The sequence below is a fragment of the Panthera pardus genome, unplaced genomic scaffold (assembly GCF_024362965.1).
Source record: "Panthera pardus isolate Hobbes unplaced genomic scaffold, ASM2436296v1 HiC_scaffold_6, whole genome shotgun sequence".
In the NCBI taxonomy this organism is placed as follows: Eukaryota; Metazoa; Chordata; class Mammalia; order Carnivora; family Felidae; genus Panthera; species Panthera pardus.
In genome coordinates, this window is record NW_026526991.1 from 20,155,424 (window position 1) to 20,299,602 (window position 144,179).

Here is a 144,179-nt window from a genome sequence, read left to right on the forward strand (position 1 = left end):
GATCTTTTTTTTTTTTTTAATATTTTAATATTTATTTTTGAGAGAGAATGAGCAGGGGAGGGGTAGAGAGAGAGACAGAGGATCCAAAGAGGGCTCTGCAGTGATAGCAGAGTCTGATACAAGGCTTGAACTCATGAACTGTGAAATCATGACCTGAGCTGAAATCAGGAGCCACCCAGGCACTCCAAGGGACCGTATCTTACTGTTAGTATCTCTTGCATGTAGTGTGGTGCACTTGGCACATAGTAGGCACTCAGTAATTATTTACTAAATTGTGCTCAGTATCCTTGAGGATGTTTACTTTTCTTCTTCTTCTGAAATTTCCCTAAGTGTTAACTTTTGATTTTTTATTTTAAAAATTCTTACAAAAGCAGTACATATACTATAAATCACTTAGAATTAATTGAAATCAACCTTCTGTGATGCACCATGTTTATGCTCTTGGCACATTACAAACTCCTTGGAAGTGTGAGAACTCCTGTTTGAGACAAACTACATCAAAACACAGATGCTGAAGTTCAAGAATGTTTGAACATTTGATTTCTATGCCTTATGCTACATTCTGACTCCATATTTAGAAATTATAAAGAGCATAGGCTTTTAATCCTGGGTATGAATCCTGCAACCTGTATTACCCTTAGGTAAATTACTTAACCTGACTCTGTTTCTTCATCTGTAAAATAGGAACCAATTTTTAGGAAACTTTGAACAACACTGTAAAGACTAAAATGTTAACAAAGTGCCTGGCACATAGGATGGATCTTCTTCCTCCCTCTATTGAGCACTAAAGAATATTGCTTCCACATCAACTGTAGAGTGAGACCAAGATACCATTAATACCATATGGGTGAACAAGATAATGCTAGACTGTTTTCCAAAGTGGTTTATAAGTGTTCCCTTTGCTCCACCAAGCTTGCCAATATTTGATACTGTCAACTTTATCAATCTAAATGGTTCAATGAAATTTCATTCTGATGTTAATTTGCATTTCCTAATTATTAACTTGCATATTCCTAATAATTTCCTAATTATAAAAGACTGATTCAAAATATTTAACAACCAGACATAGCTGATAGAGGAGGACCCTCTACCAGTCTAGGTATTAATCTTGTAATTTTTGGTGTGGGGAAATAGGGAATCTAGGGACTTGGGTAGCCAGGGTAGCTTGAGTGTCTCAAGGCAGTGAGACATAAGTATATATATATGTACATAAAGTACATAAGTACTTTAATATTTAAGAACTGTACAGCCACATCAGCTAAGTATTAATCTTTACTTCTTTTCTGTGCAATGACTATTTCTCTCCTGACACTTTTTCTATTGGGTTATCTTTGTTGATTCATAGTTTCTCATTATATCCTGGATTCTACTGAATTCATTATCAGTATATGCTACATACCATATCCCAGTTGTGTCTTACAAGCAGAAAATTCTTAATTTTCATGTAGAATTTATCACATGTTCACTACAGGCAGCACTTTTTTGTGACTTAACATTTGATATCTGACAGGGAAGAGTCCTCACCGTATTACCCTTTTTAAGAACATCATGGCTATTCTCGGCTTATCTTCTATATAAATTTTAGAATCCTCTTATTAGGATAATCTGAAGAAATCTTGGGATTTTACACAGATATGCCTTTAGCCAATGGGGTCTAACTTGGGAAGAACTAGCATGATATTAAATCTTCCTATCCATGAACATGGTTATTCCTCCATTTGTGCACATCCTTCTTTTAGTGCCCTTTGATAAAATTTTGTAATTTTCTCCCTAAAAGTATTGCAAATCATTTGATTTATTCCTAACTTCTATATTCTGTCTTGTTATCTTAAAGTGTGCTTAAAAAAAAAATAATTTGTAAGCTTAAAAAAAAATAATTTGTAAGCTTTTTATTGCTTTTTTAGACAGTGAAGATACAGTAATATTATGAAATGTTTTAATTTAAAAAAATATGAGCATGATTATATTAAACTGTGTAACATACAATCTATGCCATTGTAACTTAAATAATAAAATCTGCTGTGATTTCAGACCAGCAGATATACCAGGAAGTTCAGGCTTTGGGGTAAATGGAGATACTTTATCAGCAGAGGGAGCACATTACTCCAATATTGCTAAATCTTTCAGGCTGTGGCTCTTTTGTCTCTTGGCCTTATAGCCTGGACGCAGGAACTCTATCTTTCTCTTCTTGGCTTCACTTTTATTTTTGTGTTTCTTCAGCTTTTTCTTGGCAGCAATATCAGGATTAGTTACGAACTTGAAAAAAGAATAGAAATTTTATATTACTTTAAAAGTAAATATTAAACCAATAAAAACCAAATGCAGAAATGGGCCATTTTGTTCACCTTTAAATATCACATATGCAGCACATTCCCATTAAAGAAAATCTGGAGCCCCACCTATAAAGTCCCCACTTCTCAAACACAGCCAATTCCTCTTTCCTCTCTGTGTTAAGTGTGACACACAAGCATGCACACACCTGTGGTTAAAAATATCTATTAAGGAACACGCTATATTTTCAAACAGCAAACATACCTCTAAAGCCTTCCTCTTTTTCCGGAGTGCCCTTTTCTCATTAGCCTGTTTCTGTACAGAGGCAAAAGCTAAGGAGAAGCTCTCAAGCCCAACCAGCTTTTTGAGTAATTCTATGATTTCCTGCGATAGATTCTTCAGCAGAGGATCTGATCACACACAGAGTAATGATTAGTCATATAGGAAAGGACATATTTAACATCTATAAAATCAAGAACATGCAAAATTCAACCCCCTGTGGAATCATCACTTTTATTACCTGAACATTAAACACTGATCTAAAACCAGCCTCTATGTTTCTGAGATGTGAAAAAAGGAAGTGTTGGGTAGGACACTTCCCAGCCACCACCACTCATCTGGGAGTCACTAAGAGTATCACAGACTCCATGAAGCCCACTTACCAGTGGAATCCTGGCTCAGAAGACACTAATTTGAGAAGCTGACAGAAACATTTTGGGTTACTTTATTAACCTGCTCAACTCTGCAGATGGGAAAGGTAAATATTTCTCTATGCCCCTTCTAATTCATGGGTCACAGATGCTTAGTTCTGGCCACAGCTTTTTTTTTTTTTTGGTTGTGGGGGGAGGTTAAGACTCCTGAGAAACTGACAAAAATCTTTGCTTTCCCACCCTTCCCTACCTTCTGTCTCCCAAATACACATAACCCACATATTTTTGTATTCAATTTCAGGGCAGCTGTTCTAGATTACAAAGTTTTCTTTGAATATTTCTTGAAGATAAGGACTAGGTCTTTTCTCCAATGTTGAACCCCCAGTACCTGGCAAATATTAGATGCTCAATAAATGCTGAATAATGAGAACCAAAGTGGACCTGGCCTTGACCATTGCTTTTTCCTCTCTGAGAGGAAGGAAATGTATAGTTCCTGCTTTGATACTCACTTGTTTTATTTTAAAACTTAATACCTACTTTACCTCCTCTTTCCAACCCCCATTCCCTCTTTTCCTGTCATCAAAAGAGAATTTAGGATCAGTGAGGGAAATGTACAAATAAATGCCCAGGCAAGGAAAATGACATATAGGAAAAGTAAACAATATATTTTTAAAGTATTTCATACTTTTGCCTTACAGTTCACAATAAGAGAATACCATGACATTTTATTGTTCATTATTGTCCACAGCACTATGGGGTTTAGAACCACCTCAACTTATAGTTTTCTTTGAATATTTAATCTATGCTTAGGAGTAAAACATCTTTTAGGAGAGAAACATCACTCTTAGACACGAGGAAGCACACAGAAGGCAGTCGTAGATAAAACAAAGATGCCTTACTTGTTTGCTATTGTTTTGATACCTAGCAAGTTTTCTTAAAACTCTGGCAGGGAAGGAAGATAGAAAAGAAGGAAGCATTTAGGCGAGAAGTGAGGATCTCTAATGTACAAGTATTCAGAAAACAGGTTGCAGTTACCCTGGTCTGAATAGGTGCTGTTCAGTTCTCGGAACAAAGGAGCTATGATCACTGGGAGATACGGCTTCACCTTGTCTACTCCAAGATCCATTGCCACAGCTCCAAGAAACTTAAAGATGCATGTTCTCTGAAAGTACAGATCATTCATTGTTATCTGAAGTGTTTCTTTTATTGCAGCCATATAAACAATTCAGAAAAGGTCTCTGGGGGCAGATATTATTGCTGCAGTTTTTGGTTGAAGAGTTTCTAGAGATGTGGGAGGATTACTAGTAACACTGAAATACTTTTTAAAAAAAAATGACTATTTTCAGGCATTCTGAACATTCACTGCACCTTTAAGGGGTTTCTAGGTGAGTAGGCAGCTTCCAGTTTTGCAATCCAGGACAACTTCTGGATCAACCACAGCAGTGTGGCTGGCTTGCTGGGCTCTTCCTTTGCCTCCTTGTTTTCTTCTTTGTCAGAGTCCATCTCCTCATCTGCACAGGACTTGCGTTTTCTTATTTTCTCTCTGGCTACACCATCTCCCAAAGCTGCTTGTTCTTCCATGTCTTCTTTTATCTCACCTTGCTTATCCTCAGAATCAGATTCCAGTAAATATAAGACTTTGGCTACAAATAACAAATTCTTAACAACCTTTAAAAAAGGAAGGGAGAGAAAGGGAGGAATTGGACTTTGATTTTGAAACAGATATGGCTCAGTAAAAAATAGGTATTCTACAATTAGGAAAAAACTCCCCCAAAACAGGTATTGCCACTATTAAACTGATGATTAATCCATTTTTTGATAATTCAGTTCTACCTTATAGTATACCCAAACCCATTTCCATGTAACTTATCTACCTGACCTAGTTCTACCTTTTAAGGTCACAAAGAATAAGTAAATAATTTCATTCTAGACTATCCATTTACATTTTTGAGAGAACTTTCATCCCTCCTCTATTAAATTTCTTCATAGAAATAACAGTTTCCACTTATTAAGCACTGATTCTATATACAGCATTCTAATTCAACTTTAAAATATCACTATTAGATACTATTATCAGGAGAGAAAATCAAGGCTCAGAGTTACTGACTCACCCAAAGGCAAAGCAAGTCGTCAGCCAAGATTGAATGGTCTTTAGAATTCAAGCCTAAGTTCTTAAAACACTGAGCTCTTCCTCAAATCATGTGATCCAGATAAATAGCCCAGGGACCAATTTGAGTCTTATAATAATGGTCCCATATAGTGAGTCCCTAACTCTGACATCCATGAAATCTCTGACATAGATATTTCACATTGATTACGTGATGGAGGAAATCAAGTTGCTTTTGAGTTCCTTTACCATCCTGGCTGCTCTGTTGGGAGCGCTGTGTGCCAAAAGTTTCCTCCAAATGTAGTACTCAGAATCCCACATACTGTCCAAGGCTAGCTTGGCCATCGAGAATTCATGCCAAGATTATAATTTCCTTCTGGAAGCTTGGTCTCCCTAAAGACAGTCCCAGTTTTGGAGGCCTTTTCCCCTTGTGGCAGCCACTTCACAGTTAACTCACCGTAAGATCACAGTGAACTAAATTCCATTGATTTCTTTCATCCTGGGTTAGTACTAGTAAATCCCTTCCTGTCCCTAGTTTCCATGGTTGTATCTGTCAGCCTCTATTAAGACTGATATTTTGTGAGACACCACCTGCTATCTACCCTGGTAGGATTTCTTTGGCTTCACTTTTCTATCCACTGAATAGCTATCCATTCTTTCTCTGGCCCTGCCATATAATGAAGCATACTATATTTTCATATAAAAAGTGATGGAAATATCAGGGCTTATGGCATCCTACTTGAGATCACTCTTTGGATACAGTGTTCACCTAGCTTCTTGTGTCCCATCACTTAATCTGTATTGCTGCTCCATTGTGTCCATAATGACAAGAGTCACGAATAAGTGTCTTGCTCATACCAAGTTACCACATCTGTGTATCTCATCTACCAGCCCGATGGCTTTATCAAAGGAGGAAAAAATAAAGGGAATAGACCTTACTCAAAAGTAATTTACATTTACTGCATATTTATACATGCTTCTCTATATTCACAATTTACTTACAGTTACATTTTATAGTATGAAAACAAAGTTTTTAGTGATTTATCTGCCTTCAGTTAAGGATAGACAATTCTCACACCACACTGTAACATAACTATTACTGCTTTCTCTTCAACTTCCAGGGGTAAGGGAAAGAAATTCAGTACTGTAGTTCATTATAGGGACAATGAAAATCAACCAGCCAACCAACCAAAGCCCTTCAAAGCTGGTCACAACGTTGAGTAGTTAAAACCGAACATGAAAAGATTAACAGTCAGCCTCTCACTGCACCATCTGTATTGGGCATTTTAAATGAAGCCAAGAATAACACCAACATAGACTCCAGAGTTGATTAGATTTATAACTGAACATGTATTTCAGTGTATGCCTATATTTCATTTAATTCCCCAAGCATTAAAATAGGAAAACAAACCAACAAACCCCCCCACAAATACCAAATGTAAGCCTATTCCTAGACTTGGTAGAAAAGATCCCTTCTATTAAACCAGGAGGATGACAATACTGACCTGTTCTCCTAGAGATTGATCTAAGAACTTGGAATGCAACTGATGGCAAGAGGCTAGGGAGATACTTTTCATCTGTGAAAAGAAAATGGACATTGGCAGACACTATGCAGGGTATTTCTGATTGTTTTTAAAAAGTCCAAGTAACCAACCATAATAATATAACTGAAGTGCTAGATTTTGTTCTGAATGACTTGTATAGGTCTGGAGAGGGAAGGTCTCTACTTTCTACCTGCCCCAAACATTTTAGCTCAAATAAAGGGGATATTTTCAAGCTTTGGGGATATTAATAATCCCTCAGATTATTAGCAGGAAACTTTACAACAGTCCAGTATTTTCTTCCTTTTTTTCCCCCTCCATCTCCCAATCATTCACTATTTATGGAGTCTCCACTATGAGTCAGGCATTGTGTTGGGCCCTAGGAAATCAGAGATGGATGTAATGTGGTCTCTACCTAAGATTTTCATGAACATGATCTCAGTCATCAACAGGTTATGAAGGAGGCGGGATAGACAGTATTGCTCTCATTTTAATAAATCCTATTTTCCAGTGTTGATAAAGAACTTGAACCAATAATAGAAGATGAACAACAGAAGTGGACTAGACTGACAGTCTAAAAATTATCTTTGAAAAACCTTGGCCTTGAGGTTGACCCTTTCTAGTTCCCAGCACACCTACAGAAACGTGCAACAAGTTAGCTGTCAGAGCTTTTCCCAAGGGCCAACCCCCAAATAGTTACATGAACCAGAAGGAACATCTCACATAGATCACAAAGGAAAGAAAAGGTTTTAGAGAAACCTTACCTTTTGTTCAAGGTCATTTGTTAGAAATCTTACTGCTACAGGTTCTGAGAACTTCTTTTTAGTTGTTTTAGACTTCCATTTTCTAGTAAGTTCCTCTGGTTGGCAAGAGGCAAAGAGCAATCCAAAAATCTGGGCTGCAGTGAGCCACACCCAGCTGTGTGGATGTCTCAGGTGACAATGAACATAACCTAAGGGAACCAAAATGCATTTTCAGATGTCTCACAGCTTTCCCAACTCTTTGGTGGTAAATATGACTAGATTACGCATTCGCTATCTATTATGTGCTTGGATTTAGGAACCAAAGATGAACAACATCTTTTGGCTGTAACATTTACAATTTCTAAATTAGGTAATATAAATTTGTATACAGGCACATGTTTGTTCCTAATAGTTATTGAAATTGGTGGAGAGTTATCATTTATTGAGGTTTTCTGTGCGCCAGGCACAGGGCTCAGTGTGTTACATATGTTTCATTTAGACCTCACAACAGTTCTGTGACCTTACAATTGTCAGTTGCATTTTACAGATGAGGAAATGTTTCAGAGGGGCCAGATGAGGTACCATGCTGTAATAGGCAAAACCAGGCCTGGGCCCCAGCTTGATCTGGCCCCAAACCTTACACTCTTATGTTACATGGCCACTCTCCATATATTACACTTGGAAAATACAGTAGAAAAGCCTTGTGGGTTGTAGGGAACAAGATTAAAATTCTGGATGAACCATATCATATCTGAGTTTTAGTCTATGCTGTTATACATTGCATAAACATGGTTTTACTTTTGTTCTATATGTATTGTATTTTCTAATAATCTGGCCATGTCTCTGTGGAATCATACCAGAGTAGGCCATATAGTAATTTAGTAATTTCCATAGGATCATGAATTCTTTTAAAACAGGTGGGTACTTAAAGCATTCATTCCAATGTCTGTTTCCTATTGGCTAATCAAGATTAAGTATGTTAAATTAAAAATTCTAGGATCTTATTTGTTATTTAAAGAGTGATATACAGGGGCACCTGGGTAGCTCAATTGGTTAAGTGTCCAACTTTGGCTTAGGTCAAGATCTCATGGTTCTTGACTTTGAGCCCCGTGTTGGGCTCTGTGCTGACAGCTCAGATCCTGGAGCCTGCTTTGGATTCCATGTCCCCCTCTCTCTCTGCCCCTCCCCTGCTCGTGTGCTCTCTCTCAAAAATAAATATATATATTAAAGAGTGATAGACAAAACCTTAAATGTCTCACAAGGGTTAAATGGTTTACTAAATCATGGCATATTTGCATGGTGGACTATTTACAGCTATTTTAAAAGTTTTCTACTGAGTGTGTTATAGTATAATAATATTCTTATTTAGGTACAAACAAGATATAAGTTTATATGGAATTATGGAATCTCTGTAAAAAAAACCTGTGTCTATATATAACAAAAAGACAGACTGGATGGAAATATATACCAAATTAACACCAAGCAGCAAGGAAGACTTTGAAAAACTTTCCTTTCTTTTACTTTCCCATGATTAATATTCCTTCTTTTACAAATGAAATGTATTACTTGTGAAATCATAAACATATTATTTATCCTAGAAACATTTTCACTATAATCAATTTGAAAGGGTCTTTCAAATCTTTTTCTCATGGACTTTTCCCCTGACATTATAGACTTTCTAAGTATTCATACTCTAATTCCCCAAATTGGTTTTTAGTAATTCTGTCACAACTAATGTGTTTGTTTTTAGATGTAAATAAAAAAAAGGAAATACTTACTCCAGATTTTATTCAGCGTCTCGGAGGGCTTGGTAAACTGAATAATATTACATTCCTTGATGAGTTTACTAATCAGCGTAAGAAAACTAAACAGAAGGCGATCTGCAGCTTTTTCTTCAGTCTCTTCCATGATCTAAAAACAGGATGGATATAAATCCATTGAGACAACTTCAGGGTTTCTATCAGTACTACTGTTATTTTGGGTCAGTTTTTTGTTGTGGGTGCTGCCCTCTGCACTACAGACTGATCTGCAGCATTCATGGTCTCTGCCCGCTAGATGCTAGTAGCACCCTCCACACTCCAGTTGTGACAACCACACATGTCTCCAGGTGTTGCTAAGTGTCTGGAGGGGTTGGCAGTGGGGTGGTGAAATCACCCTGCTGGAGAAACTTCGATCTTCACATACTATGGAAGATAACTTACTTTAAATCTCATTTTAAAAAAGAAGATCCAGCTACACTGAATTCTTGCTTTCATTAAGAAACATTTTTGAACACACATAATATTTAAGCTGTTAGCTAAACCACCTTCAGTAAAACTACAAAAATTAGCACAAGTTTTATTCTCTGGCAAATTACTTACATCTTTAAAGTTTTCAGGATCAATTTCCTTTTCAATCACAGGAAGAATAGTTCCAAGTCTTCTCTCAAAAGAGACTCCTTCACTTTCCACAAACAAGCCACAGATGAGGGCAGCTAGTTGCCTATTTAAGCTCTACCAAAAATAAACCACAGAAAGACAATGTTAATAACACAACTTGGTATGCCATTTCCAAATTCATAAAATAAAATGGGCATGACTCTGTCCTCAATATTTCTTTTTTTTTTTAAATTTTTTTCTTAATGTTTATTCATTTTTGACAGAGAGAGAGAGACAGAGCATGAGCAGGGGAGGGGCAGAGAGAGAGGGAGACAAAGAATGCGAAGCAGGCTCCAGGCTCCGAGCTGTCAGCACAGAGCCAGACACAGGGCTTGACCTCACGAACTGCGAGACTGTGACCTGAGCTGAAGTCAGACACTCAACCGACTGAGCCACCCAGGCACCCCTCAATATTTCTTTATAATGCCAGAAATCAATAGAATATGGATCTTTGGTGGCTTAAAATGAAAAATATAGAGAATCTTCATACCCAAGAATAACATTAAAAAAGGAATGGAACTCATTACCCACATTCTCCAATTTTAAATTAAAAAAAAAAAAAAAAAAAAAAAATCAAGATGAGCACTGAATATACAGAATTGTCGAGTATCAATGTCGTACACCTGAAGCTAGTAACACTGTGTGTCAATTATATTTCAATAAAAAAAACTTAATTAAAAAACTGGAAGTTGCATACAATACCCCCCCATTCTAACTTTAATACGTATTACAGTCAGTATTAAGATACAACACGTTTAGGGGCGCCTGGGTGGCGCAGTCGGTTAAGCGTCCGACTTCAGCCAGGTCACGATCTCGCGGTCCGTGAGTTCGAGCCCCACGTCAGGCTCTGGGCTGATGGCTCGGAGCCTGGAGCCTGTTTCCGATTCTGTGTCTCCCTCTCTCTCTGCCCCTCCCCCGTTCATGCTCTGTCTCTCTCTGTCCCAAAAATAAATTAAAAACGTTGGAAAAAAAAAAAAAAAAAAGATACAACACGTTTATATTCCACAAACATGGGCCACTGTTGGTGGCAAGTCAGCAAGTGGATATAATCACTGACAAACATTACATTTCATTAACTGAATATGCAAAACTGAAAACAAAGATATTCATCATTGGGGACTGGTTAGATACATTCGATACATTCATATAGCAATGTCATTGGCTGACAATCATGTAGTGGGACTACAGGTGATTTTTATGTTACTCTATAACTTTTATTTCCTGAAGTTTTACTATAAGAATATATATATTTTTTAAAAATTTTATTTCCAATATAGTTAACATACAGTTAGTTTCAGGTGTACAATATAGTGATTCAACAATTCTATACATTATTCAGTGCTCATCATAAGGATACTCTTTAATCCCTATCACCTACTTAACCCATCCCCCTCACCCAGCAAGAGTACATTATTAACATAATCTACTAAAAAAAATAAAATTTGGGAAAAATTCAACAATGTTTAAGATGTATTCTTATTTAAAGTGAATACCAAAAGCTAAGACTTTTCATTGAAATTTGACTAAAAGCAACCTTAACCTTTTTTGCTCCAAACCAGGTGGTAACCATATCAAAGAGCCAATCTTTTTTCTCAAGGTTGATTTTACTGAGTAAAGATTTGATTGTCATGGATGCCATCTTCTTGCACATGGCAGAATCATCGTTCACCATCATTAGACAAAGAGGAATAAAGAACATTCCACAGTTCTCATGGAGTAGTCCCTAGAAGAAAACAGGCAGTTAAGAGCACACTCAGACTGGAATTCTTATAGATGCCCAAACAAGGGAGGCTCCCTGTGGGCCCCAGGGCTCAAGGGGAACATAGCTACAGTCTGTGATTCAAGGTACCTGAGGGAATGTGTCAAAGAGATAGGAGATCATTTCCAAGGCAGACTCTCTCCCGGTCTCATGTTCATAACTAAGGCAAGAACATTAGATAGACTTGTTAGTATCTTTTCAATTACCAATAATTGTTTTTAAAATTTTTAAACATTGTTTTAAGGTGTCAGTCTGTTTCTTAAAAAGTAGAAAAAAATATCCATGTTCCCAATTTTAATACTTATGTAAATCTATCACGCTACTATTCAGCTTTAAATATGATTCTGTTAGATTTTTACCATTCTCCTTAAATAGACTCTTAACGAAAATCAGTGGTCAGACCGAATTCGAAAAGCAACTTACACAACTGTCACATGAAGCCATGCACACTGTTTGATAATCAAGTCAATGATTCAAATGATAACACCCTCAGATGTTTAGATTTTGTCATTTTCCAGACAGGTGCCACAATAAAATGAGAGGAAACTACTCTTCTGCCCCTATGTAGTTTATGGCTTAAACTTACTTGAGTTGAGCAAGCATGAATTCCAAGTTTGGTCTTAATTTGTCACCCAGGGGATAGTCAAGAATATATTTCAGAAAAACCTAGGAACAGAAGTCACATAGATGATTATTGGGGTCCTATCTCTCCAGGATTTCTGCTTCCTAACCTGCTGATACACTGTTCAGTTACAAAGACCTTTCAGAAGACTGATCAATCCTCCTGAGTGAACTGCATGCTTTCCTTTCTTCTCCTACTTCACTTACTCAGGTCCTGTCCCAAGTGCCTGATTAAAAGTCCTAGCCTACCACTGGCATGGTTGTTTTGGGCTCCAGATCTAAGCTCACGTGTTGGAAGCTCCTCTCTTCCATAGGTAGTGTGGTATGGTGGACTGAGTACGGACTGTGGTTCACCCCTGTATTTCCCCTTGAATAAGAATGACAATGATGATTGATATTAATACAGATAATACTAATTCATTTATTAATTATACGTCAATTAATTCTATATGCCAAGCACTGTGCTAAGTGTTCCTCAGTTAACTGTCATCACTTTCTTGGAAAGTAGGGGATATTATCCCCATTTTACAGATGAAGAGAATGAAGTTGGCACAGAGAGGTGAGTAACATGCTCAGGTGACAGTGCCAGAATTCCATGCCTGGTTTATCTTCTTTCAAACCATTGTACTAATTTATTAATAAAAGTAATTAATAAAATAATATAAGTATTTATACATAAGCTATTATATATCAATAGCTTTCTGCTACTGGAATAAAGCCCTAAATAAATCTTTAACAAGTACACGAGGTCTTGCCTGACCTGGCTCCCTTCTCCACCTCACTTAACCTTCATTTATCTCCTCTAATAAGTGAGGCCCTTACCTACCTCAAGGCTAGGCATTGGCTGCTCCCTTCACCTGGAAAACTAAGCCTTTTTCTTCCTTCACATTTCTGCTGACAAGCCAATCCTCAGGAGAGCCCTTCCTGATTCTAACACCAGGGTGGTCCTCAACCTGATCATATGTTCTTATCATCTACTCTTCCATATTTTGTCAATTCTAAGAAGCAGTTTTTCACATTTTAACATATCTGAAATTGGGATGTATCTTAAAATTGATGGCATCTTACCACTGTGTCATAGTGTTTTCTTTCTTTGAAGTATATAAATAAAGGTATGTCTTATAAATAATGAAATATGACAGTGCTTTCTCCCTCCTGGCACTTAGGATGCCTGTAATTAAATACCTGTGGAACTTCTGCTTTGTGCCTGTGTACTTTAAAATTTCACTATCTGACAGGGACTATAAAAATTTTGTTGACTGCTTTTCCAGCAGCACCTGGCACATCGTAATATGCATAATAAGTAGTTGATGACTGGACCAATGGATGGAAATATTTGGTGCAGGCTATCATGCTACAGAAGGAAAATATACATCTTTATCCATTTGAAACATTCCACATATGATGGGTTATTCTCAAAATGCTCTTTGTTAACTGAAATGCCCTTAAGGCAGAGCAGACATGCTTCTCATACTTGGTAAGTAAATGGGTTCTTGAGTCTCAGAATAAAGCAACAACGTGACACAAAATTATCTTCAGAATTCAGTCAATGTTGACATCTGTCTATCTAAATATGGAACAGAGAAGACAGGAGCCAACACTTGCTATGGGAATAAGGCCTCTTCTCTACAAACCTGTCTGCATTGGACTCTGACAGGTTCACTTTGTGCAGAAATTGCCAACTTGGATACTTTCCGCATGACATCATCGATTTCTGGGACTAACAACTTCCTTGATAAAATGGCCTAAAATAAAAAAGGAAGACATCTCATTTCATGTTCTACTGCAGATGGTTGTAAGCTGATGCACTGTTAAAGCAGTCATAGGCAATTTTCAAAAATAATGAAAGTAACCTTCAAGAGAAAAAAAACATACACTTAAAAATGGTTAAAATAGTGACTTTTGTTTTATATATTTTATAATTAAAAAAAGAAAAAAGCTCCACAAAGTCCAATACAGTAAATACAAGCATTTTTTAAACTTTCCTCTACTTTTATAGAAGGCTCTGGAAGTGTTAATTGAATTCATGTTCAAACATTTTAATAAGTAGGTATGTTAGATTACCATTAATCCATCAAAATCATCACAATGTTTATAAATTAATTTTGGAAATCCACAGCTAGTCAAAATACTTTGTTCCACATTATTCTAAGTATCTAATCTGAGGCACATAAACTATAAAATCCAACATTCTGGTGATACCATACCTTCAGAAGACCAAATGCAGTGGCCTGTCTTGAAGTATCATAAATGTCTTCTTCAGCATATGCTAGTAGAACTTGAAGCTGCTTTTCAGTTATCTGGTAAGACTTCACTTTCTTCACAACTATGGTCACACACTGTAAATTAAACTAGTCAGGTTAATAGCCAGGACATCCCACGAATGAAGAATCAGTGAAATGGTAAGGCCTTAATACAACATCAATGCTTTTTCACACAGGATACCAACCCTCCGGCCTTAGCAAATTAATCTGGAAAAAATTCTGAACAGGACCAAAGGACAATGAGGAAACCTAAGTTTGATGTTAAACCTGGTCCTGGCTCTTTCGAAGTATAACTAAAAACACCTCACCTTGAAACAATTTACCACCAGGTGGAAGTTCTGGCCCCTGGCAGCTCCAAGTTTTGCATAGTCCTTCAGCAACAGGAAGAGGTGTTTTGTCAGCTGTTCTGCTTTTGTTTCTATGGAAGGCAGAGGGAACCTCAAGACCCAGATCAGGCACTGTAAAGCACCTGTGATCACCTGAAAAACAAAACCAACCAATTTATGTAGTGATCAAACCCAACAGTCAAGCGCCTGAGGCTGTGTAGACTCTATAAGCAATCAAGTTGAAAAATGAAATACTCTGCTCAGCTCACTCTAGAAGAACCGTATACCAAAAGCATAAGAAGAGAGGGAGATTTCCTATTCCCTGTGGTAGAACTTACTGCTTCTCTAAGCACATAAAGGTGATGCAAGTAAATAAGAAAGAGTGCACCATATTCTTAACCTATATGAGTCAATGACTGGAAGAACTGGCCAATTTATTTATTTTCAATGTTTTTATTTTTTATTTTTGAGAGAGAGAGCAGGGGAGAGGCAGAAAGAGAGGGAGAGAGAGGATCCCAAGCAGGTTCTGCACTGTCAGCACAGAGCCCAATGTGGGGCTCAAACTCATGAACTGTAATATCATGACCTGAGCTGAAATCAAGAGTCAGATGCTTAACTGACTGAGTCACCCAGGCATCCTGAATTGGCCAATTTCAGCAACTTTTTTTTGTGTCTGGAAAGATACATTATAAATGACTTTTCTATTTTCTAGAATGGTACTTTAATCCATTCTAAGCAACTGTATACAAGGCACTCTAAAAATCAGAATTACAAATATAAAGAGAACACCGTCCCTCTATTTAAAGAGCAGACAGTTGGCTAAGAAATTAAGCATGAGAACAATACACTACAATTTAATATAGTTAAGTGCTGTGCAAAAGATATGAAAAAAGTGTGCTGGGACCAAGCGATGACATGAGAATCCTTGACCTCCAGCTCAAACCTTAGAGACTGCTGAGATCAGTTACTTCACCTAGTTCAGCTGTGCCTAATAGACCCACACTGCTCTGGTTGCTGTAAGGTCTTCTTGGGCTGGATTAGAGATGAAGCCATAGAGGAAAGGTCTCTGGAGTCACAAAGGCCAGGGCTTATAATCCCAGCTCTGCAGTTTATTACCTATTCAACTACAGAGATGTTACTTAACTTCCTGGCACCTTCACTATAAGACAGGCAGTCAGGAAACGGGAGATGTGTCAGCTCTGGAGTCTGACGGACTGCTATCCTAGATCTGTGATCTAGGCCAAGTCAGCTGATAGCCTACTTTTCTCACTGATAAAACAGAAGCATTAATAATATGTGCTTCATAGGTTGTTATGAGGATTCACACCAGTGAGGGCAGTAGTGACAAGGATGATGGAGATGATCAGTGCTGACATGGTGACACCATTACTCAGCCTCATGATGTTGCAAGGACCCAATGAAATAAGTATAATGTATCTACCAGAGCCTGTAAAACTGTTGAAGGCTATCCAAATATATGGTTGGAAAGCAACGTAATGTAGGGAACAGAAGTAGTTCACAGTATCATAAAGCCACTTAAAAATTCCATCATCTTGTGAAGTACAAGCCTAAAAGTTCTGGGTATTTTGTGCAACACAGTTCTCATGAAGGAACAGAAGCTCACCTTCACATCCATGGAAACCAGGCAGTCTATGAGGAGAGAGACAAAAGGATCCAACATTTCCAGAACAGGTTCACTTGAAGACTTGATCTTGGAAGTCTTTAGACTCAGATGTAGCAGCTAAAAGATTCAAAAAGATATTTCATACCAGTTGCCCATAAGACCAAATGAGTTAGGTAAAGGTAAAATGATTTTGAGAGAAACATGAAACATTAAGATGCTTCCATTTGAAGCAACAAAAATTCTGAAGGAATGGTAAAGGGCCTGGGGGACTCTCAGTAAGTGAAGAAGGTGGGAGTTCACTGTGCACTGAGATGCTGAGTTCATTTACCAAATGATTACTCAGGATTTACTTTGATTTGAGGCACTGGGTTGGCACACGGGGCACAGCAATGATCAAGATGAACATGGTTCCTGCCTGATGGATCTTAACCAGGAAGAGAGACTCTAGCAAATAATTAACTGTAAATGCAGTGTGCTTTGGGAGTTCTGTGGGGACCCTGGTAAAGGGAGGAGCCCGTGGTGAAGTCCTGGAGTGACAGAGTGTGGAGACTATGAAACTGAAGGGAAGCCAGTGTGGCTGAGCTGTGTGTTGCGAATGGTACGATACAAGGTTTGGCCCGTGTAGCCCAGATGAAAGACCAGGCTCTCAAGAAAAATGGGAGCCAATGAAGGTAATAAAAACGAAATAAAACGATCAGATTTGTGTTTTTAGACGCTTACATCTTTAAAAAAAATTCAAAATAATTTAGAGATGCCCATGGGCAAATCAAAGTGAACCCATAATAAATGTTAGGTCAGAATCATTAATCCTGAGACCATTATATCATCAAAGTAAGTACTAGAAGAGAGAAATGGTAAATGACCAATGCACCTTTAAAAAAATGGCCCAGGGGCACCTGGGTGGCTCAACTGATTACGTGTCCAACTCTCGATCTTGGCTCAGGTCATGTACTCATGGTTCATGGGACTGAGCCCCACATCAGGTTCTACGCTGACAGTGTGGAGCCTGCTTGGGATTCTCTCTCTCCCTCTCTCTCCGCCCCTCCCCTGCTCACGCTCTCTCTCCCTCTCAAACTAAATAAACAAACAGAAAAAATAGCCTGTAATTTATTTCTGATAAGGCATTTACAGTGGGAATGAGCAGAGGACTGCAAGGCACACTCACTGTGGGCAGCAAATCACACTTTAAGGGTTAATTCTTACCCGAAGTCCAGACTCAATAAATATGTGCATGTTGGTTTTCCTGCTCACAACAGCTTTCTGCCCACCTCGAACTGGAGTTGGGGGGAGCAGAAGACAGCTCTGGGGTGGCAGACGTGGATCCAGTGCAGGGGCTGCTGGGTTTCTGTCAATCACAAAGGAAAAACAGGGGCAAGAACACTGTATACTGCACTCTAAGTCACGTGACCCTGTCTGGTGACTGGAGTCCAGCACTAAGTAGTATGCTATTCACTGTGGGCTTTTTTTCTCCTTCAACCATGAGAAAAAGATTATTAGGTTGTTGATCAAGGCTGTAGAACAACCCCAAAAACAGAAATCAGATTGATGAACACACGTTTAAATTAAGATGAACAGTAAAAGGACACTCCCTTGATGTTTGAAAACAAATGCCAAGGAGTTTCTTTTAGAACACAAAAGCAAAATCCAAAGGAGGTATTTTAAAACCTTTTCAGGTCTAGATATCTATTTAAATCAGAAGAAAAGCTATGTATTTAAAATCTATCCTAACTTTGATTCAATAAATAACATAACTGGCTGCTGTCACAGCTAACTTACTCATTTATCAGAAAATCATCTCATGCTGAGATTTATCACCTGGAAGGGCTTTAGCCCAAACACCACAAAGGAGAACTGTCTCATAACTCAGATATATATAGCATATATTATACAAGTATGTAATTGTATATGTATTAATTATGTATATAATTATATGTACACATAAATAATTGTACATGTATTATAAATTATCTAATTGTATAATATATGTGAACATGCATATGCAGTAAAACCTTGGTTTGTAAGCATAATTCATTCTGGAAAACATGCTTGTAACCCGAAGCATTTGTACATCAAAGTAAATTTCAAGAACCGTTGGCTCAGTTGTGATCATGTGATATATGGCATCAGGTACTACTTATATTGCAAGACATCACTCTTTTATCAAGTTAAAATTTATTAGAAATGTTTGCTTGTCTTGCAGAATAAGTTACTCGCAATCCAAGGTTTTACTCTGTGTGTGTGTGTGTGTGTGTGTGTGTGTGTGCTTTAACTAAGGTAAATTATTAAATTAACCCACTTAAGAGTAAATGAAAACTGAATGGCTTATCAGAAGCAAGCACCCAAGGATAGTTGTTTTTTTTTTTTCTTTCAAACTTACTTTTCTTTCTCTGTTAACAGGGGAAGATTTTCACTGACCAACCCATAACTGAGCAATAGTATGGATTCTGCCGTCATTTCTTGATTTACAATTAATCCTGCTATGATTCGGCGCAAGGTTTCATGAACTTTCCGGGCCAGTTTTAAACTCGTGGTATTTTGTAAGATCTAAAGGCAAACATAAATGTCATGTTGAGATAACACAGAACTGCCTTTTTGTTTGTTGTGATGGTAGTTTTTAAAAAATACATTTCATTTTTAATATAGGTTTTTTTTTTCTAATTAAAAAGAAACATCCTTAATAAAATTTCAAACAGAGCATACAAAGTAACATTTACACATACTGTCAATCCCAGAGACAACCACTATCAGCATCATGTATGTCTCTGGATTTCTCTGTGCTCTCTGTTGGTGAGACCTCAGGGCACAGGACTGGAGACATGATGTGATACATGGAAGACATCAACCCTGTAAGTGCATCATAGGCAAGCACATGCACATATACAACATTAACAAAATGCAGTCAGTACTCATCTGAAACCATGCTAACAGTGCTGTGATGGCCAAGCCTCAGGGTTTGATATTAGTCATTAGGCCGAATCATAGGAACTAAATGGGAATCTAGGACCATCAACATCAACAAAACCCTCAGCACTTTATAAATATTCCTTTGCACAGGACACGGTACTAATAACTTTAACTATCTTGGAGTGACTTGATAATATACATGGAAAATACATGTGCTGTGTTAATTCTTTTTCATCCTCAAAACATACCTAACATTCTCAGGTTTAGATAAGATTAATGCATTGTAGAAAAAATTACGGAGTTATTCTGACACCAAAACATTTGGAATTAAGGTTAATTCATGTCATTAAATAGTGTTTTGCTCTAGTTTTTGTGCATAAAATTATAATAAAGTGAATTAATAACATTTGTTGAGTGTTCACCCCTACATTAGGCACAGAGAACATTATGAAGGTAAGTAAACTACAGTCCCTGCCCGACAGGAGCAGAATGAAAACAGTGCAAAGAATGTAAGCTTTGGATCAGAAAGATCTACAAGTAATGTTTTACTTTCCTCCTTAATCATGACCCTTCTACCTTTTGTTGAGCCTACATTTTCTTATCTGTAAGATGAAAGTACCATTGATCTCAGAGTGGTTGTGCAGATTAGAAGAGATCATGAAACACGATGCTGAGAACATAATATATGTTCAACAGATGTCACTTTTCTCCCTCTTGGCAATCTGGGAGCAGCAATCTGTCTTCAAAAGCTATGTTCTTAGCTGCTGACTTGAGCCAACTATAAAATTCACTTGAATTTCAATTTTTTGTTTCTGCATCACATGGTTTACATCCGGGAATCTGGTTCTTAGTTTAGAATGCCACCTAGGGCTGCCAGCTAGTGGCCATGTGGTATCCATGCCCTTCGTACCAAATGAAATCCTGGTGGTCAAGTGCAGCATTACTGCATGGGTCGTTTTAAGAACTCATGATGCTGTAATGTGGGGATCTCCTGTACTGCATTCAAGTCCTTACCTCTTTTAATGGAAGGATAAGTTTTGTAACCTGATCTTTCCCTACAAACTTGCCCAGGATTTCATAAGAATCGTAACTCTTGCTTCTTCGTGCCTCCATGACTTTGGAGAGGATCTGCTTCACTTCCTTCTCTTCAGCAATGGCACCAAACAACTCATGGTTAAAAATCTTTAAAAGAAAAAAGCCAAATGGCAATTATGTGTAATCAGCAAGATATGTCAACATAAGCAGTCTCTGATACATCCAGATCAGAGAAAAACAAGTTGGGCAGGACTGAAATTAGATGGCAGGAATTTCTATTAGATTTCACTTTTTCAAGGCAGTTCAGGGACCAATTACTGAAAGACAAGCAAATACCGCAACACCTGAAGGTTTTTATTAAGGGGAAATAAAAGAGTGCTATATAGATTTACATATATGATTGTATAATATAAGAGACAGGTACTTACTTCCTCTTGGATATTACCGAAGAGTAGCCTCATTTCCCTTTAAAAAACTGATATTTGTAACTTATCAAAACTGATGTGTTTAATTCAAAATGTTTAAATACGTACATTTTTTAATGAATGAACAAAGGCAGTATGGCGAATTTAGTCTCTTCCTAATCTCACCCCCCAAATTATCACATGATCAATTTTAAAAGCTGATGGTTATTAAAATTTTCACTACTGTACGTAAAGCTCTGGTGCACATATTTTTATATAAACCCCAGACTAAATACATCTCAGATTCTTAAAAGTGGTCGATATTTTTGCTTATTTTAAAGCTCCTGATACACAACATCAACTTTCTTCCCAGAAAGGTTATACCAAAACTCATGACCTACTAGCAATGGTAGAGAGTCCACCTCACTTCACCTGAGTCAGCTTTTTAAACTTCTGCTAATCTAAGAGATGAGATAGTACATCATTTTCATTTTTACAGGTTATAAATATTTCGTATTTTGTGAGCCGATTTTCTGTGTCCATTGCCCAGTTAAGAAAATGACACTCGTTTTTTCTAAATCTTACCTCAATCATTATATCTAAACAGGAGTCCAAATCCCCAACTTGTAGCTTGTTGGTGAGGCCTTGCAGCAACATATAAACAGTGTAAGTCAGCACATGGACCTAAAATGAAATGCACAGTAAGAATATGAATGGTTAAGAATACCATAGTAGAAAAAAAATAGGATCTAAGAAGTACTGCAGAGAGCGCTCAGAGTTTCCATAATTACTGTAGGGAGTTTTGACAAATGACACATACTTCTATTACCATCTAAAAGACTTTAACCTGGCACAAAAAACAGACACATAGACCAATGGAATAGAATAGAAACCCCAGAACTAGACCCACAAACGTATGGCCAACTCATCTTTGACAAAGCAGGAAAGAACATCCAATGGAAAAAAGACAGTCTCTTTAACAAATGGTGCTGGGAGAACTGGACAGCAACATGCAGAAGATTGAAACTAGACCACTTTCTCACACCATTCACAAAAATAAACTCAAAATGGATAAAGGACCTGAATGTGAGACAGGAAACCATCAAACCCTAAAGGAAAAAGCAGGAAAAGACCTCTCTGACCTCAGCCGTAGCAATTTCTTACTTGACACATCCCCAAAGGCAAGGGAATTAAAAGCAAAAATGAACTACTGGGACCTAATGAAGATAAAAAGCTTCTGCACAGCAAAGGAAACAACCAACAAAACGGGAAAAGATATTTGCAAATGACATATTGGACAAAGGGCTAGTATCCAGAATCTATAAAGAGCTCACCAAACTCCACACCCAAAAAACAAATAACCCAGTGAAGAAATGGGCAGAAAACATGAATAGACACTTCTCTAAAGAAGACATCCAGATGGCCAACAGGCACATGAAAAGATGCTCAATGTCGCTCATCAGGGAAATACAAATCAAAACCACACTCAGATATCACCTCACACCGGTCAGAGTGGCCAAAATGAACAAATCAGGAGACTATAGATCCTGGCGAGGATGTGAAGAACGGGAACCCTCTTGCACTGTTGGTGGGAATGCAAATTGGTGCAGCCACTCTGAAAAACAGTGTGGAGGTTCCTCAAAAAATTAAAAATAGACCTACCCTATGACTCAGCAATAGCACTGCTAGGAATTTACCCAAGGGCTACAGGAGTACTGATGCATAGGGGCACTTGTACCCCAATGTTTGTAGCAGCACTCTCAACAATAGCCAAATTATGGAAAGAGCCTAAATGTCCATCAACTGATGAATGGATAAAGAAATTGTGGTTTATATACACAATGGAGTACTACGTGGCAATGAGAAAGAGTGAAATATGGCCCTTTGTAGCAACGTGGATGGAACTGGAGAGTGTGATGCTAAGTGAAATAAGCCATACAGAGAAAGACAGATACCATATATTTTCACTCTTATGTGGATCCTGAGAAACTTAACAGAAACCCATGGGGGAGGAGAAGGAAAAAAAAAAAGAGGTTAGAGTGGGAGAGAGCCAAAGCATAAGAGACTCTTAAAAACTGAGAACTGAGGGTTGATGAGGGGTGGGAGGGCGGGGAGGGTGGGTGATGGGTATTGAGGAGGACACCTTTTGGGATGAGCACTGGGTGTTGTATGGAAACCAATTTGACAATAAACTTCATATATTGAAAAAATAAATAAATAAATAAAATAAAAGATTTTAACCAAATGATCACTTTGTACAAAAGATGCTCAGAAACATATCACCAAGCTTGGCGTGTACTACTGTGACTAAACCAGGTCACTGATTTATTTTATTTTATTTTATTTTATTTTATTTTATTTTATTTTTATTTTATTTCATGTTTATTTATTTATTTTGGGGGGGGGAAGGGAGGGAGGGAACAAGCTGGGGGGGGCAGAGAGAGAGCGAGAAAGAGAAAACTCCAAACAGACTCCACACTGTCAGTACAGAGCTCAATGCAGGGCTCAAACTCATGAAATCATAACCTGAGCTGAATGAAGTTGGCCGCTTAATCGACTGAGCCACCTAGGCACCTCCAGGCCATTGATTTATAAAGAAAAGGCATAAGAGTCTTGAACTTTAAAAACCAACCTGTGAATTAAAGAGCTTGCCAATGTTGGGTGCAATCAAAGCTGTTATGAAGGAAATAGACAAGTTTTTGCTCTTCACAGTAACCATAGCTAATAACATTCCTAAGAGCTTACTATGGGCTAGTAAAATTATTGTATTAATACCTCACATGTATTAAATCATTTAATTCTTGCTCGCTGTATCCATGGTATAAGGTGCTGTATTTATCAGCACTTTTCAGGTGAGAAAGCTGAGGCACAGAGAGATCAAGTAACTTGCCCCAGGTTGCATAGGTAGGCAGTGGTAGAGTCAGGATTTGAAACCACAGAGCTGGTGTCACAGCCCCGGCTCTGCATCACTACACTATGTTGCCTCTCAAGCTTTCTGCGTTCTTTATACTGCTTCTAGTGTTACAAATTATCACAGGGAACACCAGATAATGATCATAGGCTAAAGAAACATAATTAGTTGTCAATACACAGATTGGATTTTACTTTTTTTAAGTAATCTCTACAGTGAATGTGGGGCTCAAATTCACAACTCCAAGATCAAAAGTCACACACTCTAACGACTGAGCTAGCCTGGCGCCCCAGTTAGTTGAGCATCCGACTTTGGCTCAGGCCATGATCTTGCAGTTCCTGAGTTCGAGCCCCGTGTCGGGCTCTGTGCTGACACCTCAGAGCCTGGAGCCTGCTTCGGATTCTGTGACTCCCTCTCTCTCTGCCCCTCCCTTGCCTGCGCTCTGTCTCTCTCTCAAAAATGAATAAATGTTAAAACAAAATAAATTAAAAAAATAAAAAATAAATTAAAAAAAATTTTTAAGTGTTTATTTTATTTTATTTTTTTTTAAGTGTTTATTTTTAAGAGAGAGCATGAGCAGGGAGGGGCAGAGAGAGAGGGAGACACACAATCTGAGGCAGGCTCTAGGCTCTGAGCTGTCAGCACAGAGCCCGACGTAGGGCTCGAACTCATGAACCTCAAGATCATGACCGGAGCTGAAGTCGGACAGTCAACCAACTGAGCCACCCAGGCGCCCCCCAGAATGAACTTTAAAGGCATAATTTCATATGTATCTACTGGTGATCAGTTGGGTTAAAAACCCAACTTAGACACATTACAGTCAAACTACTGAAAAATAAAGGCCAAGAAAAAGTTCTTAAAGCAGCCAGAGAAAACGGTGCATGACTTAGAGGAGAAAACTGTTTTGAATAACTGGATTTTTCATCCAAAAGACCAGAAGGAAGTGATACAACATTTTTAAGAAGCTGAAAGAAAAGTACTGTCAATGTAGAATCAGATATCCAATGACAGTATCCTTCAGGAATAAGGTGAAAAGATATTCAGAGATGACAGAAAACTAACAGCATTTGCTGCCACCACATGTGCTCTACAAGACTGCTGATGGAAATTCTTTAGACTGAAGGGAAATGATACCAGAAAGAAACTTGGAAATTCAGAAATGAAAGAAGAGAAGTAGAAATGACAAATATCTGGGCAAACTAATAGACTATTCTTCTCCTCTTGAGTTCTTTAAGATATGTTTGACAATTACAAGCAAAAACTCTAACATTGCCCAATAAAGTTTTCAATATATAGAGATGTAATATACAAACAACTATAAAACAAAAGAAGGGTGAAGGGAGCCATATACAGTGGTAAGGTTTCCATATTCCACTTGAAGATGTAAAATACTGTTTCCAAGTAGATTGTTAAAAGTAAGGATGTATATGGTAATTCCTAGAGCAACCGTTAAAAAACTACACCAGGAGGGGCATCTGGGTGGCTCAGTCGGTTAAGCGTCCGACTTCATCTCAGGCCATGATCTCAGGGTTGGTGGGTTCGTCCCCTTGTGTCAGGCTCTTTGCTGTCAGCTCAGAGCCTGGAGCTTGCTTCAGATTCCGTGTCTCCCTCTCTCTCTGCCCCTCCCCTGCTTGTGTTCTGTCTCTCTCTCAAAAAGGAAACATTAAAAAAAATTAAAATAAAAAACTATACCAAGAGAGACAATTAAAATAAATACTGATATTTTTACTGTGTTAGATTTAGAACCCACAGAACAGGAAGTTTACCTTTGAGCAAATTTAGACACAGAAGGTAAAGCTAACTACCCAGAGTCTTGACTGAGTACTTGAAAAGAACAAGCAACAGTGTTTCTTGAACTTCAAATCACTCAGGGATCTTACTGAAATGCAGGCAGTATAGGTCAGGTGTAGGGCCCTAAATTGTGCGTGTCTAACAAGCTCCCAGGTGTTGCTGAACACTTGGAGTAGTAAGGAGCCAGCCAGCCACATCACCACTCAAAGAGCTTTCTATTCCACCTGGAGATCCTATTATTTTTATTACTTGTATGTTTCAATCCTTAAACAAATGCCTATGCTCTTTATTATTCACATTTGTGGAAATAAATTCAATATGCATTCAATAAGAATATTTTTAAGAACTCTCAAAATACAAAACTTGATATCAAATGATTTGAGAAAAATAGGTTATATAACCCTGGCCTATAAGTATCTTTATAAAAATCAGACATGGGAGTTTTTGTTTATTTTTTTTAAATAGATTTTTTAAATGCTGATTAGAAACTTGTAAACATTCTTTTTTTAAAAGTTTATTTTTCAGGAGAGAGAGAGAGAGAGAGAGAGAGAGAGAGAGAGAGAGAATATCCCAAGCAGGATCCGTGATGTCAGTGCAGGGTCTGGCGTGGGGCTTGAACTCAGGAACCCTGAGATCATGACCTGAGACAAAATCAAGTGGGATGCTTAACTGAGCCCTGAAACTTATGAATATTCTTGATTACTACCTCAGTGGATCAACTTTACTGAATACAGACAGAAGGCAACATCACTTGTAGTGTTCAAATTGCAAATATTTGAACTTCAATCCAACTTGAATGAATATAAGGCACATAATGCAATTTACCTGATATCCACGGACAAGGGTACTCTGTAATTCTTTTAAAATATATTGTAGGTAGTGCACACCCAGATCTTCTATTATTTTTGCTAGAGTGCTGCGTGCAATGTCTCTGATTTCCTGTGCTCTGTTCTTGAGGAGGGCACACACTTTCAGCAAAATACTAGAAAATGAAAAATTGAAAAGGACTAATCAAAAACCAGAAGCAAATAAAAATACAGACATCCTCTGGTCTCTTAATTATTCATTACCCAAATTTCCCAATTAGGATTCTAAAAAAAAATTATTTTTAAGGCCAATTTATTTTTGAGAGACAGAGACATAGAGTGTGAGCAGGGGAGGGGCAGAGAGAGAGGAGACACAGAATCCAAAGCAGGCTCCAGGCTCCCAGCTGTCAGCAAAGAGCTGGACGTGGGGCCCAAACCCATGAACTGTGAGATCATGACCTGAGCTTAACCAACTGAGCCACCCAGGTGCCCCCCAATTAGGATTCTAAATCACAGCAAATTGTGACAATATGTCTCTTCCTCACAGAAAGAGACTCAAGAGTCAGGAAGAAAGAACCAAGTTTTGAGTTTCACTGAACATTTCTAATTTGTCATACAATATACCTTGGCAGGTTAGCTTCCATAACTTCTTGTGGAAGGGACTGCATTAGTTTAACCATGGCAAAAGCTAAAGGAACTCGAACTACTTCCTCATCATTCACAACCTTGGACTTTATGAGCTTGTGTTCTTCTTCCCTTTTAGTCTGTAAGAAAAATTTAGGTTAAACTAAAACAAAAATAAATGGATCGGGGACCTACCAACACTGAAATCTTGCATTTGAACGATAAGCTCTTTGATATGACACTTCTAAGTTTATGGCTTAAAAAACAAACTAAATTATGCAATTTGAGAATAACTCTCAAAGAATTATAAAAAATAATAGGAATAATAATGTTTTTTCCAAAGAAGAGCCCAAATGTCCATCAACTGACGAATGGATAAAGAAGACGTGGTTTATATATACAATGGAATATTACTTGGCAACGAGAAAGAATGAAATCTTGCCATTTGCAACAATGTGGATGGAACTGGAGGGTATTATGCAAAGTGAAGTAAGTCAGTCAGAGAAGGACAGATTTCATATGTTTTCACTCATATGTGGAATTCGAGAAACTTAACAGATGACCATGGGGGAAGGGAAGGGGAAAAAATAGTTTCAAGCAGAGAGGAGGCAAACATAAGAGACTCTTAAATAGAACAAACTGATGATTGATGGGGCGGCAGGGGAGAGGGGAAAATGGGTGATGGACATTAAGGAGGGCACCTGTTGGGATGAGCACTGGGTGTTTATGTAAGTGATGAATCACAGGAATCTACTCCCAAAGCCAAGAGCATACTATATACACAGTATGTTAGTTAAGTTGACAATAAATTATATTAAAAAAATAAAACGAGAGAATGTTTTTTCCCAAAGGAACAATCAGAAAAAAATAGTCAAGTTTTCACTGATGTGGATTAAGATTGCTGTGAAATATCTAAAAATCATAAAAAATTTGTATCAATCGGGATTTTCAAGAGTTTGAGTGACAGTGTTCGTACATAGAAATATAGTGCCCCAAATAAGAAGTTATATTTACAAATATACAAAATGACCAAGTCAATATTTTACACCAGGGGCTGGCAAACTTCTGTAGAGGGCCAGATAGTATTTTTGGCTTAAGATCTCTGTTGAAGCTACTCAACTCTGCTGTGGTAACACAAAAGCAGAATTAGACAATATGCAAATCAATAAATGTAACCGTGTTCCAAAAAAACTTTACTTACAACAGGCTGCAGGATAGATCCAGCCCATGGACCACAGTTTGCCAACCCCTGTTTTACCCTGAGAAAGAAAGGCTCTGACTTCATGAGAATCCACTGCTAAATGTTATTCCTATTACCCAGGAAGAAGATAAATTCTGAACAGCAGAGAAGTGGCCAAGAAGTAGAAAAGGGAAACATATTCTAATTTTTAAAAACTCTTTTTTTTTGAAATGAGAATTATCTAATTATCTGCTTTGGAGATATCTACCAGATGAAAATCATAATGAAGAAAAACTGCTGCTTTGCTGCAGAAGATGAACCTAAAGATGATGAGACAAAACAAGGGAGGTGAATTCTGAAATGTTGAGATGAAAGAAAATCCAAAAGCTGAAGTCAATCAATAATAGTCAGGAGCCTCAGGCTGACAGAGTGCCACAAACACTTGGGTTCACACAGACAGAATGGGCCCCATTCTGTTGGGCCCCAACCAGAATGATTACCGTAGAGGCCAGGCATTTATGTAGCCTGGGTAGGATATCCCCAGTTATGGTTCCTTGGATATTTTTAATTGTTCTCTCCAATTCTTCCTTATTCCGAGGAAGGAAAGAGATGGACCCAGTGACACACTCAGGTTCTTTAGCTGATGCCCCTTGACATTCAGCTGGATCGGGGTTTCCCGGTTCTTTGTTGTTGTCTGACAAATTCTTACATTTGTTTTCCTTCTCTTCCTCATCCATATGCTCTAATTCCATGGTTTCATGCTCTGGCAACTCAATCACTTCTACTGTGTCTATGTTCAGTAAACAACAAAAGTCACCTTAAATCAAATAAGGAAACAACACAGTTGTGTTACAAGTCTTTCCCACCAACATCCAATAAAAACGATCTAGTCTCCAACTACAGATAGGTAAGATAAAGTACTAAAGGAAACAGCACTATATGAGAGGGTTATGATTTTTTGCTGTCTTACAGTTTGGAGTCTAATGTGGAACAGAGACAAGTAAACGGACAGTTATGAGTGTGGGAGAGCAAGTGCAGGCTATGTTGGGAATACACTTGGAGACTAGGTGGGGAGGAGGGTCTTAACCAAAAGAAAGCTTCCAAAGTATTGTGGTTGGAGGTTTCCAAAAACAAAAACCTATACTCATGAGCATGAAAACTATAATGCAGCCAACAGTTCTCATGCAGAAATGTCCCTTACTATAGGGCTCAGTTCATTAAAGAAAATTAGGCAGTGTTGTACTGGGGCAAGTCCAGGCATGGCTCTGCTAACAAGCCATATGACCAAAGTTAGTTAACCTAAGCCTAGTGGGCTTTGTATTCTTTATCAGTAAGATGGAGATGGCACCACTTGCAAGGCTGTTGTCACGATTCAATGAGATAAAGTCTATAATCACCCAAATATACATTTCTGATACGTCACAGACTTTCAAAAAAATGGTAGCCATTAGTCTTTATTTTATTTCCTGGCTGTGTAGCTTTGGGAAAGTTACTTTACATTTCTAAACTGTAATTTCTCATATCAAAAAATAATGGTGTAACTAACAACTAAGGTTCTTGTAAGGTTTTTATGAGAACAAAGGAGATAATGTCTCGAAAGGCCCAGCTCATAGAACTCAATAAATGTTTTAAACTTTAGTCATATCTAAGAAAATAGACAGTTAAGCAGATTATTTTAATTTTTAATGTTTTTATTGATGCAAAATTGCAAAATGCAGATTCAACTGCCTGAAGATAAACCGTTGAGAGACTTTAGTTTGATCAATGGTTTAAAGCATTAATGGTTTTAATTAATGGTTTAAAACACAAATGGTTCCTACAAATTCAAGCCAGTCTTTGCTATTTATTAGTGTGGCTCTGTAATGATTTTACTGTGAATCAAAGAATTAGAAATTTTTGAGTAGGAAGGAATGCTGAAGTAGTGCAAACTAAGTGCCAAAATATTTCAATGTCTTTTAGCAAAAACAGCCTATTGGCCTATTTAAGTGTTCATCCTCTAACAGGTTAAGGAAATTTCTATTTGTTCCTTATTTGATATCATGAATAAATACTAAATCTAACCAAATGTTTCCCTTGTGCCTCTTTAGAGGACCACATGTTTTTTGTATGCTAATGTTAAATTCCATTAACCAATTATACCAACTTCATGAGTTAGTGGAAGCTTCCTTTTTATTAATCATCTGAAATAGCTGACGTAAGGTTGAAATTACCCATTCCTTCAATATTTGTATAACTAGCCTATAAAGCAATGTGAACCTGGTATTTTCATCAGGAGAAGGTTTATAACTACAGAGTCAATTTTTTAGTAGTTAGAGATATACCCCGATTTTCTATTTCTTTTAAAGCCAGCTTTTGTATTTTATTTTTCTAAGAGTTTGTACATCTCACTCAAGTATTCAAATTTTTAAGTTCAAAGATCATAATATTATTTTACCTTTTTAATTTGATTGGGACCTTTAAAAATTCTTAATGTTTATTATGCCTATGCCTTCTATTTTTACTGATCAATCTTGACAGAGGTTTGCCAATTTATAATCTTTTCATATACCTATTTTTAGCTTTGATGATCCTTTCTTATTGTATCTACTTTGTCTTATTAATTGTTACTCTAATTTTTAATTCTTTTCTTATACTATCTTTGCATTCATTGCTTACTGTTCTTTCCATACATGCAGGTGGTAAAATTGGATTTCTATATAAATAATTTAAGCTCGGATTTTTTTTTACCCATATAATTTAGACTGGCCTTCTCTATAGTTAAAAAAAAGATTTTACACAAATACTCAAACCATTTGCTTTAACTTCCTCCTGACTCATTCACTGGTCACTGCTCTAAGTAGAAAAAGGTGATAAGTTGAATTTTGCCATCTTTAATTGATTAACATCAATTATCCAAGAATAGAGTGGAAATCTAGTTTAAGAAAGTTTTAAAAACTTACTTTCTTCATTCTGAATTTTTCTCATTTGTTCTTCAAGAGTTTTGTGGTCAAAGTGGAATGCTTCTAACACTATTACTAGCAAACTGTTGAAAAAAGAAGGTACACAGAAATGTCTGATTCATAACATCATTTGATGATTAAAGTGAAGGATTTAAAGACTTATAAACAGTAAAATTATTTTTACCAGTTTTAGGTATTTTTGAATTCAACAAATACTAGCATAACCTCATTAATACAAGGTAAAAGCAAACTAAGATTAGAGAGACCACTTCAGGAAATAATCCAAAATTTACATTTTAAAAACAAAGCAAAAATAAGTTTGACCATACATACCTGACACCCAACTTTTGATTGATCTGTCCTGTCTGTAAGACATGAATGAAATGTTTCAAGTAATATACATATGCTGACCAAGAGAGATGTTTGCAAATAGCTCCAATAACTTCTGTGGCAGCAATGGTTATATTTTCATGCTGTAAAACAAATCAAGAGCATCAACACAGAATAAGTATTTGCTAATAAAATAAAGAGCTAACTTTGTACACTAAAAAGCTTAGACAGGGGCGCCTGGGTGGCTCAGTCAGTTAAGCATCTGACTTCGGCTCAGGTCATGATCTCACGGTTCGTGAGTTCGAGCCCTGCGTCGGGTTCTGTGCTGACAGCTCAGAGCCTGGAGCCTGTTCCAGATTCTGTGTCTCCCTCTCTCTCTCTGACCCTCCCCCATTCATGCTCTGTCTCTCTCTGTCTCAAAAGTAAATAAACGCTAAAAAAAAATTAAAAAATAAATAAATAAATAAATAAAAGCTTAGACAGTAGGTGATTAGCAATTATAGAAGGGAAAGAATGCCCAAACTATATCCCACTCCCCCTAACAGCTCTAGGAAATGACACTGTCAATTAAAGAAATGACACCATCTTTAATTAAAGGATATTAATCAGTTCATACTTTGTACTTTTTTCCACTCAGACCTCCCTGATAGGTTAAAGCCTATAGACAGTGAATGAAGTAAATTCAGTGTGTAAAGTTAAACACTAAAGTTAACTTTAATGTAGAGCTCAGCATTCAACAGTACAGATGCCTTGGAGACATCTCTTTCATGCCACCATAAAGAACAGGGACTGGTTTTACCCTGATACCTTAAACTAGAAAAATAGACAAAAATATATGAAATAGCAGTTTTCAGACTTTGGACATTGAACAGTGCAGTACAGTGCTAGCTGAGAGAAAGGCAACAAATGAAATGCGTCTTATAATTATCCTAATTTCACTGTGTGAAGAGAACTGTCAGGTCATAGCAGAGGAGAAACCCAAAAAGGGCCCAGTGGTCTCCCTGAGGTAAGGAGGCAGAGAGAAGGCTGTGGCAGCCAGAGTCCAAAGGGCAAAGCATAGAGAGGAGAGAGCTACACAGAGAAGAAAGCTGCAGAAAATACCTCTCATGACAAGAAAAATCAACCAGTAGAAACAGACCCCAAAGTGACACAGATACTAGACTTACAGTAGACAAAGAAAGACAATTTATGAAATTACATTCCATAAGATCAAGAAGGGAAAGGAAAGCAGAAGCATGTTAAGGAGAGGTAAGATATAAAAAAGGCCCAAGCCAAAAATTCAGAAATAGAAAAGACAGTTCTGGAAGGAAAGACACACTGGATAGGATTCAAATCAGATTAGACTCTGAAGAAGAAAAGATTAGTGAACTTGAAGCACAGCGATACAAAATTGAAACAAAAATGAAACAAGATGAAACCCTGGGTGGAGGGGGAGAAACTAATGAGAAAAAAAAAAAAAAAAAAAAGAGCTTCAATGAGTTTGGGCCAATTCTGAGTGGCCTAATACACACTGGAGTCTCCAAAGGCAAGAAGGGGACCCAAAAGTATCTTTGAAGAAATAATGGCAAAAAATTCCAAGTTTGAAGAACACTACATCAGTAGATCCAAAAAGCTCAACAAACCCCAAGCACAAGAAATATGAAGGAAACTACACTAAGGCACAGCATAATCAACTAGCTTAAAACCAGTGATATAGAGAAAATTTTCAAGGCAGCCCCTAAAAATAGATATATTACACTCAGAGGAAGAAAGATAAGAATGACTTCTTGTTGGAAATGATATAAACTAGAAGACAATAGAGCAATTATCTTTAAAGAATAGAAAGAAAAAAAACCCTGTCAATCTAGAATTCCACAACTTCCAGAAACATCATCTTTCAAAAGCAAAGATGAGAAAAGACATAAAAACTGAAAGAATTCATCACCAGTAGACCTTTACTACAAAAAATTTAAAGGAGGTCTTCCTGTCAGGAATAAAATGATATAGCAGTATATCTGGATCTACCCAAAGGAATAACTGGAAAATTATAAGTAATTGGAAGTAACCAGAAATTATAAATATGTAAGGAAATATAAAAGATCCTTCCTTATTTTGAAAGATCACTTTAAAAGATAATTGACTGTTTAAGGCAAAAATAACAATATATGTATAAAACTAATGTATAGGTAGGGGCACCTGGGTGGCTCAGTCAGTTGAGTGTCTGACTCTTGGTTTCAGCTCAGGTCATGATCTCATGGTTCATGGGATTGAGCCCTGAGTCAGGCTCCATGATGACTGCACAGAGCCTGCTTGGGATTCTCTCTCTCCCTCTTTCTCTGCTCCTCCCCTGGTTGTGCATGCTCTTGGACACATGCACTCTATTTCTCTATCAAAATACACAAACTGGGGAAAAAAAAAAAAAAAAAAAAAAAGACACCAGAACTAATGTAGAGGTAAAACCTATAAAAAGAGCTCAATGATAACTAATAAGCCAACAGAGATAAAATAAAATCGCTTAAAAAATCCAATTAATCCAATACAAGGGAAAAAAGAGAGGGACAAATGGAATATAAACAACATCAAAGATATAAATCCAACCATATTAATATAAATGTAAATGGTCTAAAAAACGATTTTTTTTTTTTGAGAGAAAGCATGAAGAGGGGAGGGGCAGAGGAAGAAGAGAGAGAGAACCCCAAGCAGGCTTCATACTGTCAGTGTGGAGCCTGATGCAGAGCTTGATCTCACCACTGTGAGATCATAACCGGAGACAAAATTCAAGAGTCGGATGCTTAACTGCACCATCTAGATGCCCCTGTCTAAAACCTATTAAAAGGCAGAGATTGTCAGATTTGATAAAACTGCCAAGACCCAGTTATATGTTATCTACCAGAAACCAACTGTAAATACAAAATCACAAATATGTTTAAAAAAAAAAAAAATAGAACACGAAAAAAGATATACCATATTGCGGTGCCTGGGTGGCTCAGCTGGTTAAGCATCTGACTCTTGATTTCAGCTCGGGTCATGAGCTCATGGTTCATGGGACTGAGCCCCCCATCCGGCTCTGCACTAACACTGTGGAAACTGTCTCTCCCTCTCTCTCTGCCCCTCCCCCACCCATGTGCAGTCTCTCCCTTAACATAAATAAACGTTTAAAGAGATATATTATGTTAACATCAACCAAAACTAAATATAATTTATTTTTTTCATCTACACCTCTTTCCTATTTTACTGCCATCAAACTATAAATTGGTTGTGCTTACTGGCTCTTCAAGCCAGAATTTAGGGGGAGTATTTTATTTACGTACGTAATTCTTTTCTTTTTTTTTTTTTAATGTTTATTCATCTTTGAATGGTCAGGGGGAGACACAGAATCTGATGCAGGCTTCAGGCTCTGAGCCATCAGCACGGAGCCTGATGTGGGGCTCAAACCCACAAACCGTGAGATCATGACCTGAGCTGAAGTCAGACGCTTAACCAACTGAGCCACCCAGGCGCCCCTATGTAGGTAATTCTTTAAAAAAATTTTGAAACAATAGGGGAAACCTAAACTTGCATAAGACCATGTGATCAACACAGAATAAGTTCGACCAACAGCTCCTGATATCACCTCAAATTGGACTTAAATTTCACTCTTTCATTAATCTGATCAATAAATATCATTTATCAGAGTCTTACAATGTGCCAGGCACTGTTTTTTTGGCACTGTGTAGTCTAACAGTGAAGACAGGCCTAAGTTCAAATACTGATTCTCATTCTGTATGTCTTTGAGAAAGATAAATACCTCACATATTCCCAGTTTACTTTCCTGTAATATACTGACAACAATCCCCCCCATAGGGCTGAGCTGTGGTGAGGATGAAGTAAGACTATGTAAAGTACTTAGAATAGCACCTGTAGCTGGCATAGTGTTAAAGAAAAGGTAGCTATTGTGTGACTTCATTTCTTGTAAGACATTTGGGAAAATACTGATTATTAATGGTATTTATCAGAATTAAATCCTATGATACAAAAATAAAAGTATGCTATGTTAGTAATGTGATCATTTCTAAGAGGGGAAATATTTTGTGGCTGGCCTTTGCGAGCTAATAATAATGAAAATAAAAATAACGCCTACCATTTATAGAACATTTACTGTGTGCCAAGTACCATTCTAAGGGCTTCAGAACTATTCTAAGCCTCTAATTATGGTGACAACATCAACATGGATGTCACTAACCCCATATGCATTTTGGAAAAGTGTGTCACGGTATGGGTAGAGGTTTAATGGTTTCTTTTCTTTTTTTTTAATGTTTATTTTTAGAGAGAGAGAGAGAGAGAGAGAGAGACAGAGCGTGAGTGGGGGAAGAGCAGAGAAAGAAGGAGACACAGAATCTGAAGCAGGCTCCAAGCTCTGAGCTGTCAGCACAGAGCCCGATGCGGGGCTCAAAGTCACAAACCATGAGACCATGACCTGAACCAAAGTTGGATGACGCCTAACCGACTGAGCCACCCAGGTGCCCTGAGGTTTAATGTTTTCTAAATCTAATGTCCCACCTTGAGCATTTTCTCATCAAAAATTGGAGTCATGGCATAAGGCATGATGTAATTCTGGAGAGATTTAGAAGACAGCATAACTTTGCCTTCCATTAGCTGTTTTGCCAGTTTCTTCAACGCTCTTGCTCTTCTGTGGATCTATGCGTTAGATAAAATAAGAATTAGTTACTGAATGAACACACATATGACCAGCTCCATTTCTGTATCATTTCTTTTTGAAGTTTATTTATTTATTTTGAGAGAGACAGAGACAGTGCAAGTGGGGGCAGGGCAGAAAGAGAGGGAGAGAGAGAGAATCCTAGGCAGGCTTCATGCTGCCAGCACTGAGCCTGACGTGGGGCTCAAACCCACGAAACTGTGAGATCATGACCTGAGCCAAAACCACAAGTTGGATGCTCAACTGACTGAGTCACCCAGGTGCCCCAGTATCATGTTCCTTTTGCACGAAGAGATTAAAGGAGTGAAGGGCAGTCCATGTGTTACATGAGCAACACCTGTGCCTTGATTTGCTTCCAGAGATATAATCCATAGCATTTGTTTAACAATGGATCCTAAAGCAGTTAAACTTCTTAGCAAAAGGCAGAGAAAGGTGACACTGTAATTGTGGTTTATGATACCATGAAAGAAAACAGACCCCAGGAAAATGATCATTTCCTGTGCTAATTTCATTGACGATCAATAAGACCAAGAAATCAGAGGCTCAAAACTTTTTGGAAAATTAAAATATATCTTTTTAAATGAGATAGAACAGTTTGAAATACTTATAGGCAGGGAAAAAAAGAAATGAACAGAACTGTCTTCTACCTGAATGTGTTTCATATTCTCAAAGAAGTCCATTTCTGGATCATGGCAATCAGTAAGCTGTACCAACTCTTTAAATTCTGGTTGATTTGGAAAAGTTTGAATTAAACAGGAAAGCACTGTGGTATAATCCTGTTGAATATTCTGCAAATGCCAAATTGAGGGGAAAAAAAATTTTTAAAGAATTTGTTTTCTAGAGGATACAAAGAGACACACAACAAAGCCATTACAATTTTTTTTTCTTTTTTTTAAAGTAAAATATTCCCACTATAAACACAAACTGAAATCAGAAGTGATTGCTCTCCTTTCTATTCTCATTCTCCTGTTAAAAGTTTGGTATTTATGCAATCAAGTATTTTAATTAAATGTACTTATAAGACTGACTGCTTTTCAACAACAGTATAAGTAGGAAAAAACAAAACCAATACCAAACTCACAGACAGTAGTGTGTAAAAGACAAAAATACAATCGCAAACCCCAATACCTCTGTCTGGCTCTTCAATCCTTTCCTCAATTTCTCCAGGAGTGAACGATGAATGATTTCCCTGTATTCTTTCTCTGTGACGTTCAAGGCAGCTACCTTCTTGATGATACTCATCAGGCATATGCTGGCATTATCACTTAAAGACATGTCTCCTAACTGGAAACAGGAAAAAAGAAAAAACCCCAAATTATTCTGTGTAATATCTGTAATATGGAATACTATTTCCCAGTGAAAGAGTTTACCCCTCAATGAAAATGTTGCCACTCGTCTATGTAAAAATCATAAGGAAGAACCAAATGTAGGGTTGTGAGGAACATGCAGGCATACCTCAGAGATACTGTGAGTCTGGTTCCAGACCACCACAGCAAAGTGAAAGTCACAGTAAAGTAGGTGACATGAATATTAATGTTTCCCAGTGCATATAAAAGTTATGTTTACACTATGCTATGGTCTATTAAGTGTGCACTAGCATTATGTCTAAAAAAACAAGGTACATACCTTCATTAAAAAATATTTACCATGATCTGTATTTCAGAGAGTCAGAATCACTGATCACAGATCACCATGACAAACATAATAATAATGAAAAAGTTTGAAATATTGTGAGAATTAGCAAATGTGACACAAAGACACAAAGTAAGCAAATGCTATTGGAAAAATCGTGCTGACAGCCTTGTTTGAAGCAGAGTTGCCACAAACCTTCAATTTGTAAAAAACAGTATCTGCAAAGCATGATAAAATGAGGTGTGCCTGTAGTATATAACTTTAAAAAATCATGCTTACTGAGAAGTGTCACTCCCATTTGGAAAATATGATGAAATAGAGTTTTTGATTTGTTTTATTTCTCAAAACAAGCAAAATAAGCAGTTTTCAATATTCAGTGTCACATGATCACTGAGAATGACAAAGTTGGCTGGTATAATCCTGGTTAGTTGTGCTCCAGTTCCTGCTTCGAGCAATGCAGGCAGTGAATGTGGAGAAACTATTTCCAACTCAGCCAACCAAGCAGTGATTTGGAATCCTTTGTGTTGGAACTTGACATAATATATGAAGAATTATCTCCAAACAGAGAGATTACTTTTTCATATATTACATAATTGTTGATACCTGATGAATAACTATAAAATGCCACAAAGATATTACTGATCACATGGTCAACTATAAATCAAGGGTTCCATTTTCCCCATTTTGGGGCTTTAATTCAATTCAGCAACATGGCACTTAATTATAGTCCAAACCCTTTATAGTTCTATATCAATAAAGGAGGGCAGACTGTCAAATAATGACAGTAGTTACAAAACTTAAAAAAACTGAGATATAATTGAAATACTATAAAATTCACTTTTTAAAAAAAATGTCTATTTATTTTGAGAGAGAGAGAGAGAGAGAGAGAGAGAGAGTCAGTATGAGCAGAGGAGGGATAGAGGGAGACACACACAGAGTCCGAAGCAGGTTCCAGGCTCTGAGCTGTTAGTGCAGAGCACGATGCGGGGCTCAAACTCACAAACTGAGAGATCATGACCTAAGCTGAAGTCAGATGCTCAACCAACTGAGCCACCCAGGTACCCCTGAAGTTCACCCTTAAAAAAAAATTATTTTAATGTTTATTTTTGAGAGACAGAATATGAGTGGGGGAGGGGCAGAGAGAGAGGGAGACACAGAATCTGAAGCAGGCTCCAGGCTCCAAGCCGTCAGCACAGAGCCCGACGGTGGGGCTTGAACTCACAGACCATGAGATCATGACCCGAGCCGAAGTCAGATGCTTAAACGACTGAGCCACCCAGGCACCTCTAAAATTCGCCCTTTTGTACACTTTAAAGTGTACAATTTAATGGTTTTCAGTATAAAGTCTTTTTGCAAATATATTCACAAGGTTGTTTCAACCATCACCACTATCTAACTTAAGAACATTTTTATTACTCTTAAAATAAACCCTGTGCCAGTCTGAAGTCCTCCCTCTCCGTTTCCATTCCTCCCTCCCTCAGAAGCCCTTCGTAACCTAGCCACTAATTTACTTTCTGTCTTTATGAATTTCCCTATTCTAATACACAGCTTTTGGATTTTTCAAAGTGTTTCCACATATATTATTTTATTCAAAGTACTTATCTTTTAAATCATGAGAATAACAATATGGTCTTCACCATATTGCAAAATATTGTGCAACTAAAAGAAATTTTACACAAAAGTCTTTGTCCTGCTCAAAACACAAATTAAGGAATTTGGTCATATCAAAACAATGAAAACCAATTCATAAACTTTTGCTATAAAGACCTACCTCCAGATTATAGAAACAATTATGCATGACTAGAATTAAGTAGTTAACATCCACAGTTTGCATCTCTTTAATACAAGAGGCGATTGTCTGGAATGCTGAGAAGCGAACATCAAAGTTGATATCATCAAGATGTCTTTGATCAAAGGCGTTAAGCTACGAGAAATGAAAACATTGAAACGTTGAAAACATAGGTGAAAGTACATCAACCTTAAATAAACAAAAATGATAATACTTTTGAAGCAAAAGAGAAGACTTTCTCTCTTACCTTGACAACATCAGTAATGTATTTTAATCCACTCTCAAAATCAGAAAGAGTCTAAATGGAATGAAAAAAGTATGTTATTACTGAATAAAATCTTAATTTTCCTGCCCTCCTCCCTTTAACTCCCTCCTTCCACTCAAATTTATATGAAACAACATACTGGCACCAAGAAAGCTGTTAATATGTGTTACATGTCATAGTTATCTTTTTAAAAAGGGGTGGGTGGTTTGGGGTAAAAATTAGTATTACTGACCTGGAAAACTGTACAAAGCAACTGTCTTGACAATTTATTCTTAATAACTGAGAAGAGTTTTGCTAGAGGCTTGAGGAAGCTTGTAGGCTCCAGACAATGTTTTAAAAGGTTTTGTACCGTCACCAAAATATCAACCTCTGTATCCTTAAGAAGAAAGAGAAATCACATTTCAGTAGTTTATAAAACTGATCAACTTGGCTTTAATATATTTCAGCCCAGAAAACATACAATTATGAATAAGAAGCAAAAGTAGTAATTGGAAAAGTTATTTCACAGTCTTTTAAAAGTTCTTAGCATTTTAACAACATAAAATCCACAACAATGTCCATGAATGGTTTCTTCCTTAATTCTAATAGAAAACACATATGGCTTTGGGACAGAATTTCCTCTACTGAGTCCAAAAAGAGCCAAGAAAAATGAGCTTGCTGAAAAAAAAAAAAACACATTTCTGGTTGTCTACAGATCTGTGGTTTTCCACACTGAATTACTATGTGGTAAGAGATGTTCAGGGTAATGGCTTCGGCCTCATACCTGAGTTTGAGCATGGGAAGACTCTTTAACTTGGGATTGAACTAAGGTTTGAAAATCATATCAGAAAATTCTTAGCTATGCCTAATATTATTATAGTCTGACTTTTCATTCAGTCCTGCAACTGTGATCTATATTTAAGATTATACGATGTACTGGGGCGCCTGGGTGGCTCAGTTGGTTGAGTGACCAACTTCGGCTCAGGTCATGGTATCACGGTTTGTGAGTTCAAGCCCCACGTCGGGCTCTGTGTTGACAGCTCGGCCTGGAGCCTGCTTCTGATTCTCTCTCTCCCTCTCTCTCTGCCCCTCCCCCACTCATGCTCTGTCTCTGTCTCAGAAATAAACACTAAAAAAAAAAATTAAAAAAAAAAAAAAGATTATACAATGTACTTTTTGGGTTCCAGATTCATTACTGGTCAAAGTCAGGGGGGAAAAAAAAAAAAAAGCCTTGAAATGGATTAGAAGCTAAAGAAAGGAAAATGAAGGGATTAATAACACTTTTTCTGTTATGACTGATGATGGCGTTTTCCACCTTCTTGTGCACCCTCATTCCTACTTCCATCCCAATTTTTCTCCTCTATTTTTATTTTTGTATTTCTATATAAAGTCTCTTCACAAATATATCACAGAATCTAACCAAGGAAATTACTGCTCACAAATAAATCTAATAATAAAGTGCTGCTTCAGAGACAAAATAAAATCCTATGAATCTGTACCTGAGCAATATTGCCACGGTGGAGGAAAGGGAGGAGAAGTGTAATGAGCAGAGAACTTTGTTCTTTGTCTTTCATGAACTTGCTGATCCTAGAGATGGGGAAAAAAATGGATATATAAGGAAGATCAACAATTTAAGAGTACTTCTCTAAGAAGCTCAACTTTTTGTAGAAAAACATGACAGACACAGGTGGCTTTTATGTATTCATCTATAAAAAGTTCAGGTGACTTATTTAGCAGTGTCTGCTCACTTCTCTCCAACTTCAGGCACCTTGCTACTATTCTATTTCTCTTGTAGCATCTGATTGTGTAGATGATATCATGATCTGACAATCAGTAATTTCTTATTTTACAAAGAAATAAATTCTAAGTGCCAAGACTTGTAGAAGGCTTTCTGTACAATTTTCACTTTAATTCCCAAAATAGCCTTCAATGTAGGAATTATTTTTAGCTCCATTTTGCCCAAAGAAAATGGGAGACTCAGAGAAACTGGTGTCACATCGCTAAGAAATGGTAGAGCAGGGCTTTCAAACCCGGGTCTTTCTGGTGCTTGATCTCTCTTCACCTTTTCACCACCACACAGCCTGTGATAAAATTCAATGAGTGTATTTTGTGTGGTTTCCCATTCTGCAAAACTTAGAAGTACAACAGTATAAATAAAACATTTCAAAGAAGTTCCTCAACGATTCTCTAATATATCATTTTTTGCTGTTGCTGAGGTTAACAGAAAAAAATAAACTTTTCACAGCTAAGGCCTGGAACAATTTAGAGTTTAAAATAGAAACATTTTTTGTGCTCTGGTTTACTAACCTTGCTATAGAAATCACAATTACGTATTATTAGGTCTACTGACAAAAAGAATCTTTAAAAATCCTTGCAAGATCTTCTTGACCCTTAGAAAACAAAACAACCACAGCCTGCTCTTTTAAGTTAATTATTTTTATCAACTAAAAAAAAAAAAAAGTATGTGATCTCACGTAACTCAAAATTCTTTTTTTTCAAAATTCTAGTTGAACAAAATATGCAAAGGCTAAACAAGCAAATCTATTAGTCTACTTTAGAATTTTGAAGACTGTTTTCTTATAATAAAATGAAGGCAGATGCTTTACATAAAAGTTTTTTAATAAATATTCCAGAAAAGAAAAAGAGTTCCACATTAACTTAAAAATGGAAAGCATTTAAAATACTGAAAACCTTTTCAGCTTATTATCACATTTAAATAATTGAAAAACTGGACATAATTTAGCAGAAATTAAAACCACGGAGAGTAATGTTACCTTTTAAGGACGTATATATATCACTTACTTTGACAGAATGCCAAGTTCCTTACTGACTTGTGCTCTGTTCTTTTTCTTTTTCACCTTTTCTGCACTTATTGTGGTTTTGCTGAGATATTGGAGAATTGCAGGTACATGAGGTAGAATTAATCTTCCTCCCATTGTGATAGACTCTGAAAAAAAGTGATGTTTTGATTTTAATAAATTATTCTCTTAAAGGATATTCGTACACTATCTTCATAATGACAGACAAGGAAACCACTCAATTACCATAAACATTTAATAAATTTCAAATTTAAAGATGAAATAACTTTCTTCTTAGTCATAATAGCTGTATCATTAGCTAAATTTAAGTTTATATAAGAGACCCCTGAGGCTTTATCTAATTAACCCATTTTGGGAAGTAGTAAAAGAACTGTTCGTACAATATGATAGGAAGAATTCAGAAAAAGGACAGTGGAAGTCATTTGATAATTTCCTGGTGGGCAGTTGAGCTTTCTGGAGCATAAATAATCTGAATTTCTATGACTGCAAAGAAAATTCAGTTTATGTAAGTTGGTATTAATTTCTACAGAAAAGAAACTCTTTTAATAATGTAACTAATTAAAAGAGCCAAATTGTATGGACTTTTTCCTTTGTGAGGGCACAAATGCTAGCTTTGCTTTGTACAGCACACGTACCATCTGTCCTTTCGGTGTATTCGCATCCAGTCACCGGCAAGCTCGAAAGCGTTTCTGTGGGTTCAAAATCTGGAAGGTTAAGAAGGTCATCAGCTATATCCATCACAATAGAGGCTGTGGCTTCAGAGAGATTCTTCGCTGACAGAATTGCAAAGACGTTGGTCAGGATATCACACTCAGGGTGCCCAGGTTTCTGTTTAGCCAGTAAAGGGAAATACCTGCAAGGAGATTAGTCATCTTATTTCTCAATGTTTCTTTATGAAAACATGTTCTATATGAATTTTCATATTGAGTTTAAATACATATGTGAAGGAACATTAGTAAGATTACTCAAAAGGGAAATTATTTTAAAATCTATAATATGATGGGTAATGGTAGGCACCTCACCAACATTACATTAGACAATTTATCTACATCTCTCGTTTAATCCTCATAACATCTCTATCATGCGGTAACACGGTCCCCACATTACAGGTAAAAAACAAAAACAAACAAACAAAAAAACCCTGAGACTTGTCTAAAGCCACTGTGCTTAGTGGTGTAGAGCTGAGATTGAACCACAGTCTAACTCCAAAGTCTAAGCCTTTTCTACAAGAAATGTATTGAAGACAAGCTATTTTTCAATTAAAAGCCTTCTAGAGTGTGAATGTTTATAAAACATAAAAACCAACATACTACAGCATGGAAATTAAGAGTACAGACCAAACAAGAATTTGCTGTATCGGGATATGCAACATTTAGAGATTAGGATCATTTTCGGGTGGAGGTGGATGAATCCATCCCCAATTATGAAACCTCGCACAAAGGATAAGAGCATCCCACCTAGAGGAAACACACCAACAAGGGTAGAGAACACAAAGGCTTTCCAGCCAATGGCAAACCAGAAATTGTTTTACATCAGGGACGTAGTCCTAACAATCAGCAGGAAGGTAAAACCAAAAATATGCAGACAGTTTGGTTTTACCAATTAATCATCATTGGAAGAAGAGCTCAAGCACTTTTAATGTACTTAGTACTAACAAACTGAAGAAAGGCTCTAAGAGGCTGTATCCATACAACTTTGTCTAACAGATACTAGGAATAGTATGTGCAGGCACCAAGCAGAATACTTTACACATTATCACCTCTATTATCCACGAGGTAGGTACTGTTATTATTTCCATTCTATAGGTGGTGACACTGTGGCTCAGAGAGGCCAACTCTGTCAAAGAACACACAGTCGTGCTAGGATCTGAAGCTAGGTCTGTGTGGTTTTGGAGACTGTTCTCTTGACCACTACTCTGTGATGTCTTAACATTTTTTTTTAAGCACAAAAGGTGAAAAAACTGCTTTCAATTGCTGGCAAGGTCTTCGCAAGAACCCATTCAAATCCAAAACAACTTGTAAATGACCAAACTGCGTTTCTTGAACGGCAATGTAACAGTGTACTGGGCATGCTCCATGCTTAAGTATAGGGCTCTGTCAGAAATGTCAGCCACTCTTTCAATATGTAAGGAGTATCGACGAACCATGGATCATGAGGGGTAGTAACAATAATAATGTGACATGTTCTCTACCCTCAGGGAGCTTTAAGTAGGTCAGCTATTAAGAGAGGAGGGTAAAAAAAGGCAGCATGTGATCACAGGCCCAGGAGAGGAAAGCTCAGAGGAGGAAGAGATGGAATCACGTGGGGGTCATGGCGGTCAGAACCAGAGCAGCTATTAGTGAGAGTGGCCAGGGACAGTCCCAGTTTATTTTGGTTGTTTTGGCTTAATTATTTATAGCATCTCTCTTCACCCTCAGGAATATGGTTGGGATTATATGACCTCTCTAGTTAATGAGTAAGTTTCTGTTGTTTCGAGTTCACTTAATTTGAGACAATTTAACCTTAATTGTAAGCTTAAAGATACCGGCTATAGTTCAGCTCTACCTGCATCTGTCCAAACACAAAGCAAAATAAAATGCTGGACTTCTCTGCAGATGAAAACCTGCTGAAATGTCTAACTGACACTATGTAAACTGTAACCACACTTTGAAATAATTTTTAACTGAAAAGTAACATTTCTATCAGCTGGTTCTGAAATACTAAAAAAAAAAAATTTTTTTAAATGTTTATTTATTTTTGAGAGACAGAAGGCGAGTGTGTTGGGGAGAGAGAAAGGGAGGCACAGAATCCGAAGCAGGCTCCAGGCTCCGAGCTGTCAGCACAGAGCCTGACACGGGGCTTGAACTCACAAGCTGTGAGATCACCACTTGAGCTGAAGTCGGATGCTCAACTGACTGAGCCACCCAGGCGCCCCGGAAATACTCATTTTTTAATTCTTCCATACACAGCAACAAATGCGTATCTATTGCCAGGGAGATTTCAAGGGAAGTCAGTCCTTCTAAAGATTTCTTTCAGGTTAAGTGTTACATACAAAAAAAGCCATGTTACTCAGTGACTTCTATTTTTCTCCAACCCACAGTGGGAGAAACTGCAGAACACAGGATGAAGTGGCATCCAGTGATGTGGATCTATACCTTAAGAAAGGACCCAACTAATATAAAAGGCGGTCACCATCACCAAGTCTTAGATGAAAAGTCCTTCACGGTTATTTGCATAAAAATTACACAACTATAAGACATTTCTCAAGTATGCCTATGAAAGGCTGCTTATACATGCCCAGTTATAAGACAAGACATGAAATTGTTTTCTCAAACTGGGAAATAAATGAAAAGAGCCCTTACTAGCAGTAAAATATTTTAAACAGGTTTTCCTGAGGAAGACAGTGTCAAGGTCTTTGGTTTGTTTTTGATGACTATTTAATAACATGGGGAAAAGTTCCTCATATCATGGTACATGAAAAAAGATAAAATCAAAAGCTAGTTATACAGTAGGATACCAATTTTGTAAAAACTGATGCCAAGATTCTAATATCACACAATCAATAATGATTTTTTTTTTTTTTTAATTCTACCTTTCATTATTCAAAACAGATCAGGGCAAACTCAAGTCTATTTCTATCACTGAGATAAACAACATAGGTTTCTACACTCCTCAGGAAATATGCATTTGGTCTGTGACACAAGCATCTGTAGATGAAGGTCCTGTAAATGGCTCATGATGTCCTCAAAACAATGTTGACTTATGATCGGGAGGACTGTATGTATACTTAGATGTAGTTCTATAAAGAACAGAGGACATCTAGAAAATGTAAAAAGCCTATGCAATTTTTTTGATTTTAAGTAGAAACTGGGAAAAAGACAAAGAATGCAAATTACAAATCAGCTTTTATTTTTAAGCAAACATGCAAAAAGTAGCCAGGTTTATATGCTGGTATAACTACACATATCCCTGGCTTTTCAAAAGTTCATGTTATGCCACTTGGCTTTTATGAAAAAAGGCGAAACGCGAAAATAGCTTTCACCATTTGTTGTGCAGTAAGTCATTATGGAGGCAGCACGTACCCTGAGCAGTGAGAGTGGCCCTGCCAGGCTTCTTCCCTGGGAACCACACTCAGCATCTCAGCATCAAGGTGCCAGAGCTGTGAACTGCGTCTGTGAACATCTGTGCTTTGTCTCGATTTATTCTGTGCATCCCTTAGCAAGATGTGACCTAAGGTATCAGAGAAGCCTATGAGAGGTTATTTTTTGGATCTAGGAACGCTACAAATGTTTTCCGTGTAAATAAATAGTAATCACTTCTTTGCTTTATGCCATTTTGGCTTAAGAAAGGTTTCATAGAAATGTTCTACTTTCAGATAGCTGGAGAAACCTGTATCTGCCATGTTTCACATTCTGTTTTTCCCTTTCCCAGGCCAAATCAAACTACTGAAACAATTACAACACACTAGAAGAACATCCCTATTGATTCCAATACTTTTAATTTCTAAGTTTTAACGGAACTGTAAAACTAGCAAAAATGCGTAACTTTTGCTATAATTATGCTCTACAACTTAAATTGCAAAATGTTATTTTACCTATATTCCCCTTTGTTAAAAATTACAAATGAACACTCCAAAGATATAGCATAAAAAGTATCTCTTGCCTGCTCCCGGGCACCAAAACTTCCACATGCTACAATAACATTAACAGTTTCCCATGTATCCTTCTAGACATTTTCTTTTTCTTTCGTTTCTTTTTCTTCCTTTTTTTTTCTTCCTTCCTTCCTCCCTTCCTTTCTTCCTTCCTCTTTCTCCCTTCCTTCCTCTTCCTTCCTTTTTCTTCCTTCCTTCCTTTCTGTTTCTTTCTTTCCTTTCGTTCTTTCTTTCAAGTTTTTATTTATTTTTGAGAGACACACACAGAGCAGTGAGCAGGGGAGGGGCAGAGAGAGGGAGAGAGAGAGAATCGCAAGCAGAGCCTGAGCAGTAAGCATAGAGCTGGACACAGGGCCTAATCCCACAAAGCATGAGATCATAACCTGAGCCAAAATCAAGAGTCCGACGCTTAACTGGCGGAGCCACCCAGGCACCTCTCCTTCTAGACATTTTCTACTTCGTTTTATATATATACACATGCACAGTTATTTTTCTTGGATTATATTGTTCAGCAACTTGTATTTTTCTTTAAACTATGTCTTTTGAAATTCAGCCACCTTATTCTCTTTAATTTTTTTTTTTTTTTTTTAACGTTTATTTATTTTTGGGACAGAGAGAGACAGAGCATGAACGGGGGAGGGGCAGAGAGAGAGGGAGACACAGAATTGGAAGCAGGCTCCAGGCTCTGAGCCATCAGCCCAGAGCCTGATGCGGGGCTCGAACTCACGGACCGCGAGATCGTGACCTGAGCCAAAGTCGGACACTTAACTGACTGAGCCACCCAGGCGCCCCCACCTTATTCTCTTTAACCACACCTGTTGTATTTCATTGTATGGAAAGACCATAAATAATATTATTAATTCCCTTGACTCATTTTGACTAGATTGGTCTAAAACACTGTCATTTTTAAAGGCAGGGAGGAAGGGTCATACCTTGCATTTCTGCTCCAGATACTAATTAGTTTCAGCAGAGGAGTGGGAGAATACTGACTCTCAGATCCAAGCCTTCCGATCTAGGACACAAAATGAACAGAATACAAAATAAAATTACATACAGAATTGTGGACAAAAATAACTAAAAAGCAGAACAAGTACAGAAACCACACCCAAGGATAAAGAGCCAAGGGACAGAGATTAACATTTAAAGGACAGATGAAAGAAAAAAAACAAAGGAATCCAAAATATCTACACATGGAAGATGGCAAAGGCAGTGAAAGGAAGGGCTAGACACTTGAAAGGAATGACGTCCTTTAGGTTTCATTTGGGTAGAAATAACAGAGCTCAAGCAGCTAGAAATCTTTCCTAAAATCAAGTCTCCTCTATAGTCTTTTTAGTTACAGTTATACCAGGTATCGTCACAAAATGGTTACAAACAAGGAAATGTGTAACAAAAATACTTGTGCATTTTCTCTTGTATTTGTCAAAATCCAAAGGCACATCACTGAGGTGATACAACGGTTATATTCCATTTGCTTGAGAGACACGTCATATTCAAATTAACCTTAAGTATAAATGTCATGGGATTAAGAAACCAGCTCTTGAGCTTTAGGTGGCAGTGGAGGCAAAGAAAAGTGTTCTGAAGTTCCAGAAACAAAGGAAGACTTAGTGTAAAAGGAAAGACCAGGAAAGGCATTCATGTCTGGGTGTAGACTAAGCTGGTTAAAGTAAAAACAAGGGAAGAAGCAGAAGATATCCAGGCAGAATGTAATAATCATGTTTACCTGGGGCCAAACTGCACCATGAAATACAGCATCAATTTCTTCTGTTCTGAATTGGTAAGATTCCCAATCCAAAAAGATGTCAGTTACCATTTTGATTCCAAGACGTCTTAAATTTTTCAGCGGGTTAATAAACCTGAGCTGTATCTGTAAAACAAAGATCTTCTGTTAAAAAAAACCAAAAAAACAAAAAAACGTATTTCAGGGCACCTCTGTGGCTCAGTTGATTAAACGTCCGACTTCGGCTCAGGTCATGATCTCCTGGTTCGTGAGTTTGAGCCCTGCATCAGGCTCTGTGCTGACATCTCAAAATCTGGAGCCCGCTTCAGATTCTGTGTCTCCATCTCTCTGTCCCTCTCCCACTTGTAATCTGTCTCTCTCTCAAAAATAAATAAACATTAAAAAACTTAAAAAAAAAAACAAACTATTTCCTTTTTATCCTTGGTTCCTCAGGGAAGCACTCTTGCTCAGATGGCTACGAATCAAACTGGAAATCCTGTTAGTAAGTCTATTGACTGTGGCTCTGATTCACATGGAAATGTCAACTGAGTATATCATATTGCTTTTTTCATTGAACAAGATGGGTAAACAGAGACTTAAAGTCAAATGGTGAGGTGTGCTCCATTATCACTGCCTAGTAAAATCACGTTAAAGTGTCCTTAAGGGAAAAAAAAAAAATCACAAATGGAACAGCTGTTTTGTGTCCTGCATTGTTTTATTTCTTTATCCCCGTAATTGTCTCAAATAAAATCCTGATTTCTTCCTATGAACAGAACATTCTAAACAAAAGTTTTTTTGCCATCACAATGTCTTAGATTAGGGGGAAAAAATAAATCTTTGTTTCAAATGAAAGTCACTTTCTTTTTTTGTTTTCATAACTTTTTTACTTTTTCTGAAACTAAGAGTTTTCAATTATTCTTGTTAAAAAATTAGTCTAGGGAACTAAAGAATGTATGGTCTATATAGTGGAATACTTCATACAGTATAAGAGAATAAGGTGATTAAATTGAGGCATGGGATGATCTGAAAATATACAGTTCAAAGAAAAATATGGGAAAAAAATCAAAATTTGTCTTTAGAGGCACAGAGGCTAGAGTGGGTGGATGTTTGAATTAAGAGCAAACTTCTTTCATAACAGATACTGCTACTCGGCATCTCCTTCCTGATGAGTTACAAAATCACAATTATGTGGCCAGTTTGTTCAGGCTCAGAGTAGAATAATTTATTGAGACCCCACCAATGAGTCCAATGGCATGACAGCCATAGTTCTGACCTCAGCTTAAAATCTCACTAAAGGAAAACATATTAAATTATGTGATAGACTGAAAACGCTGAAGACAGCCAATAGGGGAGGAATTACAAATTTGAAAAGGGAAATAAATGCTTCATGTGAGAGGCAGAATTTCTAGTGGATCTTAAAGGATGAAGAGGTTTAGGCCAAGCAGAGATAAAAGCCTAGAAAGTTTCCTCCCAAGCATGGAATGTTATTAAAAATCAAACAAATGGGGTAAGGTGCAACCCCTAATTGTTTTTCCATTTCATTAACATACTGTGAGCCCTGGATATATAGTGGCAACTTATTTTTACAAGGGACCTTTATTATCTATGTCGAAATCTAAAAACCACCCTGAAAAAAATTTTTAATATAATTTACTGTCAAATGGGCTTACATACAACACCCAGTGCTCATCCCAACAAGTGCCCTCCTCAATGCCCATCACTCATTTTCCCCTCTCCCCAACCTTCCATCAACCCTCAGTTTGTTCTCTGTATTTAAGAGTCTCTTATGGTTTGCTTCCCTCCCTCTCTGTAACTATTTTTTCCCCTTCCCTTCCACCATGGTCTTCTGTTAAGTTTCTCAAGATCTACATGAGTGAAAACATATGATACCTGTCTTTCTCTGACTTATTTCACTTAGCATAATACGTTCCAGTTCCATCCACGTTGCTTCAAATGGCATGATTTCATTCTTTTTCATTGCCAAGTAGTATTCCATTGTATGTATAAACCACATCCTCTTTATCCATTCTCGATTGATGGACATTTAGGCTCTTTCCATGATTTGGCTACTGTTGAAAGCGCTGGTATAAACATTGGGTACAAATGCCCCTATGCATCAGCACTCCTGTATCCCTTGGGTAAATTCCTAGCAGTGGTATTGCTGGGTCATAGGGTAGGTCTATTTTTAATTTTTTGAGGAACCTCCACACTGTTTTCCAGAGCGGCTGCACCAGTTTGCATTCCCACCAACAGTGCAAGAGGGTTCCCGTTTCTCCACATCCTCACCAGTGTCTAGTTTCCTGATTTGCTCATTTTAGCCACTCTGGTGTGAGGAAAACCACTCTGAAATTTGTGAAGACAACACAATACCCTAATATAATGAATTTCATCAAGCTTTATGGCCATGATATTATGAAGAAAAGTAATGGGGGGTTACTTGTGATGAAAACTGGATACTCTGATGAAAAGAAGTATTTGAATCTAAAACAACACATTTTAAATTCAAGTGAATGGGAGCAACAATGTCATTACTTCGCCATGCAAATTGGAGGAATCATCATATTTCACATACCTCCCAGGTTTCTACCATCTACTTGTGGCCAATTATCTCTTTATCCAAATTACAACGACAGGAAATAACAGGCAAGCACAAGGTGATACAGTTACAGGTCATTCTGCTTTGCTTCAGTTCTGCGGGCAATATTTTCAATATGAGGTCTATCATGTTTGCTAAAAGATAAAAACTATTACCTACATTTGAAACAATATGGTATCATGATCCCCTGGAGAAAATAAGAAACTAACCATAGCAAATATGATGTCAAATCAGACACCCCCACCTTTTCCCTCTTCCCACCAGGCACCCTCCACATCGGGTAGGATCTACACATTCCACTCACTTCGTTTCTACAGTGTCAGCTTCCCAATTTACTCAATAATTTAGTAAACTTGAGAAAAGCCCTAAAAGTGAGCAATTGTAGACTTTTGTTCCAAGAGGAACAGTCAATATGACTGAGTTCATGTACATTTAAAAGTTACTACATTGTTCAAATATTCCAAAATAAATCAAACCACAACAACCCTCATGATATATACTTCAGTGTCAGTCAATGCTTTAAAGGAGCTAAAAGACACACACACACAAATAAAATTAAAAATAAAAATAAATAAATGTGTAACTTAGTTCAAACACACAAATGTAGAAGTTTAACTCACTTAAGCAGTATTACTGTGTAATAATTCATTACAGCACTTCAAGGAATTCTTTGAACTTGTCCAAGAACCTTAAAAAAAAAGCTCCAAACGGTCAAAAAGCTTAGCACCTCACTAACTAAAGATCTATGAAATTGCATAATTGGTCTTTGGAGTTACTAACTGTTGACTCAAGAGTAAGGCTGCATTACTGAATAACTGCTTCTAAGTTAACCAAGAAGTCAGAGAACTTATACAGAGTTTATAAAACCTCTAACCTTTCACGATTTAATATATCCATGTGTAGATAAAGTCACTATCACTCACTATAAGGCACAAATGAAAATTCACACAGAAGTCTTCGTATGGCTCTGATGCTCTCAAATAACACAGAGAAAGAATTTTTCCAAGACCTCTTTTCAGCTTTCACTGTTGCCCCCCGCCCAAGCCTCTTTTCCACAAAGCAATCAAAGTGAGATTTTAAAAACATCAAACAGACCTCATCACTCCCTGGCTTCAAACCTCTTCGAGGTTTCCCAATACAGTTAGGAGTAAATCCAGCTCACAGCCCAAGAGGCCCTACCTAGCTCTCGACGTTACCTTACACGAGTCCTGTCGCTCCTGTGCTTTAGCCATCTTACCCTTGTGTCTCTTAGAATGTGCCACGGCTGTTCTACCTCAGGGACTACCGGTCATTTTATCTGCCTGAAATGTTCTTCCCACAGCTGGGGAGACACGAGTTCAAATTATCACCTCCTTAGAGAAGACACTGACCACCTTAACAAAAGCAGCACCATCCACTCCCTGTTTGTCACTTCCTATCACATCCCCTCATTTTATTTAAAAAATTTTCACATCTCATGTCCCTCACTCAACATGCTCATGTTTTCCTCTACTTTTGTGAATATATGGAGTGTATTCCTTTCTAACAGCTATTTTAAGTTTTTGGCTATTTCTATCATCTGTACCATTGCTCGTGCTGCTTCTATTGACTGGTTTTTTCCTTATTATGAATAAAATTTTCTTACTTCTTGGCATGCCTGGTAAAACTTGACTGGATGTCAGACACTGTGAATTTTATTTTCATTTAAATCATTTGAAAACTTTTGCATTTTATTCTCAGAAGCAGTTAATGTACTTGGGAAGTTGGATCTTTGTGAGCTTTGGTAGGTGTTGCCAGGGCAGCCTTTATTCCAGAGTTAATCTAGTTCCAACACCGAGGCAAGGCCCTGCCTAGGACTCTTCCTGGTGCCTCGGGTATTATGAGCTTTCTGCCCTGGCTATTGGGAACTTGAGCTGCTCCTAACCGTGTGTTAGTCGGAGGTCTGTTCTCTGCCTGCTTGCAGTTTTTCTGCATCTGTTCAAGATGGATCAACAAGGACTAGGTTTGGCCTTCCTTCTCAAGCAACTAAAAAACTGAACATATGAAACATTCATATGAACATATGAAATGATGATTTTTCAGATACTAGACAGCAGGCAGTAAAGGACAGTAAGCCCTGGGAGAGGGGGGCAACAGAGGAAGTGAGTCCTACACATTTCCCGGTTTCTTGCTTGGAGTTCCAGGATTTAGTGTGAGAAGGCAGAGCCCAGGCATGGCAGCAAGAATTTGCAGGCAGAGTGCTGGGGAGGAGAGAGCTCCATAGAGAATGAGTCACAGATCTGCAGAGGGTCTCATTTATTTCCCTCTGGGGACTCCCCACCAACCGACATTATTCTATTTATTTATTCTCTTTCTCCCCATGACACTGAGTCCTTACCTGTCTCATTCCCCACCTAGAATTATGTCTGATAGATAGCAGGTAGGTGTGAAATAAGTATTTATTGAAAAAATGAATGGACAGGAAGTTTTGTTTGCTTTGTTCACTGTTCCATCTCCAGTGCTCAGAACGGTGCCTGTCACCCAAAAGGGGCTCAATTAATATTTGTGGAAGGAATGAATGAAAGAGTAAAGAAAACAAAATGATGCCTAACAAAATATAAGGTGTGTTCTAAATCCCTGGAGCTCGGCAATCGAGAATTTCATTACTAAAGCAGATGTGTATCCACACATAGCCCAAAAAACAGCGTCAAATTTTGGTTGTCCATTTTCAGTGATCATGACCATATCTGAGAGACAGTTCACCATGCATATCCATAAATCAAATGAATGAAACAGATTTTTAACCCAGTTAAAACTGTGCCTGTTTACCATTAATGGAGAATCAACAGAAATGGGAATCTAGATCTGCACTTCAAGTCTCATTTTCTCTAAGAAGCCTTCAGTCCATAAAGACATAGGTTTCTCTTGACTTCCCAGAAAGTATACTTATGCCCGTATACTTGTTTCAACAGAACATAAATATATTGTCTTTAATACAATTCAGAAAATATTTACTGCCTTGTGAAGCCTCTGGCATTGAGCTAGCTGCATGGTCTTGCTGCTGATCTTTATTCAAAACATTGTACTCCTAGTAGGCAAGCATTTACTTATAAAAGACCTCTCGGCAATTCTTACCTCAAAATAACAAGGATGATGCTAACAGTATTCTGTTCATTCTCCAACTACTCTGGACAAATGAGAGTTGGAAGATGTCCTATACCTCTAGGCTCTTGAAATTAAAATGTGAGAAACATCAGCTCAACTATCCCTGACTTTAGTTTTTCAGATGTATATAGAACTAATTCACACTCTGTTTTTAAACCTCTTTTTAAAATATACAAGTGACATACAGCTGACCCTTGAATAACGCAAGGGTTAGGGGTGTTGATCCCTTGCGCAGTCACAAGTCTATGTGTAACTCCCCCAAAACTTTACTAATAGCTTACTGTTGATTGAAAGCCTTACCAATACCATAAACAGTCAATTAACATATACTTTGTATATGTATTATACTTTGTAATTCTGTATTATTACTTTATAATAAAGTCAGCTAGAGAAAAGGTTATTAAGAAGATCATTAGGTACATTTACAGTACTGCACTACATTTATCAGAAAAAAAAATCCCACTTGCAAGTGGACCCACACAGTTCAAACCCACATAATTCATCCAGGAAGAAAAACATCTACAGTGAATCTCACCTTTTCTCGTTGGTCAAGGATGTGTGAGACTGTTGCTGTCATGCACAACAGTATCTGCAAAATCTTTGGTAAGTAGGCACTGATCAGATGACTAATGTTCTTCAATACTATTTCAAGGCTATTTAAGATACCATGCTGACGACCTAAAGGAAGAACTTTCGACAAATCCAAATCTTCTACTGACTGAATGACTGCAGAATGGCATTCTCCTAGTGCAAGAGATATCAAGTAAAAGGAAATGTTAGTTACTCTCCAATTACAGCTTCAATTTCCCTCAATGATACAGTATGATCATGTAGATGATAATGTACTTTCCTAACATATTTTCTCCTGATTCTCTTACCAAATATTCAATGAGCTAGGCATGGCACATTTTAGTATTATCACTTTATAGATGAGGAAACTCAGAATAAAAGAGAGAGAAACTTGTGCCAGAACTAAGTCTCTAAGCCCACTTCTCATCCTTAGACTATTCCTCAAAACCCGAGTTACAATGTCTTCATTCCCCTCGCAATTTTGCATACACTTTCCTCACTCTCAGCTTTCACGGTCTATGTTGATTTGAGCAGTTTCACAGAAAATGTCCCACTAATAGAAGTTTCTTAAATGCCGAGAATCAAATGTTTCCTCTTGTAGTCCTTAGTGAATAAATAAAACAAAATTCTTTATAAACAGGCACCAAAATTGATTTCATAATTTACTTAAAAGACTTGAATTGTTACCGCTTGAGCTTTATACTTCAAACCAACTGGCATGAAATCACAGGCTTGCTAATTCATACACCTAAATGGTACACCTGTAAGAGTACCATTTATAGCTACCCTCTTACAATGGAGGCTGTTTCACTGAACAAAAGCCTTTCTATTCTTTTGCAGGGCAATATACTGAATGAAAACATTTTAACAGCTGAATCCATTATCATAGAAAAATACAGAACTTAATGTAACACATTACCCTATAAATAAATATCTATGTTTGCCTAAAGCAAAGCAATTATGGGACTACAGCAGAGGTTCTGCAGTCAGAAAAAGCTATCATTTTCTCCTTCCCTCCCCCTTCCTTCCTTCTTCCCTCCCTTTCTTTCTTTCTCTCTCTTTATCTCTCTCTTTCTCTCTCCTATTTTTGGGGCACCTGAGTGGTTCAGTGGTTGAGCTTCCAACTCTTGACTTCAGCTTAGGTCATGCACCTCACAGTTGGTGAGATCGAGCCCCAATGCTAGGCTCTGTGCTGTTACCTTGGAGCCTGCTTGGGATTCTCTCTCTCTCCCTCTCTTTGCCCCTACCCAGCTTGGATGCTCGCTCTCTCTCAAAATAAATAAACTTAAAAAAACAAAAACAAAAACAAAACTACCATTTTCTACCTGAGTGGCTATAAGCAAAATACTACACTCTCTAAGTCTCAGTTTCCTCATTTGTAAAATGGGACCAGTCAAGTAATGATACCTCATGTGGTTATTTTAAGGATCAACTGAGTTGTATGTAAAGGGATCTGCCATAATGTCTGGCATGGAGTATGCACTCAATGTTAGCTATTATTATTACTAATAATTACTAACATTGCACACCAAAAAACAGACCACACAGCATTTCAACTCATTTTTATATACTTATTACATTCACTGCACTTAGACGGTGAGGTTGAGAGCAGAGATTATTGAAAAGTGTCCAGGGTACAGGAGGTATTCAATGAATCATTACTCAATAGATGAATGACTTAGTGAATGACTAAATACCAAGACAATTGAAATTAATTCATCAGCATGCTCTAAGTTTCTAAGGAGAAACCTATTCATTGTGTATGCGTAAGTACCATTTTTCAAATGGCCTAAATGCACAACAATCAAAATACATTATCTCCTTCCTTCCTTCCTTCCTTCCTTCCTTCCTTCCTTCCTTCCTTCCTTCCTTCCTTCCTTCCCTTCCTTCCTTCCTTCCTTCCTTCCTTTAATTTAAAGATCTTATTTTTTCTAAGTAATCCCTACACCCAACGTGGGGTTTGAACTTACAACCCTGAGATCAAGAGTCGCATGCTCCACCGACCGCGCCAGCCAGGCTCCCCCTGAAAAATACACATTTTCTAATCAGGGGCTTACTGACACATGGATGCTGACGACCCTCAGGATCAGTGTGAGCTTTGCTTAATTCAATCAAAATTTCAAATGAATTCCATTTCAGCCAAAAGTCCACCATCAAGATTGGGAGGAACAGTCCCATGAGAAAGATGTCCAAGAGCACAGGAGACTTAGCCTGAGACATCAGAAATCTACAGCAGACAACACACATTCAGAGTAGCAGGGAGTTGAGAGCTACCATTCTTGAAGTGCTTCACAGGTTCAAATAGCAGGTCCAAGAATGTCTCGATCTCCTCCGGTTTGGTCCCAGCAAGGAATCTCAGAACAATGGACATGCGGGTCCCTGAGGCAGATTTCCCCTGAGTTTTACTCCCAGTCTTATTTTTCATTCGGCCATACAAAATCCTAAAAAGTTAATTAAGAGAACATTATTTTCTTTGCACATTAATCCTGAAACATAATTCTAGTCATTCTGTTTTCCTAAAAGCCAAGAACAGCAAGTCAATGGACTTAAAAGGATATATTATAAAATAAGGAAAGATGAAAACAGAAATTAGTTATTTAACATATAAAATTTAGAAGAACAACAAAAAACAAGGCTGAAGGAAGCAGGAGGAAGGAAATAATAAAGATAAAAGGCCAAAAGGTAGTTCTTTATACGAAGAAAAAAAGCAGTAAAATAGGCAAGCCAAAGGTATATCTAATCAAGAAAAAATGAAAACAATAATATATAGATTAAAAGGAAATAAGTGAATTCAACTCTAAGTAAAATAAGGAAACTGGCAAGATTTCAATTAAATGGGGAATTTCCTGGGCAAGAAAAAGCCAAAACACATAAGTAAGTGAAAGGAACTTAAGAAAACCTGAATAGAACAGTAATCATGAGTAAACATGGAACCTATACAGTTTTTCAGATGAATTTTTTAAACTGTCAAAGAAAACTAATTGCTATGCTATAAAGTTTCATAGCTGAGAGAAAGAAGGAACAGTCCTTTTTCATTCATGAAGGTGGTGTAACTAAGATATTGAGTTGGGCTAGGAACAAAAATAAAATTATATACCACTCTTGCTTATAAACATAAAACCCATTTCTTTTTAAAAAAAATTTTAGTGTTTATTTTTGAGAGAGAGAGAGAGAGAGAGAGAGAGAGAGAGAGAACACATGTGCACACGCACAAGTGAGGGAGGGGCAGAGAGCAAGAGACACAGAATCCGAAGCAGGCTCCAGGCTCTAGGCTCTGAGCTGTTAGCACATAGCCTGATGAGGGGCTCAAACTCACAAGCTGTGGTATCATGACCTGAGCAGAAGTCGAACGCTCAACCGACTGAGCCACCCAGGCGCCTCATAATACTCATTTCTAATTACAGTATCCAGTAATGCATTAAAACAATATTAAAGCTAAATAAGAAGTATCCCAGAAATGCAAGACAGAATCACTAGCAAAACCTATTAGATTGGGGTGCTTTATACTCTTAAACATTTTTGAGGTCCCCAAAGAGTTTTTGTATGAGTTTTATCTATTGATATTTATCATAGTAGAAATTAAAATGGGTTACCATAAATAATATTTTTAATAAAAAATAATTTTATTTTCCAAATCTCTCCCCACCAAAACTTAGTGAGTCTAGAGGTATGTTTTTTTTACTTATTTTCACATTTCTTTACTATCTTGCTTATTAGAAGATAACTGGATTTTCCTATCGATTTCTGCATTCAATCAATTGCAATATATTGTAGTTGAAGAAAATCCAGACTTTAAACAGATATGCAGGTGGGGAAAGGAAACATATTTTGTAAACTTTCAGATAATTCTTTTGTGATAACTGTGGATATTGCACTTTGATACCACACCAAACTTCAACAAGTGGTACTTTCCATTTTTTCTATTTTTTTAATTTTCTTTTTAATGTTTATTTATTCTTTGAGAGAGAGAGAGAGAGAGAGAGAGAGAGAGAGAGAGAGAATGAGCAGGGGAGGGGCAGAGAGAGGGAGGCACAGAATCCGAAGCAGGCTCCAGGCTCTGAGCCGTCGGCCCAGAGCCCGACGCGGGGCTCGAACTCACAAACCGTAAGATCATGACCCAAGCTGAAGTCGGACACTTAACCAACTGAGCCACCCAGGCGCCCCAACAAGCGGTAGTTTCTTAAAGGCTAGTTGCAATATGCAATCTGAAACATATTCATAAACTCTGTGATCTGTTACCTTAATCTCCATCTGTCTATCTTGCACTTTGAATGGATCTTTACCCACCAATGATTCTGTAACACGCATCGGTAATTTGGAAAATAGGCCATTCGATGAGACAACCAGTATTCAGCAGAAGTGCTTTATGCACATTTCCCACTTTGTCATACAAGACAATAAAAAGACGAGTACTCAAGGTTTAAGATTCACCAAGAACATTAATGACCAGGATTTTTTTTTTTTTTCTTTAACTCCAGGTGTGTGGTAATGAAGAATGACTGGTACAGTTTGGAGGCACTGTCCTGATTAGTCGTGGGGCACCAGAAGTTTTACCCACTGTTGCTTCTGCCTCGTCAGCACAAATATCGACATGCTGGGAAAAAGTAATGTCTTAGTAGTACTATGAAAAAAGTCTTAACCTCACAGACCGCCTGAGAGCATCTCAGCGACAGCCCCCGCCAAGAAGGGGCAGACTACACTTCAAGAAGGGCTGCTCTAGCAGCATTACTGTTAAATACGGCAGCAAGACAAGGATAACCACAAACACTACCACCACAGTTCATTCTTCTACTCTGTGTAGGTGATACGTAAATTTAAAAAACAGAAAAAATAAGGCTTGTTTGTTTTTACCATAAAAGACAAAATTAATTAAACTAACATTTACTACAGGCTGTGGAGTACCTTCTGTCAGGGGAGACAAGTGATAAGAAAGAGGATATGCCGGACAATTATGAGGAAAAATAAAGCGAGGCAGGGGACTAAAGGGTGATTAGAGGACGGTGCGATTTTACACAAAGTGGTCGAGGAAGGCATCCTGACAACATGACATCGGAGAGAAGACTGAGTGAAGAAGAAGAGCTAGCCAACTTGTGTTGTGAGCACAGAGATGAGCAGGTCCACAGACTTGGAAGTGGGCTCTGAGGGGGGCAGTGAATGGAAACCATGTGGCTGGACAGGCAGGCTGCAGGGAGGTCATACCAGGCCCTCGAAGGAGGAGTGAGGACCTTCTACTTTATTTCGAGTAAAATGGAACCTTAAAGAGTTTTTTTTAAACAGCAGACTAATAATTTAATGACTGTTATTAACGATTACTTTTTCAACCAAGAAAATCCAATGAAAACTATTAAAATGAATATAACAAAGGTCTGTACTGTGGATGGTTACATTATCAACACCAAAAATCAATAGCTTTTATAATCATAATTAGTTACATACCAAATGAATGAATTATTTTTACTATTTCTCAATAAAATTTAGAGGAATACTGGATTTAATTTTAACATTATTATTAAAATAACTCCACGGCAAGATCTTTCTTTATGTTAGGGACAAAGTTTATTTTACATCTTATCTTAAAGTTTATTTATTTATTTTGAGAGAGAGAATGCAAGCAGGGGAAGGACAGAGAGGGGTGGGGGGGAATCCCAAGCAGGCTCCACACCACCACTGTGTGAGCCTATCGTGGGGCCTGAACTCACAAACTGTGAGATCACGATCTGAGCCGAGACCAAGAATTGGGACTCTTAAGTAACTGAGCCACCCAGATGCCCCAGGGACAAATTATTTTCAAGTAAGTTTCTATAACAATTTGACTTCTCCAAAAGGTCCAATTAAAAAAAAAAATCAAAATAAAATAAAAAGTGAAATATTCCATTATAATTGAAAAAATTATAACTGAAGGAATAATCATATGATTATAAATGAAAGAATCATAATACTCCATTCACAACTGTTTTTGTGATCAACTTAAAAAAAAAATCAGTTGTAAACAGTATAAATACCTCATCAGAATGGGAAACAGATCTGCTCGGTGGGCTGTTTTCACTACTGCATTATCTTCAGAAATGCTAAAATGCACTATCTCTTCCTTAAAGCTTCGGTCTTCAAGCAATCTTTGTAAGTTTTCCCTTTAAAAATAGAATACAGCACAAATCATCATTTAATAATCAATGGTACCTTTAAAAAATGCAATATATAGTACAGTAATCCAAAAAACTGAAACAGGTATTAAGAATACCCATATTGTGGTTGATATCCATAAAGGAAAATTTTCACAAAATGACAGGCTTTCAAATTTTAAAAGGTAAAAGTGACTATAAGGAAGTAACAGTCAATAACTCAGCTGTTTAAAAGAGATTCATACAAAAGCTTTCCTTAGTTCTTACAGAGAGTGATCATTATGATTCCCTGTGTAATCACCAAGATTTTGGCGTTACTGAAGCAACATGATATAACCTTCTCAACACTTATCAATTAATATTCTCTTTCCTACCTTATTACTGATGAAGAATCACTCAACACACAAATATACTTTCAGTTTTCATTTATTACTTGAAAATAGCATTATGATTATGGTAGAAAAGAGGGAAATTTCCTAGGCCTTCAGAAAATTATTTTAGAAAGGCTCTCAGGTAGAAAGATAAAAATCAGCCAAAGAAACAGCATTTCTTTAGCTTCAAGTAACTTACCTGTAAGGGAGGATATGTGGATGCTTATATGTCATTATACAATCCAGGGTTATTTTCTGCACCATTTGATCCTGATGTAGCAACAGCTAAGAATGATATTTTATAGAATAAATTAATGAAGTCACATATACCATGGGAAGTTATATGTGAGTTATGGGCAGAATGAAGATAAATTCTGCTAAAATCATACAAGTCCCCCGTTAAGAAACATCCAAATGAAAAAAGGAAATTTTGTTTCCCCTTATGGCCTAGAATGACAACCAATGCTTACTCAGCTTCTGGCATTAAATTTCGTCTACAATCTTTTCTGTAACTGAAGGTCATATATTGTGACTGCAACAGATTCTTATTCCAACTATCAGCTTTCACTCAATCTAACAGATCCTGAAATTCCAGCACTCTGTAAGACCAATTTATGTAAAAGGAAAAGTAGCTAGCTTCTTTTGGCACAAACCCATTGTTAATACAGCTGACCAATGTTACCCAAGATGTCTTTAATACCAACAAAATCAGTACTGTCTAAAACTGTTTCTCAAGATACAGAAAATAATTATTAACTTTTAAAACATTGTACTGGAAAGGCAGACATAGGCCCTATTTATTAACAATTATTAAAAACCTAAAAGTTATTCTGATAAAGTAAATGACAAGAGAAAATTTCACAAAGAATTATAGTGGCAATAATTTATTTTACTTACCTGAAGATACAGGTCATATAATTTGGATTCTAGATATAAGGCTCGTGGATTTGAAAACTTTGAGAAAACTTGCAAATGAGCAATTAACTGCCTAAAAACACAAAAAACAAAAACCACAGGCAACACAGAATTAAAGAACAGAGATTTTCTTAAGATGATAGTGCCCACCAATTTTAGTCTCTCTGACAACTATGCCAAACACCTTAACTATGGTTTCACTGTTAACTCACAAACAAGTTTTAATTATTTGCATTTAGGAAATTATTCTACAGAAATTCTCAATCTCACGCAGGCCTTCCTTTGAAATCTAGGCTCTCTCCCCCAGAAAATCATTCAGGATGTGTTTCGAATGGTTTAAATTAACCAAACATGGGAAGTAATCAAACAGCAATACATTGCAAAGTTGAACACAGGTAATTTCTGAAATGATTCCTTGTCTAGTTTCGATGCAGTAGACAAGAAGGTGGTGAAATATAATCTTCCTCACTTTCATATAACATGAACACTGATGTCAGGAAACAGAGGTCCATGTTTGGGTAACCATGACTCTTTTTTTTAAAAATTTTTTTTAATGTTTATTCATTTTTGAGACAGAGAGAGACAGAGCATGAATGGGGGAGGGGCAGAGAGAGAGGGAGACACAGAATCGGAAGCAGGCTCCAGGCTCTGAGCCATCAGCCCAGAGCCTGATGCGGGGCTGGAACACACGAACCGTGAGATCGTGACCTGAGGTGAAGTCGGACGCTCAGCCAACTGAGCCACCCAGGCGCCCCTTTTTTTTTTTTTTTAATTTTTTTTTTAATGTTTATTCATTTTTGAGACAGAGAGAGACAGAGCATGAATGGGGGAGGGGCAGGGGTAACCATGACTCTTGGTTACCAAGAAGGAGTAAGAAAGAACAATATTCTGTGGTCAAAAGTTAAATATGGATATGGGACTGCCCCCAAGCCACTTAGATCATCCACTACATCCAATAAAAGAGGCTGAGAAGAGAGCTCTGTGACTCACTCAACTTCCTAATCCATAGGCTTCATGAGGCTTTAAAAAATTTTTTTTTCTTAATGTTTGTTTGAGAGAGAGACAGAGTCAGAGCACAAGAGCAGGAGGGGCAGAGACAGAGAGGGAGACACAGAATCTGAAGCAGGCTCCAGGCTCTGAGCTGTCAGCACAGAGCCCGACGTGGGGCTCCAACTTGGGAACAGTGAGATCATGACCTGAGTCGAAGTTGGACACTCAACCGACTGAGCCACCCAGGTGCCCCGATGAGGCTTTACAATAGTACTTGGGAAACAAACTGTGTTCACTCTGTGTATAATTTATAAGCTGTATAGGGCTTAAAAAAAAAAAAAAAAACAAACCTGAATGAACAAACGTTACGATTTTAAGAGGTTTTTTTTTTTTTTTAATTTTTTTTTTTTTTTCAACGTTTATTTATTTTTGGGACAGAGAGAGACAGAGCATGAACGGGGGCGGGGCAGAGAGAGAGGGAGACACAGAATCGGAAACAGGCTCCAGGCTCTGAGCCATCAGCCCAGAGCCTGACGCGGGGCTCGAACTCACAGACTGCGAGATCGTGACCTGGCTGAAGTCGGACGCTTAACCGACTGTGCCACCCAGGTGCCCCTTAAGAGGTTTTATTTGCCTATTTCAAGACTAAAAGCAGGGAGAAGTGAAGAGAGATAGAAACCATGCTGCACAGGTGTTGCTGACTTTGGGGAGAGCGACTTAATGTTTCAGAGTCTCAGTTTCCTCATCCAGGCAAAGACACCACCTCCTGGATTTCCTGCAAGGATTGAACCAAACTTGTGGGGACTCTGCTCCTAAGAGTTTAGTAAACAGTGCTCCTCCTCTGCTCCCAGGCAAAAGAATGCAAAACTGTAAAAGTCCTACGGGACTCTATTAACAGAGAAAGTAATCTTGAAGTTAGGACCTCTTTACATATTACGGAGAAATGGGGATAAGGGTAGCACTCGTGCTTACATTTAGCTTCCATACCTGTGATGGTTAGTCTTATGTGTCCACCTGTCTAAATTACAGCAGTCAGTTATGTAATGAAACACTAATCTAGGTGTTGCAAGTATTTTGTAGATGTTGACAAAATCGGTTGGCTTTAAATAAAGGAGACTACCCTCAATAATGTGGATCGGACTCATTCAATGAGGCCTTAAGAGCAAAAACAGATATTTCTCAGAGAAGGAATTCTGCCATAAAATTGTGACATAGAAATCCCAGTCTATGAATTTTGTGCTCAAGACTACAGCACCAAATCTTGCCTAAGTTTCTAGCTTGCCATCTTGCCCTACAAATTCTGGACCTGCTGGCTCCCATAATCTCATGAGCCAATTCGTTAAAATAAATCTTTACACACACACACACACACACACACACACACACACACACACACACACACACACCTACTTTCATTCTGTTGGTCTGCTTCTCTAGAGAAGTCTGATACAATGTCCATATATACTTATCACTGAGCCCTTACTTACAGTTTTACAAATAAACTTCTAAAATTTTCTTTGAAAATATCTACTCCTTCCCCCCAACATGTATTATTTTTTTATGCTCCATGTGGCCTTAAAAAGCCAAAGAAAACAGGAACCAATTTGTATGTTCTCAATAAATACTTGCTAGCAAGGACCATGTTCCATGAAGGATTACAAACTCAGGACTATGCATTTATTGAGATGACACAGGAATGAATGTGAGTACCAATTTACCCAAATTTTCTTTTCCTTTTTTTTGTTTTTTTAAGTTGGCTCCACACCCAGCGTGGAGCCCAGTGAGGGGCTTGAACTCACAACACTGACATCAAGACTTGAACTGAAATCAAAAGTCAGATGCTTAACTGACCTAACCACCCAGGCGTCCCTCCTCACATTTTAACTGGTGTATGTTAGCAATATTCTAAGTTTGGCTACAGGGGGCAGAAAAATCAAGACGTGAACCTTATCCTTAAAAGACATTCTGATTTATATGGCAGATCTATAAAAAATTCATTAATATCCAAGGCAAGGAGAAGCACCATGATAGAGGCATGAAATGGCTGTTCTGAGTCTGAAGCTGAGTTAAGAGAACTTTCAGTTTAAAAGACAGGACAAGCTTCCATAAAGAAGTAGCACAGAACAGTTTCTGGAAGCATGAGTAGAATTTCAGTTGGCAGGTGTGAGGCAAGGGCACAGCAGAAAGAGGGGAGGGCACAGCAGAAAGAGGGGAGGGCACAGCAGAAAGAGGGGAGGACACAGCAAAGGTCCAGAGGTAAGAAAGAAAGAGGTATGACTGGATAAGTAAGTAGCTTATTCATTTATCCAACAAAGAAATACGAGGACTAATCTTTTGCTAGCTGTGTGCTGAGGATACGAAGAAGAAAACAGCAATCTTGGTCTTGGAGAAAGTAGTAGGGGACAGAACGCTCAGAGTTATGAGAAGGTAGAAACAAAAGGAACTAGTTTCAGGAAGCATGGCCACACTCTTTCTTGCCCCTATGCTTTATACACTATCTCATTCATTCATTCATTCATTTTGAGAGAGAGAGAGAACACAGGGGAGGAGGGGCAAAAAGAGAGAGGGGGGAGAGAGGGAAAGAGGGAGGGAGAGAGGGAGAGGGAGGGAGAGAGGGAGAGGGAGGGAGAGAGGGAGAGGGAGGGAGAGAGGGAGAGGGAGGGAGAGAGGGAGAGGGAGGGGGAGGGAGGGAGAGGGAGGGGGAGGGAGGGAGAGGGAGAGGGGGAGAGAGAGAGAGAGAGAGAGAGAGAGAGAGAGAGAGAGAGAGAGAGGGAGGGAATCCCAAGCAGGCTCTGCGCTGTCAGCAAAGAGCCAGATGCAGGGCTCAAACTCACCAACTCAGGTGAGATCATGATGTGAGTCGAAATCAAGAGTCAGACACTTAACTGACTGAGCCACCCAGGCGCTCTCACACTATTTCCATTAGCTGCCAAGTCCTTCCCTGCCCTAGCTGCCCAGCAGGCTTTCTTTCATCTTTCAGCTTCAGTGGGGCCCTCTCCTTTGTAACAATCTTCTCTTTGTGATAGAATTAAGTCATTTTTCACTATGATCCTAGAACTCAGTTTTTGTCGTTGTTGTTTTTGGATTTGTCCTGCCCTAAAACTCCTTTAAAAATACTTCTATAAAAAAATTTGACCAGGCATTAGACTGTGCTTCCTGTGTAGCTCTGAAGCCCAACACTTAACAAAATGCACTCAGAACAGCTGCTGAATGAACCAATAAAAGGCTCGTGGGAAGACTGAACAAATAGGCAGATCAGTTTGAGATTTATAAAGTGCTAAAATAACACGGTAGCACCAATACACTGGATCCTTGCAGCCTCAATGCAGACAGTCTTCAAGGAAGCTGCAGTAACTTCTGAAAGCCTGATCACTTCTACTTTTTCTGAGGTTTCTTAACAATTTACGTAAGTGAACACCCCAGATGACAGGAAAGAGAATGTAATGGGGGCAAGTGGTAGGGACAAGTCAAAAGGCAAAAGTGCTGACAGATTTATAAGAGATGTTCCATTACGTGTTCCCCTAGCACACCAAATAACACCCTGGTGCCATGAGAGTGAAGGGCAAAGATCAAAGAGCATTCAACCACTCGAGGACCAATGCTCTTGTCGATAAAAAGCACTTATGATTAGATGACCCCAAAAATCCCGACAACTCAAGTCAGGGGCAAAATAAGTAATAATAAGCAACCAAAAAACTCAGAAAACTGGCAGGTTTCTTTAGGCTGCAAAAGAAAATCGCAAGGCGATGCAGCACTTCTCTGAGTAATTATCTGAGTGGTTCGTCTTGTCCACACTTAGGCCATCAGAGGTCTCTTCCCGTTTCTCCCAGAACCCTGGATCTGTGATCTTCCAGCAATGTTGAACTTACTTTGCTGCAGCTCTTCTGGTCTTTTTCTTCTGTGAGGGCTCATCCATGGGCACCGCTTCTTCCTCCAGCTCTTCGTCATCTCCAGCATCGGGTTCCTCTTCAGTCTCCTCCGCGGCCACCCCTTTGCCTTTCCTGCGCAGATCCTGGGTGGGAGCGACCTGCAGGTCTGCTGGGTAATACTCGTTGCTACAGTGGAAAGAGATGAAGCGGAGTTGTCCTAATTCTGTTTGTGACAGATGGGTGTACATCCACGGTTCAGAGTCACACAATGAAGAGTCACCAGGGGCACCTTAGCCAAACCTCCTCACATTATTCTTTCTTATTCAGCCCCTCTTAAGTACCTGGTTTGGCAAACCTACCATTAATTGCAGTTACACTTTTAAAATCCCACTGTTACACTGTTAAAAATATTTGAAAAATCTCTTTTGGCCTGAGCTGAAATCAGTCTCTCTGTCTCTGGAACCGTAACTGGGGGAGGTGGGTATAGGGGTGGATTTTATTAAATAAGGAAAGCATAGCACTAACACCATGCCAGTCACTTTCACCCAGACCCACTGTACTTTGCCAATGTCCTTTTGCAAATATAGTGCCACAGCAAAATTCAGTCCTCTGGACGTGGTCTGGTAAGACAGGTGGACTGTCAACTCCATTGCTTTCAGGGGCAGACACAGCATGACACAGACTCAAACTGAATGTCCAGGTAGTGAAAATCACAAAGTATTTGTGTTTTGCCTCTTTAAACTAAGCTCATCCAATTCCTATTCATGTTTGTTTTTATTAGATTCCATCCCTTTAATTTTGGTCTGCTATTTGAAGTAACTAATATTATCTTGAAGGCTGCCACAGAGTGCATTGCTTTTGAGTCATTTTAATTCCATCATCCAACAACTTGTTCATTTGTGGTCTGTTTTGTGCATGGACGGCACTGGGCTACAGACACAAGGAAATCGATCAGACAGGCTTTAAAGTCTGCACTCAAAAATACACTGATAAAATAACATGTTTGAGGGTAGCACACCTGGAAGACACTCCAGGTCAACACACGTTAAACTCCAGGTGAATACACGAAGCTAGCCCTGGAGAGCTAGGACGCTTTACTATAGTCAACTCTGTATTTTCAGCCAGCAGGATCTAGCACTTGATACCTACCAGGCAGACGAATAAATAAAATGAACAAGGTTGCTGTGTCGGTTACAAACCATACCATCATGTACTGAACAGCACCCCCACTATAATCCCAACACTCAGTTAACCATATAGAACATAAATTTTAAACTGTATCTCCATGCACAGCATGTTCACTAGTGTTTGTTAAGTAAGATAACTCACACGGAGCACTCACAAGAGTGCTTCTAGCACACAGCAGGGACTCTTTAGATGTCACCTGTTATCAAGGTATTGTCATTGTTAGTCACTCCTGCCTCTGGTTTGGTTCTTCTCAAAGAATGTTTGTTTACAAGGGATTCACAAATTAGTTCTAACACTGAATTGTTGGAAACATATTTAGAAATGTAAATTTCTAGTAAAAAAAAAATAAAATAAAAAGCCCATAATATATTTCAAAGTCAAAATGAAAGGTGACATTTGCATTTTCCATTAGTTTGGATCATCTATAAAAGTATTTGCCACAGGTAATCGTTGCCAACTAATGTTAAATATTTTTTAAATTGTATATCTTTTAAAAAAATATTGTTTATCTATGGGGCGCCTGGGTGGCGCAGTCGGTTAAGCGTCCGACTTCAGCCAGGTCACGATCTCGCGGTCCGTGAGTTCGAGCCCCGCGTCGGGCTCTGGGCTGATGGCTCAGAGCCTGGAGCCTGTTTCCGATTCTGTGTCTCCCTCTCTCTGCCCCTCCCCCGTTCATGCTCTGTCTGTCTCTCTCTGTCCCAAAAATAAATAAAAAACGTTGAAAAAAAAAATTAAAAAAAAAAAAAAATATATTGTTTATCTATAGTCTCTAAGTCTTCTTAAACTCAGAAACGACATCTTGTTACAGGCTCCTCTCTCCATCCCCAGGAATCTATTAGTAATCCCTTTCTTTCTTTAGGGAAAAATTTAGAAAATTAACAGAGCAGGAAATTTATTTCCTGTTAACACCATTAGTACTTGCTTCCATATGTATAGCTCTTTGTAGCGCACAAAACAACTGATAAACATTATTTTATATGATCTTCAAAACAAGGCAGGGCAGCTAAATATCGTTTTCATGCTATAAATAAACTGAAGCCTGAAGAATTAGGTGAAAAAATCATTGCTCTTCCACCATGGAACCTACTGACCTGCCTGAATCTTTGTTTGTAACCTTTGCCAGAATGAATTATTCATATAAACTTTTCTACTTATGCACTGGATCCTATCTTAACTATTCAAAGACATGACTCCAGCAATTTTATTCCCTCTCTTACATTACAAATTTTCCCTCCTTTCTGGATCATTCACAACACCAGCATTACACAGAGGTGCGCTGCTTAAATCTTCAACAGCAACCTACCAACAGCAGCTCTCTCCACTCCCACATCACCCTCCACCTGTCTGCTTCTTTTTTACAAGAACTATCCACACTTGCTGTTTTCATTTTTAGTTCTGTTTCCTTTTAAGCTCATTTTAATCAGGCTTTCATCCCTACCAGGTTAACCGAAACAACTCTCGTTAAGATTCCTTCTAAAGCCAATGATCAATTCTTATGCTTTATCTGACTGACATCTCAGATATGTATGATCCAACTAATTACTCCCTCTTCAAAATGCTTTCTTCATGTGGCACCTGGGATGCTACATGGTCTTGGTTCTTCTCTCACTCTTTCTGGCTTCCTTTGCTGGCTCCTTATCTCCCAACTTCTAAATCTCAGCTATCAGTCCTTAGAAGTCTTCTCTCTCTACGTTTACACCTTAGATGTAGCTTCATTCCTGGTCTCACGATTTAAAAATCATGTGTATACCGATGATTCTCAATTTATAATCTTTAGGCCAAACCTTTCCCTCCAACTTTAAACTTCAAATTCAACTGCCTATTCAACATCCCTACTTAGATGGCTATTCAGTATCCCAAACATAACACCTAGAAAAATGAATTCCTGATCTCCCCCACACATCTGCAAACCTGTGCTTTCCTCCCAATCTCAGTAAATGGTGACTCTCTTCTTCCAGTCGCTCAGCTCAAAACCTTAGAGACATCCCCAATTCCTCCCCTTTCACCTTCCTGTACCAACATTCCCCCTTTTCCCCCAAACACCTACACATCTGATCTGTTGGCTGACCAAACTGCACAGGCTGTTCTAAGTGTGATCCCCCCCAAATATATTTTACTGACTTGAAATCTTTCCAAGAATATGCAGAATTCAACCACCCCTCATCAGCTGTACTACTACAACCTTGGTCAAGTCACCCACATTTCTTGCCGGACTTTATAATCTCTGAAGCTGGTCTATCTGCTCTGACCGACCCACAGTCTATTCTTGACATGACAGCTAGAAAAATCCTTAAGAAATCTTAAGTCATGTCACCTCTGTTTAAACCTTCTGATGTCTTTCCATTTCACTAACAGAAAAAAAAACAAGTCCTTTACCGTCACTTGAAGGCCCTACACAATTTGGTCTCCTGTTAAGTTTTTGGCCTAATCTTTAACTATTTTCTCCCAGGGTCACTGCTATAGCCACTCAGACTTTCTTGCTGTTCTTGGAACAAGCCAAGCATGCTGTGGTTTGTAGCCTGCTTAAGCTACACATATGACACTTTCCCATATAATGAAATGCTACTATAAAACATACTCTTCATTGATGATTAGTCCTGTTCTGTACATCACATTCCGTATCTTTAGAGTTTTAAAGTCATCCAATTATCTACTCAAAACAAAGCAATGCTGCAGAAAGTTGTTATTCTGTAGCAACATACAAAGTACATTCCCCCTCAGCATCCTAGGAAACATAAGCAGGCTGACAACACAGTGGCTGGGGCTGGGTTTCTGGAAAAAACATAAGCAGGCTGACAACACAGTGGCTGGGGCTGGGTTTCTGGAAAACACGTTAAAGCCCCAAGGAAGGCAATGAAACAACAAGGCAAAAAAATAACAAGGCCTTTGTATGCTAATCTAATTCAACAAGCCTTTCTTATTTTGTAACCTGCAATTAAAAAAAAATTTTTTTAATGTTTCTTTATTTTTGAGACAGAGAGAGACAGAGCATGAACGGAGGAGGGGCAGAGAGAGAGGGAGACACAGAATCCAAAGCAGGCTCCAGGGTCCAAGCTGTCAGCACAGAGCCGGATGCGGGGCTCAAACTCACGGACTGTGAAACCATGACCTGAGCTGAAGTTGGATGTTTAACCGACTGAGCCACCCAGGTGCCCCTGTAACCCGGAATTTTTATTTTTATATTTTTTAATTTAAAATAAAAAAAATTTTAATGTTCATTTTTGAGAGAGAGAGAGAGCGAGAGAGACAGACAGAGAGAGAGGCGCAGAGAGAGAGGGAGACACAGAATCCAAAGCAGGCTCCAGGCTCTGAGCTATCAAGCCCAGAGCCTAATGTGGGGCTCAAACCCATGAACCATGAGATCGTGACCTGAGCCGAAGTCAGACACTTAACCAACTGAGCCATCTAGTTGCCCCTATAATTTTTTTTTAACTTGGAATTTTTATTAACACCATTTGTGGCATGGTTACAATTTAACTGGTGTCAAATTAAGTGGCAAAAAAAAAACTAGCTGTTATCTGAGAGAGCCAGTGCTTTACAGATGAGCCAATGGTTTGAAAATGTGATGGACATACTAAAAAAACAGCCTACTTGGGAGTTTAAGACTTCACATCTTCTCTTCCTCATACTCTACCAGGGACATATTCCTGGAAAGGAATACTTACTGGATAAATCTCAGGAAAAGTGGGGAAAGCTCCCTGGACCGTGGCTCTACCCTCTCTGGGAATTTTGCCAGAGCTCGCCAGAGCAAAAATCGGAAGTTGGTGTGGTCCAGTCTTTCCTGACAGTCAGTTTTTGATGTTAACTGCTCATGATAAAGAGCTCCAACATCTCCTTCCTGAGGCTGCTCCCAACTTTCATCTCCAATGGACTTCTCATCTCTTACATCATTTTGCAGCTCTTTCTCTGCAAGAAAAAAAGTCATTGGAACCACTAGAGAAATGTTAACATTTGTCCTCTGGGTCTCCTCATGTGAGGGTGTTTCTAGCTCTAGTAATATGAGGAAACAATAAAATATATCCAAAGGTTATCAGGATAGTACATTACTCATTTCTGTTTCCCGATTTCATGCACAATTAAGCAGTAAAAAATTAAATCGTTAAACCACCTTTTTTTCCCCAGCCTCCCTTTCACTTCCCCTTACATACCAGCATGTAGAGCTGCTTTTTCTAGATGTTCATAGTAGACTTTCCAAAATTGCTTATTGTCCATTTCATGTGCATGAGAACTAAGAGAAAAGATCACAAATACGTGGTATAATCCTTTTTAAAAGATCTCTCATAGGAAAAAAAAAGGTGAAAGGATATAATTACAATTTAATTAGGTTATCCTTGAATATAGGGCTTCAATAACTTTTGTACGTTTTTACATTTTTTCAAAATGCCTGCACTGAGCAGGAATTTTTATTAATTTCAGTGTAGTTGAAACACAGTATTATATTAGTTTCAGGTGTATAACTTAGTGATTTGACAAGTTTATACATTATGCTGTGCTCACAAGTGTAGCTACCATCTGCCCCATTACATCGCTGTTATAATACCATTGACCATATTCCTTTTATTCCCATAACTTACTGATTCCATAACTGGAAACCTGTATCTCTCACTCTCCTTCACCCATGCTGCCCATACCCCCCACCCACTCTCCTCTGGCAGCCATCAGGTTTTTTTGTTTTCTTTTTTTTTGTACTTACAGGTCTTTGTACTTACAAAAGTCTGATTCTGCTTTTTGTTTATTTATTCATTTTTTTTAAAGATTCCACTTATAAGTAGAATCATATATTTGTCTTTCTCAGTCTGACTTATTTCACTTAGCGTAATACCCTCTAGGTCCACCCATGTTATTTCAAATGGCACAATCTCATCCTTTTTTATGCTGTGTAATATTCCATTGTGTACATATACCACATTCTCCTTACCCACTCATCTACTGATGGACACTTAGGTTGCCTCCATATCTTGGCTCTTGTAAATAACACTGCAGTGAACATCTATATTTTTGAGTTAATGTTTTTGTTTTCTTTGGTAAATACCTAGTAGTGGGATTATATTTTTTTTAAATGTTTATTTATTTATTTTGAAAGAGAGAGAGGGAGAGGCAGAGAGAATCCCAAGCAGGCTCCATGTTGTTAATGCAAAGCCCAACACGAGGCTCAATCTCACAAACTGTGAGATCATGACCTGAGCTGAAATCAAGAGTCGGACATTTGGGGCACCTGGATAGCTCAGTTGGTTAAGCAGGCAACTTCAGCTCAGGTCATGATCTCACAGTTCATGAGTTCAAGCCCTGTGTTGGGTTCTGTGCTGACAGCTCAGAGCCTGGAGCCTGCTTTGGATTCCGTGTCTCCCTCTCTCTGTCCCTCTCCTGCTCCCACTCTGTCTCTCAAAAATAAATAAACATTAAAAAAAAAAATGAGTTGGACACTGACTGAGCCCCCCAGGTGCTCCCAGTAGTGGAATTACTGAATCACATGGTATTTCTATTTTTAATTTTTTGAGGAGGAATTATTTTTATAGTCATAAAGTACTAAAGGATATTTTTTAAAACCTAAATAGATCCCTCTAAGAAGGTTTTGGTTTTTTTTTTTGTTTAAGTATATTTACTTTGAGAGAGACAGAAACAGTAAGAAGGGGCAGAGAGAGGGAAAGAGACAGAATTCTAAGCAGGCTCCATGCTGCCAGTGAAGAGCCCAGTGTGGGACTCAAACTCACTCAACTGTGAGATCATGACCTGAGCCAAAATCAAGAGTCAAATGCTTAACTGACTGAGCCACCCAGGCACCCTAAGAAGACTATTTTTAAAGGCACAGTAATGTGAACGGGGTATCAGGTACAAGGTATGGCACATTAAAGAAAGGAGAGGACTCTGGAGAAAAACTCAGCTAACTTTAAAGTGTTGGCTTTCAGAGGTGCCTGGGTGACTCATTCAGTTAAGCACCTGACTTTGGCTCAGGTCATGATCTCGCATTTGTGGGTTTGAGCCCCACATCGGGGAATGTGCTGACGGCTCAGAGCCTGGAGCCTGCTTTGGATTCTGTGTCTCCCTCTCCCTCTACCCCTCCCCTGCTTCCACTGTGTCTCTCAAAATAAAATAAAATGTTAAAAAAATTTTTAAGTGTTGGTTTTCCTCCACCAAATTAAAATATACCTATCATTGACATAAAGGCAAAAAATATAACTACATGAAACATACCTTTCAGAATTTGAAGAAAAATCAGATGAATCACATAAGTGTTTATATAATTTGGTATCTTAGCACCAATAATCTCAAAATGTTTATGCTCTAGATACCACCTCACACCTGTCAGAATGGCTAACATTAACAACTCAGTCAACAACAGATGTTGGCGAGGATGCAGAGAAAGAGGATCTCTTTTGCACTGCTGGTGGGAATGCAAGCTGGTGCAGCCACTCTGTAAAACAGTATGGAGGTTCCTCAAAAAACTAAAAATAAAACTACCCTACAACCCAGCAATTGCTGGGATAAATACTGGATAAATTTATCCTTGGATAAGTACTCTAGATAAATCCCTGGATAAATACTACTAGGTATTTATCCAAGGGATACAGGTGTGCCGTTTTGAAGGGACACATGCACCCTCATATTTATAGCAGCACTATGAACAATAGCCAAAGTATGGAAAGAGCCCAAATGTGCATCGATGGATGAATGGATAAAGAAGATGTGGTACATATATACAATGGAGTATTACTCAGCAATCAAAAAGAATGAAATCTTGCCATTTGCAACTACGTGGATGGAACTGGAGGGTATTATGCTAAGTGAAATTAGTCAGAGAAAGACAAATACCACATGACTTCACTCATATGAGGACTTTAAGAGACAAAACAAATGAACATAAGGGAAAGGCAATAAAAATAATATAAAAACAGGGAGGGGGACAGAACAGAAGAGACTCATAAATATGGAGAACAAATAGAGGGTTACTGGAGGGGGTGTGGGAGGGGGGATGGGCTAAATGGGTAAGGGGCACTAAGGAATCTACTCCTGAAGTCATTGTTGCACTATATGCTAACTAATTTGGATGTAAATTTAGAAAAAATTAAATTAAAAAAAATGTGTATGCTCTTTCTATCATTACTTGTCTAAGAATATGATATTTTTTTCTGCTCCTAATATTTTACTCTGACTTGTGCCTGAGCAGGTGGGCTCCAGGCAGGCAGTAAACATCTACTGGCACCCAGCTGGGAGCATGGAAAGGCCTGGCCTAGCTCTCTGGGGTCACAGACTATGGAGTTCGAAGGAGCAGGTTTGGCCTTTCTTGATCAGCATGGGGTGCCTGGCCAGGGACACAGGTGAGTCTTTTTTTTTTTTTTTTAAGAGACTGGATATCATTTTTACTAATGCCACAGCCCCAACATCCATTTTGTCACTACAGCAGGTTGATTGAGTGTGTGTGTGTGTGTGTGTGTGTGTGTGTATGTTCCTGAACAGACGAGGGGCCAGAAGAGACTCAAGCAGGTCTCAGCCAACAGCTCTACTGAGCAGCAACCAAAAGACAGTGACACAGGTTGGACTTCTGCCTGTCTTTCTCCTGGGCTACCTTTCCGCATTCTGAGGGCAAGTGTGAGGCCCATGCCAGCCAAGATTAAAGGGCTTCTTAGCAAAGTTCAGTCTCCAACTCCCAGTCATCACCGCCCCTCTGACCACAGGGATGCCCCTGGGCAAAGTACAGACTGTTAGGCAAAGGTGGATAATCATCACACAAGACATGAACTGTATATGCTGTTGACTATCCATGAAAAATCAATCAGTTTTCAGATAGATAGATGTACCCAACAGGAAGACAGTCTAGCCAGCCATGGAGAACCATGAAAGGCATTTAGCAATTGAGAAGTCAACATTTTTGATAGCGGACTATTAGTAACACATATGTCAGATTCTTCCTTAAGCACAGTAAGTGAAATTATGAAGTTGATGTTAGAAGGCTTTGTTTTCAGAATGGTTCGATGGTTCTGAAGGGCAGTAAAAGGCAAACTCGTTCCAAATTATAAAGAGATTTGTTTATTCTACTTCTGTCAAGTAAGGGTTAGGGTTTTGAGAGGTCACACATGATATATGTCTAATCTGACAAAAAGCAGAGTAGACCATCTGAAGACAAAGGTCTGCAAAAGGACAGACTACATATGAAGCACCACATATGTAATTTCTATGTGATTACTAAGGTCCTTTTTAGAACTAAGGGACTCTTGGATACTAGACACCTAGGGTTTCAAAAAGTAATTATTTTTAAAGTTTGGCTAACTGACTTAATATATATAAATAAAATTTTGCAATTACTATACACTATCTTGTGACTGTAAAAAAAATTTAACAGACCATGGTGAGGAAGATGGCAGCATAGGAGGACACTGGGCTCACCGTGCCCTGTTGACCACTTAGATTCCACCCACATCTGCCTAAATAACCCAGAAAACCGCCAGAAGACTAGCAGAATGGACTCTCTAGAGCCAAGTGTAGACAAGGGGCCCATAGAAGAGGGGACCCTCCCGAAGCAGACTACCAAAGGCAAAGCGAGCTGAGTCTGCCCCTCTAGCCCCTGTGCACCTTGTGGATCCGCCCCGGCTAATACGTCAGATCCCATCTAAGCAGCACCACAAGCCTGGCAATGTGTAAGTAGCCCAGACAGGGGCCACACCACCCCTGGGAGAGGGGAAGATAAGGTACACACCAGTCTGACTGTGGCCCCAGGGGTGGGCTGGGGGCAGACATCAGGTCTGACTGCGGCCCTGACCACCAGCGCAAGTTACTCCAGACAGCACAGAGGAAGAGCCCTGCAGTTCCGTGCCACTCCAGGGACTATCCAAAATGACGAAACGGAAGAATTCTCCTCAAAAGAAACTCCTGGAAGTAGCGGCAACTAACGAACTGATCAAAAACGATTTAAGCAATGTAATAGAAAATGAATTTAAAATAATAGTCATAAAATTAATTGCTGGGCTTGAAAAAAGTATACAGGACAGCAGAGAATCTATTACTACAGAGATCAAGGGACTAAGAAACAGTCAGGAGGAGCTAAAAAATGCTATAAATGAGCTGCAAAATAAAATGGAGGCGCCCACAGCTTGGATTAAAGAGACAGAGGAGAGAATAGGTGAATGAGAAGATAAAACTATGGAAAAAGAGGAAACTGAGAAAAAGAGAGATTAAAAAATCCAGGAGTATGAGGGGAGAATTAAAGAACTAAGTGACACAACTAAACGTACTAACATATGCATAACTGGGATTCCAGAGGAGGAAGAGACAGGGAAAGGTGCTGAAGGTGTACTTGAACAAATCATAGCTGAGAACTTCCCTGAACTGGGGAAGGAAAAAGGCACTGAAATCCAAGAGGCACAGACAACTCCCTTCAGACGTAACTTGAATCGATCCCCTGCATGACATATCATAGTCAAACTGGCAAAATAAAAGGATAAAGTGAAAATTCTGAAAGCAGCTAGGGATAAACATGCTGTAACACATAAGGAGAGGCTGATAAGACTAGTGACGGATTTATCTACTGAAAGTTGGCAGGCCAGAAGGAATGGCAGGAAATCTTCAATGTGATGAACAGAGAAAATATGCAACCAAGAATCCTCTATCCAGCAAGTCTGTCATTCAGAATAGATGAAGAAATAAAGGTTTTCCCAAACAAACAAAAACTGAAGGAATTCATCACCACTAAACCAGCCCTACAAGGGACCCTAAGGGGGATCCTGTGAGACAAGGTACCAGAGACATCACTACAAGCATGAAACCTACAGACATCACAATGACTCTAAACCCATATCTTTCTATAATAAAACTGAATGTATATGGACTAAATGTGCCAACCAAAAAACATAGGGTATCAGAATGGATAAAAAAACAAGACCCATCTATTTGCTGTCTACAAGAGACTCATTTTAGACCTGAGGACACCTTCAAATTGAAAGTGAGGGGATGGAGAACTATCTATCATGCTACTGGAAGTCAAAAGAAAGCTGGAGTAGCCATACTTATATCAGACAAACTAGACTTTAAATTAAAGACTGTAACAAGAGATGAAGAAGGGAATTATATAATAATTACAGGGTCTATCCATCAGGAAGAGCTAACAATTATAAACGTCTATGCGCCGAATATGGGAGCCCCTAAATATATAAGACAATTACAAACATAAGCAACCTTATTGATAAGAATGTGGTAATTGCAGGGGACTTTAACACCCCACTTACAACAATGGATAGATTATCTAGACACAGGAGCAATAAGGACACAAGGGCCCTGAATGCTACGTTGGATCAGATGGACTTGACAGATATATTTAGAACTCTGTATCCCAAAGCAACAGAATATACTTTCTTCTCGAGTGCACATGGAACATTCTCCAAGACAGATCACATACTGGGTCACAAAACAGCCCTTCATAAGTATACAAGAATTAAGATCATACCATGCATACTTTCTGACCACAATGCTATGAAGCTTGAAATCAACCACAGGAAAAAGTCTGGAAAACCTCCAAAAGAATGGTTAAAGAACACCCTACTAAAGAATGAATGGGTCAACCAGGCAATTAGAGAAGAAATTAAGAAATATATGGAAACAAATGAAAATGAAAATACGACAATCCAAACACTTTGGGATGCAGCGAAGGCAGTCCTGAGAGGAAAATACATTGCAATCCAGGCCTATCTCAAGAAACAAGAAAAATCCCAAATACAAAATCTAACAGCACACCTAAAGGAAATAGAAGCAAAACAGCAAAGACACCCAGCAGAAGAAGAGAAATAATAAAGATCAGAGCAGAAATAAACAATATAGAATCTAAAAAAACTGTAGAGCACATCAATGAAACCAAGAGTTGGTTTTTTGAAAAAATAAACAAAATTGATAAACCTCTAGCTAGGCTTCTGAAAAAGAAAAGGGAGAGGACCCAAATAGATAAAATCGTGAATGAAAATGGAATTATTACAACCAATCCCTCAGAAATACAAGCAATTATCAGGGAATACTATGAAAAATTATATGCCAACAAATTGGACAACCTGGAAGAAATGGACAATTCCTAAACACCCACACACTCCCAAAATTCAAACAGGAAGAAATAGAAAGCTTGAACAGACCCATAACCAGTGAAGAAATGGAATCAGTTATCAAAAATCTCCCAACAAATAAGAGTCCTGGACCAGATGGCTTCCCAGGGGAATTCTAAAGCAGGCATTTAAAGCAGAAATAATACCTATCCTTCTCAAGCTATTCCAAAAAACAGAAAGGGAAGGAAAACTTCCAGACTCATTCTATGAAGCCAGCATTACTTTGATTCCTAAACCAGACAGAGACCCAGTAAAAAAAAGAGAACTACAGGCCAATATCCCTGATGAATATGGATGCAAAAATTCTCAGTAAGATACTAGCAAATCGAATTCAACAGCATATAAAGAATTATTCACCATGATGAAGTGAGATTCATTCCTGGGCTGCAGGTCTGGTTTAACATTCACAAATCAATCAATGTGATACATCACATTAGTAAAAGAAAAGATAAGAATCATATGATCCTGTCAATTGATGCAGAAAAAGCATTTGACAAAATTCAGCATCCTTTCTTAATAAAAACCCTTGAGAAAGTCGGGATAGAAGGAACATACTTAAACATCATAAAAGCCATTTATGAAAAGCCCACAGCTAACATCATCCTCAATGGGGAAAAACTGAGAGCTTTCTCCCTGAGATCAGGAACACGACAGGGATGTCCACTCTCACCACTGTTGTTTAACATAGTGTTGGAAGTTCTAGCATCAGCAATCAGACAACAAAAGGAAATCAAAGGCATCAAAATTGGCAAAGATGAAGTTTTCACTTTTTGCAGATGACATGATACTGTACATGGAAAATCCAATAGACTCCACCAAAAGTCTGCTAGAACTGATACATGAGTTCAGCAAAGTCACAGGATACAAAATTAAGGTACAGAAATCAGTTGCATTCTTATACACTGATAATGAAGCAATAGAAGGACAAATAAAGAAACTGATCCCATTCACAATTGCACCAAGAAGCATAAAATACCTAGGAATAAACCTAATCAAAGATGTAAAAGATCTGTATGCTGAAAACTATAGAAAGCTTATGAAGGAAATTGAAGAAGAAATAAAGAAATGGAAAAACATTCCGTACTCATGGATTGGAAGAATATTGTTAAAATGTCAATACTACCCAAAGCTATCTACACATCCAATGCAATCCTAATCAAAATTGCACCAGCATTCTTCTCGAAGCTAGAACAAGTAATCCTAAAATTTGTATCGAACCACAAAAGGCCCCGAATAGCCAAAGTAATTTTGAAGAAGACAACCAAAGCAGGAGGCATCACAATCCCAGACTTTAGCCTCTACCACAAAGCTGTAATCATCAAGACAGCATGGTATTGGCACAAAGACAATAGACCAATGGAATAGAACAGAGAGTCCAGAATTGGACCCACAAAAGTATGGCCAACTAATCTTTGACAAAGCAGGAAAGAATATCCAATGGAAAAAAAGACCGTCTCTTTAACAAATGGTGCTGGGAGAACTGGACAGCAACATGCAAAAGGATGAAACTAGACCACTCTCTTACACCATTCACAAAAACAAACTCAAAATGGATAAAGGACCTATATGTGAGACAGGAAACCATCAAAACCCTAGAGGAGAAAACAGGAAAAAACCTCTCTGACCTCAGCCACAGCAGTTTCTTACTTGACACATCCCCAAGGGCAAGGGAATTAAACGCAAAAATGAACTATTGGGACCTCATGAAGATAAAAGCTTCTGCACTGCAAAGGAAACAATCAACAAAACTAAAAAGCAACCAACGGAATGGGAAAAGATATTTGCAAATGACATACTGGACAAAGGGCTAGTATCCAAAATCTATAAAGGGCTCACCAAACTCCACACCCGAAAAACAAATAATCCAGTGAAGAAATGGGCAGAAAACATGAATAGAGACTTCTCTAAAGAAGACATCCAGATGGCCAACAGGCACATGAAAAGATGCTCAACATCGCTCCTCATCAGGGAAATACAAATCAAAACCACACTCAGATATCACCTCACGCCAGTCAGAGTGGCCAAAATGAACAAATCAGGAGACTATAGATGCTGGCGAGGATGTGGAGAAATGGGAACCCTCTAGCACTGTTGGTGGGAATGCAAATTGGTGCAGCCACTCTGGAAAACAGTGTGGAGGTTCCTCAGAAAATTAAAAATAGACCTACCCTATGACCCAGCAATAGCACTGCTAGGAATTTACCCAAGGGATACAGAAGTACTGATGCACAGGGGCACTTGTACCCCAATGTTTATAGCAGCACTTTCAACAATAGCCAAATTATGGAAAGAGCCTAAATGTCCATCAACTGATGAATGGATAAAGAAATTGTGGTTTACATACACAATGGAGTACTATGTGGCAATGAGAAAGAATGAAATATGGCCCTTTGTAGCAACATGGATGGAACTGGAGAGTGTGATGCTAAGTGAAATAAGCCATACAGAGAAAGACAGATACCATATGGTTTCACTCTTATGTGGATCCTGAGAAACTTAACAGAAACCCATGGGGGAGGGGAAGGAAAAAAAAAAGAAAAAGAGGTTAGAAAAGGAGACAGCCAAAGCATAAGAGACTCTTAAAAACTGAGAACTGAGGGTTGATGGGGTGGGAGGGAGAGGAGGGTTGGTGATGGTATTGAGGAGGGCACCTTTTGGGATGAGCACTGGGTGTTGTATGGAAACCAATTTGACAATAAATTTCATATTAAAAAAATTAAAAAATAAATTTAACCATATAGATATATCATATCGAGTAGACAGAGCAAGTCCTTTGAAGTTATTTCAATGCACAAAGATACATACATATAACATCTGAGATGTTGAAATACTTGACATTAGAGAGAATAACTAATGTTCGTTTTTTCTTCACCTTGTCCCACAAAGGATTTAAGGTAGCTACAAATACTATACACACCCATTCATTTAAATCACACCTAGCAGGAGTATAATCTGGCCCCATCACTCTGCAATAGTTAACACATACGGCTTCATCCATTTTAACCCATGCTTACCTTATGAGTTCAATAACAGGATCCCAGAGGGCACTGAAGTTAACATACAACATGCTTAATAAATAACGAAGTGGCACCTGTGATTATAGGAAACTAGTTTAGTAAATGGGCTATAAACTACAGAATATATGAAATATAAATATCCCAACTCAGACAATCAGAGGTTAAAAAGAAGCTTGTGCTTTAAGGAACAAGTTGTAGGTACCAATCCAAAATTCGGCATATAATAATTTTCTGACTCTCCCCAAAATGTCACTTGCTATTTAACAAAGAAGAATCACTAAAGCAAAAGTACTCAAACTCACTCCAGATGTTCACAAAGGATATAGCATTTGAATAAACAGATCTGACTCATGATTAAATTCCCACCTAACAAACACTGCTATTACCATCACCGTGTGAGATAAAACCTGAACAGCAAGCAGTAAAATACAGATACCAAAGAGCCCAAGACGGTATACACTGTGAATGGCAGCTGCGGCTCTGTGAGCAGATGGCTGAGTTTTCAAAACTATGCATTAAAGGCATTCAGTTCAGAGGGTCTCAAGTTTTCTCAGTCACCTTTGAGAATGACTGCCATCACTCATATCTCCATGTGCTGGGGAGGCATCATATAGAATGGTAGTTTTAGTATTATTTGGGAATGAGGTGTTTATTACTATTTTAGCAGCAGAGCCCTTTTTCCAAACGAAACGTTAACACAAGACACTAATATATAAAACATGTAAAGAGCAGAAATGCTCTGATCTAAAGGGAACACTTCCATTGGCCTTACTCACAAAGGGATCTGTGATCCATCCTCAAGGGTCACGCACAAAAACCCCCAATACAAAAGATAAGAGGCCTGACATCCTGCAGCACATGGAGAAGAATGTCAGGTCTTAAACCGGATGTTGAGCCCTTCTGTTGCACCTACCTTCACATATTATGCCTGTATTCAGAGGGAGGACAGTTATTTCCACTGTGGAAAAGGCTGGCAGAGCCATTTAATTCAAAATACCTAAGGAAACTGGAGATTTATCTAGCTTAAATAAAAAACTTTTTTTAACTACTTGCTATGTTTCTCTTTCCAAAAGCCAGCTAAACAGATCAAAAAGCACAAATTGTTTAAAAACCTGAGACACTGTTTTATACCTCCTGTAATGGCCCGTCAGGGACTGCAGCCTGCACCATATCATGTCTTAGTTTTCTCAAATGAAGAAGCTTCTCTCTGTAATCACTCACAGTTGCTGGAACAAGTTCTGCCTGGCGTAATATAGCCAAGGCAGACTGACGCTCTGAGAGCCCATCATCCTGAGTGGACAGAGAAAACCAAGGAGGCAGGTCAGTACTTTGATTTCGCAAAAAGAACATGATATGTGACCAAAGTTCTAAAAAAAAGAAAAACTGGGGTATGTTAATGTTGTAATTAAATAAGCAACACTTCTTGTGGTAAATGATCCATTTTTCCTCAAACTATTTACTTTTTGTTAGAATCTAATTTAAGAATAATGTCTAGCACAGAAATGACAAGGAAAAAACAGGAAACTCATTCTCAGAATGACTCAAATCGATTGGCAACATCTGTTCAAATAAAAACGTATACATATACTTCCACTTACACAATTCTACTTCTATAATTTCTACTTCTACAAGTAGTAATATGCATTATGGGAATATTTCCCTATTCAAATATATCAACATAAGGATGTTCATTACTATTTTATTGGAAATGCTGCAAAACTCCAAACAATCCACCTCAGCATCCATCAACAAAGAACTGGTTATATAAGATATTTTAAACTCTGGTATCGGGGCAGTATCCTTTTAAGCCTCAAAAGAAATGAGGTAAGCCTGAGGTACTGATATGGCAAAACCTCCCTGATGCTATTTAAATTGTACATGTGTACAAAAGGTCTGAAAGAATATTCACCAATTACCTGTGACTTTTCAGTGTGGGCAGGACTAAGAATTACAACAACAATTTCAGTTTTTATGATAGATATTTACACAACGGTATTTGAATTTTCTGTAAAAGTATCACTTTGGAAATTAAAAAAAGAATGATGTTTTTAAAAAGTTATCCAAATTGAACAGCAAAAATACCTCCATCAGTTCTGGAAGTCGAACCTCAAAATGGTTCAGGATCCTTATTGTCAAAAGCCGAATCTAGAGAAAGTAAAAGGCACATTTAAAACTTCAAAGTTTACACATAAGAAACCGATTAACAGCCAGTGAGATTTAAGTTTTATAGCATTAAGGAAAATATAATGCTTATCAGAAAGATACATGTTATTCTATACCTTATTTCATATTAGACACCAACCAACACCTTATTCAAATAGTACACGGAACAAGTAATGACCAGACTAGACAGAAAAGATAAGGTTGCCCATAGAACCGTGTTTTTCCTTCAACTGTGACACTATAAGCATCTCTGTAAATAAGGGCAAAGAAACTGATTAAATTTACAATTCTGTTGCAATTAGTGATTGTTATCCCTACATAACAATCCCTACATAACGTATTCAGGTATTTCTGCACACCTGACCAAGCGGCAGAATCACCTAGAGGGCTTTAAAAAAAACGATGCAGATTTTTCAGTTTCTGAATCAGAACTCCAGCCTGTGAGGACCTGGAATTTGTATTTTTATTAAGCTCCCCAAGTAATCCTGCTGCAAACAGTTTGTAGGTCAATTTAGGAATCACTGCTTCAAACAGAAATCACCCCCTAGCAGCATTTTCTGATTAAGGAGCTCTGACAACCACTGGCGATACATATATAATCAAAGAGGAGAGACTGAGAACATACCACAAAACACCATTACCTTGGATATGCCAGTTGAAATGTTAGCTTGTAACCTGGGAAATAATTCCATTAAAGCTTCCTCAGAAAGTGGCCCTTTGCAGCCACATAAGGATAATCTCTGATAATAGAGATCAGCTAACAGCAACACAGATGGCTCCACAGGAAATGTTCTGCAACAAGATTATTTATTAGACCCAGCCTGCACCACACAGCTGGGTATTTAGACTGTAAAAAAAACTACAGAAAATTATCACTGGTAAAGGAATTGTAAAAGAGACCAAGGTAAAATGTAGACATTTTATGCAGACATTGACTCCATTTTAGAGACAAAGAATCTGAGGCCTTGCAACAGTGAGTAATGAGCTCAAGGACACACAGGTGGAGGCAGAGATGGGATTAGCATATGCTATTTAAAAAAAATTTTTTTTAAATGTTTGTTTATTTTTGAGACAGAGAGAGACAGAGCATGAACGGGGTTGGGTCACAGAGAGGCAGACACAGAATCTGAAGCAGGCTTCAGGCTCCGAGCTGTCAGCACAGAGCCCGATGCAGGGCTCAAACTCATGGACTGTGAGATCATGACCTGTGCCGAAGTTGAATGCTTAACCAACTGAGCCACCCAGGTGCCCCAGCATATGCTATTTTTTTTTTTTTTTAATTTAAATCCAAGTTAGTTAACATATAGTGTAATGATGGTTTCAGGAGTAGAATTTAGTGACTCATCACTTACGTATAATACCCAGTGTTCATCCCAACAAGTGTCCTCTTTAAAGCCCATCACCCATTTAGCCCATCTTCCATCCGATACCCCACCAGCAATCTTCAGTTTGTTCTCTAAATTTAAGAGTCTCTTATGGTTTGCCTCCCTCTCTGTGTTTACCTTATTTTCCCTTCCCTTCCCCTATATTCATCTGTTTTCTTAAATTCCACATGAGTGAAATCGTGTATTTGTCTTTTTTGACTTATTTCGCTTAGCCTAATACACTCTAGTTCCATCCACATTGTCACAAATGGAAAGATTTCATAGAATATGCTATTTTAACTAAAACCCAATGCTAATTTTTCTTTCTTTTAAAAAATCTTTTAATGTTTATTTATGAGAGAAAGTGAGAGAGAGACAGTGTGAGTTGGGGAGGGGCCAAGAGAGGGAAACACAGGCTCTGAACTGTCAGCACAGAGCCCGATGTGGGGCTTGAACTCATGGACCATGAGATCATAACCTGGGCTGAAGTCGGACGCTTAACCAGCTGAGCCACCCAGGTGCCCATAATGCTGTTTTTTCAATCTACACAGTTATAAATGACAATGACATAAAGGGAGATTATAGAATATTAGTAAGTGTTTTCCATGTGCCAGGCACCGAGCTGAGGGAGGGACAGTACAGAGGAGGGTACAGCACAGGCTCTGGGGTAGGGAAGCCCAAGTTTGAAGCCAGCTCTGCAGTCCATCAGCAGTGTCCCCCTGACAAGGCTGCTTAATTTTTGGGTGTCATCCTCCTTCAACAAATATTTAGTGAGTATCTACTATATGCCAGTGACCTTTATAGACACTGGACATAGCAGTAAACACAAAACAAAGTCCCTATCCTCCCGGAGCTTATATTCTAACAAGAGAAGGTAGCCAACATAATAAATAAACTAATTATGTATGACAGTGATGAGTGAAGCAGAGAAAAGCAAACCATGGAAAGTCAAGACTGAGAGGTTGTGCAGGGGGGGAGGAAGGTTGAAAAGGAATATATGTGATATCGGGGTGGTCAAGGGAGGTAGGGCCTGAAGGAGGTGAATAAGTCAGCCACTGGATATCTGGAAGGCAATTCAGGCAGAGGGAACGGCGATGCCAAGTCACAGATAGGTGTGCTTATCTGGAAGAGGAGCATCAAGAAGACCAGTCTAGCTGGAAGGGAGTTATTAACAAGGAAGAGTGGCTGGGGGTAAGGTCAGAAGTAGCCAGGGGTTGGATCTTACAGAGCCCCAAGGAACAGGATAAGGACCAGACTTTATACTGAGTAAGATGGGTTTCTCATAGCAGCATGACTGACATTTTGGGCCAGATAGTTTTTTGCTGTGGAAGCCATCCTGTAGGGTGCTTAGCAACATCCAGGGCCTCCACCTACTAGATTGCAGTAGCAGCCCCCAGTTGTGACAACCAAAAGTGTCTCTGGCATCACCGCTAGTGGAGAATCACTGTCGGCAAAAGAGTGCCATAATCGGTCCTTCATTTAATAGTATCGTACGGTTGGGAGACACCAAACAGAGCAGCGGGACAAGGACAGAAGTAAGGGGGCTTGTTCGGAGGCTAACGCAATAATCCAGGTAAAAGAGATGGTGGTTTAGAGCAGGGTGGCAGTGGATGCTGAGTAGTTAGATTCTGCACTTATTTTGGAACTTTAGTGCTCCCATCTGTAATGATAACAGTCCCCACACCTCATGGAGCTGCTGTGAGGATTAAATAATGGACATGAAGTACTCAGAACAGAGACTGGCATGTAAGGACATAATAAAAATGCAATGTGTATGACGCCATGACAGGATGTGGTGTTCAATTTAACGCCCACGAGGGAAGTGCTGTTATTCCCTTGAGAGAGATAATGAAGTTGAGGTTAATAAACCCACCAAAGGCTGCAGGGCTAGTAGATGGTAGAGACAAGATTCTAATCCAAGTTGTCTTGGCTGTGAAACCTATGTGCTTAACCAGTAACTAGCACGGCACCAAGCACAGAAGCTTGCGTCTAAAGCTTTCACAATTCCAAGTTTACGCCTCCACTTTCAAAGCTGTATATACTCCTGTTAGAGGTTTCCAGACCTCCAAGGCTAAGTGCCACCTGGTTGGGAGGCTGGCTGGTCTTCTGCAGGGGACGTACTAATCCCTGTGTTATGTGTGCCTTTTTATTTCAAAACCTCTACAGATGGCTTAAATTGTTTATACCCAAGAATATACCATGAGAAGTTTAAACAGATCAATAAAGTGAACAAGAGAACATAAAACATGAGATATAGGATGATATCAAAGAAAAACTCCTTAAAGGAATGTAAACCAATTCAAGGAACCATGGAGAATGGCCAGCTTTGTCCAGATCTGGAAATGGAAAGAGACTCTGGATTACTGCAGTAAGTCTTCTAACTGGTCTGCTTTGTTCTCAGCACAGTAGCCAGGGTGGTCCTGCTTAGGCCTAAGTCATTCTCCTGCCAAAATTCCTCTTGTAGCTTCCTTCCCTTTCACTTGGAGTAGAAGCCCAGGCCCCACAACGGCCAAATGTCACACACTGTCGGTCATGGCCACCACCTCTGTGTCATCTTCTCCTACTACTCACCCTTCGCTCTGCTCAGCTGCCAATAGCTCCTTGCTGGGCACCCCCTACAGCGGTGGCACTCAAGTCTCCCAGGTCAGGAACGCAGAAAGGCCCCAACCCCAGATACCCTCATGATTTACCCCCTTCTGCTTCTGGGTTTCAGCTCAGATGTCTCCTTCTTGGTGAGGCCTTCCCTATTTAAAACTGTTGTTGTCCCCAACCTCCAGAATGTCCCTATCCCAACTCTCCTTTAATTTTCTTGCCACTGTCTAACATGCTATAAATGTGACTTATTTATCGTGCTTAGTGTTTCTTCTTGCTAGAATAGTAGCTCCATGAAGGCACGGTATTTTGTGTGTGTTTCTTTCACTATGCCTCCCAGTGCCTAGAATAGGGCCTGGTACCTAAGAAAAGCAAATGAATATTTACTGAATGAAGTAAATGAATAAATCTGTTTCAAGCCCCAAGTAGAGCTCTGTGCTGTGTGTGGAGCCTGGTTAAGATTCTCTCTCTTTCTCCCTCTGCCCCTCCCCTCTCCCTGGCTTGCACTCTGTCTCTGTCTCTCTCTAAAACAACAACAGCAGCAACAACAACAAAAAACAGCATGGATGGAAAATGGATTAGACTCTGGAAAAAGAAGCCAACTACTTTACCAGGTTTTCAAAAGGTGTGACCTTTAGAAAGGATGCTAAGCTGAGAAGAACACGGCTCCCCGATAACAGACTTCTACTACTACCAAAATCAGGAGCTGGTTGACATAAACTTATAAAAACAAAAACCTGGGTTGTTTTGCTATGTAGTAAAAGGACCACAGGAAAGTTTTCCAAAATGGTGATATCAGGATGAGACAGAATGAGTGTAGTGGAAATGCGTGTGTTGGAATCACTCAGGAAGTCACAAAAGGTCAACACTGTGCAAGTCTCGGTTGGGAATAATCAGCATTATATACCCTTATGCTCTACAACATGAGCTTACCCACATGGTAAAATACCGCTCTACAAAGATGAATCTGCATTTAAAGACTGCATAAAAAATGTACTTATTTTAAGGATTTAAATCAATCATAAATTTCTAATATGAATACAACTTGGGTATAAAATAGATCAAAATAAGGACTTTTATCATGCCCAAGATTTCACAAAAACAGAAGCTTTTATATTTTATTCATGATTAATATACATGGGAGATATGTTTACTTACAATACTAAATTCTTCACACGTTCCACAGGAACCAAATGCAGAATTTCAGAAGATTCTTCCAAACTTAACATAGTATTTACAGCTTGACAAAGAACAAACAAGTTTCCTAAGGGCAGAAAAACAGGAGAACCACATAACTTATTCCTTTGACACAATTACTACCAGGCATCTCATTTATCTAACACTTGCTGTTTCTAGGAGTTCCTAAATGAAAGTGAAGCTGTACCACCTAAAGAATCATCTGTCAAACGTAAGGATGTAACAGGCAGGAACTGAAGAGAAGGTTCTCAAGTCTTGTAGCTTTCTTTTTTTTTTTTTTTTTAATTTTTTTTTTTAACGTTTATTTATTTTTGAGACAGAGAGAGACACAGCATGAACGGGGGAGGGGCAGAGAGAGAGGGAGACACAGAATCGGAAGCAAGCTCCAGGCTCTGAGCTGTCAGCACAGAGCCCGACGCGGGGCTCGAACTCACGGACCGCGAGATCGTGACCTGAGCTGAAGTCGGATGCTTAACCGACTGAGCCACCCAGGCGCCCCTCTTGTAGCTTTCTTAAGAGAAAAATATATTCAAAAATAGAGAATCAAAATGTATGTTCCATTAAGATGAGGAGATAAGTTCAATGGTTCGATTCGCTGCCAACAGCAAAATTAGAATTTTTGAGGAGACACACTTGTACTTTTCAAAAGCTAATAAATTATTTTTTTAAATTAGGCATTCATTTAATCTCAGACTAGAGATTGGGAAACTTTGGCCCATAAGTCAGATTTGTAGGTAGCCTGTTTTTATATGGCCTGTTAGCTAAGAATGTTTTTTACATTTTTTAAAGGGTTGTTTAAAACAACAAACAAGCAAACAATAAAGAATATGCCACAAAGACTGAACAGGATTTATAAAACCTAAAATATCTACTATCTGGTCCTTTACATAAAAATTTTGCCAATCCCTGTTTGAGATACTAGAACAATGCTGTCCGATAAAACCTTCTGCAACGACAGAAATGTTCTGTACTCGTGCTGCAATCCAATATGGCAGCCACTAGCCACATGTGGCTATTGAGCACTTCAGCTGTGGTGAGTCTGCTTTACCCTCTAACGTGTTTGCTTAGTATCAAACAGAGAACCTAACATTTTAATATTTAAATGAATGAACAACTACTATATATTACATTAGAAAATACTGTCCTAGGATAAAACAAAACATCTACTTTCAAACTGCTATCTTCATGCTGGTGGGAGGAGGTGTTCAAGTGTATAATAGGAAAGGAAGTTCTGGGCAGGGCAGCCTAACTCTGCCAGGAAGTCATGTAGGCCTTCCTACAGGTGCTGTGCTTGAAATGAGTTTTGAAAGAAAATTAAGAGTTCACCAAGTGACAAAGGCCTAGAAAGGACTCTGGCAGAAGGAACACATGTACAAGGGCAGCGGAAGGCTGTAAAAGATAGTATCTTGCTCGGAGTGAGCAAATGGAGGCAAATGGACTATAAGGTGTATACCAGGGATAGAGTACGCATGGGAGACAGAGAACAAGATAAAAGCCGGGGCTTGAAAATGAGGGGTCATATACCATGGGACCCTTCTAACACTTCCTCTTCAGATTCAGCTTGTGTTCAAGCCGCCCTGAGCCGGTCACCACATTCTGAGGTACAAGTGCAATACATCCATCTTATCCTTTTTTTTTCCTGTATTTATCGTATAGGGGGTTATGTCAGAGCACAATGCTAGCACTATTCTCTGGTATTCCGTTGTGTTTATAGTTACTTTGGGTGTGCCAGAAAAGAAAGAAGAGAACAAATGGGGATTGTAACTGACCTTTTGCAAAACTCTCTCTGTCAACATTCATGAAGAGTGACTCTATGAAGCATGTGACGACTGGTATCACCTTCTCTTTCTCAAGAGGTCTGTCCAAGTAGGGAGAAAAAGAGAAAAGTTCAAAGTTGCATTCAATGGCTTTTTTCAGGGAATAGCAAGGAATGGCTAACACATGTTGAACTCAGCATGCTAAGTATTTCTTTCAAAATTACCCACAGTTTATTTTCTCACCTGATGTGAGGTAACACGACAAGGGCTGCCCAAGAATGTGAAAGGTAAGTAGAATCTTTATTTGCAGGTAACTGAATTAGAGATAAGAGGTGGTCCAGCACTGGGATCTGTTCTTTTCCTCCCTTGGATCTAGTCTTCTTCTGCCTTACACAGGATCTGAAGGAAGAGAAGAAACACGAATGTTGAAAAGAGGAGGGAATATAATTGCTCTTGCCCTCTGAAGTCTGAAATAAAACTGGCTCCTCTCCATGAGCGGAACATGGAACATTTGTGGGGAGGTGCAAACTGGGGGTGGTGGTTGAATATAAGTAAGTAAATGAACGGGAGTTGTTTCTGGACTTTCAGTGAGAGGCTTTTTCAACTCCTTTGGTTCTACTTTCTTCTACTCTCTCTTTTTTAAAGTTTATTTTTTTGAGAAAGAGAGAGAGAGAGAGAGAGCGGGCGGGCATATGCATGCCCAGGTATGGGGGAGGAGCAGAGAGAGAGACAGAGAGAGAGAGAGGGAATCTCAAGTAGGCTCTACACTGTCAGCACAGAGACCGACGCAGGGCTCGATATCATAAACTGCAAGAGAATGACCTGAGCCCAAATCAAGAGTCGGACACTTAACCGACTGAGCCACCCAGGCGCCCCTTCTATTCTCTATTTTAATTTACTTCATAACTTAAAGCAAGTCTCTTCTAATTTTAGGTATTATTTCTGAATTTTCTAATTCATTCTGATTCATTCTTTTCTGTACATTCTGCTGAACACTTTTTTAAAACGGGAGAGGTAATTAATTGTAATGAATGGACTTCCTCTATTCCCCCCTTCCATTTTGACATGAATTTTGACTTTACAAATGTAGAATGATGTTGCACATAGTGGTGAATTTGACAAATGCCACTGAAGTGATTATGATTTAGAAGTAATGTTCTCTGCTTCTTTAATCTGATAAATTCTTCCTTGATGTTTTCTGACATGACATTTAGGTTTAGGTGTCTGTTACTTTGGCACTATTCTTGTTTGCCTCTTTTCCTTTTTGCCAATGAACTACACCTCACACCTATTTGAAAGACAGAAATCTAATTGAAAGAAAACTCATAGAAACAGTAAGTAAATTGATTTGTTTTGATAATTTAGCCTCCATGCCCAGTCTGTTACACAACAGAAGCAGAATATCAGGTTTTTATTTCTGTGCCCTGTTATTATTAAAATTAACTAAAACGTTGTATTTTTTTGTTTCATACTTACCAGGATATCGAATGTTCAGAAATTATAATAGTTTAATTTCATTGGTGATTTCTGAAAGTCACTACATCTTGACATATATTCTAGTAGTAACCGCGAATCAACAATCTGCAAAAACCTTACAAGAAAACATTGAGCTGCTTGAAAAAAAAGTGGGTCATTCCTTGCCAAGTGATTCCCTTGCTTTGTCACACCTGCCGATGAGCTCCTCCAGGAAAATCCACACTCCCTACTTCACCCTACAAGACCCCATGTGATCTGACCCAGGCCTCCCATTCTGCCCTCCTCCTTGCTCGATGCTCTGTACTCATACTAGGCAGAGGGAAGACTTCCTGCAGAGGCTGCTGGACAGGAATCAGCCCAGTATGTTGAAAAACCAACAAGATTTTGTTTGCATGTTTTGATAGAGAGAAGTTACTTCTAAAGTCAGCAGGAGAGCAACATGTGAAGAAGAGGAGTTCCTCCAGAATCTCAAACTGATCCCGAATCAACAACTAACTCCGCTGTGTGACCATGGGGACAATGACACCCATCTCAAGGGATTCTGTGACGCTTCAAAGCTGAGTACTCAGGAAAAACTCAAGAATTGTTCATCTATTCCTACTGTCCCAAAGCAAAATATAAATGCAGCAAGTCTAACAAATCCCAGAGAAATAAATTTAAGCATGAACACATAGGAATGATAAGGGAACTGGTTTCCTAATCTATAATTTCTAAAAACACACCCACAACTACTTGAAAAATGATCAGCAGAATCCTCTCACATGTTTATATAAACCTCATTTTCAGCTTCCAAAGGGTATGCATTATTTTTAATGAAATTAAGAAAGTAATCCATGGCTCTTTTAACAATTCAAATGATGCAAAGTTATATAATCTAAAAGTTAACAGTCACTTCCTTCTTTCCCTTCCTGTCCTCCTGACATAAACAAAGTTAACAGTTTTGCGTATCTTTAGGGAAACGTCAATTGTCCCCAAATTGATCTTTGATTTAAGGCAATTCCAAACAATATCCCAGCAAAGTTTTTTTTGTAGACATAGACAAGATTCTGCTAAAATTTATATAGAACGACGAAGGACAAGGAATAGCTGAAAAAATCTACAAAAGAAGAATAGAATGGGAGGAATTTTTTTTCAAGATTTCAAGACTTATTTTAGAGCTAGTGTAATAAGATAGTGTGGTATTACAGGAGGAGAGATACATGATCGATGGAAGAGAACATAAAATAATAGCCTTTTCAACAAATGTTGCCAGAACAGTGGGCATCCACAAGCAAAAAAAAGACACCTGACCTAAACCTCACACCTTATATAAAAATTAACTCAAAATGGATCATGGACTTACATGTAAAACAAAACTATGAAACTTTTAGAAAAGTAGGAGAAAACATCTAGGACTTACAGCCAGGTAAAGAGTTCTTGGACTTGACATCAAAAGCATTACCTATAAAAGGAATGTTGGTCAACTGAACCTCATCGAAATCTAAAACTGTGCTCTGTGAAAAATCTTAAGGGAACAAGACAGGCTATAGACTAGAAGAATATATGTGCAAACCATTCATTTGACAACAAAACCTTTAACTAGAATATATAACGTGTTCTCAAAACTCAACAGTAAGGAAACACACGGTCCAGTTAGAAAAAGGGTCAAGGTGGGGAGCACCTGGGTGGCTCAGCTGGTTAAGTGTCCGACTCTTGATTTCGACTCAGGTCATGATCTCAAGGTTTGTGAGATGGAACCCAGCATTGGGCTCTGCACTGTCAGTGCAGAGCCTGCTTGGGATTCTCTCTCACCCTCTCTCTCGGCCCCGCCCCTGCTCGTGCACTTGCTCTCTCTCAAAATAAACGTAAAAAAAAAAAAAAAAAAAAAAAAAAAAAAAAAAAAAAAAAGAAAGAAAATGAGCCAAGGAAATTAATAGATATTTCACTGAAGAGGATATATAGATAGAAAATAAACCCACGAAAAGATGGTTAACGTCATTAGCCATTAAGGAAATGCAATTTAAAATCACAATGAGATTTCACCATATCCTATTAGACTGGCAAAAAATAAAAAACAGTGATGATACCAACTGCTGGAGAAGATGCAGAGAAACCGGATCACTCAGACTGTTGGTGGGAATGTACCATGGCACAACCACACTGGACAACTACTGACAGTTTCTCATCAAATGAGACATGTACTTATGATATAACTCAACAATTCCACTTTTGGGCATTTATCTCAGAGCAACAAAAAGTTACGTACATGACTGTTCATAACAGCTTTATTCATAATGGCCAAAAACTAGAAGTCTTTCAACAAGTGAATCACTGAATGGAGTACGCTACATCCATCCACACCATGGGCTGCTACTCAGCAATAAGCACATGAAAAGATTTTTAACAAAGAGATGGGCTACTGACACACACAACTTGGATGGGTCGCAAGGGAACTGCATAACTGAAAGACAACCTCAAAAATTGTACTCTTTAATTCCGTTTACATAATATTCTTGAAATGACACAATCCTAAAAATGGAGGACGGATTGCCAGGGGTTAGGAATGGAGAGCGGAGTGTCAGGGTGAGCATGGCTATTAAAAGGTAGTGCAAGAGATCCTTGTGGTGAGGAACAGCTCTGTATCTGGACTCTGGTTGTGGTTATGAATCTACAAGTGTGATAAAACTACACAGAACCATACAGCCAGATACACACATACCCAGAGATGAGTGTGTGTAAAACTGAGGTAATCTGAAAAATGTCAATTTTATGGTTGTGACATCCCATTAACTTATGCAAGATGTTACTACTGGGGGAAGCTGGGGGAAGAATACACAGAACATCTCTGTATTATTTCTTTTCTTTTTTTTAAAGTAGGCTCCATGCCCAGCATGGAGGCTAACGTGGGGCTTGAACTCACAATCCTGAGATGAAGACTTGAGCTGAGATCAAGAGTTGGACACTTAACTGACTGGGCCACCCAGGCACCCCATGCTATTTCTTTCAACTGCATGTGAATGTACAATTATTTTAAAATAAAAGGCTAAAACAAATCAACAGTCACCTCTTTCTTTCACATTCTATCCTCCTGACATTAACCAAGTTAACCTATTTGTGTATCCTTCCATGTCTTTTCCAATGCTTATATACACTTTGTTTTAACTTTATAAAATGAGATCATCTTCTTTTTTCACAGAACAACTGTTTTACATCTTCTTTTTTCACAGAACAATGTATCAGGGACATCTTTCCAGTTAAAATACACAGATCTTCATTTTTACAGCATTCTTGTTACGTTATAATCCTATCAACATTACAGGGAATAAAGACTTAGAACTTACCCCACCGTCTGTTGTGAGAAAAGCAGAGGGTACTTCTCAATTGCCATCGAGCCAGCAGTAGGAGGTGCTGCTTTGTTCAGAATGAGCTTGGCCAAAATGGCTAGAGCTTCATCTTTGACAGCAGCCTCATCAATCAAGAAGCAATTTTCAATGTATAAGAGAAAGCTGGGTAGAAAAAGCTAAAAATAAGAAAGGAAATCACATTTATTAACAGATAGACATTTTAGAACACCTAAGGAAGACAGGATTCTCATACTTCCAGAGGGGAAAAAAAAAAAAAAAACAGATCATAAACACAGGATCAGAAATCGTAATGGCATCAGACTTCTTCACAGAAACAATGAAAGCTATAAGACCTTGAAGAAAAGCCTGAAAAACTGAGGGAAAATGACAAACTCTAGAATTCTATAGCCAGCCTATGAACAATATGAATAAAGACATTCTCCAGTGTACTAAATCTCAAAATTTTACTTCCATTCACCCTTTCTTAAGAACTTCTGGAAAATGTGTACCATCAAAATAAGGAAGTAAAGCGTGACAAGGTAAAGACATGAGACCCAGGAAATAGGAGAAAAGCAAAAGGAAGCCCTAGTATGACATCTGTTCAGTGTGTTGAGAAAGCAACCCGTTCAGACTTGCACTGCTTCAGGAGGAGTGTGTCCAGGAAAGGAAAATAAACAAAAACAAAAACTCAAGCTGCTAAGTTTTCTGACAGTTTGCCCTGTGAAAGGCATTTTAGAATGCTGTGGGAAAACAGACTCACTGTCCAGCTATTCAAGGAAAATAATTTCCAGTTATTCCAGAATGAGGCAATCTGTAACTTTAGGAAAAATGGAAAAGTATACAAAAAAAAGGGAAACATAATTATAAAATACTCCCTGTTTGGAAGGATTAATTATATGGTGAATAGGAATCCAATCAAAATTTGTGCTGTAACTCTATTGAGAAGATGAGAGTATAAAAGAATCAGAATCCATCCACCATAAGAAGAAGTCTATAGCTAACAACTAAAACTAATGCATCAAGGAAAAGCAGTATATTCAAATATTAGAAAGTATGAAGTAACAGAAAAAGAGAGATGAAACCTAAGAGATGTGGTTGCTCCTGGTGAGGGAGATGTGAGTGGAAATCAAATGACTGTCTTTTAGCCCTGCTTGACTGTTTGAATACACATAAGGAGTCCTCTGATAAAAATAAGGTGTTTATAAAAAAAACCAAAGATATGGATTCTTGGCCTTTTGGGTAAGATCAAGTGTAGTCTCTGTTCTTACCAGTTTAAGAAGATAAAAAGAGAACAGGGGAGAAGGAAACAATGGGGTTGCTACAAAAACGAGAGCAAGGTAAAGGGCTCTCACTGGACAGGAAGGAACAGGGCTAGGACACACACAAAGGTTTGTTTGTTTGTTTATTTATTTAATTTATTTATTATTTACTTATGGAGGCAAATGATAATATATTAATGACTAATGGGGAAATCAGAACAAACACAGACAGGCTTCCATGAGGTATGCTATGCATGACCAGTTATAAGGAATGGCAAATGTTTGATGGAAGGGAGGAAAAGGGATAAAATAAAGTCAGGATTTAATGGGAAAGATTTCTATCTCATTAAATCAGGTACTGTATTTACTTTGTAGCAATAAAGTGTATTTGTAACCTTACTGCAACCCAAAATGTTTCAGAAACTATTTTTTCTATGCTCCAAAGTCACATAAAAGTTCCTTAAACTCTTTTTTCAATTTTACCACACGGTTCTATAACTTCCTCAAGGATTATTAGAAAACAAGTTGGTTATCTAATGGCATTTTAAATGCCTTGGCATATGAAACAAAGTTTTACTTATAAACTACAATTGGAATATAATCGCATCAAAAAATATGGACTAAAACATCAAATACTTATTCTATTCCTCTCAAACAAACAAAAATCATAGGATTTTAAGTTTATTTCATCGTGACAGATCCATAACAAAACAAATCCAAAACATTAGTTGCTCACCTGTTCAAACTGCTTCATAACAAACATGACTTCAGAAAAATCCAAAATTAGACGTCTTTCAAATCCACTCTCAAAAATCTGTTAAAAAAAAAAGGTTAAAAAAAAAAACACACACACACACATTAAATATACAGAGAGTACTTTCCCCATTCCTGAAAACAAAAAACACCCAAAACCTTCAAGGTCCTCTAATTTGCAGCTAGAAGTGGTAGGATGCCTGATACAAGTCAACAGAGTCTCGGGAGAAGTCACTCTCAAAAAGAACTTGGTGGCAAGGACACCCCCAGCTGTGAGACACAGGCACTAAGCCCTTCTCCTTGGGAAGGCAGCTGGAATAAGGTAGCAGCAGGGACACTTCAACCAGTCTTCTGTCCAAATGCTTGTCCTTTGCCAAAGAAACTTACTTATAGACGTGAGGGGCACTAGGTTTCCAGTGATTATGCAGGCCTCTGCCTAAGAGCTGCTTAGTTCTTTCCCAGCTACAGAGAATCATGAAACGGCAGGCAGCACTATTTTACACCTTTCTCCATACTTTTTACTGCTGCGCGGCATGAACCTAATTGGTCTATTTTCAATCCCGCTTCCCTATAAAACCTCTTCTAAACTCATTAAAATGCAAATCTCAAATCATCAGATCATTACCCTGCTTAAAAATTTTCCAGGGCCTTCCACTATTTGCAGGATAAAACCCAACCAAACTTTTCAAAGCCAAACAGAGCCTCGCTGATATACATCACACTTCCTGTGTCCATGGAAGCCCAATCGGCATACGTTTTTGTACTTTCTGAACGCACCTTGTGCTGTTCCCTGGCATTTTTAAACCTTCTCTGACTGGCAGATGCTAGTTAACCTTCAAGGACTATCCCAAATATAAATTCGTTGAAAACCATTCTCTGTCCCTCAACCCCAAGCAGAATTAATCACTTTGTTTCAATGACATCAATAGATTAATTCAAAGGATTATAATAACTCGTTCCCTGGGCCCCACTTCCCTAACAATCAAAAACTGCAGGCACCATACCGTCCACCCTGGAATACCTAGTCCATACCTAGCACATGGTAAGCTATACGTGTTGCTGAATATATGCCAAACATTTACTTTATCGCATTTTGTTTTGTCTCTCTCTATTACAGCATGCAACTCACGGCTCCTTAACAAGATTATAAATTCCCTGAAGGCAGAGCCTTTGCACACTTCATTTGTATTCCCCCGGAGGCCTACTCAATGCTAAACATCTTATTAACTACTCAATTAATATTTGTTGAAGTAAATTACTTTCTGTATGGTTTCTTTGATAAAGGTCTCTGGCAAGGAAACATTTTCACCCAGGATCAAAGCAGAAATTACAGCCAAGAGGGTCTCCCGGCAAGTTGTGGAAAGATTGGCTATGTGTATTGTTTGACATAATACCTGTAAAATAAAAGAAAAAACAATGTACACTTAGCAATAGATTTTAATGAACAGACTCTAAACAAATGTAGTTGGGAACTCACCTCACAAACATCGACAGGTTTGGTTATCTTTGATCCATTTCCATGTTTCACAAGTATTAGATATGTTTCTAACAACCTTCTTATCTGTTCAGAACTTTCCCCACAGTTCGTTGTGGTTACTTTTCCATGTAGATCCAGGAGTGATTCCTGCCAATAAAGAATTTAACAGAAAAGAATAACTATAACATATGAAACTCACCTGTTAACCCAATAATGAAAATACTGGGTGAAGCAGTTCAAATTTTCACATTCCCTTGTTTTGAAAGAAAGACACACCTACCAAGAGTCACTAAGAATACCTAACGTTTTTGAATGCACAGTCATAAAGTGCTTTTTAAGTGTTTATTCACAATCCTGATAACAACCATGAGGTAGACAATATTACTGTCCCATAATCCCACCGGATGAAAACACTGGGGAACAGATATTTAAGTAACTTTCCCAAGTCACACTACCAGTAAGTGACAAAGCCAAGATTTGAACAGGGGCGGTCTGACTCTAAGGGCGTTTAGCCACTATGTTCTATTGCATCTCAAAATATCCAAAACAAAAACCAAAAACCAAAAACCAACCAACCAAAGACCAGGAGATAGAGGGGGAAAAAATATCCTAGTATGTATGCAAAAGTATAAAGATAATAATTATAAAAATACAATCTCCAGGAGTGTTTTGCTAAACTAAGAGCAAGAACAATCAACTCTTGGGCTTCTTATTACAAACAAATCCTTAAAAATTAGAACTCACTTGCAAACATTCAAAAAGTGGACCAAAATGTTCCCTGTAGATGTAGGACACAGTGGATTTGACCATGTTTTTGAGTGTTTCTCCAACTAACATCCATGGTAGCTGAGTTTCTGTTTCAGTAACTGGTCCTAGTTTTTGCAAAATTAGCTTCACTGCCTGTGGGAAGCCAATAACCATTAAAATAAACATGTACAATCTTATTTTTAAGTATTAACACTGTTATTTCCCAGTCTGATTATTGCCCACTCTGATTAACCTATCTTAAAATCTGATCTGGAATAATCAAAGACAGGGTAGCTTTGATGGTTAACTGCACATCCCAAAAGGAATTTCCAAACTAGGATGGAGAATTTTATCATCCAACTGTCTACTTCTCACTCATTAATCAATTTATGTTACCTTCTAGGATCCAGATGGAGAAGACAGCAATGATTTTGTAAGTAAATACTATACCTAATCACCCAGAACCTACATTAGGTAAGCATTGTTATCAACAACCTAATTCTCCCCATTTAGTGCTTTTTATTTATTCTAGGCTATCCTCTCTCCACACCATTTACATAAATATCATGGGTTTTCTTTTTAATAGCTTTCACACAGACACAAAGTATCCTTCCGGTTATTTACCTTCCCTGTACAGGAATGAAACATATTTCTAACTCCTTTGCACATTTCAAAGAGCAACTGTCCAACTCCTTCTACTTTTTCCGGATGTTCATCAAGATCAAGAAACATTAAATTGAAAAGTGCGTTTTTATCAGAAACCTAAAACACAAAATGCAAATGGAAAACTGTATTTACAAAACAAATCCAAATGAATACATATTATTTACTGGTCCACAGGTTCAGTTAAATGTAATTAGGATAAAATTCTAAAAGGAAGAGAAACCTGTAATGATTTCAAACTATTATAATAGTATACCACTTCTTATTTCATATACAACAGTGATTCAATGAAATAATATGAAGGTCTGTGACAAGAAAAACTACATAGGGCAGTATTTTATTTTTGAAAGCAAATCACACTTGATCTTAGCCAAAAGGCCGAGAAGCGATTTTGAAAGCAAATCATATACTTATAAGAGAAATTAATACCACTGTGACCCTCTAAAATTTACTATGGAAACAAACACAAGTGACACTATGTCATCAGTTCTTTCCAGGAAATTATTATAAAATTTTCTACTACTCTCACCATTCATATATTTACTGACTTGAATTCGAGGGCACTTCTGATATGCACACACTGTAAGCTACCAAAAACCTAAATAACAATAAACGAGTGACTCAAATTATTTCACATTAGTGAGCAATTTTATGATAAGATAAATTCAAAATGGTAAAAGGTTTATTCGTGTATATATATATATATGTACACATACATATACATACATATATATTTAGTTCATAAAAATCATATTATAAAAGATATCTGCTTCTGTTCATCAGATTCTTGAGGATTAATGAGCAATAAACATATATCAGACTAACCTTTCTCATCAAAAAAGTAAAACTTTCAGCAGCAAAGTTTCTTATATGTAGTTTTTTATGAGCCAGAAGTGTACTATACATGCTATAAATGAGAAAATAAGACATGTTTAATCACATTTTAATAAACATACATTCCATGTCAACTGTATGCCCAACACTGTGCTAGGTATGCAAGGAATACATTTCAAGTATAAAGCAAGTGCTTTAAAACCTCATTCAACTACCAAGACAGAAGATGAAGGTCACAGACAAGAAAAATCCTAGGACCGGTGGTACAGGTCTTACAGAGAAGACTCCATGAAGAGCTGAGTCCTGAACAATATGAAGAATTCAAGTGGGTACAGTAGTGCGTATGACTAGAGATAAAAGCGAGAGCAAAGATGGGGCGAGCAGAAACAATCTAAAGGAGGCTAGTCTGTCTGAAAGAAAAAGGGTGATGTGGCTGGGTGGGCTGCTGCAGATAAAGCTGCTCAGGTAAACCGGTCACTGTGAACACCAAACAGAGGAGACTAGGCTTTAGCTTTCATCTTCGTAAGCACTTTCTCTGTTACTTCCTGTAAACAACACAACTCCATGGGGTGGGAACTGTTATCCTGGTTCCACAGATAATGAAACTGAGACAGAAAGGTCAAGCAACCTGCTTAAGGTCACACCGCCATGTAGCTATAACTAAATAATTACCTGAATAATCACATTGTTTAAACTGGTCTCCCCAATGACAGGAAAGCATGGGATGTATCTCTTATTTTCGCTGTACCCTCAGTACCTAGCACTTCGTTGCCCATAACAGGTGCTAATAAATATTGGCTAAATAAGAAGTTAATATTTCAGAAAGTTTAATTTAGCAGCAGGATATAGGATAAAATAAATGAAGAAAGAAGAGGCTGGCAGTCCAGCTAGAAATCTGTTCAAGTCACGCAAGCTTGGGCGAACAAGGGTATGAAAGAAGCTGATGGTAGAGTGAAATGGCAAAAGATGGACCCAAGAGACATTTCAAGAGTCCTTGTGGTGGAAGCAAAGACCTTACAGTGCCCACAAGGCCTGGACCCTTATTAATATGATGTGGCACTGTCTAATTAGTCTCTACTTATACATGCTGCCCCACCACCCAGGATTCTTTGCTGTTCCTCACACATGCCAGGCATGCACCCAAGATGTTCCACTGATAAACTGTAAACTTTGCATGAAGAGGGATTTTTTATCTGTTTTATTTGCAATTGCATCTCAGGTGCTGTACCGTGTTTAATAAATACTTAATCAAGTGAGTACATGAATAATGGAATCAAGAGGATTTGGGGTCCTTGAAGACAACTGGGTCAAAAATGCCTCTAAGACACCAAGCCTCAGTTGACGAGAAGAAAGATGGTATCACTGTTGGGAAATGGGCAACCAAAAAGGGCCTAACACAGTACATCCTTACTGAACACATGAACGAATGAAGAGATAGTTTGAGCAGGAATGTGCTGACTTTGATTTTAGTAATACTTATGTGAAAATATCCAGGCTGTTGAAGATGTCACACCAACAGCAAATAAATTTAGAAGTGGAAAGCGTGGCTTAGAAGATAAAAAAGTAACAAGAGAAGTCATGAAACCAAATAGCCATGCAGTGGTCCCTCCTTATCTGTGTTCCATTCAGTGGTCTCAGCTACCCATAGTCAACTGTGGTCTGGAATCAGGTGCTCCTCCTACTGACCACTGTCAGCTCAATAGGAGCATAGCACTAATGCCACAATATCTACCTTGTTGTTCATCTCACTTCATCTCAACACATTAGCCTTTTATCATCTCACATCATCACAAATGTGAGTACAGTACAATAAGGTATTTTCAAAGAGAGACCACATACACACAACTTCTGTTACAGTATGTTGTTATAATTGCTCTATTATTAGTTATTGCTATTAATCTGTGCGTTTATAAATTACACTTTGTCATAGGTATATATACATAGGAAAAAACATAGCACATACAGAGTTCAGTACTATCTGTGCTTTCGGGTGTCCACTGTGGGGCCTGGAACATAAACCCCACACATAAGGGGGGACTACTGAATACTGCCCCAAGATCTTGCTGGTTTTGACAAAGTAATCTGGTTTCTAATACATTTTACCAAAAGCTTCACAAAGAACGAGCAAAGGCTGGAAAAATATTTCTTTCTCATTCTTTAATCAAGGCAGGGTAGAGGGAAGGGTGGTTCAACCAAGGGTAGGGTAAAGGGGGTTGGTATAAAAACAAAAACGAAATCTATAGTCCTATCCCAAACCCACATCTATACTTGGGAGGAGGGCGGTAATCTTACATACTCCTGTGGCAATTAAAGTATGCAGAAATAATCAGTACACCAAGTGGAAAGCTCCATCAGTCCCAGACTGAAATTGATTATAAACAATCTTTTCCTTAAACAAAATGTAACTACGGAATTCATCCTCTTTCCCTGTCCACATTTGTTCACAATGTTCTCTGAATGTCTCTTCAGGCTTACTTAATATGTTAGGGACTGGGTAAATGCAGATATTTAAGACTGGACTCTTGAACAGTTCACAGGTTTGTAAAGAACATCATTACTATGAACAAACAATTATAACAGAAGTTGTGTAACGTAAGTGTATAGAATACCAGAGGAGTTCAGAGTACAAAGCTTTCACTTTTGGCTAAGGTGCCCAGAAATATTTGTGGAGATTATGGAAACCAAGCCTGACTTTGACGGCAAGAGGCAGGATTTCAATGGCTGCAGATAAGAAAAGACCAGGTCAATGCAGACCGGCCAATGTGGACCACTTTGGCTGGAGAACCAACTTTGTATAGAGACTGAGCTGGAAGGGCAGTCTGGAGTCAAACAGAACTCCAGAGAAAAACAATCAAAAAAATATGTCAGAGTCAGGCAGCCATGTCAGCAGGTACGCATGATGGGTAGTGCACATTTTTTAACTAAACACAGGGCAAGAGTGAGCAATCCTGGTTGCCAGTATTGATAAAGACTGCACTTGAACAAAAAATAAAAACTTGCAAAACTCAGATGCTAAACTGTTTTGTTACTGAGGAGGACTGTTCAATTGAGGAGCCTAAAGCACAGCTGTTTTCACAGAAACAATTATGACTATTTAATACATATATATATATCTATTGCTTTTGCTCTCAAAACTGATGCAGATGGGGAGCAGGACTGACTTGTAGACAGACATGAGAAATCTTTTGGCGATGATGGAAATGCTTAAAAAAAATTTTTTTTAATGTTTATTTATTTTTGACAGAGAGAGAGAGAGAGAGAGAGAGAGAGAGCGCGCATGAGCAGGGGAGGGGCAGAGAGAGGGAGACAAAGAATCCAAAGCAGGCCCCAGGCTCCGAGCTGTCAGCACAGAACCCGACACGGGGCTGGAACTCACAGACCGCGAGACCATGACCTGAAACGAAGTTGGACGCTCAACCGACTGAGCCACCCAGGTGCCCCATGATGGAAATGTTTTTAAACTGGATTATGGTGGTATTTGCACAGCCCCATAAATTTACTAAACAGTGCTGAATTGTACGTAAGATAAAATAAAATTGAAAAGGGACAAAAATCAAACCAAACCCGAATTAGAGAGAGAAAAGGGTCACCTGTATATATTGGACATGTCCTTCACCATCAGTCTCCACAGGTACTTGTAAAGATAGGACAGCGAGGTGAAAGCCCATTCTAGTAACTCTGTGTCCTGAGTCTCCAGGATTGAGGTGATGGTCAGGAAAAAATCCTGAAAATGTGGATAAAAGTCCGTCTGCAGATCTCGTGCCAACTGTACAACCAAACTGCATTAAAGATAAGTAGAGGTAACTGATTCTGAGACATGCAGATCAAAAGACAGACTATTTCACAAATGATAACAGATTGCCTGTGATAACAGGATTAATTAAAACTTCCAAACCAAGTCTTGAGAAAGGCATAACATTTTTCACATTTTAAGAGTTCAGCAAAGAAATTCAGCTGGAGCAAGAACGTGTATTTTTTTTTTTAATCACAAATTATGCTCATTCCTGTAGCATGAAAGAAATATGAATTTTCTTAAATGTATAAAAGAAAAACAAAAGGAGGATAACTCTAAAGATTCTGCTTTTTGACAATTCACTAATGTTCTGATCTAACAGAAAAGGTACATTCTTGTTTCCAAATTACAGACACCAGATCTAAGGCAAATGTAGTATAAAACACAACCTTTCTATAATTCAGATAAATGTCATTGAGCTTTCTCTCAACACGTTACTTACTCCAAAAGGGGCTGATAAGCAAAACTGTTCTTGGTTTGCAGGTGAGTCTTCAAACTCTGAACTATCTCATTTTGATGATAGACCAACTGATTGAAGGACTGGCACTTGTCAATAACTTCTTTGTAAAATTTTCCTGGGTGAAAAAAAAAAAAAAAAGGGAGAAAGAGAGAGAGAATAGGTTCTGCTTTTCTACCATACCACTAATTTAGTCGTTTTAAACACATAAAGTACAAATGATGGGAGAAAAAAATAGAAGCAAAATAGAAAATACCAAAGTGCTCTGTAAGGTTCAATTCTCTCCATTTCAGCAGACCCTCAAAAAAGTAGGTTTCGACTTCCTGCCAAGATTAAAGCAGTCCATTAATCAGGCAACTCAAAGAAAATCTATGATCAAAGTAAATAAGAATAATGATACCTTGAGACAATGATAATAGGAGTTTAAACACATTTTTTTTAAAGGGTGATAACTAACATACTCAAAAAGCAATCAGATGTATAATATGGGCAAAGGATTTATAAACACAGTATTTTGTTGATTTGGTTGCAGCAAATGATTCTTTAAAACCTATGTGATAGTCACACTAAAGAAAAAAATTTTTTTCCTGTTTTCTACAATTTTAGGCCCAGAAAAATGTGCTCTTGTAATTCTTTCATTCTGCTTTTGGAAATATGAATTACAACCTTGTGGGAAAATACTCCAGCAATCATTAAAATGAAAAAAAAAACAAAAACAAAAACAAAACAGGTATGCCCTCTGACCCATCAATTCCCATTCTGGAGATGCTTTTTATAAAATTTACAAACATACTAGTATAAGGATGCTTATTCAACTTTATTGTAGTGGGTGGAAAACATAAAAAGTGTAAATATCCAACAACAGGAAAGTGCTTGTTGTAATTCATGGTCCATAAATTCTAAGGTATATTATATAGCTACTAAGAATAGTTGTATCTATATTGAATTAGAAGGATGTTGAGGATAAACTCCCAAAACGATAAAAGCAAGTTACGTAGTAAAGTATATGGTAGGAGCCAATATTTTTTAAAAAGGCCTCTATAAATATACACATTTGCAAATATTTGTATGACAGAAAAGTACAGAATATATATATATACCAAATTGTTCATATTAGTTTCCTTGACAATAAGGGGTAGGAGAGGTGAGATAACAAGTTTTTCTAAGTTCACCAATACGTTGTCATACTGTTTAGCTTATTATCCCAGTGTACATTACTTTGTACTTTGAAAGGTAAAATCAATAAAATTATTACTGTATGTGCGTGTGTGAGTGGAATGTGACAGTACAAATTAGTACACAAACTGCATGCCAAATCTACAATCTCAAAAAAAGAGCAAACCTTTAAAAAGTGCTTTGGAAATCTTTAAAAAATAAAAATGAAGATAAATCAATAGGCAGAATAGAGGGAAAGAAAGAGGATCTCATTAAATTTTGTTCGGTGTCTCTTAAGAGAGAGAAATACACCTAGCAGTTTAAACCTAAATGAAGAAGGCATTCCCAGTATAGCATAGCAGCAGGCACATGTCAGCCATTTTGTGGTAGACTATGTCCCTGTCCCTTTGCCATGTGACTCACAGCCCCTACCACAGAGGGATGGAGTCTATTTTCTCACTCCTTGAATCTGGCCAGGTTTTCTGACTTGCTTTGACCTATAATGTGCAACAGAAGTGATCTTGCAACTGCCAAAGTTAGGCTTTAAGAGGCTTTACAACTTCTGCTTTCTCTCTCTTGAGAAGATTCTGCCATTATGAAAAGAAGCCTAGTCTAGCTTATCAGAGAGTAAAAGGCCATGAGGATAACTAGGACTAACAAGCCCCAGTTAAAATGTGATTGAGACCATTCTGGACCATCCAGCCCAAGATCAGATCCTAGGCTCTCTTCTCTAACCTGACATTCTACCTCTTAAACCATCTATCTCTCCTGTGGCTTAAATTATAAACCATATACTGAATTCTAAATCTATAATTCCACCTCCAAAATCACCTGTACTCCTCCAGATCCATATATCCAAATAGATTTTGGACACCATCATTTGGATGGCCACAGGTACATCAAATTCAGTAAGCCCCAAATAGAATCAACCCCCTGCTTCTCTTCCTACAAATCTACCTTGATAAGTGATGTCCTCAACCACCCAGTTGTTAGAACCAAACTTTAACCTCCTTCCCTCCAAAACCAGCAGGTCACAAGTCCTCTCCATTCTACTTCTTTAATATCTCTGGAATCCTTCTCTCCATCTTGACTGCTGCTACCATAATAATTTTCTCACTTGGATGACTACCAAATCCTCACAACAGGTTGTCCTGACTCCAATCCTACTCTTCCTTTCACATTAAAGCTAGAGAGATCTAAAACTGAGACCTGATCATGTCACACACTCCTCTACCTTACTCCAAGAATGACATCCCATAGCTTCAGGATAAAATCCAAACTTAGCTTGACATATGAAGTTCTTTATGCTCCTTGACTATTTCTTCAGCTTTATCTCTCACCAGCTATCTCCTTCCCCTATCCCAGTCACCATCAACACAAACACTATACATACAATTAATAACCACATTGAAACGTTTTGCAGTTCCTTAAATGTCACATGAATTTTCTAGTCTCTGTTCCTTTATATAGGTTTCTCTCTCAACATTAAACAGTATTTCCTGTCCTTTTTGCCATGCTAAAACCTATACAAATAAAGCATTATGTGCTTATCCAGATCACATCATTTAACACATTGAATTCACACGTTGGAATAAGGCATCCAAAGGGACAGTAAGCAAAGTCTGACTAGAGTTATAAGTGAAGAACTGTAAGAACTGAAGTTGAACCCCTAAGTTAAAGGCATGTTATAGAGGACCTTAATAGGGTAACAGGGACATAATGAAGATGCAGCAAAAGCAAGATTTTTAAGTACAGGTGTGACTGAGAGCATGGTTAGAACTGGAAATCTAGCTCCTTTCATTTTGTAAAGGAAGAAACTAAGCCCTGGAAAAGTGATGTTCTTAAAACCTCTTAAAAACTGTAGCTTCAGGAAAATGAAAATGCACCATTGCATTCTGCAATCAGAATGCACATGGAAAAGGGAGAGGCTGGAATCACAGAAGCCTAAGTATCTAGGTATCAAGCCAATTGTCTAACACAGTATCACCTGATAGAACTTTGCACAATGATGGAAATGTTCCATATCTACACTCGTCTAATATTGTAGCACATATGGCTATTGAGCCCATAAATTTCTAATTTGCTTTAATTGAGACCTAATTTGCCATATGTAGCAACTTATAAAATCACACAGGTATAATGCATTTCATATTCATTAAGGAATGGCTTGAAAAACAATTCACTTCTAAGAGGAGAGACTAAAAAACCAACTGTGAATACTCGAAGATCAGCTAGTAAACATTCTCTTACCTCATCATAGCTTGCAGTTCTATCAATCCGGTGAATAATATCAATATTCACATTCGCCAATCGTTCAGCAAATGTAAGAAACTGCGAAAGGGAGGGATATTTAATATACGATCATCATTTAACACTTATCACATCTTGAATATCTGTTTTAAGCGCTGTATAATAATTACATGTCCACAATTGCCTTGAGAAAATATAAAGTTTAAAGTTTCAATAAGCCTCCTCACGTACTATCATTACGAATAACAGTATGCTTCTCTTGCAATTTCAGACTTGTATTTTCAATCAATCATAAAATATATAATTGTGTTTTGAAACTAGACGTAGACATCACTGATGAGTCACAAAAGCGAAGTGTAAAAACAAGCTCAAAGACATAGTGTTAAACGCCCTGTACTACTACTATGTGAAGATAATTAAATACTTCCACGAATGTATTTGCAAAAGTTCAGTTATGTCATTTCAAATAAAATTTCCACACTAAATTGTGGTGGATCCAGGTGAAAGTCGGTGATGTGGCCTCCCTGGATCTACTGTTAGGTTTCATAACCCGCAACAAGCACAGGGATCTGGCTAAGTCGTTGCAACAGTAGTGTTTTTAAACACATACAGACATACGATTGGTACAATAACAAAGAAACTCTCAGAAGAAAAACTGAAAGTGGTGTCATAGCCATTAGCCAGAAATCACTTACCTCCTTCCGCCGGCTCGCCCCCCAATTTGGTCTTTAAGGAGAAAAGAGTAGTGGAAAACATCTCCTAAGCAATTAGTCTGTGATAATGAATTTAACTCTGGACCAAAAGGAATTCCCAGGCAGGCCAGACCCCACAAACCGCGGGCGAAACGTGCTATTCAGACGTCTTTCCCCATCCCATGTTTACTACACCCGCCAAGTCCCTCTCTTTTGTCAGGTAAGTGACTCACGCTCCGCCCAGAACACCTCAGCCCCTAGTGTCCCGCTCAGACCCAGTTCCAAGGCTGAGGCAGCAGGTACCCACGGTTCCTGGCCCAAGTGCCTTTGCTCACCCTGTACGTGTTCTCCGTCTTGTGGGACATAGGCTTTGTCTTCATGGCGGCAGAGACACAGGGGCCCGCGAGGACCTAGGTAAGGGTCGAAAGGATGGAACCGATGGTACGGAGGTAAACTTGCTCACACACTTGCACGCTCCAATTTCCAGGTGCTCGGACTCCATCACGTGCGGCTTGTGCCCCTGGGCGCGGCCATGTTGGAGATGGGGAGGAGCCTGGGAGGATCACGTGGGCGGAAAAGCCGACCGAGCAGTCGCAGCCTTCTGGGAAGCGGGCGGGGCCGCGGTGAGTTGATGTTGGAGTAGGCGTGGAATTCTTTTTCTCTTTTCAGGGAAGACTTATAAAAAATATATATGTATTTTTATTATAAAAGAAAATCTCCCTGTCCGTATTATCGACTAACAATCACTACCCTTCACTATGAGCCTTATACCACGCAAAGCTCTTTACATCCAGAATTTTACAGAAAAGCGCAGTGTGAACGCTACATGGACATAATTGAGGTGCATTTTTTAATTTTTTTTTTTACATTTTATTTATTTATTTTTTTTGAGAGAGGGAGAGAGACAGAGTGCAAGTGGGGGAGAGGCAGAGAGAGAGGGAGAAACAATCTGAAGCAGGCTCCAGGCTCTGAGCTGTCAACACAGAGCCCAACGCGGGCTCGAACTCACAAACCTTGAGGTCATGACCTGAGCCAAAGTCTGTGGCTTAACTGACTGAGCCTCCCAGGGGCCTCTGAGGTGCATATTTTTGAGCCCCTTTGGCATACGAAGGAAGCAAGGATGTGCAGCTGGTAAGTGGCAGTCTGGCAGAAGTCTCTGAGCGCCAAAGTCATATTAACCATTACTGTCTGAATAAAATTGAAAAATAGAAAAAGAGTTTTATTTTTTTAATGTTTTACTTATTTCTTAGACAGAGAGAAATAGACAGAGACAGGGACAGAGAGAGAGGGAGACACAGAATCCGAAGCAGGCTCCAGGCTCTGAGCTGTCAGCACAGAGCCGGACACAGGGCTCGAACTCAGGAACCGCGAGAGCATGTGACCTGAGCCAAAGTCGGAGGCTTAACCCACTGAGCCACCCAGGCACCCAGAAAAGGAGTTTTAAAGAAAAATCTTAATTTCATAAGCAACCAGTTAAAATTTGGGTATTTTTCCTACCACTCTTATGTTGTTAAACGTAATTGTACAAGTAGCTGTATGTGTATTTCTTTTTTTCACGTATTTATTCAGCAAGTATTTCTTGAGAATCTACTTGGGCCATGCACTGTTGTGTGAATTGAACAAGACACAATAATAATAGTAATAGTAATAATAATAATAATAATTCTGTTTGGAAGTATTTAGTCTGAGGTGCTTACATCTTAGACAAGGAAAGATATTAAGTAGACAATTGAATACATTCCTGCCCAGAGCTTGGTGTAGAGGTCAGGACTGAAGGTGTGACTTAAATACCTTAAACACTCTTTAACTACTGAACCATGTGGAGTATTTATAAAGCTGTGGAACTGGATGAGATATTTTAGGGAGAGAGCTATGGAAAGGAGGGTAAAGAAGAGAAGAGGACCGAGTTGATCCTTGGAGTGCTCTAACATTTAGCAGTGGCCTGGAAGGGAGATGGGATAGAGAGCCAGTGAAGTAGACACAGACTAGTCTTGGCACGGATGAAGAACCACTGGTCAACTATGCTGAAAGCTAAGGCTGGGGAAGTAGCTGCTGGATCTGACAAGGTGAAGGTCACTGGTGACCTTGACACGTACAGTCCGGTATTGAAGAAAGGAAACAAAATATGCATAGACTGTGGAGGGAATCGGATGAAGAAGTGAAGTAGATCTAAACACTTTCATATTATTATTGGCATTACAACGTCAATATTTTGTATGTCATCATGGGGTTGTAAATATTTTTAACGGCTCCATAGCATTTATGGACTTTTTTTGCAGACGTACACAACTTTAATAACTATAGATTAGCGAAACAATAAGACAGATACAATACAGTAAAATGGGTGAGGTAGAGATAGAAAGGGCAGAAGGACACTGAATATGATCACAGCAACCAATGGTGATTCCTTTGGTGCCCTAAGGAGGTCATGAGACTCTTCACTCATGTCGCCAACAAATAAATGCAAGTTCACCACCAAGTCTGGAAGATAAGTAGTGGCAATAATGCTGAGTTTAGGATAGGGGCAGGGGCCCTCTTTGTCCCAAAGTGTTAATACTCAAGGATGCCCGGGCTCTGAGTGTTAGGTCAGCATTGTGTCATCAGGAGAGGGCCCTCTTCAGGACACTGTCCTATTCCCTAACACTAGGTGGAGAAACAGGTCTCTCCACTCAGAGTAACGAGGCTCCATTATGCTGTGGCCTTTTGATGCATAGCAGCACCGCACACCGCTGTACCTCTTGCCAGCTTCACTCTGTTTACCAAGCACCCTTCCTGCAGATGGATTCGTGTGAAGCAGAGAGTGAGCAAATCTGGAGGAGATGGGAGGAACCACAATGGTGGGATTTGAGGGACAGGAGTTGGCTGGAGGAGCAGGTTTGCACCGCATTGGGTCCCTCCCAGGCATCAGTGAGATTGCTATTGCTCAGGAGTGTCTTCTCCCTAGGTTTGAAGGCTGGCATCCCAAGGTAAGGGCAGCTGGCACAGCAGAAAGCATTACCCAGGTAGAAATTTCTACAAGCCCACTTGGGCTGGAGCTCACTTGTTCCCTTGGCTTCTCTTTCTCCAGTGCTTCTGTGAGGCCACAGGTGCAATTCTTCCTCTTTTTTTCCCCTTCCTCACACAAAGGAGCCCACAGGGAAGCTGAATCTGGCTTCTTAAAATTTTCCAGATCCAGCTGCTCATCTGAGTCAATGAGATCCATGCTTTCATCCTCTATGTCATTGGCTGAGAGGGTCCAAAGCTTGGCTGCTGCAGGGTCCATAGCAGGCTTCATCAGAGGAGAAGACTTCTTGGCAATGGAAAGCTTCAGTTGACTAGAAGAACACACTTCAAAGTTGGGTTTTTGCCGGCAATCTGTAAACAAAGCAAACTGTCACTTTGGTAACAGGTGTTCTTGGACAGACTGTATCTCTTCAGGGTTCAAGGGCTCCTGCTGCAGCTCTTTCACTTCCACAAGACCAGAAAGAGTCAGGGCCAAACACAGATGTTGTCCTCCCTTTGCTATTGTTGACTACAGCTGTCTCTACCAGCTCTTTCAGAAAAAGACATCCACCAGGGCATCTCAGCCCAAATCTCAGCACTGTGCAGAGTAGTGCTTCCAGGAATTACACCCAACAAAATAATGTCAAGGCTAGATTCTTTGTGGGCAGATTGCAACAGCTGGTTGATGTTTTCCACAGACACTTGGCCCTCATTGCTGATTAATGTTTGAAGCTTATCTATCAGATATTTCAGAGCTTCCACCAAAGATGACTTACCCCAGACCACTGCCACAGACTGGCCAGCCAAGATCCCATAAGTTGCCATTCCTGCAGTGCTGATGGACCTAGAAACTGCTGTTCAGGGCTTGCTCCTGGCTTCTGGATTTTTTAATAATAAAGTATGGAAGTGCCCAATATTTGGCTTGCCTCCAGTAAGCTAACTGGCTTTTTTTCTTTAGGTGGTCCTTCGCCTTAATGCATCACAAGTCTCTTAAGGAATTCTGTGAAAGCTGCAGACTTTCTCCTTAGAAAAAAGCAGATAAGCTCATTCACACTGAAGTGTGTAGATGATTGCAGAAAATTAGAAGTCTTCAGTCCCCTGAAGGTAAGAGCCCCCACTCTAAGCAATATTCCCAGCCTATTGCTAAAATCACCCCAGATAATTGTGTCCTTTTCTTTCTCTGTTGTTTATTTTTGATGGTGGAGTTAATGGGACAATAAGGAATGGAGAGAAAAATGAAAATCAAGGACACTAAAAGAACTGACAGTTGCATTGTTACTCATTATATGATTCTCCAGTACAGGCATACCTTATTTTATCATGCTTCATTTTTATTGTGTTTCACAGATATTGCATTGTTTTGTTTTGCTTTGTTTTATTTTTTGCCAATTGAAGGTTTGTGGCAACCTTGCATAGGGCAAATCTATCAGTACCATTTTCTCAACAGCATTTACTCACTTTATGTCTCTGTGTCATATTTTGGTAATTCTGGCAATTTTTCAAACTGTTTCATTACTATTATATTTCTTATAGTTATCTGTGATCAGAGATTATGACTTGCTGAAACCTCAAATGATGGTTAGCATTTTTTTGTCAATAAAGTATTTTTTAAAGTTTTTATTTAAATTCCAATTAATTAACATACAGTGTTATATTAGTTTCAAGTGTACCATATGGTGATTCAGCACTGGCATACATCACCCGGTGCTCATCACAGGTGCACTCCTTAATCCCCATCACCTATTCAACCCATCCCACCCCCACCTCCTCTCTGGTAATCATCAGTTTGTTCTGTATAGTTAAGAGTCTGTTTTTTGGTTCGCCTCTCTATTTTTTTTTCCCTTAGCTCATTTGTTTTATATCTTCCACATATGAGTGACAGCATATGGTATTTGTCTTTGACTTATTTCGCTTAGCATAATACTCTCTAGCTCATCCATGTTGTTGCAAACGACAAGATTTTTTTTCCCATTCATTTGACTCACTTTATTGCAATATTTGTATTATTGGGATAATCTGGAACTGAACTTGCAATAGCTCTGAGGTATGCTTGTATTGACAGCTCTGGTTGAATAACTTATGTATATAATATGATGGTTAAAGAGCACGGATGCTGGAACCAGATTGCCTGAGTTTGAGTCCTAGCTCTGCCATTTATTGGGGGTGTGACTTTGGGGAAGATCTCTGAGCATGATTTCCTTAAATGGAAAATGAAGGTAACAAAAGCACTTATTTCCTAGGGGGCTGTTGTGCAGAATAAATAAGCTAATGGGTGAGAGGCACTTAGGATGGTACCAGATACCATAACTGTGCAACCTTTGATAAATTACTTAACCTATCTGAGACCCAACTTTCTGATTTATTACACGGAGATGATGATAATCCCAATCTTTCAAGTTACCGTATTGGCATATAGAAAATGGAACAAATATTTGCTGAATGGATAAATAAGTGACCATTAATTCTCTAGTATGTAGCTACCTAATAAGTTTTTTCAGGGCAGAAACCATGCACTTTTTCAACTTTACACTGCCAGTGTATCTCTTGAACTTAAGAGTTGTTTAATGAATGTCTGTTGAATTAACAAAACGTACAATACTTTATTTAACCCTGACAAACTCCAGAGTAATAGAACTTCTGCATTGGATATGGGTTATACCACATGATTTTTAAGGTCTCTCTCAAAGCCAGGTTTCTGAGTTTCTGTGGAATATCTGAAGTAGCCACAAAAAACACCTCTTTTTTTTTTTAATGTTTATTTGTTTTTGAGAGAAAGAGAGAGAGAGAGAGCAGGGGAGGGGCAGAGAGAGAGACACACACAGAATCTGAAGCAGGCTCCAGTCTCTGAACTGTCAACACAGAGCCTGTTGCAGGGCTCAAACTCACAAACCATGAGATCATGACCTGAGCCGAAGTTGGACACTTAGCCAACTGAGCCACCCAGGCGCCCCAAACACCTCTGTTTTTATGAGTACTTCCATGCCCCCAGCCTTTTCCCTCTGTGCAGAGACATTGAATACCCCCATGTAATCCTCTTTTTTTTCCCCCTAATATTTTTCTGTCTGATCCATTTATCCCAGTCAGGAAACATAATTCCTTCATTCCTTCCTTCTCAAGCTTGATCAGGAGCTCTTGGAGTTTCACCTTTTAATCTTTGTTTCCTTATTGCCTAGCACACTGCAGTTTCAAGCCCAGGGGACTATATAATTACATGAGGAGTTTACCCGGCCTATACATGGAAGTGGAGCTCAGAGAAGGCCTTTGGGTAGAGGTGACATCTAAGCTGAGACCCAGAAGGTGAATAGAAGTCAGCCAGGCAAAGGAGGAGCGTGGACATGAATGGTGTTATCTGGGTAAAGGAAACAGTATAAAATGGAGGGAATAGTATATGAAATGATTTAAAATGGTTGAGTATAAATTTGCTTATTTTTAATTCCTCATCCTAAGCCACACCCTGTCAAGTTAGCACTGGGCATTGACATCATCCCTATCATCCTTGGGCTAATAAAAGGAAAATGTAAGGGAGAGTGTAAAACTCAGAGGTCATGAGAGCTTCAGCTTCCTGATCTATAAAGTGGGGACAATAGTCACACAGGCTGCTGAAAAATTAGCTCAGGTATTGTATGTGATGGTCTGGAAGGGGGTAGGTCTGCCTGGTGGCATGGTCTTGTCTAGAAAGGGGTTCAATAGGTGAAATATATCAAACCAGAGATGATCCTCACTCAACAAGGGACAAAGGAAGTGAGATCTCGAATGAACAAAGGGGAGTGAAGTGAAAGAGAAGGAGTGGACCAAGGAGGATCTTTTAGTGACTTGTAAGCAGTAGGGTAAGCTAATCCAAAGATCATTCCACTCTTGGGGTGCTTGGGTGGCTCAGTTGGTTGAGCACCAGACTCTTGATTTCAGCTCAGGACATGATCCCAGGGTTCTGGTATTGAGCCCCACCTTGGGCTATGCAGTGAGTGTAGAGCATGCTTGAGATTCTCTCTCTCTCTCTCTCTCTCTCTCTCTCTCCCTCTCTCTCTCTCTCCCTCTCTCTCTGCTCCTCTCCCCCTAAATCCCCCTCAAAAGAAAATCAAAGATTATTCCATTCTTGAGAGAATTATTTACTGTTCACAGTTGTGTGGCAATCAGGATGCATCCAGAGCATGGAAGCTAGATCCAGCTGGGTCCCAGGTATGGGATTTTCCATGTATTAGCTGATAATTGGACTAGTGATTTAATCACTCAGCCTCAGTTTCCTCATCTTTAAAATAAACACCTGGGTGCATCTTTAATAGGGGCACCTAGGTGGCTCTGTCAGTTAAGCATCTGACTGCAGCCCAGGTCATGATCTCATGGTTCATGAGTTCAAACCTCCCATTGGGTGAGCACAAGTCCTACATCTGGTGAGCTCAAGCGTCCTGCTTTAGGCTCCGAGGAATTCTCTCTCTCTCTCCCTCTCTCCCTCTGCCCCTCGCTCACTTGTGGCCCTCTCTCTATCAAAAAATAAAAATAAAAAAAATAAATTAAGCATAATAACCCAATCTGCTTTTTTACTGCCTGGTTGGTAAGGAGATCCTTGATGTAAAGCTGGTCAAAGTCTCCTGTAGCCTATACAGAGCTACACAAACATTAATAATAATAATTTTTATTATTATCATTATTATTTCTTTTTCAATTATGTGACCACTTTTTGGCACTGGGACCACTGAGCTTCTTTTCCTCTTTCCTTTGTTTAAAGCTCAGGCATCAGAGACATCAGACCTGAAATTGCAGATTAGTGGGTTTCACAAGCCCAGTGTAGCCCACTATATTTTTTTGTTTACAGTATTCTTAAAATATTTTAGTTTGTCAAAAATCTGGAGATTTTAGATGAAAATCCAGATTTCCATCTTGTCTTTAAAAAATCCACAAACTCACCCACATTCAGAAAAGCAACAGTCAACTGGAACTGAATAGTGGCAGCCCCTTTGCCTCTGTCCCAGCTACTCCTCCCCTGGCCCATAACTGGTTTAAGTTGTTCACCTGACCCCATGGGCATTTCAGTTTGCAGCCTCTGCATTAGACTCTTCAGGGTAAGTCTATTATCTTCGATTTTAAACGTACCTCTTGCAGATAGGTTGTTGTTGCTGCTGCTGGTTTTTCTTGTTGAATACAGTGAGTTACTCAACTTTTTACAGGGGAGTTGGTGTAGTTCTCAGTTAGTGTTAGAATATTTGTAACACCCTTCACCATCCTCAGAAACACACACACACACGCACATACACATATGCACACACGCACTTGTGTATACACACCATTGCTGTCAATTTTCAGCTTGTTTTCCTTCCTCATTTCCACTCACCATTTGCATTTCTGTCATGAACATTAAATTCCTTATTTTCTTGTTAAAGATACCAGAGGATAACCTAAGTTAACCTGCCTTTTGAACAATTTAAACATCTGCATATTTTTACATACTTATTTTCATGATTTCCACTCTTTGTTTTTAAATGTTTACTTATTTATTTTGAGAAAGAGTGTGAGCAGGGTGGGGGCGGGGAAAGAAAGAGAGAGAGAGAGAGAGAGAAAGAGAGAATGAATGAATCCCAAGCAGTCTCTGCACTGTTATCACAGAGCTGACATGGGGCTCGAATTCACGAACTGTGAGATCATGACCTGAGCCTAAATCAAGAGCCAGACACTTAGCTGACTGAGCCACCCAGGCACCCCCATGATTTCTACTCTATATTTCTATCCTTAACTAGATCACTGACATCTTCTTTAGGAAGGATCAGGAGTCTCATAATTTGGATGTATTTCTCCTTTTCCTTTGCCCACTCTCCCCTTGGGTTATATCTTTGCATCAAAATGGTTTTTGTCTTGGTTGTTTTATATGGCAGTTGCTTCTTTGAATGAGAGGTGGGATGAGCTTGGACTCTGCTGTCAGGACTTCAGGCTCTCTTGCTCTGCCACTACTGTGTGGGCCTTACTTTACTGACCCAATTCAGGTGCCCCTCATGGGTTTGTTATGAAGAATCAATGACTTTGTAATCTGGTTTTCAAAGTGTGATCCCCCTACCAGTGGCATCAGCACCCAATGGAAACTTGTTAGAAATGCAAATTCTCAGGCCCCACTGAAAGGGCGGGCCTATGCAGGCCGACTCCATCTTGTTCTGGGTCCTTCACCTTGACCACACCTCCTCCCCTTGAGTAACCCCCCCCTCACCTGCCTAACAGGACTCGGACCCTTCCCCAGGACCCTTCCCCAACCAATCGGCTGAGGCCATAGCCATTACCTCACCAACTGCCCCTAGGCCCCAATAAAACCTTTGTCCTTTTGAAACTCGCTCTCTCTTCCTGGTATCTCACCGCTGCGTCGGTGCAGGTAGGGGATTGAGCTCGAGCTAGCTCGAATAAAGGCTCTTTTGCTTTTGCATCAGACTCGGCTCCCTGGTGGTCTTTGGGGATCACGAATTCTGGGCATAACACCACCACAAAACTACTGAATCAGAAGCTCTGGAGGTGGGGTTCCTGTGATCACAAGCCTGCCAGATGATTCTGATGCAGGCTCTAATTTGGGAATCACATGACCGAATGTATGCTAAAGCACCTAGAACCTTAGCACATACCTCACTCTTGGTGTCTGAGGTTCAGGTTAGGTAACAGGAAAGGCCTGTGTCCTAGGCTGTATTTCTTTGGCCAAGTAACCGGTTCAGAGTTGAGCATGTGTCCCAAGCTGGGCTAAGAGCCCTATCTGGAATTTTGGCTAGAGCTATAAGGAAAGAGGAGCTTCTTTTTCTTGGATGAGTCAAGATAATAGGAGCCTGAAGCCGTTGGTGGCCGTTGTCATTGCCAGGAGAAGTTGGCTTGAAAATGAAGTTTTTGCAAAGGAAAACAGAGCTGAGAGAAAAAAAGGGAGGGGGAGGGGAAGGAGGAGGGGAGATGGAGAAAGAGATCAAGAGATTAATTACTCCCAGCCACTGGATCCATCCAGTCCTCAGATTTTTCAGTTACCTTACTTGATTATTTTGCCCTTCTATGCCTAAGGCCATTTCAGTTGGGCTCTGACCCTGGAAATCAAAATAATACTTGTATAGCTAATATAAAATTTTTGTGTTGCTGATAAACAAGGCTGGAAACTTAAGCTTTCCTCTCAAAACAAATTTTTATATGAGGAATAAGAATCAAAAAAGTGTGGATGAGAGGAGTCAGTGTGATGGATAAGAAAGAATATCAGGCCAGGGGTCAGAAAACCTGGGTTCTAATTTTGGGAAGTTCCCTCCACTGTGTGACTTTGTAAAATTAACCCTATGTCAAAAGAAGTAATGTACATATTCATGATTTAAGTGTTGTATCATGTGAAGTCAAAGAATTAATAGAGTTGCTTCCAGAATTCCTTACATATATAAAATGGTAAGTTTTCAAATATTAGTAAGGGGAGGCAGAGGAAGGGACACTTCTTAGTTTTTCATATGCCACTCTTTCATCTAGATGATAGAATAATTTTTAAAATAATTTTTAATGTTCTTGAGAGAGAGAGAGACAGAGTATGAGTGAAGGAGGGGCAGAGAGAGAGGGAGGCACAGAATCTGATGCAGCCTCCAGGCTCCGGGTTGTCAGCACAGAGCTTGATGCGGGGCTCGAACCCACAAACCTGAGATCATGACCTGAGCCGAAGTCAGGCGCTTAGCCGACTGAGCCACCCATGCGCCCCAAATACTTAATTTTTTTTGAGTTTATTTATTTATTTTTTGACAGAGACAGTGTGCGTGCAAGCAGGGGAGGGGCAGAGGGAGAGAGAATCCCACGCAGGCTCTGCGCTGTCAGCACAGAGCACAACGTGGGTCTCGATCCCATTAACTGTGAGATCGTGACCTGAACCGAAATCAAGAGTTGGACGCTCAACTGAGCTACCCAGGCATCCTTATGATGGAATACTTTAAAAGATACACTTAAAAATGTATCTGAAGAGGATGAAAAGACAAGCCAAAGAATTGGAAAAAATATTTGCAAAACACGTATCTGAATAAAGACTTGTATCAAAAATATGCAAAGAACTTTTAAAACTCAACAATTAGAAAACACAATTAAAAAAATAAGCAAAAGCTTTGAATAGACACCTCACCAAAGAAGATACACAGATGGCAAATAAACATATGAAAAGATGCTCAACATTGTATGTCGTTGAAGAATTGCAAATCAAATAGTGACATACCACTACACACCTATAGAATGGCTAAGTTCCAAAGTAGTGACAACATCAAATGCTGGAGAGGGTCTGGAGCAACAAGAACTCTCATTCATTGATGGTGGGAATCCAACATGGGACAACCATTTTGGAGATTGATTATTTATTTATTTATTTGTTTATTTTAAAGTAATCTCTATACCCAACATGGGGCTTGAACCTACAGCCCTGAGATCAAGAGGCCCATGCTGTATGGACTCAGCCAACTAGGTGCCCTGGGACAGCCATTTTGGAAGACAGTTACCTATTTCTTACAAAGCTAAACTAAGGCTTATCATATGGCCCAGCAGTCACTCTTAGTTAAGTTAATGAATTGAAAACTTATGTCCACACAAAAATCAACACATGGATGTTTATAGCAGCTTTATTCACAATTGCCAAAACTTGGAAGAATTAAGATTTCCTTAATAAGTGAATGAGGGGCGCCTGGGTGGCTCAGTCAGTTGGGCATCCGACTTCGGCTCAGGTCATGATCTCGCGGTCCGTGGGTTGGAGCCCCGTGTCGGGCTCTGTGCTGACAGCTCAGAGCCTGGAGCCTGTTTCAGATTCTGTGTCTCCCTCTTTCTCTGACCCTCCCCTGTTCATGCTCTCTCTCTCTGTCTCAAAAATAAATAAATGTTTAAAAAAAAAATAAGTGAATGATACACAAACCATAGTACATCCATATAATAGAATATTATTCATCAATAAAAAGAAATGAGCTATCAGGTTATGAAAAAACATGGAAGAAGCATAAATGCATATTGCTAAGTGAAAGAAGCCAATTTGAAAAGACAACATACTATATGACTCCAACTATGTGTTGTTCTGGAAAAAAGCAAAACTAGAAAGGTAGTACATAGATCAGTGCTTGCCAAAAACTTGGAGAAAGATAGGGAGAGAAGAAATAGATGGAGTGCAAGGGATTTTTAGGGCAATGAAATTATTCTGTATGATGCTGTAATGCTGAGTACATGGCATTATACCCATAGAACTATGCAACCAAGGAGTGAACCTTAAAGTAAACTCAGAGTTTAGTTAATAATGATATATCACCATTGGGACATTCATCATAACAAATACACCACACTAAGGCAAGACACTCATAATGGGAGAAATCGTATGAGGACAGAAAGTAGGTATGTGGGAATTCTCTGTACTTTCTGTCCAATTTTTCTGTAAACTTATAACTGCCTCAAGAATAAAGCCAGGGGCATCTGGGTGGCTCATTCGGTTAAGCATCCAACTTCAGCTCAGGTCATGGTCTCGCGGTTTGTGAGTTCGAGCCCCGCGTTGGGGTCTGTGCTGACAGCTCAGAGCCTGGAGCCTGCTTTGGATTCTGTATCTCCCCCTCTCTCTGCCCCTCCCAAGCTCATGCTCTGTCTCACTCTGTCTCTCAATAATAAATAAACATTAAAAAGTTAAAAAATAAAGAATAAAGCCAATTAATTTTTAAAAATAGCACTTCCTCTTAACTCCTCCTTCTAAACCAAAAGTCCTCTGCTAAGTATTATGGCTACCTAATATGGGATCTAGAAGGATGACACCCTGTTCTTAAATACTGGGAGTTCCAAGAGGAAGTAGGACCAGAATGTCAATACTAGAAACCAGGAAAATTAGGATCTGTGAGATCCAAAGTAAATCACAGAGAAATGAGTGCCTAAGAACAGAAGAGGAAAAAATAATTTACTCACTAGGTAAGTGTTTATTGAGTGCCTACTGTTAGGCACTTATCTAAGGGTTGGAGATACAGCAGTAAAAAAAAGTTCCCTAACTTTATGGGGCTCATATTCTAGTGTGGGGAGACAAAAACAAACATGTAAACCTATAGGCCATTAGATTGCAGTAGGTGGTATAGAGATAAATATAGTAAGTGAATAGAGTGTGGCAGAAACTTTTCACTTGTTTCACAGAAGTTTTTCTTTTTCATCTTTTAGAAGAAGAACCCCTACCTCAAGTTTTAGCTAGTGATGTGGCCATACATTTCCTCCCCATTTTGCACGTGGGTAAAACTTTGTGACCAAGATCAGGCCAGTGGATTATGAGTGGAAGTGTTTCATGTAACTTGCAGGTCATTTGCTGAAGGATAAAGCTACTTGCCTTGGAACCTCTCTTTCTCTTTCCCACTGGCTGGGAAATAGCATTGACTGAGCCATCCTTGGAAGCCAAGTGTGGAAAATAGCAGAGTCCCAGCTTTAGACTGTGCAATTCTTGACTTTACATGAGAAGGAAATAAACCTCTATCTAATATGAGCCACATCATTTTTGGATTTTTTGGTTATCACATCTTAGCTGGTACCTAATTTAAGGAACATCAGAGCAAAGTGGGGAAGGTTTGCTATGTTACATGAGGTGGTTAGGGAAGCAGAAACCTGAAGGAAGGAAGTGAGGGAAGGAGCCATGGGGCTATTTAGGTGAAGATAATTTCGGGCAGAAGGACAGTCAGTGCAAAGGCACTGAGGCAGGATTAAACTCTGATCTGGTCCAGGACTAGCCAGAAGCCCCACTTGTCTGGTACACAGTGAATAAGGAGGAAAAGAAGTCAGGGTTGGTGTTGGGGAGCAGATTGCATAGGGCCTTTTTGCTTTGGGAGAGACAGGGTGCAAGTGAACGAGGGGGAGGGAGAGAGAAGCAGGCTTACCTGAAGTGGGGCTCATGCTCACAAACTGTGAGATCATGACCTGGGCTGAAGTCAGATGCTTAACTGAATGAGCCACCCAGGTGCCTCTGCATAGGGCCTTGTAGACTATAGTAGGAAATTGCTGAAAGAGCCTCTTAGAAGACCTGACAGAGTCCCAAGGCAAGCACAATGGGAGAGGGTCCATGGAAGAGGACATTTCCAGATGCCTTGTAGGACTGAAGAAAGGAAGACTGCTGTTGTCTTCTGGAGCATTTATAGGTTGGTCTGTGCTTATATTCGTGGGGAATTCCAGAGACAAAGACATTGTGGTTTCAACATATACTCTTAGGTATATTCTCTTAACCAAATATTGTATTTATAATACAATGCCATCTGGGAAGATGTATTTTCCAGAGATTCAGAGATTTCCAGAGATTCAGATTCATTTAACACTAATGATGAGTAATCCTCTACCTAGAAACAATCAGAACCCTAATGCCCAGGAACTTCTCTGTCACAAGAACCATGCAGTCATAGTATAGCAAACATGCCTCATTTTACAGACTAGAGAACTTCAGAGAAATAAAATGACTCACCCAAGATGATACAGTAAATTAACAGCAGAACCAGGAACTAAAATCCAGATGTCCTGGCCCCCAATTTTTTAATACCCTTTCCATTACAATCAACCTTACTTCATGTTAAGCATCAAGGGGGATGTTTCAAATCACATAATAGTCCTGTTGACTTTTGAACTGGGTTTGGTTGAGGAGTCCATTATTTTATTTCAGCAAAAGATTTTCTTTCCTAATGATTCCTTACTCAGAGCAGCATCAGATGAAAAACTTCTCTGCTAACACACAAATCAGATAATCTGGATGGCGATGATTAATATTAATAAGGGACTTGGAGTTTTCAAAGTAGTTAGAACTCATCATCTCCTCTGATCCTGTGGCAGCCCTGTGAGGTAAGCAAGGTAGATATAATTTCCATCATATTGTAAATGAAGAAGTAAAATAATCCCAGAGACGATAAGTGACTCAGCCAAGGTCATACATCTTTGATTTATGGTACCACACTTTCTTACCCCAGGTTCAAAGGACTTGTTTCCACATGCATCCTCCCAGATGATTAATAGCTGACACTTTAAGCTCTTACCACATACCAGATACTGTTCCAAGTTCTTTGTACATTATGACTCATTTATTCTTCCTACAAGGTAAATTCTATAATCTCTACATACTGATGAGAAAACAGGCACAGAAAGACTAGGGAACTTCCCCGAAGTCACATAGTGTCATAAAGCAATAAGAGCAGGGACCCAAACATGTGCAGACTGTATTCAGAATCTGTGCTCTTAGCCACTGCACTATGCTATGTCTCTAATTAGGACTTGGAACCAATTTTATGATTCAGGAAGATTATGGGTACACTTCAAGAATCTTTGAGATCAAGTTCAGATACCTCATAGCTTCTAGGACTGTCACAAAACCTTCATTTCATGTGTATGGGCATTTGATCTTATTATCTACTTACGTGGTAGATGTGATCAAAATTTGATTTTGACAAAAATTTGGGTGGGGTGGAGGAAGAACTGCATATAGTAATAGCTACTTTGACATTAATGTTGAAATGTTTTTCTGGGTAGGGGTGAACCACTTGCTGTTCTGCGGAAGAATCAATGCTAAGAAGTCATCACTCTCTTTTCTCTCTAATTCATTAGTAATATTGAAGAGTATAGAAATCATATATTGTTTTCATTTACTGCCCATTCTTTTGATAGCACTACTTTAATTTTCCTTTAGGGAACCCCCTCTGTTTGTTCTTAGTCTGTGTGGTTTCCATACCAGCCATCCCCTTTCTCTGGGGTTGGCTGCATGACCCAAGCCTAGGCCCGGGATATCTCCTTGAAAAAACAGGGGTAGGTGTGTGACTCTAGTCAGTCCAGTGAAAGTTGTCCCTAAGACTTTTACATGAATTATTGGGGAACAGAGATCCTCTTTCTACTTAACAATGAATACAACAGAGTTAAGCTGGAAGCTGCTGGTGGCCATCTTGCCCCATGAGGGAGTATTTGCATGAACACGAAGCTAAGACAGACAAGAGTAGAACCGAGAGATGGAAGGAATCAAGTTCCCAATGACAAATTTGGTGCATCTAGATATAGCTGTGTCCATCTTTGGACTTTTCAGTAACATAATCCAATAAATCCCTTGTGTGTGTAAGCAAGTCTAGGTCAGATTTCTGTCACTTGCAACCTAGATTAATTTTCCTGATGGATTATTCTGATTAATACAGGCATAATTCATTTACCATATTTTCTGCTTTGCTTGAAAGCTAACCATGTTAATTATCTATTGCCACAATAAAGCTTCGGGGGGGGAAAAAACCCAGCCATAGTGGCATCCAACAAGTCTATAGTTGGCTAGGTGTTCTGCTGTTCTGGGTTGGTCTTGGCTGATCTTGGCTGGGCTTGTTCAGGCATCTGTGGTCTGCTGACAGCCTGGTCAGGGGCTGGCTAATCTAGCATGGCTTTGACCCGGATGGCTTGGTTCTGCTTCACCGTGGTCTTTCATCATCCAGCAGGCTAACCTGAGACCAGGTAGAGTCCTGAGAGAGCCTGGAAGAGTGTGAAGCCCAGGCTCAGATCTGTTACACCACTACTTCTGCTATTCTGCTAAGCAGAGCAAGTCACAGAAGCAGACCACCTTCAAAGGGTGGGGAAATGGTTTCCATTTCTTAATGGGAAGAACTGCAAATTTCCATTGCAAAGTGCATAGCTACAGAGAGGAGTGAAGAATTAGGCCGTTTTTGTAATCAGTCTACCATACTCATCTTTGTTCCCTTTATAAAACCATGGTGGTAAGGAGATAACATAAGCAGATGGATACCGCAACTTAACCAGATGTTCACCAAGGGAAACAGATTCCTTCAGCACATCAAGCAGAGTATGCTGCTATCCTGTCCTTATTTCACTCAGTATGTGTGATTTTTCTTTAACTTGGAAATGCATACAGAAACCCTGTTCTAAAGGAGACTTTAAAGGTCATCTGGCCTAACCTCTTTATTTTTCAGAAGAAGAAACCAGACCCCGAATTAAGACCATCATTCCGACCTTTATTTCAATCATCACCTCACCTTCTCACCCAGGGTCACACAGGGGAAAGTCTGGACCCTAATCTGGAGACTCCCGGTGCACTAGGCTTTCCATCATCTTGTGCTATTCTTTTCCCACACCACGGCAATGTACTATAAAGTCTGCATACTTGAACTTTGGAGTCAGTCAGCCTGGTTCTAATCCTTGCCTTATCACTTGTGAGCTATGAGACCTTTGACAAATTATTTAATGCCTCTGTGGATGATCTAGTAGTACATACCTTGTAGGGTTCTTGTGAGGATTAAGTGAAAGACAGTAAATAAAGCACATAGTAAGTGTTCAGTAAATTTTCTTAAAACACAATACTTTCTATTTGACTCATTCCTGCCTACATTTAGTCTGGGTTTAGGAGTTTAGGGGAACTGAGAATATCATACCTCCTAATATTTAGATATCAGACAATAAATTATTCTTTTAAAATTATGTGGGAGTACAATTCCATGTGTTTATGAGAAGAGATGCTTATAGCCTTATTCATCTGTTTACTAAGAAATATTTACTGAGAGTGTCTTTAGCGTCAGGCATTGTATTAGTTTGTTATTGATGCAACATATTACCTTAAATGTAATACCTTAAAGCAATGTATGTTCTGGGGGCCAGAAGTCTAAAATGGGTCAGCCAGGCTGCGTTCTTTCTGGAGGCTCCAGGGGACAACCTACTTCTTCGTCTTTTTCCAGCTTTTTGAGGCTGCCAGCATTCCTTGGCTTATGGCGCATATCACTCCAACCTCTACTTTTATCATTACATCTTCTGTCCCTCTGCTACCATGGCCTCGCTGCCTTCTCTGACCTTCCTGCCTCCTCTTATAAACCTCTCTATGTGGCTTGTGCTTCCAGACAGCAGAGTGGCCTGGAGTAGTCAGACTTCTTACATGGCAGCTCAGGGCTCCTAGCATGACTCTTCTCAGGAAGCAAAACAGGAATCTTCAAGGCCTTTTATAAACTAATCTTAGAAGTCACATAGCTTCATTTCCATCCTATTCTGCTGGCTTAAGCAGTCATAAGCCTATCCTATTTCTAGGGGAAGGGACATATATCACATGTCTTGATGGAGTACGTTTTAAAGAATTGCAGTTACATTTATAAAACACAAAAATGGACCTCCCAAATGTGAGGTTTTTTTTTTTCAGTTGCCACATTTCTCTGCCATTTCACCAGCCTGGCTCTGTAGAGGTATATGAAGTTGTCAGTGGTTTCCTGCAGGCTTCTGGGTTGGGTGGTCGTAGCTCTCTGGCTCTGAGGCAAGGAAGCTGAAAGCTAGTGGGGAGCTCCCTGAATTTAGCTTGTCAAGACTTACTGCCCATTCTGCGAGCCCCTGATTTCCTGTGTTAAGTACCTCTCTACTTGAAATGCCTACCAGTGATGTCTGTTTTCCTTACAGGATCATGATGGATATAAGCTCCGAAGTCTGCTCTTTTAACTGCTGCATCTCACCTTATTGATCTTCACCACTTTTCTCAAGCTCCCAGCCTCTTCCCTCACAACCCACCTCCACGCGGGCACAGCTAGCACGCCCTCAGGAAGATGACTGTTCTTCTTATTGCTCAGAAAAAAAAGAGCACTTTAGACATGACCTCCGTCAACTATCCTCTCTTCCCAACTGGAACTATATCTACCCTTTTATTTTCTTCTGCTCTGTCTTAAAAGAATTATTCCGTACTTCTGAGAGTAAAAAAAGGGTGAGACTTTTTTATATGTTACATGACACCCTTCATTTATCTTTTCAATCTAATTTTCTGCTACTTTCTCATATGTACTTATATTAACTACAGTAGACTAATGGCATTGATAGAGAGACTTATAAAGTAGGTGGAGTTATTGCTGTTAACAAAAAGACCCAAAGATCTATAATGGCTCAAACACAATAGAATTTATTTCTTGTTCAAGTAACAGGGCTGAGCAGGTGAATAATCAGTGGGACAAGCCCAGCTCTATTTAGGGACCCAGACTGATAGAGACTCAACCACTTTCAACATGTGCTTTCCAAGGTCATCCTTTCTAGATATCCAGAAGGGGAAAAGCATATGGAGGATATACATGGAAGGTTTTTATGGGTCAGGCCTGGAAATAGTACATGTCTTTTAGTTGGAATTCAGTCACATGGCTACACCTCACTGCAACGGAGGCTGAACAGTGCGATCTAGCTGAGCACCCTAGAAGGAAAGAAAATGGGTTTTGATGACCAGCTATAGTGTGTGCCATTGTGCCTTAAACCTTGGAAAAGTTTCAATAGTCCAGTTTTCTCATTTCTAAATCAGGGTAATGATTGCCCCTCCTTCCTAGGGCTGTTGTAAGGATGAAATGTGTTGGTACTAGAAAGACTTCAGAACATTGTCTGGAACACAGTCAGCACCCCATCAAAATTATCTGCTATTATTATAAACCATACATGTTCCTTCCTGTGTCAAAGTTTTTTGTCCCATTTTTCTCTTGCCCATTTCTCTACCAGAGTTGCATTGTATTCTAACTACCTGTTTTATGATTGGTGGTTCTTCCTCTACATGCTTCTTGAGGGCAAGGGTTGTGTTTAGTTAATTTTTATATCTCAAGTATCTAATAGTCCCTGGGATATTATAGGTACTCACTAAATATTTATTGGAGAAGAAAAGAAGTGATGACAGAAGCGTGGCAGGAGGAAGGGACAAAGGAGGGAAGAGAGGAAGGGAGAGATGAAGGGAGGAAAACCATGTAAAGATCAACATCTTGTCATGGGTAGATTCATGAAGGGTCAGCCTGGTAAGCTGCAGAGCAACTTTAGTAGTCACTATATCCTGGGTCCCAGAGGGTCACTTGATACTTCTGCCAGCTCAGGACCAAGGCTGTCTGCATCACCTTCATGCTTTGCATCAGACACCCCTTGCACGCTGCCTGGCATCCTCTCAGCCTAGCTTGACTCCAGCCATTGTTGCAGCACCAAGCCACCGGAGGTGTGAGCCTCCAGTCCCTCACCTCAGATGTACTGCATCTCGTTCTGCCCTGGGGCTGCTCTTACTCCTCTTCTTTGGACACCTTCAGAAATGTGTTTTGACTTCCATGTATGCAACATGGCAAGTGCAAGGAAGTTGGCATCTGTCTCACAGGGCAACTTAACCAATAGAGGACTGTAGCTGGTGAATAAATGTTCCCCTCTTCTGGCTTTGGGTAGATGATTTCTGAGGGTGGCCAACTCATCCTAATTTTCCCAGGACTTTCCTGTTTTTTTGCACTGAAAGTCCCATGTTGTAGAAACCCCCTAATTCTGGAAGGTATTGTTTAAAACTCCTCCTGGGTTTGTAGGAGCTTAATAAGACACCTTTCTTGATTCTCCCTTCTTCCCCAGATTATAGCCCCAAATAAACTGCCTCCACACAAGCCCCATCTCAGGCTCTGATTTCTGTTGGCCTTTGAATTAGGTAGCCCTGAGCTTACCTGTGCAGTGATGAGTGTTTTCAGCTCTAGAAAACTAAAAAAAAAGGCAGAGACAAAGGAAATGAGTCAGTGCCCAAAACAGCCAAATTATCACTTTCCTGATGTTGCTACAAAGTTAATCTGGAAGATATGGTGCGGTTCGAAGATATCATCATGAAATGTTTATTATAAGGTTTAATTACTTCAACAGAAAGGTGTTAGAAAGAACAACAGACAGGCAGAAGACTTAGCTTTTAGTCCCACTTGGAGTATTTAAAATTCTGTATGACTCGTCACTTTTCTTCTCCTTGGGCCTCAGTTTCCTATCTGTAAAATGAGGAGGTTGGACTAGTCCTTTTTGCTTTTACCAGTTGTCCTATCCTTGGCTGTTGCTCATGAGGTGGAGGGAGGGCAGAGGATTGAGGGGCGTCAACAGGGCTAGTGGTAGGGAAGGACAGGGGCTGAGGGTTCATACCCATATCAGTAGCTGAGTACATGATGCAGAAAGATTTTATAAACAGGTCCCTGTAGACTGAAGAACCCCTAACTCATTTCTCTAACATTCTTGAGATTTAACAATCTCAAGTCCTTTGCCCATTGTGCCAACTAGACAAGATTCCAAGGCCAAGAATATTTGCCTCTGAATTTTAAGAAAAATCTTTATATAAACCAAAGGACTTGAGGCCGTGACCATCATAGCCGAGTCAAACATCTCCGGCCAGTGATGTGCTGGAATGGCTAATACCTATTTGCAGGAACTGATTGCTGAATATTCAGGAATTTTTCGAGCCAAACAAACTATCCATAGTTACCCAAACAATGGATAAATTGAAACCAGTCATAATAGAAGTGTTGACACCGTAGACATTGGAAAACACTACAAACTGGGACTCCCTCTGCCCTGCAAGCTGTTAACTAGCCCATCTGTTAACTAGCCACCCTGGTAGCTTCTTCTCTGGGACAGCTTCTTATCTGGCTGAATTAAGTATGTGTGGCTTAAAAATAATTTTTTTTCTCCCTTGCTTTTTGGTTTGTAGACACAACGAGCAGAACCATTAAAACCTGTCTTTCTGTCTCCTCAATAGTGGCTTTCTTTACAGATTCTATGGATCTGAAAGATGCAAATTCCTGCAGAATTGAGGCAAGTTTCTGCAACTCCAAGCCCTGCAGGCTCTAACAGGGGCTGGCCCTGCCAGGAAGCTCTCAGATCCACATGTGCTGTTGTTTCAAGGGTGTTTGTCCTCATGAATTGCCTATTTGGTGGTTTTGGATAATTTTTTAAGGATTTCGGAAGCCTGGTTAGAATATTCGCTTTGCCACTTGGGAGCTCTGTGACAGGGTTATGTTTAACTGTACTGAGCTTCCTTGTATGTAGAATGGGTAGTACATGCTTGAGAGGGTTTGTGGGTTTACCAGGAAGCTAAGAAAGTTTAAGCATTGAGGTACCTCACTTGTATGGGCCCCTCACAGGGAGTCTTGGGCATGTTGTATTTTGAATTTTATAATCTAAAAGACCCCCCCCCCTCCTCCCCCCTTCCCCCGCAGAGTGTGTAATCTTCAGAACTTCACACAACCTGGATCAGCTCCTACTTGTGGGAATGAATCACATAACATATGCAAAGCACTTAGCCCAGGGGCTGGCCCATTATGAGAGCTTCATAACTAGATAAATAGTCCTTGTTGTAAGACAGGAACTTTCCCTCCATTACCACATATCCCAGATGATTTTCCTCCACTCCCTAAGTGTCATCACTCAACTGCATTCTGTTCATACTTAGCCTTTCTTCCACCTATAATATTGGTTTTTACCAATCATTTGCCACTTTGCCAAACTTATTCCATGAAGTACAACATTCAGTGTGCTACTATGTTCATTTTAATGGTGGGAAAACAATATTTAGCAATTATGCTCTTCCCAGAAGTGATGTGATGGCAAGGAGAAATGATAAATAAATTGCCCAAAGCTCATTGGTGTGATGAGGAATCAGTCAAATTAATGCTTAACAAAACATCCAACAGGACAAGGATACAAAGGGCAATTGAGGCAACGCTGTGATGTTTTGCCAGTTGTTAAACTAAGAGGCCAATTGTCAGTCAAGCATGATGTAGAGACGCTTCCCTTAAGAACACGTGTATCTCAGAATTATCAAAGGGCTGTAAGTCACCCTAATAATGGGCTTTTACCACAAGCAGAGAGAATGAAAGCCACGTTTATTCTTAAAAGACTCAGGACTTTGCACAGCAGCTGTAACAAGATTCTTATAGCTATTTGTCTTTACTGAGGGTGAGTAAAGGGGCGAGTGGATGCCTTTGAGCCTCACATGGCACTCTTGCCCTGAGCTGTAAAAAGGAACTTGACTCAGATGCAACTTAGGTACAACCATTATTTACAGCCTATTGTATACAAGGTGCCTGAGTGGTGATGAGTAAAATTAGGTGTCTGGTGCTTTCCATCATGCAGTGCTGGAAGCTGTCTGGTCCAGGGGAGAGAGTGTGGCCTTGGGATTAGATGAATCTGGTTTAATTCTGGTTTTGCTTTGTACCAGTATGTGCTTTAAACTATTTATGTAACCCTCTTGAACCTCGTTTTCTCATCTGTAAAATGGGAATAATACCATCACCAGCAGAATTGCTGACACATAGCAAGTACCCAATACATGTTAATTTTCTTGCTTCCTTCTGAAAGCCATAGAATCTAAGTGTAATTTTGGTACTCTCCAAAGCTACTTATGTAGCTTTTCTGAATCTTGTATTATTTTAGTAGTTGAAACATTTTTTTTCTTTTTACAAAAGCGATATATCAAAGCGAGAATTATAATAGGTAAGCAAAAATATAAAAAATAAAAATTACACACAATTCCAGTATGTAGTTATAACTTCAATTAACACCCTCATGTATATCCATCCAGAACATTTTTTATGCCTATAAATATATATGTTATTAAAAATATAATTATATAATTTCATAAACTGCTTTTCTCAGTACAAAATATCATTATTATGGGAAATCCTTGGGAAAATCTTTTTTGTGACAAGGTCAGGTAACAGTTTTTCCTTGTCAAGGGAAGAAGTTGAGATTAACACACTATGACAATTGTCTATTGCTATTAAGTAAGTTATACCAAAATTTTGGTGCCCCTTTCCCAGGGAAAGGCTGTGTAGCTACTACAAGGAAAGAAAACAAGTAAAATCTACAAATCCTATCTTGAAGCCCCTTTATCTAGAAATCATGCTTGTTTTCTTTCAACAGTTTTATAAAAACTAGAAAGAAGCCTATCCCTTTGATTTAAAACAAGGCAAAAGAAATTTATGATTGGATATTGTCTTAGCTTGGGCTGCTATAACAAAATCCCATAGACTGACTGGGTACCTTAAACAACAGACACTTATTTTTCTCACATATCTGAAGAGTTGAAGTCTGAGATTGGGATGCCAGCCAGTTTGGTTCCTGGTAAGAACTCTGTTTCTGTTTGCACATGGCCACCTTCTAGATGTGTCCTTATGTGGTGGCAAGAGAGAGCTCTGGTTTCTTCTTCTTATAAGTACATGAATCCTACAGTGGGGGCTTTATCCTCATGACCTCAGCTCAACTTAATTACCTCCAAAGGCCCATTTTCTAATGCCATTTTATTGGGGGTTAGGGCTTCAACATATAAATTGGGGGGGGGATACAAATACTCAGATCACAACAGACGTTATAGACCCATAAATTCTGCCCTAAAGAAGATAATAAAAGGGGGAAAAATACCTCTATGATCCATCTTGTTAGAAAAAATTACTGGATTGACACAAACAGGCAGCCAGTCTACTGTTTGGATGGTTGAGAAATCTTGTCCCTGACTGAGGGATGGAAGCAGTACAGGTAACCATTGGTATATTACTTACTGAGGCATTTCGTTTGGAACCAAGGTAGAGTGGGATCTATTGGTCCCTCTGCTATCTCTTGTGCTCTCAATATCCCTCTCATTGAAAAAAAAAAGAATCAAAATAAAATCTTGTTATAAGAGGAGCTATTTCCCTAATTTAGGGAAGTTGCACACTATTCCTATCTTCCTATACAATACATATAATATTTGCAGTTGTCAAGATTGTTCCTCAGTTCCTAATGAAGATGAGGATTAAGAGAATGATCCTTCTACTGATCAAAAGCCTACATTCCAGTGATTGCCTCCTACTGTCGTTCTAACAAGTACTGTTTGAACCCCTACTATGTTCCAGGTACTGCTTTTTGTGCTGGGGATACTGTGGTAAACAAGACAGGAAATGTTTCTCTTCCCATGCAACTTACATCCTGCTCTTTGCTGACACAAACCATGGTAAGACAAACTTAATGCTGATGACTTTAAGATTTCCACTTACTAGAAGCAAGGTGAAGGAAGCCACAACATAAACAGGGAAATGTTTATGGAATGTCAATTTCACTTGAGAATTTAAGGGGCAAGGACATCACTTTTTAAAATTAAACATTTTATGGAGTCGAAGCCTTCATTTTTAATGAAATTGTTTAGGAAACAAGGGCACACAACAGCATCTGCTCACAATACATCTCTGGGTCACACAAGGATGAGAGCTGGCTCTCCTCTGCATGTTGAGGGCATTTTGGTGGAATTGTTTGAAAAGCATTGCCCATGAGTTTATATCTCCTTCATAGTGTTCTTGGGAGAATTAGATGAGATGACCAGTGTAAAACAGCTCACATTGGACTGGCATGTAGAAAATGCTCATTCCATGAACAGTGTGGAACATCCATGGGCTTTGGACAGATCAGGGTTTGAACCTTTGCTTCTCACTTATTTGTTGGGGTATCTCTGAGTGTCATTTTATATATCAAGATCTCTGTTCTTGGAATGGGGTGCCTGTCTATTCCTCTTTGAGGGTTCTTTCCAAACTAGGATTTTGAAAAGGGAAGAGAGAGAGAGTCTTTGCTACAAAGAGGAGGAAAAATTCAGACCATTTGCATACCAGAGCATTTGATGTATATATAGGAAATGGCCAACATAAGCAGGTGATTGGATTAGATTGTAAATGTTTCACTCAGAGGCTGAGAATGAGAAGGCTGTTTCCTTCTTCTCCTTCACCTAAGCACAGCACTTGAAGCCTCTTCTCTCAACGTATTTAAAAACTGCCACTGGCTCCACCAAGGATAATATTGATGACCCCAGTTTAGTAGTCACATAAATCATAGGCTAGAAAGAATCAGCAAAGCCTTAGGGTAGGACAGAGGGGCAAGAAGAATGATGAGGCCTTGGAAGAAAAGAGAGAAGGCATCTAGAGGGAAGGGATTGCCCAGTTGCTGAAGATGTGTACAGATTAATAGGTGGCTCAAGGGAAAATCTTGTGCATGCTTGGTAGAGGGATGTCCTTCCCTACAGTGTCCAAAGAGAGAACCCAGTGGAGAGGTCACATTTTGGATGCTAATACTACTACTCTTTATCTCCACTCTCTTCTTTAAACTCTAAAATTTAAGACCTCAGAACTGAGAATAGTATGGTGCTACTCCACCCACCCTGCCAACCACCACCTCTGTTTATAATTGTGACTGGTTTGCTGAATGAGTTGAATTTGGTGGCGTAAAACTTCTTCTGGCCAACTCCATGTTCTGATGAATTTAGTAGTAATTGTGACCACCCTGACCACAGATGCTTCCCTCTATCTAGATAGAATGTTTTCTTATCTTCCTTCCCTTGGCAAACTCTTAACTTATCCCTCCAGAGTCAGATGGGACATCATCTCCAGGAAACCTTCCTTGATTCTACCTGGAACTTCCTACCCTGTGGCTAAGTAAGACATCTCTACCCTGTGGCTAAGTAAGTATGTTAAAGTATCTACTGGTAACCTCATTCATCTTTTTATCCCAAGGAGCTAGTCTAGGTCCTGCCAAGTAAATAGCTGCTGTATGACTATTGTATTTGTTGCCCTTCTTATCTTTGGCTAAAAAAAAAAGATAGTATAGGCATCTCCAGTTATGCATATTTGCAGATCAGGTTCCCTGGGAAGCAGACTCTGAAATGGAGTTTTACGTGCAGGAAATAAACTGGGGAGAGCTGTCAGGCAATACATATGGAGTAATGAATGAAGCAACAATGTGCCAGAGGAAAAGGTTGGGAAATAAGGCTGCCACAACAAAGGCCTAAGCTAATCCCTTTGGAGCAGAATTGGCCTTATAAAATTGTCCTCGGTTGTCATGAATTGGAGCACGAGACCAAGCCTTTTCACCAAGGCTTTTCGGTCAAAATGTGCAGGCTGCCTTGAGAAGGGGCATGATCTTGAATGCAGAGGCGGTCTTCAGCTGAGGCTAGTGTGGATATTAGCCATCATAGCCTCTGCAGCTGAGGGAATGCAACGGGAGGGGAGATAGGATGATACACTCCTGTGTCCATCATAGTGCATGCCTGGTGCTACTTGAATCCACCTGCTTAAATCCAATAAAGGGGCTTTCTTGAATAGTAAACATGAATACGCTCTTCCCTAAAATGTCTATGCCCCAACATGGGTAAGTACCATGACATCCTGGTTTACACATCAATCTTTTATCAACTGGTGAGCGTGAGTTTTTTCTAGGTAGGGTTATGAACCTAAAATTTGAGAACCAGATTTTGAATCTTAGAGAGCCTGCCAAGATATTTGGAAGCCCTTTGAAGGCATTTATAAGGCTTTTCATTTAGCTATTTTTCTGTGAATATTTCTTGAGTAATAGAAATTTCTTAGAAATGTAGCAATCTGTGAGAACATTTAAAATGAATACGCACAAAAAACCTTGGGACTGTAAGTTTTGTTGTTTCAACCCATGCAAAATAGATCCTGGACTAGGGACCCCCTTGTACCCTTGGTCCTGAAAGTAATTTGCAAAGTCCTACATGAACATCAGACTGGATTTTCCTTTATTGATACCTTTATTTGAATGTTAAAGTTTAAAAATTAAAGATGGTGACCAAAGCAAAGTGAAACTATGAATTTAGAGTTCCAGCCTCTTAGGTCTGAGGGGTTAGTTTGAGAGCACTGAAGTTTCAGTGGATGGTGAGAGAAGCAAAGAGGATTAAACCAAGTTTCTGTGCTCAAGTCTTTAGTGAAATTAGAGTTGGCACAGTTTTCTTTGAATCTAAGCCATATTCTGAAAACAAGGTGGGGCTATTGCCAAGAATAACCTGTTCTTTGGCCACTGGGTATAAAGTAACTTAGTAAGTTTTTGCATATATCTTAGGGCTTCTAGTCTCAGATGGGCTTCCTGCTGCATTGCTGGTCAAATTGAGGTGATCAAGCTAAAATGAGATCATTAGGGGAGACTCTAATCCAATATGGCTGATGTCCTTATAAAAAGCTTGGAAATTTGGAGACAGACACATGGAGAGAATGCCAAATGAACATGAAAATGGCCATCTACAAGCCAAGGAGAGAAGCCTGGAATAGATCCTTCCCTCAAGGCTCTCAGAAGGAATCATCCTTGCCAACACCTTGATTTTGGACCTCTAGCCTCACCCAGTTTGTGGCATTTTGTTACATTTTGCAACAAACTAGAAAACTAGTACCTGAATGGACTTTTTCCCATTCCTCACAGAGAATCATAAACTGTACGGGATGGGTCTTCGGTAGCAGGTAACAAAGAGAACTTCAGTGAAGCTAGCTCAAGCTAGTTTAAGTGAGAAGTAGGAATTTTTTTATAAGCGCAGATGGTCTTCTTAGAAACCCAAGTGCAAAGGTGTGCGATGGGCCACAAGGACAAACTGGAACCAGTGTCTCACTTATTATCAGGGCTGGTTCTATCTAAGCAAAGTGACTGACTATGAGTCTGTAGACTTTAGCAAGACCAACAGATAGGTTCCTAAGTTTACATAGTTGAGGTCCAGTTACCAGAGAATGACCAAAATCTCACAGTACCAGACCAGGGGGAGGGACACTAGCTCAGCTGTAGTCACTGGTTTTACTCCTGTTGTCCCTGCTTCAGACCAGTCCCATACCAACATTGCTGCCAAAAGTGTCCTCTGTAACCATGTGGGTTATGAAGGGAAAGGAGTAGGCTGGTTCATTACTTAGGGCAACTGTAACAAATCACCACAAACTACATGGCTTAACACAACAAATTTACTCTCTCACAGTCTGGAGGCTAGAAGTCCAAGATCAAGGTGTCAACAGGGCCATGCTCTCTCTGAAGGCCCTAGAGAAGAATCCTTCCTTACCTCTTCCTGGTGGTGACCAGCAATACTTAGCATTGTTTGGTTTGTAGTAGTATCACTCCAGTCTCTGCCTATGTTTTTCCATGGGGTTTTCCCCTCTGTCTCTGTGTTCAAATTTCCCTCTTATAAGGATACCAGTCATTGCATTAGGGCCCACCCTAATCCATTATGACTTCATGTTAACTTAATTATATTTGCAAAGACCCTAGTTGCAAATACGGTCACATTCACAAGTACTGCGGCTTAGGACTTGAACATATTTTGGGGGGAAACACAGTTCATCCCCCAACAGATGAGCGATCCAATCGTTATCCACTCCACAGACTTCTAACACTTTTATTAGCTCCTGCCTTCTTTGACTTTTCTATCTCCTGGGACTAACTAGATCTTCTTGAACCCAAAACCTAAATTTCTAACCCCACTGTATGTTAGCTACCTCATCAGTCATCTCTTTTGTCCTCCCTCTTACTCTGAAGAAAAGTCTAGATAGGGTTATTGGATAAAAGACAAGACACACAATTAAATCTGAATTTCAGCTAAATAATGGCTAAGTTTTTAGTATAAGTACATCCCAAATATTGCATGGGAGTCTTGAATTTTATTTGCTAAATCTAGCAACTCAAGTACTGCACTTAAAGAACTGGAAGTGTTCTAGATAAAGCATGTGTTCTTCAGGATGCCACCAGACCAAAATATCTATACCTGACCTGTTATATTCACTTAAGTTATCTGTTGCCTGTTGGTATTTCAGTTTGCAATACCTAGTCACCCTAAGTAAGATTGGAGTTAGAAGGTGAAAGTCGGGTAGAAGATAACCAGAGACGGAACTAAGGCAAAAATATAGAGATGAAGAGGAGAGGGATGGATTTGAGAACCGTTAGGATGCAGAAGAAAGTATTTGATGTCTTTTTGAATGACTCTGGTTTCATCAAGTGGGCTACCAAATAAAGTTAGTCATGTTGGGTGTGGGGTGTCCTTTAGGTGGTTGGGTGTGGAATGCTCAGGGAGGAGGCAGGGGCTGAAGATTTAAATTTAGAGCCATAAGCATATATTGAGATGTGAAAATTGAGATACGAAAGTATTTGGGATTTCCTAAAGAGAAATTATAGTTTTAGAAGGAAAGAAAATCCTGTGAACGACCAATATTTAAAATGCCAATGCCCTATTTGTTTAAATTTTTAAAATATTTATTTATTTTTGAGAGAGAGAGAGAGAGACAGAGCATGAGGAGAGAGACACAAGAAGACACAGAATCTGAAGCAGGCTCCAGGCTCTGAGCCATTAGCACAGAGCCCAATGTGGGGCTTGAACTCATGAGCCGTGAGATCATGACCTGAACCAAAGTCGGACACTTAACAGTCTGAGCCACCCAGGCGCCCCAGGCCAGTGCCCTATTGATATGAATATTTAGGTTCTATAGCACTATTTTCTTATTTCATACAGTGTTACAGTACACAAACATCTCTGTCCATCTTCTTACTTGGTTCATTTACTTCCTAACCATTTGAAATGTTAAATAAATTGAAGGAAGGAAGGAAGGAAGGAAGGAAGGAAGGAAGGAAGGAAGGAAGGAAGAGGGAAGGAAAAAGTTTAGGTCTACCACAGGGACTGAAAAGGCCATTTGGCCCAGGACATTCAGAAAGGATCTCCAAATCACATCTCCAAATGAAATTTTACCTATATTCACCAAGATTACATCTCTCAGCAACTTTAAACCTGTGTCCCTATCAAGTATATTTTGAATTAAAATTGTGGGTTCGAGCCTGTGTCGGACTCTGTGCTGACAGCTCTGAGCCTGGAGCTTGCTTCAGATTCTGTGTCTCCCTCTCTCTCTGCTCCTCCCCCACACATGCTCTGTCTCTCTCTGTCCCTCAAAAATAAACATTAAAAAAATTAAAAAAAAATTTTTTTACAAATGCTTTAATTGCTTTTTAAATAGTACAACTTCTCCATATTTTGCTTTGTTTAAAAACTAACTTGTTAAATTATTAACTTATAAATATTTAAGAAAACCTACACATCAAGTAACCATGTGTTTATGTTTCTTTACTTTTTTATAGAGTTGGGAGCTTCCAGAAATAGCAATGGCCTGGACTTCTTTCTGTGTGTTCCTTCATCAGACTTGATCTGTTTGAACCAATGATTGCACTTAGGAAAGCAGACTTGGGTCTTCCGTAACTTAAATATGATTATTCTTCAAGATCTCAAACCAAATCTGGCTCATAAATTTTTATGTCTGGGTTGTTATATAAAGGCATATATTTGCAGACTATTGCTTGGTTTGAACTGTGAGGTTTTTCTTCCTAATCCAATTGAAAGGGACCATATATATTTAAGTTCTGGATCCTTACTAGATAGAAGAGAGTTCAGGATTTTAGATTGTGCTACTTGCATAGGATGTAGGTGTATATTTACTAAAACACACATGGCTATACATATGTTCAAGCATCTCTTTGTAAGAAGGGTCCAGTATAAGTGGGAACGTTGCTTCTACTATTCTCGTGAGGCAGTATTGCTTACTGATTAGGAGCACTAACTCCAGTCCCAGACTGTCTGAGCTTAACTCAGTCAGCTGCACCAACTGTAAACTAGCAATCTTGGGTAAGTTAGTTGTTATTAGTCTCTATTGTTCCATCTGTAGAGTGGATATAATAATAATTCCTATTAATAGTTATACCTACCTCGTAGGGTTGTTGCAAGGGTTAAGAAAAGTAAAAAACAAAAACAAAAACAAAACAATGTTAATAAGTTAAAGCACTTAGAACAGGGTCTGGCATATAATAGAAACTATATGTTAACTACTATCATTCTACTAGAATTCTAACAGGACTGGCAGTTTCCTAAGTGCCATGTTTCGCTCATTCGCTCATTCATTACTCAAATAACACATGGTATCCTGGATGCCTGGATACATCAGGTACTATGCGAGCTTCTGGGAAACAACAAAACAAAATGCCCATTTTCCATTTCCTTAAACAAAAACACAACCCTAATACACACATCTTCTAAAACATCTTTGTGACTGGGGTTGGAGAGATCCCTTTATGTAAAGCAGGAATCCTGGGAGCATGACCATACTCTGTGACTCACCTGTAAAGAACTCTGTTCACACTTTGCAAGAGTGAATAATACAGGGAGTGCGTTGAGGTTCCCAATGCCAGCTCTTCCTGGATATGCATCTGTGTAGCTGTCAGGGCTGCCAGCACTGTCAGTGTATGGGGCTTGGTGTGGGAACATACGGTTCCTAGAGTTTGCCCTGTTGGCCTCCTATGGGGTGGCCTCTGTCCTGCTTTCCAAAAATCTTCCTCCTGCTAGTCTGAAGCCAGGGTAATGAGGCTACAATTATTTACTTTGAAAATTTTGACTCTATTCCAGTTAAATCTTTTTTTTTTTAAGTTTATTTATTTTGAGAGAGAGAGCGCGCGCAAGTGGGGGAGGGGCAGAGAGAGAGAGGGAGAAAGAAAGAGAATCCGGAGCAGGCCCCACACTGTCAGTGCGGAGCTCCATGCAGGGCTCAAACTCACCGTGAGATCATGACCTGAGCTGACGTTGGATGCTTAACCGACTGAGCCACCCAGTGGCTCCCCCAGTTAAATCTTTTGTACATGTTGATAAGTCGTTTGCATTATTAGAAGGGCCAAGGGGCTCCTGCAGTATATTCCTTTTCATTTTATCTTTAATTTATTTTAATTTATTAATTTTTTTCCTTTTCATTTTATTTAAAAGGAATTGATGGGAACTTTTTCACTTTGCATTAAGGAGGAGAATGTGGAAGGGGGAGAGGAGGGTAAAAGAACTAACATTTATTTAGCACTTTCTCTATGTCTGGAAGTTTATGTATGTTGTCTTTGGGGGAACTCAGACTAGACTAAGGTCTGTGAGGCCAAGGCCACGTCTTTACCTATCTATACATGTACTGCAGCAATGAGCACACTGTCTTGTCTATAGTAGATGCTCCATGTGCTGAATGATATGAACATATACACATGACATATGCACATGTCTGTCAATCTATCTACCTAATCTTTGCTAAAGCTCATGTCACTTAAAATTATAATTACCTTGGTCTCAGTGAAAGACCATCCCATAATTTCCATGTCAAGTAATTGGTTTTATACTTAACTACCGTGTGATAGCTGCAGAGCTAATTAACTCATTATTATAGTCCTTTGAGCATTTAGATGTCTTCGGTGGTGTAGATTGAATTCATCTGTCGGTTTAATGAAACTAACTTTTTAAAATTTTTTTTTCAACGTTTTTTATTTATTTTTGGGACAGAGAGAGACAGAGCATGAACGGGGGAGGGGCAGAGAGAGAGGGAGACACAGAATCGGAAACAGGCTCCAGGCTCCGAGCCATCAGCCCAGAGCCTGACGCGGGGCTCGAACTCACAGACCGCGAGATCGTGACCTGGCTGAAGTCGGACGCTTAACCAACTGCGCCACCCAGGCGCCCCACTAACTTTCTAATTAAAATGGTTACATTGACCTTATTTTCATTATCCGTAAAACAGAACTTCCCTATCTTCTTATGTAAAATTTGGGCGTTGAAGAGCAGTTGGAGATGAAGCATGCATATTGGAAAGTTGAATGGGTGGAGAGGTAAAGTGTGGTCACATTAGGAAAGTGAATTGGCATCTCAGGTTTCACTTGTCTCTACATGTCTTAACTATTTTGGGTCAGGATTCAGAATTGAGATGAACTAATTGGAGAATGGTTTGATGGACCTGTCCCAAACCTTGGCTCACAATCCTGATGACGTTTCTGGACTTAAGCATTCTTCTTCCTAGAGGTCTTCTAAGCTATTGTAGCTGTCAGTGCATATTCCAAATAGGTCCTGGTAGTTCTTGATGCAACGCACATCTCTTGTCTCTCTCCTTGCAGTTCACGGATGCTTCAAGTCAAGGGCTGCAGAAATTCATTTGATAAGGGATCATAGAGTAGAAGATCTTGTTGTTGTATGCTAATAGTGAAGTTGCATTAAATGCATATTTAACTTGCATGAAGGAGAGTACAAATTGGAAACATGCCCAAATTGCCATGGTTGATCTCTAGCACGGCTTCTTCTGAAGCTGCCCTAAGTTCTATTACCTCTGAAAATTTGGGGGGCTTTCAAATAAATAAATTATATC

At 39.0% G+C, this 144,179-nt stretch overlaps 1 protein-coding gene and 2 pseudogenes across 2 annotated transcripts; 1 reads left to right on the forward strand and 2 right to left on the reverse strand.

Moving 5' to 3' along the window:
* Positions 1 to 1,874: 1,874 nt before the first annotated feature.
* On the reverse strand, positions 1,875 to 111,084 carry UTP20 (UTP20 small subunit processome component). Of its 2 annotated transcripts, none has more exons than XM_019446575.2 (62): positions 110,877 to 111,084; positions 109,850 to 109,930; positions 106,701 to 106,767; positions 106,430 to 106,562; positions 105,785 to 105,973; positions 102,186 to 102,267; positions 101,322 to 101,459; positions 100,695 to 100,850; positions 99,951 to 100,097; positions 99,733 to 99,867; positions 98,457 to 98,534; positions 96,459 to 96,637; positions 91,906 to 92,061; positions 91,675 to 91,763; positions 89,867 to 89,972; positions 85,394 to 85,544; positions 84,672 to 84,734; positions 83,721 to 83,879; positions 82,587 to 82,663; positions 72,643 to 72,722; positions 72,160 to 72,400; positions 67,307 to 67,492; positions 62,430 to 62,520; positions 61,732 to 61,817; positions 61,045 to 61,170; positions 57,317 to 57,483; positions 55,008 to 55,216; positions 48,757 to 48,900; positions 47,969 to 48,048; positions 43,042 to 43,259; positions 42,390 to 42,534; positions 41,087 to 41,174; positions 39,841 to 39,984; positions 39,591 to 39,641; positions 39,326 to 39,478; positions 37,051 to 37,206; positions 36,570 to 36,710; positions 35,766 to 35,903; positions 31,251 to 31,390; positions 30,918 to 31,000; positions 28,479 to 28,768; positions 26,799 to 26,938; positions 26,194 to 26,350; positions 21,252 to 21,350; positions 20,242 to 20,409; positions 18,701 to 18,867; positions 17,527 to 17,668; positions 16,324 to 16,440; positions 14,682 to 14,852; positions 14,317 to 14,448; positions 13,744 to 13,854; positions 12,075 to 12,154; positions 11,579 to 11,648; positions 11,270 to 11,452; positions 9,673 to 9,804; positions 9,091 to 9,223; positions 7,334 to 7,521; positions 6,534 to 6,605; positions 4,290 to 4,589; positions 3,957 to 4,083; positions 2,536 to 2,681; positions 1,875 to 2,256 (listed from the first exon to the last, which is right to left on the reverse strand). In XM_019446575.2, the coding sequence occupies exons 1-62, from the start codon at positions 110,919 to 110,921 to the stop codon at positions 2,101 to 2,103; spliced, it is 8,379 nt and encodes a 2,792-aa protein (XP_019302120.2). In that variant the 5' UTR covers positions 110,922 to 111,084; the 3' UTR covers positions 1,875 to 2,100. The 2 variants fall into 2 exon arrangements, with proteins under 2 accessions (XP_019302120.2, XP_019302119.2); XM_019446574.2 differs by having other exon boundaries at positions 28,479 to 28,795.
* On the forward strand, positions 97,681 to 97,892 carry LOC128775236 (U2 spliceosomal RNA; annotated as a pseudogene).
* Positions 111,085 to 113,297: 2,213 nt separating the features above from the next.
* On the reverse strand, positions 113,298 to 114,348 carry LOC109265221 (anamorsin-like; annotated as a pseudogene).
* Positions 114,349 to 144,179: the final 29,831 nt, after the last annotated feature.

What these genes read in the sequence shown, in the direction of transcription:
- UTP20 (XM_019446574.2), bottom strand. Translation starts at nt 110,921, where the DNA reads ATGAAGACAAAGCCTATGTCCCACAAGACGGAGAACACGTACAGG. An exon ending in GTTTAGATATAATGATTGAG is followed by an intron (nt 20,410 to 21,251) that starts GTAAGATTTAGA and finishes TTTCTTTTAAAG; the next exon opens with ATTTTTAACCATGAGTTGTT. An exon ending in TTATCCTTCCATTAAAAGAG is followed by an intron (nt 18,868 to 20,241) that starts GTAAGGACTTGA and finishes GTTTGCCTTTAG; the next exon opens with ATCTTACAAAATACCACGAG.